This window comes from Diadema setosum, chromosome 12 (assembly GCF_964275005.1).
Source record: "Diadema setosum chromosome 12, eeDiaSeto1, whole genome shotgun sequence".
NCBI lineage: Eukaryota > Metazoa > Echinodermata > Echinoidea > Diadematoida > Diadematidae > Diadema > Diadema setosum.
Window position 1 is genome coordinate 21,020,031 of NC_092696.1, and position 137,200 is coordinate 21,157,230.

The window sequence follows — 137,200 nt, forward strand, 5'->3', positions numbered from 1 at the left end:
TTTTGATTGATCTTTAAGTTTAAACCGTTTCGTAGGGGAACCTGGTGGCCTGTGTATTAAGTCTATGGGTCATTCCATCGGGTTGGGGCAAAAATTGTGACATCAGAGTCCAAAAATAGAAGTGTGATAAATGAATTGTTTTGTTTATTCCAAGTTTTGTGGGACAATTCTTCAACTAAATCCACTCAAGGCTTCATAATACTGTCCTTCATATTTGAGTAAACTGAGAAACAAGATTTGACAAAATACCACCATTACATGGACATCATTTATCATCCTTGCTAAGACTATACTTGCTTACCTTCAAAATAAAAGGAGTTGATCTCAATCACTCCTAAGAAACTTTTTACTAACAAAATTGTTAATCACTTTGTTCCACATTTTTCAACATGGTGCAAGTATTTTGACAGATAGAGCATCAATAAATGGAACATGAGACTCCTTGTGTATAGCAGTACCATGTTCTGTGTTGTTCTTTTTTCTCACCAAGCAAAGAAATTCAATTTATGATGGAATGTAGAACTAGGTATTGAAGAGAAATCATGCCTAATCAGAATGCAATAATTTTCATTGGAAATACTTGACCACTTTTTCTGGCCTGACCTTCCATTTTTTATGTTACCACCATTACACGGACATCATGTCTCTGTAACAGAGGTATAATTGGGAGCGTTGTAACTAAATGTCCATCAAGGGTCATTACATACCAAATTTCACTTTTTGCCACAGGAACAATTAATACTACTACTGTTGTACTAGCAGAAAAACACCTTGAATGTCAAATTCTTTGGATGGAAATAAAAGGACTAAATATTAAAGTTGAAACGAGAATGTAAGAAATTATTTGCAAGTGATTTTCAAAATCATACTAATCCTGTTCAAGTTTCCACTTCAGTTTGTCTTTTGAATCATGTCTTTTTCTGTGTAAATACAAAAAGACTGTTAAATCTTATAATTTCTGAATCTTTGACTACTTTAAAATGTCCATATCTCTTTTAAGACATTACCTTAAAATGTGCATGCATCTGTTACATGGACATAATGTCCCCGAAATGGTGGTACAATGGCACAGAACTAACAGTCTGATAATGGTATAAAACTTGTGATACTTGAAATGATATCAAATGTACACATGTGTATGGCAAGTTGCATCCTGGTGAAAAAAAAAAAAAAATGGATGAATGCATGGCAAAATGTTTATTTTTGGCACAACGTGTGCATCCCCCTTTTTTTCTATAAAACTGCAAACATTTAGATTTTATGACTTTGTCCGAGCAGTAGATGTGTACAACTATTACTTTATTCTCATTCACATAACTTTTTCTTGACCTGGTAAATGAAGGAGAGTAAGAATACATAATGTTTGAGTACTCAATGATTGGTGTTTGACAAAAATAACTTATTCAACTTATCATTTTGATTTTTATTACTGTTACATGGATATCATGTCCCTGTAATAGTCATATCGAATGGTATTACATTACTGAATTTTGATAGTTGTCCAGTATCAACCACCTGATGCAAACTCAATATAAACTCAAGCAAAGGTATACATCACATCCAGGCAAGCTTCTAAAATGTGTAGCAATGAACAGGTAATAGTTTGTCTTCCATACACAATTATAACTCTGAGACCTTTGATGCATTACCGAAGAGATGTACGAAAAAATGTACTAGTTTATTTCTCCTAAACTACAAGTATGTCAAGACATGGCATTACGACAGCACATGGTCGATACGTTCCAAAAATACTGTAGCTTGTTGAATTTGATTACTTTAATTTTCCTCACTTACATGGACACACAATAGAATTGAATATTAATTGCAGTATAATGATGTCATCCCTGAACTTATTAGTGGATAAAACATTAAATGTGAACACGCAAAAAATACTTGGTAAGCACAAATAGTTGTTAAAATGAATACATATATTTAAAATCTATATTGCATTAAAAATTAACATTGAAAATAATCTCACATGCTTTTGCTTTTTCATATTATAACAAATACCCACTCCAAACAAATAGAAGATAAATTTCAAAGATAGTGAACTGAAAAAAAAAAATAATAATACGTGCTGACAGGTTGATCAACATTCTTCACGAAGAAGTTGTGACTCCATCAACTTTCAGCACTCATCATTCTTCATTTGTTGTTTTTTTATCACTAAAATTGTATTTCATATCAATTAATTTGTTTGGAGAGGGTGTAGTTTGGGGAAGGTTACCAAAATTATTGACCGATAAATCTAGCTCTTGTTCGGTGGCTTCATGCAAAATGTACTGTCGGCAATAAAGTCAGATCCACTCCTGACCGCAAAGTTAACGAGAAGCTACCAAGCAAGAGGAACATTGATTGGTCTACCAGAATTATAGCTTAAAATGAATTGGACTGTGGTCATGCATCATTATGCACAAAGTAATACTTTTATCCTGACACAAATCCCACAACCAGAACTGATGTTTCACAGGACATAGAGAGACTACCTGATCTAGTGCCAGTAGACTACCTGATAGTAGTCGGTTTCTGACGATTCAGTCCATACTAACTTAACATATTTTGGTGGAAAAAATATGCCTAATTGCAAATGAAACATGTTGGCTAACAATCAAAACCTGTCTGTACAGAATTCTAGTAATAAAGATATCACTTTCTTTGAGGCCTTTATAGCAACTCTGGAATAAAACGGGCAATGTCTCACTTACAGTTTTCACTTACACGAAAAGAGGTATGTGGGACTGTTATAAGAGATTCTGGACTGTTGGGGATAATTTTTTTAACTTAAAAACACTTTCTCCATTATAATATGTTGACACATTTTCATGATAGGTTAAATTGATGTCATGAAACAAATACCAATATATATCGCCTCATTTCTGTCACTTTAAAAAGGAGAACTTCTTGGAAATCCAATCCACCATTACAGGGACATTGCTGGAAGATCAGCCACTGCAGGGCTTCAGAAGGCACAATATCAGATTGATTTATGTGCACATGGTTTTCAGCTTACCTCCCATCCTCCTGATACAGCAAGGTCTCTTCTCCAGTCTCTCTTTTTTTGTGCATGCCATGAAATGTGATCCACCGTTACAAAATCAGCCAGGACATCGCTCAAAACACCGGTGACCCTCCATTAGTTTACATAACATAGACCTATGTTTTCAAAGCTGATCTTTTGATGAAAAGTTGCCTACCACCTGCCCTTTATTTCTGACACATAACCATGGAAAGGATAATTTATGAATGCAAGTAATCTACCACAATACCACCGTTACCAAAAAAGTTCAACTAGGACATCGCATGTAACGGTGGTATGCCTGTGGTTGAGGAATGATTTATGACCTGAAGTCACTTTTCATTTGCTATCCTATTACTGTTTTGCTGATAAACAAATGTTGCTTTATCAATTGTGACCATCTGATTCTGACTTTGTTTATCTGTCAATCAGATATTTTCAACTGAAAACAACCTTTTTAGATGTCACACTTGGTACCCAAAAAAAGAGCATGGACATCATCACTAAAAGACACACCGGCACCAACTCTTGTGATTCAACATTTTTATTTCTTCGTCAAGTAATCACCAACACAATTACCTTCCCACAAAACCACATTGCAACATCAAATACCTAATGAAATTTTCAGGATAAAACGAGCAATTCCTTAGGAACACAAAAAAGTGCTGTTGCCCCAACCCCGTGGAATGACCCCTATGGGAATTTCAGAATTTAGTGTAGAACGGGTTAACATAGCAATCTACAGTTGTACAACCTCTTCCCAAGAAATTATTCATCATACACCTGTAGCTAGATCACGACGTACAACTACGTGTGTGTATAGAAAATAGTTGAGAGTACAACTTGTGCCAATACAAGTCAACAAACAAAAAATGTAGTGAAGATGAAATTTGTATTCCCATTTTAAAGGACAAGTTCACCTTCATAGATACCGGTAGACATGTGGATTGAGTGAATGCAGCAATATCAATAGAACACATCAGCAAGAGTTTGAGGAAAAATTGGACAATCTGTTTAAAAGTTACGAATTTTGGAAGTTTCTGCTTAGTCACTGCTAGATGAGAAGACTATAATGTACTACAGCTTGTGATGTCATACATCGTATGTGTACAACGATATAAAGAAAATATAAAGAAAATTCAAGATATTTTCACTTTTCTCGCATAATAAAAAGAACACTTGACTTCTCTCTTTCAGAAGGCAAGGGGGAATACTATTACCCTTAACATACGTCAGTGACAAGTCGAGGAAATGTGCACTTTTTTCAAAAAGTAAAATTTTGTGAAATTCTCTTTATATTTTCCTTATATCGTTGTACGCATGTGACATCATACACTGTAGTAGTCTTTTCATCCAGCAGTGACTGTGCAGATACTTTGAAAATTCATAACTTTTGAACGGATAGTCCGATTTTCCCCAAACTGTCACTGATGTGTTCTAAGTCTATCAAATATTGTTGCATTCACTCAATCCACATACATATGCACATTGTATGAAGGTGGACTTGTCCTTTTAAAGAGTGGGCATACTGTATATGGAGAGTTCATGAATAGGTTAAAGTATTACATGTTTATCCTTTCAAAGGTTTGTTAATTCTGAAAATGGAATTAGCTTTATTATTCCTCAGGCTATAGATTATGAAATAAGGTTATCATTCCAAAGGTCCAGTAATCTACAAATGAAATTAGGTTCATTATTCCAAAGGTATAATGTTTAAAATCCAAAAATGAAATATGGCTCATTATCCTGCATGTTCCTTTCATAGAGCACACCTTCTCTTAATTTTTGCATTTAATAGCATTAATGAACATTTATGGTGGATTAATGAAGCTTTGGAATATTGTAAACCCTTTTACTTAGGATTTAATAAAAGACCTGACAAATAAGGGTCTCAGTTCGTTTTTGGAATAATGCCACAATGTTTGGTTTAACAAACCCTTTTTCAAGTTTGGATTTGAATAACGAACCTCTAGGATATGGAATTTGTGTGTTTAAAGAATAATGAACATACGGTTAAACAAACCTTTGAAAGAAGGAACCTCATTTGAGCGCAAAGGGACATTAACACATTATATGCACTATGAGTTAAAGTGCTATAAGACCAGTTGATTTTTATTATGTGATCATTATTTCATTATTGTCGTTTGTTATTTTTAAATATCTATTTCCATTTTTGGATTAATGAGCCTATACGATGGAATAAGAAACAATACCTGAATAGTATAGAAAGTAGATGTTGAGAGCTTCCAACTTGCACATGGTAGAGTTGTATCATGACTATTTATAATAATTCTCTGTCTGAATGTGAAAACATGTATTGTTACTTTTGTGATCCAAGCACACAAATGTACATGTAGTCCATGTTTTCGTGAAACCTCTTCTGGTATTCTACATGTAGTTGCCTGATTCAAAATTCGAATTCATCAAAGCCAACTTGTATGCTACTTTGTGTGGAATTGCACTTTAAACACAGTAGCCTATTAAAACTAAAATGCATGCATGCATGCCAAAGACGAGCATTTTTCTTATCTTTTTTTTTATTTTCTTGTATTTTTTTTTTTTTTGTCTAGACTTCATGGACCATACATCATGCAAAAGGACACGTGCCCAGGCTGGTACTCATTAGTTTTTACCAGAATGTGAATCTGTGCTCATCTACAAAATTAGGAAGATATGAATGAATTATATGGTGCATTAATAAATAAATGAATGAATACATTCAGGAACAAATGAATTTGATTTTAGGAAAGCATGAGGACCATACAATGAAAATGCATTCAATTTGTAATGTATAGTATGTACGTACAATACAATGTTTTTTTACCATACTGTAGTAAAAATGAAGACAGAGGGCCCTGAACAATCATTAAAGATGTTTAAAAAGAAGAAGAAAGAGATCTCTTTTGCAAAGTACGAAAAAGTCAAAATTATCCATAAACAACTCTCTTATATTTACAACAAAAGACCAATGTTGTTGTGTTACTGTACATGTATAATCTTACATGTATAATCTGTGTTTTTCACATGCCTGAATGGATATTCTACAGCACTTACACTGTGTACATGTATGTCTGGTTCAATTTTGGTTCATTTGTTTTGTAACAGATCTTTCATTTTATAGGACAGTTGTTTGTTTGTTTTTTTTTTCCTTTTTTTTCCCCAATGTGGAGAAATTAGCTCTCCTTTGATACAAACCTGTATATGTAAGCAGCTGCTGGTTATGCCAAATGTTACATTCACTACAGTACTCGTATTATTGATCAACATGAGAATAGCTAATAAAGAGGACACAGAGAGAGAATAGAAAACTAAAACAAAAACAAATCATACAAATACCACAGTAGCTGTGGTGCACACAGATGGTATGGCTGTCATACACAAACAAATTAATCAACCCACAATTGTAAATGTCAGGGCGGATATCACAAAGCAAACGACTGGTAAAAGTACCAACATCCTGAGCAGATTGGACAGGAGGGTTGAGATGGGGGGTAATTTGCATAGTGAATCCCTGTCTACAACTGTATGTACACACAGCTGAATGTACAGTATTCTTCATGATTTTTGATTTGATTAAGACTTTTTGATAATTCAATGTACTTCGTTCATCATGGGAACTTGTAAAAGATGCACATACTACTTGTACTGTGATGTCGAAAACATGCAATGCAGTACAATTGGTACACATTTTGTGGGATTAACATGGTTACATTTCACTTTGCACGCCACTAAGTACAAATTGTTTGTTGTTTTTTAAACCATCTACAATTGTATAAATTACAATATGTTCACTTGCATTGATGGGGATTAAGAAAAAACTCATTATTCTGCTTCATATAAGTGTTTTTTTTTTGTGTGTGTGTATGTGTTTATAATAGTAAATTAAATGTTCCACTTTGAAGGGATGGTACAATATTGGTGGAGATGAGAATTTGGCTTTTAACTTTTTGCAAGATACATGTACCAAGAAAACAGATGACATACGTAGTACAGCTAGATACCATTTTAAGAGGAATTCAGAGTTTATTTGACGAAAATCGGATTTGGAATGACTGAAACAACTAAAAACAAAGTAAAACAAAGCAATCTTGATAAAGTGTGGGTCCCACACTTTATTAGAATCACTCTTTTTTGGATATCTCAGCCATTTCAAAACCAATTTTCATCACATAAACGTTGAATTCCTCACAGAATTACATGCTCTTTCATATTTCATAAGAGGTTTCTCATTATCTCACCAAAAAATTTTAGAAACCTGAAATTAGGTCTCAACCAAAACTATATGATCCCTTAAACCCCTGAAATCCAAATGCATAGTATTGATTTGTGTTGATTTATGCTACTCTAAACATTATTTTTGCGGTGAAACGAATATGTAGAAACATTCCATTTTTTTTTTCTTGCATGTTTCTGTGATATTAATATGACTAGCAAAAGACATGGTGAGGGAACATGCAAGTTATGCTGAGTCGAGGGGAAGGAGCATTCCAATGTCTTTTGTTAAACATTTCAGTACTTTTATAGCAATGATTGACAGATGAGGTCATCTGAGGAATATTGGTTTGGAAGGATTTTTTTTGTGGGCGTTCCCAAGTAATCTGAAGAAAAATAGAAGGAAAAATTGTAAAAAATAATCAATGGAATGTTTCTAGATATTCGTTTCACCACAAAAGTGATGTTGAGGGTATCATAAATCAACACAGAAAAATCAACATGCATTTGGATTTCAGGGACCCTTTAATACTGAACAATTTGTTGACTCCTCTATCAGTCACTTTCATTCCAAGTACATTTTGTACCATACATGTACTGGACCTTCCTACTGGATAGAAAATATGTTGGAATTCAGCACATATTTCAAAATTGAGAGTGTGTCAGGGCGATGCATTTCCTTGCCCGCAGCCATCAAGTTCGATGGAATGCATGATGTGTTCGATATGGGCCCCCTGTACGATCCTGTGTATCACAGAGCAATTATACATATTGCACGTACATTTGTACACGCACACCAGTGCAGTATCAGAGATGTCAATATTCACACAATGTGGTTATACATGAAAATTAGGGAGGTTCCAAAGAGCTACAATGGAGATGTGTGTTATGACAGTACATTACAGGACAAGTGTGCTCCATGAAACTTAATAGTTTAAAAAATGAAAATTTCCTAAATCAGGGATGTTAATATTTCTCAAATCAGGGATGCTGGTTTCTTTTCAGGACATTTGATAAAAAGAGAGAGGAAATTTAGATATCAGAGAGCCTCCTGCTGAGTCTCTAGGAGACTTGGCAGCTCAAATGCAGTAACTGGAAAAAGAAGACTACAGGTACTTGTATTTTCAACAATCTCTATCAGATCTACATACAACTGTAAAGGTGCTTGTAAATGTGGCAAATACTGTGTCAAGCACTGATAGATAAAATTGAAGTACAGTTGCACCATATGTCCCCCTTTAACACACACTAGACAGTGCCAGCGCAGCCAGTAATCAATCAATATTGATCACCATACGCGCAGGGTCCTCTCTCATGGCTACACATGTCCTGCACATTGTATCATTTGACACTGGGCTAAATGTACACATTATGTATGTTACATGTCTTGAACACTGAGGTACCGCTGCACCCTGACAGCCAATTATTCATTACGCTCAGGGATTTACAGTGGAAATCTTCTTTTTGAAACTGTATTTTTGTCATTCGGTGACCATCCAGACAATCTGTACTCTATCAAAGAATGTTTTTAAATGTTCCTTACACATCATGAGCAAGTTTTAGGCAAATGGAAATGTGAATTTAAATCAAAACTACATTGTATTTCTAACTGAGAAATTATGCGGAAAACATCCTAATGCATACATGTGATTTTTTGTTATTATTTTATTTAAGTTCTTGTTTTCTACCACCATGCCACTGTGTCAGGATTTGCAAAGACCTGTTGTACATGTACAATTATGTACAACTGCACATACAATAAATGTATGAATTTATACGTTTGTACAAGTCATGTTTCATCACATTTACTGTAAATAAATAAATAAATAAATAAATAAATAAAATGTATAAACAAAAATAGATAAGAATCTCCCTAGTACATTGTAGGTGTTACAAAAATACAGTGTAGTTTGAGGAATACTCTGGTACATAAACACAGTACATGTGGTACTGCAGTTGTGTAAACCCGTGTACAACTAAGCTGCATGCATGGGGGTGGGGTGGGAATGGATCACAGTTTTAGGAGCATTTGCATCAGCTTATAATATTTTACAAATAAATTTGCTCTTTTCAAGGGTTATAAAACCCATGCACCCACGCCTTTCACTCTACAGGGCATTCTGATGCCTACATTGTACATGTACATTGTTCAAGGCCCGATTAAAAGTCCCCTATCATATGGCTGGCTTTTAAAGCCATTGTACACTTTTGCATGTCAAGTTCATTTTGTCCTTACTCACTGTTAATCCTTCTTTCACATTTCAAAATGTCTGTTGCTTTTTATTCTTAATTCAAACTTATTCCCACAAAAAAAAAAGGATGACTTTGATATTGTCATATCATTAGCCATCATTGATCAAATCATTATATTAATGGCATTATTTACCAATTCAGATGAAACACAAACTAACTTGTAAGCTCTTAGTGAGCACAAAATAGTGAACTAGAATGTGACTTAGGGGTACATGTAGAAACAACCTTGAAGTATCCATTGTTTAGCATTATCAATTGATGTATTGTAAAGTATTGGCAAACTAACAAAATATAAACAACAAAATAATAAAATTGTTTCTAGAATAAACCCTTAGGATCTACAGTTGTGGTTTATCGAGAAAAATAGTGATATCTCCTAATGTATCTTAGGCTTCATTGCAAAAATTTTTATATGGTAGCATGTTTTGTGATACTTATGTACAACTGAACTGCACACATTTAATGTGATAACTCATACGCCTTTTATGCTGGGCATGACTTTTAGCTTGCTTCTGAAGCGAGCTAACTTTAGCTCGGCCCAAGTCGGTTTATACTGCCATTCTCGACCACCCAAGGTAACATGCGAGACCAGACCTATCTGGTTTCAGGTCCGCACCTGTAGCGAGCTAACGCCCAGTATAAAAGGGGTACGGTATGAAACATTCTTTAAAATCACTGCTCTCAAAGATAAACAATGCCTTTAAAAATATTGATTGATAAATGTACATGTAACTTTGTGAGTACTGCTAATCTTGAACAAACAAACAAACAAATCTACAAATAAAATGTGTAATTTTTTGTAATACTTGTCTCAATGTTCTAATGTCATCCTGTCATTCACACTGGGTGGTGCTTTACTTTATAAATTATTGTGTCCTGAAGACAATGTTCAAGAGAATAGCCAATGATCTCTTTTTTAAAACTTGTGTGTGCTTGTAATAGAGTGATGATTGGCACAGAAAATCCTGATCATACACACTGTCCAAAGTCCCTGGCACATAAAGGGTTTTAATAATCTTTTTCTTCAAGAATCTATGAAACACATTTCGCTGTATATCTCTTTTGAAAGACATTTCCCGGACAAATTCAATGGTGCTCTTTAAAAACTTCCTTTGCTTCACATTGATTACAGTCGACCCATCGGCAGAATTCAATTCTGTAAAGGAGGTATAGATTACCGGTACTACTTTTTCCACTCTCACCAACTCACGTGTAATGAATCCGTGTGAATGAGGTATGCGCACATGCCGTCGAACAAGTGCTGGGACATACATGTACAGTAATGGAATGCCCTCATTATCTCAGTGGCCATGGAAATAACATAGTCAAATGTCATATTGGTGGTAGTATGAGGCTTGCTAAATATAGACATCATACTCTCAGAGATCATCTGTAAAACAGTGTACATATCAAATTGCGATCCACAAATTTGTCAACGTCTGGCTTTAAATTTTCATATCAACTTGTTTTTCTCTGAACAGTTCTTCTGTGGTGCTATCAACAAGCCATAAAACATGAGCACTACTTTTCATCATAAAAGGAGAGACTGTCTTTAAGGAGCTGCTCACATATCAAGATTGAGATAAACTGAGACACAAAAAAAGTGTAGGTTTCATCAACTGTCAAAATAAATTAATTTCAAGCACTGACAATATAAAGATAGTCATCTTTTAAGAATTTTATGTTGAATAAATTGACAGCATTTTAAGGCATACAATTTCTACATATGTACATGTACATACTGTATTGTACAAGCTGTATTTGATAAGATGTACGTTTCTTCAAAACAAACTTGAGAGTGAGCATGAGCTACAGTAATCTCTAAAAAAAAAAAATCGAGTGAAAATGTTCCCTCTTGAAGGAGTGAATAACACCAAAGAATGAATTTAGAGTGAAATTGGAGTGAATTTTGAGTGAAAATGTTTTCACTCATTTTACAGTGACCTCAGGGATCACTTGAGGATTTTGGAGAGATCCCTGAGGTCACTCCAAAATTAGTGAAAACAAACATTTTCACTCAAAATTCACTCCAATTTCACTCTAAATTCACTCTTTTCTGTTATTCACAGTTTGTACTCCAAGAGAGAACATTTTCACTCGATTTTTTTTTAATAGAGAGTAACATACAGACGTACATGTACTGGACAGAGAAGAGCTGCAATGCAACGCGACTGTAACATGTACGGGTACATGATGAACATGCATGCGCCTACAATGTGTACAGGTGTACTCGTAATATACAAGTAGCAATTTCATACCTACACTGTGTACCCCCCCCCCCCCATATCTCTGGAATGTGAAGCTTTAAAGAGCTCTACAGTTGTATAGACATTGGTACGTTGACCTTGAAATCCTTTGAAGCACACTGTAATCTCATAATGCTTAAATTACGTGTGACATCACTTTCCGAAGAGTTAATGAATCTGTCCTCCTAATGTTCCCATTTATGAGCATAAATTGTACCCCGCCTTAATCTCTATCGGTCTCTCCCTCCCCCTCTGATAGCTCCTTCCACAACAAGACAAACTACAAGAAAGGGGTGGGTTAAGTCTATAATTCCACATTTCAGTTCTACATGTACATGTAATCACAGCTCTGGCAGTGCAGGTACTAGTACATGTACTACAGGTTGTACATTAAAATCGCACACAGGTGCACAGGTACCCATAATGTGTCTGGCTTCCAGTATGGGAGGTTTTTTTTTTTTTTTTTTTTTTTTTTTTTTTTTTTTTTTTTTTTTTTTTTTTTAATAATATTCCATCCTGTGTGTACAGATCTATAGTAACATGAAATGTACGCACATCGATTATTCAGAGTGAAAAGATCTATGTTGTACGTTGTACATACAGTATTAATGTGCATACAATTTGTACACTGTATTCAAAATGAAAAGCACGTCACATGTATCCCATTTGTACAAATTTGTATCTTTCATCCCCCGCCCATTTTCATTTACGTAAGCACTAATTTGCTGCAACTCATAGGTATTTGTTTATTTTTACATCTTACCATACTAGATGAAGTTATAATTTTAGTACACTTTAGATAAGTAACGTTTTGCTTCCCCCCCCCCCCCACCCTTATTTGAAATATTTGATAATTTGTGCTGGGTGTGCCCTCACTATGTGTGGGTACAAACCAAAATGTTAAAGAGTACATGCCCCTTGTACACTAATGTACACTTTATCACATTTGATTTTTGTTACAAGCAGCTTGAATTCTGATAATTTGTGCAGTGTGCTTTGAATGCATCAAGTACTATGACTATTTTAACTGAAAAGCATAATTTACTACGAACAATTATCATGCTATTTAAAGACATTACGACTGGATGGTAAGCATACATTCATAGGAATGCATACCTAATTAGTATTGGATAGTACAAATGTAATTAGTCCTTCATTGTGCATCCTATAGTATCTAATCATCTTTAATATTCTACTCCCATTATAATTATTGTATATGCACAACAAAGCACAACGCCTCAGAATATTACATGTCTAGCCAGACGTGATACTCGCATTTTGCACAGGTCTTCATCTTTTTCTAATCCTCTCGCAAAAGTAATTTACAAACAAACATCATTTACTATTCACTACATGTAGGTCTTGTACTTGGACATTTTATCTAAGTGTCAACATGCTTCCATTTTCAACCAGTTCTAAAATGGAGTGCCACACCCAAAGTGCTAAAAAAAAAAAAAAAGAAAGAAGAAGAAACACACACACGAATACGTCTTTAGTGTTCAAATTACTTTTTTTTTTAATGTAAAAATTGGCCCAAAGAAATTGTAAAATTGGCAACAAAAAAAAAAGATGAAGACAACATATAGTCAATCTATGATTTCTGAGATGCCCCAGAAGCAAAGATTACCCATAATCCTCAAGTAGAGGTTTAACAACCACATGGATAATATGAAACAAACTTCAAGCAAGATGGTTAATAAGGGAGTTCATGGTTGCGATTTGTGCATGCGTGTGCAAAATAAAGGTCAATATGAGAATGTTTGTGTATTTGCCATTGACTTTCAAATGAAAAGAATCCTCAGGCAAATGAGGATTTGGAATGTTAAGTTGTGTGTTTCACCTTGTTAGAACGCACAGCTAGGTGAAAGTGATTCATCAATAATGTTTAACAAAAGCTGCACACGCATTTCATTGACATTGGTTACAAAGGTGGCATGCTTCAACAAAAAATGCTCTGTCGCAGGTCCTTTCCATGCTATTTGAAAGTCTGTGGTGTAGGGGTCAAATGAGACATGCGCTAACCATGAACTCCCTTAGCATATATGTACCTACAGCATACCGATGTACAGATGACTTTCTTTATAAATCCATGCATACTGTACCTATGAAGCACAAATAACTCAAAGTGAAATAAAGCTACAAATTAATAAATGATGTAGATTGTACTTACATTAGCATACACAGGGTGTATTATCTAGATAACATGGTATGCACAGAGTTGAAAAAAAAAAGAATAAAAGATTTGCATGTATTATGCACTGACCTTCAAATTAAAACCTATAGGTACTGTCAAAATACAATCTTAGTGGCTACATTGTAACTCTTGCTTTGTTGAACAAACTTTGGGCCACACTTGCAGGATATCAGGAACTGGTGAACCTGTGAGGAATATACCTGTACTTCATCAATTAAAAACTTAATTGAAATTGAATAAAAGAATATAACCTTCTTTAAAAAGAAAAAAAAAAAAAAGTGGTATGTATAGTGTACATCGTCATACATACCAGTATGTATTTGAAAGGTACAGAAGTGAAGTCACTCCTTTGCTTCTTACCACAATAGCTGCAACCTCTTGATCAGCAGCATCAAATTGTTCGCCCATCATCGGTTGTTGCAACAAGTCAGTCCAAGAAGAAGTAGAAGAATAAATAAGCCCAGCTGAAGCAGTTGCACATAAGCTCTATGCGAATGCCTCCAACAACCTGGATCATAAGAATCGAAAAGACAGTAAATCACCACAAGGCTACTAAGCTATTCAACTGAGCTACAAAATATTTGTTTAAACACTTTCGTTGCTTTGCAAGCCTGTTACAGAACAGTGGACTAAGGTTGCAACTGATTGACAAATTGCCCTACATCGACGTAAATAAGCACTGAATTGATCAGTGTCTTAGTAGTAGCCATGATAAAAAAATCATGGGCGTACATACTCGAGCAGGATTCGAACCGCTGCATGCTATAAGGATTAGAACCAACACTTGCTGTCGGGCGAAAGCTCGGTGGTCTAGTGGAGATGACGCCTGTCCGGTGATCAGGAGGTCGTAGGTTCGAATCCTGCTCGAGTATGTACGCCCATGATTTTTTTATCATGGCTACTACTAAGACACTGATCAATTCAGTGCTTATTTACGTCGATGTAGGGCAATTTGTCAATCAGTTGCAATGAAAACATCTCGACGGAAGAATTTCATGAATTTGAATAACAAAGCAGTACCCGCTGCATGCTATAAGGATTAGAACCAACACTTGCTGTCGGGCGAAAGCTCGGTGGTCTAGTGGAGATGACGCCTGTCCGGTGATCAGGAGGTCGTAGGTTCGAATCCTGCTCGAGTATGTACGCCCATGATTTTTTTATCATGGCTACTACTAAGACACTGATCAATTCAGTGCTTATTTACGTCGATGTAGGGCAATTTGTCAATCAGTTGCAATGAAAACATCTCGACGGAAGAATTTCATGAATTTGAATAACAAAGCAGTACCCGCTGCATGCTATAAGGATTAGAACCAACACTTGCTGTCGGGCGAAAGCTCGGTGGTCTAGTGGAGATGACGCCTGTCCGGTGATCAGGAGGTCGTAGGTTCGAATCCTGCTCGAGTATGTACGCCCATGATTTTTTTATCATGGCTACTACTAAGACACTGATCAATTCAGTGCTTATTTACGTCGATGTAGGGCAATTTGTCAATCAGTTGCAATGAAAACATCTCGACGGAAGAATTTCATGAATTTGAATAACAAAGCAGTACCCGCTGCATGCTATAAGGATTAGAACCAACACTTGCTGTCGGGCGAAAGCTCGGTGGTCTAGTGGAGATGACGCCTGTCCGGTGATCAGGAGGTCGTAGGTTCGAATCCTGCTCGAGTATGTACGCCCATGATTTTTTTATCATGGCTACTACTAAGACACTGATCAATTCAGTGCTTATTTACGTCGATGTAGGGCAATTTGTCAATCAGTTGCAATGAAAACATCTCGACGGAAGAATTTCATGAATTTGAGTGGACTAAGGTTTATAGAAAAGATAAAAAGGAAGGAGCGAAAGAGATTATTTACATGCATGCATGCTTGTTGATATAAAAACCGAAGACAAAATGCCACTTTCTACATGATCAATGAAGTGGACATTGCCTCAAAAAGACAAAGGTCCTTTCTCTAAATCTTTTCTCTCCTACAGTGTATTAAACACTTTGCAGGATATTGTACAATCTCAGAGGCACTTCAAAACAAAACAAAAAAATAAATAAATAAAAATAAAATATGTAGTTTTTGTCCAAAAAAAGCCAGGCATTAGAGATATTGCAGGTCTACTGGACATGTCAGCAGGATAATGTACTAGGTGAATAATGCTGTACTTATGAAAATACAAAAATCTGATTGACGTCATCTACAAGTAGTGTAGTTCTGGAGAGTGCATAAACTGAGTTATCAAAGCAAAATTGTACATTTCATAATTTTTTTAAAAATTGAACCACAAACTTATTCTAAATTGTGATTTGGCCTTTATTTCACATACTTCACATTGAAGAGGTCCATATCATTCATCAGCACAGATGTAAATTGATTTTGATGAAAGTAGTTACCAAGAGAAGAACATTTCTCTAGAAATGAGAATGTAATGTACATTCAAAAAGGATAGGGCTTGATAAGGTCTAACAGGTCTACATACCAATACAAGTGTACACCGTGCAAATGAACGTAACATTGTGTGATCAGGTACATGTACATGAGAATGGAATACAATATAGATTGCAAACAATTTCTTGTTCAAAATAAAAATTGCTGACCAGTGCAAAGATCTTGAAAGTACAGTCAACATACAGTGTATACTGTACAAATGTAGATGTGAGGTTGAGCTCAAGTCCTCCTAGTCTAGCGGGCGACGTATTTTTAGCCTAAATCAGTGATTGGCAGTCAATAGAGGGCGCGACGATGTGGAAGTCAAGTTGACTAAAAATACGTCTAGTAAGAAACCTCCGAATAGAGGCGTGGAACCGGGTGTGGCAAGACAGTTGTCAGTCGCCAACTCTCGAAGTTTTATTGGATGCATCGGATGTCAATCAAAACACGTCGCAGAGCCCGAAGAAATGCTAGTCTACTCTCCTAGGTATACTACAGATAATCTTTCAATAAAAATACAGTTTGCCTGTCTCTTTCAGCTTACTACAGTATTTTTTCACTCTTCTCCATTCTTTTTGAGGTGTATTACATCTTACCTTACTTCAAATAGAAAAGAATGATGGCAATCAGTGCAACTGACTTCAGTTGTAAATCTATGAGGGTTTTGCACGTGGAACCTACGCCCAAATTACTGCCGAATGCAAACGTTCAATTATTGGAGTAAAGTCTATTTGATATTTACTTTAATTGTACGTTTCGGAAATGTATTTGATATCATTACTCCCCTTTATTATTTTTAACCATGAGTTACTATATATTTTGTGTTAAACTTTGCATGATATTTGCTTAACATCAATAAAGCTGCCGTCAAGACATCAATCGGAGCACCGTAGACTTTAAACAGGCATTTTCTGTCGTGTTCCGCGTGATCACACTGTCACGGAAGAACCCGTCCGCAGTAACATGGGCGTCCAAGGGGAAAACAAAGAGGAGCTGCGACACAAAAAGATTCCTGCAAAGCCAAAGGCACCGGTGAAATATGGTGCATTCTTTGCAATCATGAAATTACGAGATGCCATCTATGTGATCCTGGCAACAAGTAATGATAAACCGATTCAATCTGATTCACATTTCATTACAAATGCATATATGAGGACATCTTTGTGACCATTCTGTTTGCATGTACAATATAGTCCATGGGCCAGGCCAGATAATGGTACCACCTGAGGTGGCAATACCTTTTTGGTGTCATTTTGTTTATCAAGCTATGATAGCATTTCCAAATGAGTAGCTTAGTCATAATAAATGAATTTTAAACCAATTTCGTCTCGTTGTTATATCCCTATACTTCTGAATCGAGACCAACCGCTATACAAAGAAGAGCACTGTCTTCTGTATGTTCACAGGTGTTCTGTTGTAAACGCGGTGCGCTTAGTCTTTATCCAAGGCAGCGAAGGGAATATCCAAGGGTTATGATGTCCACAGCGCTTAGTCTAATATTCAAGATGGCGAAGTGAATATCCAAAGCTTATAATATAATGCATATCCCTTTATCTAAAAACAACAACAACAGAGCAATTCCTCGTGAATTTCATCGTATTTTCCAATTATTTATCATTTTCCGGTGAAAACGCTACAGTGAAAACGCTAATACCACGCCAATGTCGCTTTATTTCCATCCAACAATGAAAGATAATGCAAAACCAATGTACCGGTACACTACGATACATTATGATAAATAATGTTGTAAATGAACAGAGTGATTTTTGTTTAAAACTGATGTATTTGTTGAGAGGGTGGTATAAAAACAATATAGATAATCCCTTTTATTAGGAAGTTTAGATATGATAACGGTACATTGGTCTAGATAAAGACTAAGCGCACCGCGTGACAGCTGTGGACATCATAACCATTTGGATATTCCCTTCGCTGCCTTGAATAAAGACTAAGCGCACCGCGTTTACAACAGAACACCCTGTGGACATACAGAAGACAGTGCTCTTCTTGTATAGCGGTTTAGTTTCGATTCAGAAATACAGGGATATAAAAACGAGACCAAATTGGTTAAAAATTCATTTATTATGACTAAGCTACTCATTTGGAAATGCTATCATAGCTTGATAAGCACATCTATGTCCAACAAACAAAATGACACCAAAAAGGTCTTGCCACCTCAGGTGGTACCAAAAACCCATTTTTCGGGTCTTGGCCCATGAACTAATATGGCTAAATTGAGTATCATCAACAAGCGAACAACTGTGGTAAAATACACGTACAAACACGCAAGCACACACACACACACCAACACACACACACACACACACACAAGACGTATTGCGCAACTGAGGCACAACACGCAAGAGTTGTGTCCATGTCCAAATCGCTAGAAGTTACACGTGTACATGGCTCTGCTAAATAGTCTTGTGCCATTTTCGCCTGGAACATCTCATTTAGAGGTTAGGCGTGGTTGTTGAAATAACGTTCACTTGATTCGACCTTTCAGAAGAAATGATTATACTCGTATTTTCTGACAAGATTTCAGAAATGATTGATTTGTTCCTTCATGTCCTTTCTGGGATTCATCATTCCAAGGATCGTTAATCTGATAATGAAATCAGGTTCGTTATTCCGAAAACGAAATATTCTTCTTTTAGTTACAAAATACGTTGATGTGACAGCAATAATAAAAAGGTTAAATATTATGCAGTAAAAAATTGAATGAAAACACGCACACGTATTCATGCCTACACACGTGCGCACACACACGCATTGACACACACAAGGACAAGTATAATGACAAACATACACAAACTAAAAACGTCAAAAATGAAAGCATTCGTGTATGTGCTGATAATCCCCTTTGAAATACGGCCCAAATCATAGATCAGCCCCTTCCAACTCTCATAACTCAAATGCATCAGACAGGCAGTTGTAAACCATGGATGACAGCATGTTTTACAGTAGGGCCTACTAGTAGTCGTTGAAATAATGGTTTAGTTTTCGGCCTATTTGCACACATATAGAACGCAAGGTTTCACTTCATATCCTATTATTCGATACTATTCGATAAGTTATTACTCTATTGAGGCACTTCCATCATGACTGGCGATGTATGTGTCGCTGGACAGAATCTATAGTTTTATAGAGGATCACATTTCCATGTTTCGCCATTCGAACAAAGTCACTTTCTTTGTCAGCTGAATTGGACATTGTGAAAAGTGTCTTTTTTTCAGGCAAACGTCTATCAAAGCAATGAAAATTCTGGCTTTCGTGCGCTAGCCACTAACGCAAGTTATTTATACAGATATTTGGTTGAATAGATGCAGAAAATCATGATGGATAAAGCTTGATAAGAAAAGTATTACAGTGTGCTGATAAAAGAGAACAGGGTCTTTCGCGAAGCGTAAAAGCGGTATCGTGTTTAACATCTTCTATGGAGTGAGAATGGTGAATCTCCACATGCAAGCGAAGCTTCTATCTGAAATCGTTCGTCACTGCATTCAGAGCAACAATTTTGAAAATTTCAGTTCAGATGTCCTCATGCTCACTTGAGGTGCATCCATATTTAAAGAGTATGTTTTACCCATTTACGCCTATACTTCCTAGTCATATTTCACACTTTCAACAAAAATATTAAAAAAAATACTGCTGGCGCTCGCGCATTTCCAAACATTTACCTAATGTCTATACTTTGTGATGCCACGTTGACCTGCTGTACACCTGGAAATATAACTTTAACTTTTCAACCAATGTATAACGTCCCTCGAAGCACTTTCTGAGATATGAAAACCAGGAAAATAAGATATAGGAATTACCATGAGCTACCAACTATATAAGCATGTACAAAAATTATTCGTGGATGTTTGATTTGACAACCGTGAAATTGGATAAAAAATATCATCACTTGTCTTTTCCGGCGCTTTGGCCATGGTCACATATTGTGTGTGTTATGCTTCAGTTTCGTAAGTAGGTCATGCTTTTTTTTTTTTTCTTCCTTTGCGTGTGTGTGTATGCATAAGCCTCATTGGTTAGTTTAATTTTCTGCATTGGCATGCATTCGGAATGGTGAGAAAGATGTCCTCATTTGCATTTGTAAAGAAATGTGAATCAGATTGAATCGGTTTATCATTACTTGTTGCCAGGATCACATAGATGGCATCTCGTAATTTCATGATTGCAAAGAATGCACCATATTTCACCGGTGCCTTTGGCTTTGCAGGAATCTTTTTGTGTCGCAGCTCCTCTTTGTTTTCCCCTTGGACGCCCATGTTACTGCGGACGGGTTCTTCCGTGACAGTGTGATCACGCGGAACACGACAGAAAATGCCTGTTTAAAGTCTACGGTGCTCCGATTGATGTCTTGACGGCAGCTTTATTGATGTTAAGCAAATATCATGCAAAGTTTAACACAAAATATATAGTAACTCATGGTTAAAAATAATAAAGGGGAGTAATGATATCAAATACATTTCCGAAACGTACAATTAAAGTAAATATCAAATAGACTTTACTCCAATAATTGAACGTTTGCATTCGGCAGTAATTTGGGCGTAGTTTCCACGTGCAAAACCCTCATAGATTTACAACTGAAGTCAGTTGCACTGATTGCCATCATTCTTTTCTATTTGAAGTAAGGTAAGATGTAATACACCTCAAAAAGAATGGAGAAGAGTGAAAAAATACTGTAGTAAGCTGAAAGAGACAGGCAAACTGTATTTTTATTGAAAGATTATCTGTAGTATACCTAGGAGAGTAGACTAGCATTTCTTCGGGCTCTGCGACGTGTTTTGATTGACATCCGATGCATCCAATAAAACTTCGAGAGTTGGCGACTGACAACTGTCTTGCCACACCCGGTTCCACGCCTCTATTCGGAGGTTTCTTACTAGACGTATTTTTAGTCAACTTGACTTCCACATCGTCGCGCCCTCTATTGACTGCCAATCACTGATTTAGGCTAAAAATACGTCGCCCGCTAGACTAAAGTCCTCCATGAAATGTTCACGACAGTTCTTGACTGACTTGACTGGAATGCAGCCAGTTGATTTCTAGTGTTACCTTGCACTATAAAAAAGTAGATGGAGTCACTCGACAGGTGTCTGGACATTATTGATCACAGGCAATGGAAAACATCCCTTTTAAAAGCTCATACAATGTTGGATTCCACTCTCACCTACATACACATTTGTATACACACACTCTGTATGCCTTGGTCTGACTGCTCTTTAGAACACACACTGCAAAGTGTGCAATACATCTAGTGGTTTTTTGTGTGTGACAGCTTTGGGTTCAGCGATGTAAACTTATTTTTCATCACCTCTGAAAGTACGCGGAACCTTTGATACATGGCGCACAGGAGTGCAGAAAGGCATTCTGGATGCATGCAGCAGCTGGCTGTAGTACGTGCGCTTAATACGTCCACCATATTTGCTGCAGGGCACTGCCCCAGATTTCTCCTACACAATATTCCACAGACACTGTCTTTAATAATGATGCCTGCATCAGTTGCATCCATCCACACTAGTATGCTATTCTCCTTTCAAATTACCACACTGGCTGGTTTGCAAATCTTCATGACACGAAAGCTTTGCAATCGGGTTATCCATTGGAACACACCTATCTTGAAGATCAGAAGGTCATAAGTGTGTCCCACTTTTTGCCACTTACATGATGGAGTGTTAGAAATGACAAACTTTCACCTTTCTCTGACTGCTGCTAAAACGAAACATTTCTATAGGACTATTCAAATGCATTAACATCATACACATATAGTAAGTCCGTACATTGTACAACTGTAAATGAAACAGTATTTCATAGGGAGAAAGAAAAAATATGAAACCTTTAATAGCATTTTAATATGTACATCTGAAACCTTTAATAGCATATGGGATATCTGTACAAAATATTGTACAAAAGATTGGACCAAGAACATAGAGTTTGTAGTTTGCTTTATCTTTAATACAACTAATAATCCTGATTTTCTCATGAAAACAGAAACTTTGGCTAAATATCATAAACAATCAATTACAATAAAAAGAAAACCCATTGTGGTATTAAACAGCCACTTTGATATCTACCCTTCTCAAAACATACAAGTTGTAAACACAGCAAAGATTCCACTTTATTTAAAACCTCTTGCAAATTTATCCTTAAACTCCATATTCTTCTCTCAAGCCAGTTCCCTTGTGTACAATATATTTAAAATATGTACACTATGAATTTTAAACAAACCGGTAATGACTTAGTATTCTTTTTTTCCTTTTTTTTTTCTTTCTTAATACAGAGCTGTGCCACTCTTCTGTTACATACCTGGTACAATGTACAGTTAGTAATTACAGAAATTTCTTTGATGTACGTACATGTAGGCCTACATTGATCTTGGGAACATCAAAAAGAAAATTGCAAGGCTTACAATGTATGATTTAAATAATGTATGGGCAGCTGTATTCATAATCTTGAAACTTGGCACACTTTGTATTCAATATTACGAAAACCAATGAAAACCGGTTGTCTTGCATGTTGTCCAAAAATTCCACTCTGCTGTTGTTGTGTTGTTTATTCAAAGGTTACACGGCATCACAAGCTAAAATTGCAATATTATTACTGTAATTGCAAGGTGCACCACTTCCTGGCCATCACACACTGTACAACGTATGTAGTACACTCCACAGTACCTGCTAGCCATGACTGTACTAATCTGCCAACCAACAAATCCAATATCACACAGTCACCATGCAAACAGGCAGGCGTGTACCCTCCCATCACCCCCTCCCCCTCCCATTGTCTACCCCTTTGAGAATGGTATTACATCATGACCCACAAAGGCACTAAAATTGTTTAACGGTGAGTGCATTTCCTGTTATAGTGGATGCCCACACTCACTTTACAATTACTGGGAGACAATGCATTTTACATCCTATGCACATGTAAATTATACAGACAGGGAGATTTTTTTATCCTTTCAAGACAGTTACACAGTTTATAATCCTAGTTTAGAATAGTATGTGCACCACATGAGTTAAAATAATCTGATCTCAGAAAGCTAATAGATTATGGGGCAAAATTAATTATAATTATATCATTCTGAAAGGAAAAAATAATCATGCCATTCAAACTTACAATGACTGACTAATCTAATAAAAACCAGTCTATAGGGTTGGGAACAAATAAGGATCTCCCCTTTTCACCCTCATCCCCCCCCCCCCCCCCAAAAAAAAAAAAAATGAAAATATTTATATGAATAAAGACAAATGAATGAATAAAATATTTAAACCAACGATAACAAGAACCAAAACACTTAATATTCAAATATTCAAAATATGTGTAGCAAAACATGAGTTACATTCTATCAACCAGTATCTATTACAACATATCCCTCAATTAGTGTTAATTCATCATTTTATTTATTTATTTATTTTTTTTTTATCAGGGCATACAGCTTTCCTATGAATGATGCAGAACGTGTTCCTAGCAAATAGATTCAATGTTCCACACTGGAACCATAATAATAAAACTTCTTGCAACTAATAAACTCCTAAATGATTGATGGTACAATTGTACTATTTCTACATTTTATAAGGTTGCATTCTACAAAATGTATACAAACGTACAAGAAAGAAACATGGGATTTTGCAAGTTTGTAGTTTCTTCTTAAAACTTTCTATTTTAGACAGTCCACTTTCCTCTGTAGGTGTACATTGCTTTTTAAACACAGCTTTCAAATTAAGTGCATTACTATGATTGAATGGCGGGTGAATGTAGCGATGGCAATGACTGAACGCTAGCCATGAATGACAGGCTCGGCTGCAAAGCGGAAAAACGTGCTGAATTAACAGTTAACACTTTGGTTCGGCTGCAGTTCAGTATGGGACTGTGGCCGCTATACACAGGCTCTAACAATGGATTTTCTTTTGGGGGAATTTTTCAGTGGCCGCTATAGACAGGTGGCCACTAAGGTACTTTTGACTGCAAATAAATTGATCCTCTCAATGAATAAATCCAGCCACACATTGGCAAAATTTGACAGCAGACCCTATGATAATTAACTACTAATGACTACTGAAATAGGGACTTGATTTAGTAATAATTTACTGTATTATGATGAGGCTGGGTTTTGGGCATGCTAACAGTATGTACATCTGGAGAGGTCTACTGCGTCTAGCATCTTTAACCGAAAGATTGGTCTGTATCCGTTTGTCGGGGATTTGTTCCGCAGAGACTACAATTGTACGTCTGGCTTCACAGATCCCCACACTCGTGTACAGCGACAGGGCTGTGTATAGACAATTAGTATAGATATCTACATGTAGTTAAGCATAATTTTTAACTCAACTGACTGCACCTGAATAGGCCTAGACAACGGTTTCTACACTAGATATTCTAACGTTAGGCCCTATTTAATTTGTACTTTAGAAGCAGTGATGCTATTCATATATTTACGCCAGCTCTGTTTCAGATTCATGATTCTAGAGTCTATGTATGAAATAAACGTTAGTAGTGAATCAATGATGGTACCGGTATGTAGATTGGGCCTGCCGAGCTAGCCGAGTGTTTGCACTAGACTCGTTGTAGGAGACAACGACCCCTCGCCCTGTCCAGGCTGGCCCCTGCAGGAGCGGCTAGCCGGGCTTGTGGGTACAGACTACAGACAGTGATGAGTCGAGTGTAATTCGGCCGGTGTCCGACGTGCAGGCCGAGAATTAGGAATCAGCATAACTCACTCACCTGCTAAGGTTTTCCCTATGTTATGCACCGACGTCGAACAACTTCCGGTGAGACTGCTGAATGAAGAATCCCTTTTATCCAGCCGTGTAAAATCCCGTGAAAATCTGTCGTAGGATTTCTCCGATGTCGAAGCATACGGGGAGGGGCAGGCAGAGTCCGCCGGTAAACGGTACACGGTGTCTATGGGGTGTACACAAACGGCCCGCATAAATTAAACCGCATCCAGCATCGTAACGAGAGAGCTTTTACTGGCAACAAAAACGTACAAGACCGGTCTCCTAAAAGTGAAAGACCGTTGAGGGCAGCAAACCTAACCCAAAGAAGGGCTCTGACCATATTGACTGATCTCTAGGTCCTTTGGTTGAGATGAGAATTCACCTTTACCTATTTTGCGAGATACTGAAGAAACCACTTCATGAAATGTTAGAACATACAATTTCAAGAGGAATTAAAAGTTTATTTGATGAAAATCGGTTTTTGACACGGCTGAGATATCCAAAAAGAGAGTTAAAAAAAAAGCGCCCCCACTTTGGATATTGTTGTTGTTGATTTAAAGAAAGAAGAGAGAGAGAGAAAAATGGGGCCCTAAATAAAAATGATTTGCCCCAAACATTGTAAGCCTTAGAGAGATATAAACAAGAATATTAAATATACCAAGTCTCCATGAGGGAGCTCATAATCGTCTCCACGAGGGAGATATTTGGATATCTCAAATACTTTGGATATCGGATCCATTTCGAACCCAATTTTCATCAATAATTTGACTTTGAATTGTGGGTGAATGGGTGATTGGGTAACCCAAAATGGTGGAATTTGGTGACTTTTGGAAACACTTGGTACAAAATTTCAGCCTGGTAACCATATCAATATTAATTAGTAATTTTTGGTAATTTTTTGGGTGATTTCAAGACCAATGAAAAATAATCGCAATTTAATTGATAAAAACGAAAATGCATTTTCTCCGAAGATCTCCCTTATCAAAACTACATTGCAATTCCCTGTAGAAACATAACGTGTGAGGGTTTGTTTGTTTTTTTTTTTTTTTGTCACTCAAGACACACACACATTCACATACTGAGTATTATCCATACACAATGCATTATACACATTTTGCATTATTTTAGTGTGTGTGACAACGACCGGTTCTGCAAGAATTGCACCGAGACTCGCGCAATGCAAACATGCAGATTGTTTGATAGAGGTTTATTGACGTGATCGGTCATTAATCACTCTATGCTGTCTTTGATTAAAGTCTAAACTACATTTACTTAAAATTTGGTGATTTTTCTATGATTTTTTGATAATATTTTTCCAAATGCTTTTTGGTAATTTTGTTCTGTTAAGACCTGGCAAAACTGAGTAGTGAACTACAGTGTATATGTGTGGGGTCCTGCTACAAGTATAGCAGTATATATAGCTGCTGCTCATGCAGCAGAACCAAAATATGAAGTGTGAAGTTAATATTTTATTCATCAGCAATATACAGGCCCGTAACTAGGATATCTTTATTGGAGGGGGGGGGGGTCAGAATTAGAAAAAGTGGACCTTTTTAGTTCACGTTTATATCACCTATATGTAGTTCCGTTATCTTACACATTGGTGCCCCCCCCCCCTCCCCAAAAAAAGGCTCCCCCGTGCAATTCTTTCGTTCTCGCGCCACTTCCGGGTTTCATCGGCTGACGAGAAAAAACAAACAAACAAACAAACAAATACAAAAATAAAAACAAAACAAAAATAAAAACAAAGCAAAACAAAACAAAAAAGGCTTCAGCGCAATTACGGGCCTGCAGTAGGTTCATAAATACGTAACAATTGGAATGATATATCTTAAAAAAAAAATGTTGTATGTTACTAGTACAATTGTTTTTCTATTCAAGATTCAAGATTCAAGATTCAAATTTATTTCACTTCCATCAAATAAACAAAGAAATTATATACAATGTATACGTACAGGATATTTGTAATAATTGCAGAATGTGATTTAACAAAGTAGGCCTACATATGAAAATGAGCAACAGATGAAAAAAAAAACCCACAATTACAATATTTGTCATGAAAGCTTATAATACAAGTAAACTAAGAATGGGGATGGTAATGGAGGGTCCCACTAAGAAGCAAAGCTTGTACGATATGGGACCCTCAGAAAATACACAAGACAGCAATATAAAACAAAATAAAACGAACCAATGTCAACTGACATGAAATCAAAATAATTGGGAAGGAAAAAAAAGAAAAAAGAAAAAAAAAAGGGGGGAACTACAGCACCTTCCATCGTGGAAGCAAGCAAACTGGATTCCATGATGTAAAAGTAGTGGTAAAATACAACCTGGATCTAGTGAATATAATGCAAAAAAAAAAATGTATACGTAATTATACCGGTAATAATGCAGGAGAAGGAGAGAATAGACGCATTGGTATATACGGAACAATAACAGGAACATCTTAGAACGACTTGTGTTTAAAAAACTAATTGTTTGATGTTCAAAGAAATGATGACTTGACTGAGATGATAAAACGAACCTAACTCGGTTGGATGTTGTAAGATTTCAATCAAAACAATTTTAATTTATTCTTCAAGGAGTTCAAAGTTTGACCTGTTATTATATTGTTTTAAAGTAAATTCCAATGCTTTGGATTTCCTATTCGATGATGACCTTAATTAAAAACTTCAAAAATAGCGCTTATCTGATTTTTGCATTGACATTTTTTCAATTATAACTGTCTTGCTTAGAAATGTATTACAGTAACATGACTAGCCCTTTTTGTGATTGCGAAGTTATATCGTTTGCCTTTTTTTTCCCCACACATTTCGGGTTCTTTTGTTTTGTTGGGATAGAAATAGTCGTATCATGGTCAAGACTTATCAGTGCCCCCTTCCTTCCCCTTTGTTTTGACCGACGCTTAATGAACATCGAATGGTTGTAGGTCGCTCTCAGTCTATGTTTAAAGGTCTTTGTTTACCATTGGGAGCAGTGGGTGAAAAAAAAAAATGTTCGAATTATCACATTAGATGCATATGTGTTGGTCAGTTGTATTACAAAACATCCAAACATAAGAAAATTCACAATGAATCCTGAAATATAATGAAGTATCACTATTTTTCTCAACAAACCACAACGGTAGATGCTATATATTCTAGAAATTATCATAACAAACTTATTATGACTTTTGTTCACATTTTGTATAGTTATCAATATTTTACATTAGTTATATTGATTAAATTTTTTACATTGGTTTCTATCCCTGTATAAGTCACATTTTAAAACTATTTTGAACCACTGATGTTGGGGTTTTGTTTCATCTACAAATGGTAAATAATGCCTTTGAGTCATAGATTTAGTCCATTACTATATACATAGTTGATACATAGCCACATTGAAAACGTTACCTCTTTCTGCGTTTCTCTTCGATTGCTTCTCTCAATCTAAAACATCAAGACTGCATTAGCGTACAGTGCTCTGAACTTAGCCCTTTCTGGAAGGCATGGGGAATAATTGGGCATTATTTGTCTCTAAACGCTGTATACGACGAAGGGATGTATGAACTTTAGAAAAGATGAAAATCTATCATACTCGTTCTTTATTGTCTTTAAATCATTCTGCCTTTGCAAACTTTCATTGCAGTAACTCACTCAAGTTCACGTCTGAATTTAAATTTACCTAGATACAGTACCTATACTATAGGGTAGCCATGGTATCCGTGAATATTATAAGATATAGGAGCTGAGGGGAGCATGACCTTTTCGCTGTTCTTCTCCAAAAAAAAAAAAAAAAAAAAAAAATGAGTCCAAAATTTGCGATACTATTGACTGCTTTCACTATATACAAAAAGATCGGTGTTAGATTTAACACCATGGGTGTTAAATGTAATAGGTGTCAATCAAGTGTCAATAGAGGACCACACCGAAAGGTGTAGACAATAATTATGAAAAGTGTTCAACTGGCACTTCGTGGTGTTAATTTGACACGGTAGCTAGTGATATTTTTGACACTGTGCTGGTGTTAATTCAACCATGACACTACATGGTGTTGTTTTGATATTGCTGGTGTTAATATCAATGGCATAACACACGTCCAGTGTCAATAGGTGACCATACCAACTGGTGTTTTGTGGTGTAAATATTTTCACTCTTTTTTAAATCAAGTACGTTATCGGAAAGTTCTTGTTCGTCTTGTTGAAGATTAAAATCAACAGAAAAAAAAAGAACAGTAACTCATAATTACTACTGCATGGGTGAGGATACAAACTGTGGCTGCAGAGTAAAAAATAGAATGTGAATATGGAGATTGTCCTTATAAAATCAAATATTCTATTTTTTCTCAAATGTGTATCTTCAGACAGTTATACATACCAACATGACAAGAACGGTACTCCGTCTTCTCCATTTGACACAATACAATAAATTCAATACTTGTGTCACTATAGTGCGAGTCACCAAAGCATAAACAATAAAATGTATTATCATTCTTGCCATGTTTTTATACTTTGTTGTTGAAATACAGAACATTATACAAACAAGCGAAATTTCGTTTAGTTTTGTTCTGTTGAATTGTGCGTGGTTTGAAGACGAGCTGATGTATGCGGCGGGTATGGGCTGAGACTGAGTGATATGGCTGGGCATGGCAGTGTATTCCAAACCAATGATTTGAAAACTGACTGGGTCATGATTGACACAGGAATAACAAGTATGCGATCTTATTATTTCCATGTATGATAAATTCTGTAATGATTGTTAAGTTATTCATAGAAGATGTCGCACACCCTTTGTGGTTGGACTGAAGAGAATTATTGTATTATAGGCGTAAGTGACGATAAGCACAATTAGCAAGTTTATTTTTAGAGCTCATGCATCAGATATTAGTCCGTGGCAGGTATAACCACCTCTTCAGCATGTATGTTGCATTCGGTTATTCGTTTTGTTTTGTTTTGTTTTCCTCTGCTTTGCTTTGTTTTTGTCCGTTTGTTTGTCTGTCTGTTTGTTTGTTCGTTCGTTCATTTGTTTGGTTTTCGCCACCCTGGAATAAACCCTAAGAGTCTTGCATCTGTGTAATGTTTAACTTTAATAGCCCATAATCATCAATACTAGCTATATTTGCCATCAGAAATTATCATCTTGTCATAATCATCTAGCCTGAACCTCAGAAATTTACTACATAAATCTTGAGATAAAGAGAGAGAGAGACCTGATGAGACGTGTTATGATATGCACCGAATGCACTGACTTATAACACAAGATCAGACATAACATTTTTTTTTAAAGTGTCCAATTTGTGATAGGCACATGAATTAGCTTTAATCGTCTAAAATGTAAAGTCAGTTTTAAGGATCAGTCATATACACACGAAAAGATTTAGAGGCTTTTGCTATTTTACTACGGAAATAAACAATGAATGATCACAAAACAGTGGGCTCAAAAGGAAGAACTCTAAACCTTATATCAAAATGAATTAGGATGGTTAGAGTAGAACATTGTACAACAAAAAGATAGACCACCAAAACCACCGAATTTTGGTTTCTATTAGACTTTACGAACCATTTTCGACTAGCCTTTGTGCTTTATAGTGAAACTTTACGTTCTCCTTTTAACAACGTTTTTTTTTTTTTTTAACAACCAGGCTAAATGCGTTTGTACCATGATTATGCATACATGTATCTGTACTTGTACATAATTTTTGTTTCTTGTATTCATATTAGCATGTTCGCATGTTAATGAAAAAAAAAAACAAACAAACAAACAAACCGACATTGTACAGAATTCATATTCTCGTGTAAATGATCCTTATGTTTTGTTGTTAACATTGGTTAATAAACTCAAACTCAAACTCAAACTGAGGGGGGGGGGGCATAGATTTCCACTTTGGACAGGAAAAATTCATCAATGATTATGCACTAAATCACAAATAAAGTGGACGTCAATTCTGGTTGTAAACTGTTCGTTATTGCAAAGGTTCGTTATTCCGAAGTTTTGCCAATCCGAAAATGAAATAAGGTTCGCAATCACGAAAGTTAGTCTTCTCATTCCACGATTAACAGATCTATATCTAATTTTAGATAAACGAGCCTTCGGAATAACGAACTAAACCTGTTTTGTGTTCAACTTTAAACGAACTTAATAGGAAAAACGAGACAAATGTTGGAATTGATGAATCGTATTTTATTGTCGGATTAACGACCAATGTATTAACGAACATATAAAAGGGTATAGAAAATTTTTAACAGGTATAAGGGATTCACGTCTCGGAATGACGAACCTTCCGAATAAAAAAAAAACAAACAACAACCTAATTTCATTATCGGTTAACTAACATTTGGAAAAATGAGATTCTGTTCGGTCCATATTCTATTTAATAGCAGTCTGTTGACTTATTTTAGTTGTCCGTTCACTTACTCGTTTATCAGTTCACACATTTCTAGTAAGTCGATCCAGCCTTTTGTTTACGTGTATTCAGCAGTCATTTCTCCACCAAATCAGTCATTCATTCCAACCTTGATACATTCTTTTCTCATCTATCCATTTTCCCGCAGATGCATTATAAGACACATCATTGATTATTATGTCTGTCATGTATACATATCATGGAAAAGGAAGAATATTCAATGTACAATCAATTTTTATCGCCCTTGATTATCAAGAAATAATATCAATACTGTCAAATCGATTGTGAGTAAAATAAACTTTATATGCATGTGCCTTACATGCAAGCATCTGTCAGGATGGCCATTCAAACATGCGTATCGTTTTAAGAAAATGTTATCAGTTTGAATTCACTGTCCAAAATGTCAGCACCACCAGCAGCAGCAACAACAATAAATGACAAACCACGCACAAACACAAAGACACACAAACATTCGTTCGTTGCTGACTGTGTCAGTAGGACTGCATAATATATATTCATATATATATATATATATATATATATATATATATATACATATACATATATGTATACATATCACACATAACATTTTCACTAATGGCATCCACACAATCGCATAGGTTGATCTCACTCAGACTCTGAAGAAAATCAGATGAGAGCAAATGAATCTGTTTATACGAGTCTTCTGGCTGTTTTGAGATGTTTTATTGAGAAAGAAAAGACATTCGACAACAGTACTGAGTGACGTAAGAATGACGACATAATCAATAGACTTTGACCCCAATCTTACCGATTGCACGCTATTAATTTCAGTCCTCAAGAACTTTCGAGGAGAATGAACAGTATATAGTTTGAAATCACAACAGGTTAGTTTGAGTGAGGGTAGATTCTATGCTCATGGAGATCAAAAAAGGGGGGATTAATCCAGAGTCATAACTATAATAAGATATTTCTTTATGAATATATATATACATGTATATATATTTGAGGGGATCTTTTCAACCTTTTTTTCGGTCAAGAGGGTTCCGGAATGATTGGAAGGACATGCCAATAGATTGTCTTAAATATCATGGAGAAGAAAAATTCCCGTTCAGAAACTAAGGACACAATAAAGCCTACCATATCAGCATCACCTACACTATCGCGAAGACTCCAGTATGCGTCAAGTAATATTTACATTCTCGAAATAAATTAGATTTATAATCAATATGTACATATACAGCATTTCGAGGAAAACGAGATATACACTGTATTGGTTCGATGGGCAAGGAGAGGAGAGGTAAAGTGCATTGACCTTCTGCGAGCGAAAAATACGTTTTGAAAGATTGCACGTCGTTTTTTTTACAAAGATAGATATCTATAATCTTATAGAGCCCACAAGTTTTTCTCATATAAAATGATGAAATTCAACGCCTGCCACATCTTATTCATTTTTGTGTACGTATACTATCTCTAAAGGTCGGAGCCTGTTGACACCATAATTTCCGCGTTTTCTTTCTGAGATATTTTGGTTTCTTGTTAAGGAAAAAAGCCATATATGACACACGTAAATTTAGTAAGTCCATTTTGTTATCGTCTGTTACTCGGGCATTCACATAATAATGCAGAGAATTATATTTTCTTTCATGTGACACGGGGTGAATGAAATACCCATTGTAATACTATGGGAGTAGTGGGGAAGGATCAACCTGCTCATGTATGCATTCATAAGCTGCAAAAAAAAAAAAAAAAATGCTAAAATCTTATCATATCACTATATCTTAATGTTACTAATGACAATTATCAAGTACAAATAGTTTGTACATACTCCATGGCCGGAATTTATTGTTTGGACGAAAAAAAAGAAGAAGAGGAAGAAGAGGAAAAAAAAAAGATGAGCACCACAGCTTCGATATTTGATACCTCAGTGAATGAATGTACAACTTATTTGAGAGAACGGTTAGGTCCACTCTTGTTGCCCCGGACAACGGGGGTTGATGCACAGAGTGTGAAAGAGACGAGTGATGTAGAATCAAAATTGATCAAAATGAAGCAGAGAGTGTGTATTTGTGAGAGATAGAGAGAAAGGAAAATATGACAGAACCAAAAATATTCTACAAATGGGAGGACGGGGTGGGGGGGGGGTACACTCTTTTAGGATGTCCACAGTATGATATGTATAACAAAAACAATATCGCGTATAGGGTTGGAATGATGATCCAAGGATGAGGTGTCGGATGTATCTGGAGCGAAGGCAGAGACAGCCGTCAATGTTGCGGTGTGCAGTATAATATGTTCCTCTTTCCAGTGGTTGCTAAGGGTTACAGGCTCTCGATGATGCTGGACGTTGTGGTATCAGTTGACGGGTAACCAGGAGGGCGAGAAAGATACGATGAGTAGAAGACGCGGAGCTGTAGAGATGGAAAATGAAGAGTAGAATGAAAAGCAACAAGAAACATTAGGATGACATTGTTCTAATATCTTCAAGGTGTACTGAGAATAAAGGAATAACGAGTGCAATGAAACAGCTGAGAGATGTTCAGCTTCCTGTCTTCCATGTTTTGTTTTTGTTTTGTTTTATTTTATTTCATTTTTGAAGTAGGCGATGACGGAGGGGAAGGGGTGGGCTCATGCACTAGATTATTGAATGAAATATGCGTATGATTCATTTAGTTGGAAAGTAGGCATTTGAAAATAAATCAAATAAATATCCGATTACGATACTGCAATAATCATCAACTATCATCAACAGATAAAATGACAAGAGTGAAAAGATAGAAAATGGAAGAGGATATTTTGTAGATGAATTTTAATCAGATTTAGTGCAAAACTCACAGGCGGACTGACAAAAACACAGACAAGGAAATGCCTATATATAGAAATGGGATGGAGGAAACATCAATAATAAAATAACGAGGAACGAGTCTGCGAACTGCAGCAGCACAGAAGCTTACTAGAAACAAGGTGATGACGGACACCAGAGGGCGCTGTTGGCTTCTACTCCGTGTTGGCGTCATTCATGTCTGCAGCTGCTGCATCGTCGACGGATCGCCTCCTCTTGCCGACCCCTTCGAGCCCGAAGAGGTGGGCGTTCCTGCTGCGGAGCATGGCCGCCACAGCCTCCTGTTCCAGTCGCAGACGCATGCAGCCGCTAAAACTCGTGCATCCCGAGCGCTTTGAGCTGCACAAGGTGTGAGAAGAAAATTAACAATACACAATATGAGGGATCCAAGATTTCGTTTCGACCCTACACTCGGACATGCGTGTGAACTAACTCGCGATTCTTGTGAAGGTGGCGCAGTAAGAAATCAAAGATTGAATTACTACGTTTCAAAGTAGGCCTACAGCATTTCTTTCAAAATCAATAAAACCAGTTATCATCGAAATCATCGTGTATAATATATGTGTGTGCGTTCTTTTGTTGTTGTTGTTGTTGTTGTTGCTGTTGTTGTTGTTACTATTGACAATGTGCGAAATTTTGTACTCACATTATTTTCAATGAAATCCGGTGTGGGAAGTGTGAAATAAATTGAATTGAATTGAAAAATGTACTTCAACGGTTTCATAACATGAATGACTTTTATCGCATTGTTATTGATATTATTACTATAACCGCAATATTTATTATCACCGTCATTATTATTACTGTCATTTTTATTATTGTGACCACATTCATTGACATTCACACTAAATAGGAAGAATGCGTTTTTTATTTCATTATTGAAGACACCGGTTACATGTGAAAGATTACACATTGGCCCTGCAGTAGGAACTTTGCAATTATGAATTAGCTGCAATGACTTTCTTTTTAATCAATGGCCTACTTCAATAATCTGAATGCGCTGTACAAAACCGTCCATATGTCGTTACTGTAGATACGAATGCCAGGAACAAAACTGCAGAGCTTTTCCTTAAAATTCCTTCAATAATATTATTGTAGTATTTTGTTTGCAACTGTAAACCTTGGTACTGTAAGTAGTGGGAAGGTTCTGTAACCTGATTATCCAAATATTTATTTATCTTTTTTTTGGGGGGGGGGGGTTAAGGAATCTTTTCTCATTTGCAAAATCTTAAAATAAGAGTTTTATAATAAAAAAGAGTAGTTTCAGATTGGTTCATGGATTATGCAAAATGTTCACAGCTTAAATCTACGTGACACATCGCATAACTCAACAAGGCATCCCATAATGCCGACTTAACACAGTCCCAAAATTGAGCAAAGATGGACCCTTGGTAAAGGAAATGTTCAAATTCGGCTCCGATTGTATAAACTTCCTGTCATTGACGAGGAAATCTTCAGCCATCGTATGACCCCCGATGGAATTTCTCAGTAACATCGCAAGCGGCGGCAAAATCTTTGGCAACCACCCCTCCCCCCCCCAAAAAAAAAAAAAAAAAATGCGATGGTTCATTTATGATAAAGATTCATATTTTCATGTATCCTTCTAGTGTGGTTCGGGTGTCAGCGTGTGACCTTCTGTAGGCATAGTGTTGCTTCCGCTGTTGATTGGCTTTTAACCAAGCTCGAGGCCAGCTTCAAGCAAAATTGAAAATTCTATATTCGTTTGGCCCTCTTGTGTCCATTTCCAGACAGCTTGACGCCCCCTAAGGGCGTCGTTACGCTGTCCCGAAATAAAATCCACGATGACACGCGCATGTGCAAGGCATATGACTGTACAATTCACACTCATGAAATAGATAAAAACTGTGGAATTTAATTCGTACTTCTAACCCAAAATTATAATTATTCTATAGCCCAGCTGGTGCCTGCAAAACAGTTCCGGTCTGCAAACTGTAACCCCACGAGTCGAGTTCAACGATCAACATACCCTTCCAAAGTGTCTAGCCTGGCCAGTTCATCTGATGGGTACAAGTCTAGAAGCTCCCGGATTTGCGAGGAAGTCAGTCGACCGTCTCTGCGGAGGAAGCAATATAACGATAATGATATCATACAAAATGATGAAGGGATGGCATTTGAAAGGTAACCACTTAAAGGCATTGCTTACCATTGGGGGCATTGATTTACAAAATGTTTGAGTTATCATATTTGATGCATTTATGTATAGGTCAGTAGATATCACAAAACATCCTACCATATTTTTAACATATTCACAATTTTTTCTCAATAAACAATAACTGTCGGTTGACTGTAAACGGTTTATTTTCGAAACAATCTCATTATAGTTCACATTTTGTATATCTAAAAATACACAACAATGATTATACTGATTAACAGTTTTTACACTGGTCGTTTCTACCCCTAACTCACATTTCAAGTTTTTGTTTCATCTGCAAATGGAAAATAGTGCCTTTAAATATCAGTCTGAAATAAAAGAATTATAATTATGCAAAAGTGTTAAGATTTAATCAAAATATGATGAAATTAAGCTATAAAATCGTGAAGTCTACCAAATTTTCCAAAGACAGTTCTTGAACAGTGAATATTGATATGCAAATGCGGTATTGATTGAGTTGATGATGTTATTGCCTTACAACTTGCAATAATAATTTGTGGAAAAAGACACCTCAAATTGTTGTTGTTGTTGTTATTCAAAAGCAATTATACCCCAGTTTCAAAATCTACTATACTAGTATATGACTGATCATCATAATTGTCCAGGGAAAAAAAATGTTTTTGAAATTTTAAAGCCGCAGAAGTTGATATTTGGTCAGTTTCTTTTTTTTATGGGAAATTGTGAAGTGATTACATCATCAGCTTACTACTTCGCATATTTACATCAACTGTTTGAGAGCTGTTTCTCAAAAATGTATTATAAATGAAATTCTTTCACCATTAGTCCACATTTTGAATTTGTCTTTACTTACCGGCATTGTGCCCGCTCAAATGAAAATTGCCAAAGTTTTACCAATCTATAAGAAGGGTAGAGAGGATGAGTTGGGAAATTATCGACCAATATCATTACTGTCTTCTTTTTCTAAAATACTTGAGAAGGTGGTTTATAATCGTTTACTTAAATTCTTAAATGAATGTGATATTTTAGCTGATAATCAATTCGGATTCCGGAAAAAACATGCAACCACTCATGCTATATTATTATTTGTAGAGAAAGTTGCGAAAGCTATAGACTCAAAGTCGCATACAGTCGGCTTGTTTCTGGACTACTCCAAGGCCTTTGACACAATAGACCACGAAATACTTTTGTACAAATTAAATCATTACGGCATTCGTGGAAAGGCCTTGGAGTGGTTCAGAAGTTATCTTACCGAAAGAACTCAGTTTGTTACTGTGAATAACCACGACTCAGAAATAGGTTCGATTTGCTGTGGCGTTCCACAGGGCTCCCTCTTAGGTCCTCTTTTATTTATTCTTTATATTAATGACTTCCGCAACTCATCCTCTCTGCTGTCTTTTCTTCTGTTTGCGGATGACACAAGTCTTTTTTATTCTCACTCAGATCCTTATGTGTTGCTTGATTCTGTGAATAACGAACTGCAACTGGTATTTGAATGGATACAGGCGAATAAATTATCGCTCAATATAAACAAGACTAATTATATGGTTTTTAGTAATACAATAAAGTTTCTTCCAGGTTCAGTATTAGTGAATGGTTTGCAGTTAAATCAAATAGATTCAACAAAATTTTTAGGTATTTATATTGATAGTAATCTTTCTTGGAAGGTTCATGTTGATTATTTATGTAAGTTGTTGTGTAAAAACGTTGGAGTTGTTCACAAATTGAAGTACCTCTTCCCCAAGCCAATATTGCATTCCCTCTATTCAACTCTATTATTACCTTACTTAAATTACGGAATATTGGCCTGGGGTAATTGCTCTAAGGCTAAAATAGATTCGTTATTTTTTATTCAGAAAAAGGCCTTGCGGATTATAAATCGTGCACATTTTTTGGATCATACAGATGAATTGTTTGTTTCCAGTAAATTACTAAAAGTTTCTGATTTGTATTTGTATCACGTTGGAATTTTTATGTATAAGTTGAGCATTGGCGATCTTCCTAGTTTATTTTCCTCAATGTTTGTTAAAAACAGTGAAATTCATAATTACCCTACAAGACAAAGTGGATCATATCACTTTTCTCCCGTTCGTACAGTTCTAGCCCTTAAGACAATTACTTCTACCGGTCCTTCTTTCTGGAGTGAGTTAGATTCTGTTCGGCTGCAATCAAGTTCTCTAAGTTCCTTTAAGCAAAATCTAAAAGCCAATTTTTTACAATCTTATGTATAGTTACTTGCTGTGACCATTTTGATATATCTGTTCTTATTCTCAATGATGCCTCGCTCGGGTGTCTTCATCTGACTTCATTTGACTATATTTCTTTGACCAATAGTGCAATTTTATGGAGCATTGAATCCCTGAGTTTTACCTTGACCATCATAAACTATTTTGTACATTGTGTAGAGTTTATCATCATCTCGACATACCGATTTTCGCTTGTGTTTCGTCATCTTTCGTAATTTAGCATGTTGTACTAAACGCTTATATTGTTTCTTTGGAACCTACATCCTACAAGCATTGCTTTTTAGTAGGTTCCTCATATTTACACATCATTTTATTACATGTCCTTATACATTTGTGAAATTATGTCTAAAATTGAATGTTGTGTTATACATATTTTACTCTGAAATCAAATGGAATATGAAGCCTGAATATGGAATGTGGAATATGGAACTTGAATAAAAAAAAAAAAAAAAAAAAAAATTAGCAAAATCCCACAATTTCACCACATTAAATCCGATATTTATCACATTTTCACTGTCATGTGGTCAAACACATGTTACTCTTTCTCTTCAGACAAATAACTTATAACTGGCGCGGATTGCCCCCCCCCCCCCCTCTCCCCAGACAGCAAGACGGCAAGACAAAAATCAAGAGAAACATCATCGCAGAGCAAAAGAACTGCCTTGGCTGCCTGGATAAGACCACAGTCACCCGCGAGGCCTCGTGGTTGACCACAGACTGTCAACTGTGAAGCCTCATGGTTCGCGTCCCTGGCAGCAGCGGTTATTTCTCTACATAGGCAAGAGACTAATTTATCATAATTATCATCTTTGCCTGTAGTCCTTCGGAAGAAACTGAAAGCCCCTAATTGGTCCGGACCCATGGTATAAAGTGCTCGAGAGCGTTCGGTGTTTCTTTGGGGCAACTTAAACTAAAGAACATGCAAAAAAAAAAAAAAAAACCACACACACAAAACATGCAAGACAAAAACTTAATCCTGGCGTGTTCATGTGTATTGTTTATAAAATACCTCCATGATCCTTTTTGTTTTTGTAATCTACTTATGGTCCGCTTTACACACAGTATCTTTGAATGGACGATGGACCCAGCATAATGATTACAGCTCTTTAATTGTGCGTCACTGTATGTATAAAAAGGCCAGCCATTCCTTGAAGCTGTGCTTAATATGGCGACCATCACTTTTTATAGCTGTTATTACCGATATCTATGTTTTCGCATAATGCAAAATCAACTCAAGTCTATTTGTGTATTGTTGTTTTGAGCAATATTGTTTGTCATTTCTACATTACATGTGTCTTCTCACAGCTGTTTATGAACTTTATGTTTGTAAAATGTTGTAAAATATCAAGTATCATTAAACTTTACTGAAGGTGCAAAAACAAAATCCTCCCCGAAATAAGGAGGCAAACCAGCCACCACTCCCTCCCCCTCCCCCCCCCCCCATTAGAACGACGATGGCGCCAAAAAGATATACCCGTTCTATCCTTCCCATATATATATATATATATATATATATATATATATATATATATATATGTATATGTATATATATATATAAATGAAATATAGATAAAACAAGGGAAAAAAAGTGGAAAATGTTGAACACTATTGTCATGATTTCATATCATGCGCCTATCTGCAAAGCCTAGCAACGTTACGTGCACCCGTAATTATTATCCTGTCCGCCTCCGTCGGTTGACGTGCGTGCGGACGCAGCTGTTTTATTTGGCACGCACTCACAATTCAGCCAGACCTCCAGAGAATCAAAAAACTCCGGGTGAACAATGGCGGGAAGATGGCGAACAGACGACACTCACCTGCTTATCGTTGCTGCTTTGATCGTCTGGTAAAAGAGACAGCAGAAGGTGAGCGTGACTAGGTAGGTGGTCTTCATATTGGATTTGTCTGCAGGTGAAAGATAAAAGTTGCATACAAAGTATCATTAGAAACGTTCCTCTACGTCAGAGTTGACGATGTATACACGGCAGATCGAAAAGTGAAAAGGGAGATGGAAAACGGAAAGGGGGAATGATAGACAGATAGAGAAAGAAAGATAGAAGAAAGAGAGGGAGATAGATAGATAGATAAAGAGAGAGAGAGAGAGAGAGAGAGAGAGAGGAGGAGAGAGGAAAGATTTCTCTCTCGCGAAGTAGGAATCAAGTACGCTCTCAAACATTCTTAATAGCTGAAGTAAGGAATTCATCTTTCTTTCTTTTTTTTGCCAGCAATACAGATCCATGAATGATCTTCTCCTTACCAGCATTGTAACGTGACATAATGAAGGGTAATGTTATTTAACAGGGGCGGATCCAGGAATTCTGTGAAGGGGGGGGGGGGGGCGCAAACAATAATTGTGGTGCTACTTCCGGGTTTCATTTCATGCTTTTCTGTTTATTTCTTTTGTTTTAACAATAAGTATAGAGGGGGGGGGCGCACCCGGTGCGCTCCCTCTGGATCCGCCACTGCTTAAAACCGGAAGTAGACATCGGTGCTTCAATTCACGATAGAGATTCAACCTTTTCTGTGAAATTTAAACTTGCCATTTTACTTTTACTTCACGACAACTGTGAGTATATTAAAATCATTCAAAGATAATAATCATTGACATCATTACTAGCTACTAAGGTAGCATTAAATGGGTGTAACGCTGACGATTGCTAACAGTCGAGAGGAAACTCTTCGTAAAAAGATCTGAATTTGATATCAGAATTTTGCATCGCCCCCTTTCAACTTTCATTTTAAAAAATAGTGTGTAGTATTAATGCCATTTTAAACCCAAACGTGATTCGAATTACACCTTAAAGCAGCTACAAATCCACATACGAAGAATGGAGTAGTTCGCTAGGTTTCTGCTCATTTTGTTTGAACCCGATTTATGTCAAGTCTTGGGATCACTTTGAGATTTGTGTCATATAACTTTGTGGCACATTCGTAATAGATGGAATTTAATAAATTGTTGTCTTTTGAAAGCAAAAACTCATCGGCAGTTTTCACGTTGACGTAATGGGGACGTGTTAGAGAGCCAAGTTGTCATTTCAAAGCTCCTCAATTTTACTCAATAAGACTTTGTAAAATGGACTTATATAGATAAAGTTAAAAAATATCAATGATATAATGTATCTTAATTGACGTGTTTACATAGTATCAAGCAAATAGTCTGCATTTGCCTTGAAAGGTGGATATTGCGCAAAAAATACATTAATGGTGATTCCCTGTCGTACGCACATACTTGGCAATGATTCGAAGTTTGAGATATGGTTACGATTTCTAGGAATGTCGTCATGTCTTAGGACAGTGTTGAGTTATTATGACGCGAATAAATCAACATGTACATAGCAAATAACATTTGGAAAGAGGTTCTTCTAAAGATCATCCTCCGTTTACGTTTCTTAAAATAGCTTTCTTTAAGAATGCTGATGGGCTATAACCAGTGCGGACCGTATGAAGACTGTCATCACTTTGGAGAAAGTATAATGGTTATGTTGTGAATGTTATGATGCACAGGCGCGGCGTACGCGTCGTTTCGCTCTGTTTATTGGTGATAACAAAATATCACAACCCAGCTCGCAGTGGTAAGATAACGCGCAGAAGGCCTCCCAAATAGCCTGTGTTTACGAGTCAGAGCAGAAAGGAAACGGCGCCAGTGTCACCAAAACAAATCTCTCTAACGACACGAGGCCAACTCGTCTGTTTGGTACTACAGTATTCAAAACTTGACATCAAACAACTCCGAATCGAGATTTCGCCAAACGAATGACCGGCCGGCTGCACGGCGTACGCCAAATTAGCGCGGCAAATTGCGCCCTCAACCAACCGCACAGACCCATCAAAAGTCTGTGGCTAACTGGTGACTCAGCGCATTGCCGTTTTGTCTCATTTAAATGTCGCCATAATCAAATGGATGAAAAAGAGAGTCAAATAGAAATATATATATATATATATATATATATATATATATATATATATACAAATTTATAATTATGGTCTTCTCCCAAGAAAGTTTGATACAGTGTGCCGCTTTGCTTCGATGCTATTCTTGTTTCTTTCTATAAATTTTTAATACGCGTTACTCAAAGACGAGTTATATAAATCCTTGTTGAGTAATAACACCATAGTCAGGAAAATCAAGCAAACTTGATGGGAAAAATTGGATTTTGTCCACGTCCAAAGACGTTATTGCTTAATGTACGTGTGTACAACTATACTTATCGTAAAAAAAAAAAAAAAAAAAAAAAAAATGAGTTACATAGCTAGTAGCAGACAAGAAGAATGCTTATGAAACCTTATCCAGCTTTGTATCACCAGCTATTTCCACCGCAGCTTATGATGGTAAAACAGAAAAACTTTATCATTGGAAGTAGGGTCATTCAGTTCGATGAGAGAGAGAAAAAAAAAAACCTGCCTTTAATATCCGGCTTAACAGTTCAAACTTCATTGTTAATTAGACCCACTGGGAGACCAAGCACGCGAACTACTTTGAGCTTTTATTGTCGGCGACTTTGCACTTCGAGTTCATTCTGCACGTTATTCAACATTGACATCCTCAATGGTATTCGGCACAGTTCCAGTCTACAGGCAGCTCTGGCTTGAAAGACGAAGAAATATGACGAATGTTATGAAAATGACTGCAAGCAAGTTACAAATAAATGATCATCCAGTGAAAACTGTAGAATCCTACGCGGATAATCCTATTATGATCATACAACTATTGTCGTTTTGTTAGTCTATACGTTAATCTGCAAAGAAATCACTTCGTACTAACATCAAAACACCAGAGGTTCCGAGTGGTTATTATACGACTGGTATGATATTACATTAACCTTTTGTGGATTTGCATGGCTACCGAATTATGAACTTTCAGACTTCCGGGAGTGTAATATACATGTACACTGTGTTATAGTCAAAACGTCATACTCATCAGCTTTGCACAAACTAATTCAACGAGGAAAAGGTATCTCTGCCATCATGATATCATTATTGCCCCGAAAATGTCTGGAGAAGACACACAGAAACACACACACAGAAACACACACACACACACACCACCACCAACAACAACAACAACAACAATAACAATACGGATCGGCATTATGTACAGTGGAGAATAATCCGTGCTCTTTGAGAAGAAACTCAACAGATCAGTTTCATTCACCACCTTTATGCATAATATTCTTAATTTCGATAATATCATGGTCTCGTCTCGCGAATCTGAATGGTAGACGTATATAGCACCGCATTATGAGACACTAGATAGACTTTCTACGGAGTGAAGTGTTTCATATCTACTGCTGATAGCATTAACAATAAACACCAGCAAGAGTAACCTCGAAATGAGATACCATGCAGTATACAGGACCCCAGTTTCTACAATACATCGCAGTAGGTGGAAGGTATGATGGGGGGGGGGGGGGGGGGAAACGAGAAAAAAAAGACTTAACTACTGAACGCTCGTATAGAGTCAGGGCCCTTTCTGCATAGAGTAGAGTCATAGCGCCCCCTGGCGTCTCGTTCTTCTTCTTTTTTTTTTTTTTTTTACCTTCCTTTTCTCCTCCTCTTCATTTAAGCATGAATGGAGAGCCTTCTGTTCCAAAAGCAAATGCGATATTCCGTTGATGTCGATAAATTTTTAATGCATATATGCGTTACGCAAACCTATACTCTTTCACGGCTTCTTACACCGACAGGATAACACAACACCCATTAGTTATTGTATACAACGTAACGCAGTCTTTTCTAGGAAGAACCTTGTGATTATTTAGACGAACTGCCATTCTTGGTGTCTTTTCTTCGTTTAATCTACACACCAGAATTGAAATCCAAACATATTCCCATCTCCTCACTTTCCCCTCTGACAACCAAACAGGATATTCTTCACGGTTTCAAAAAAAAAAAAAAAAAGAAGCAATTTCACGTAATTTCTATCTGTAGAGGCATGCATCGTATCGTCCAAACCAGTTTGAGATTTCACAGACTATCTAATAGAGATGTCAAATGAGATCTCTATTTTACCCATTCACAACAGGTAGTGGATATATTTCTCTTTTCCTATTTCTCTTTCTCTATATATTTCTCTCTCTCTCTCTATTCCTTTATTTTTGTATCTCATAGGCAACCGTGTGCGAAATGTTTGATCAGTCGACCTGACATGCCTGATGAAGTGTAACTGCCAGCAACAGCTATACGTCAATGAATGTTTCTATTAGAGAACTGCATTGATGAGAAAAGAAATGTATATGAGTATACTATGATTATTGTTTCCTCTTACTGGTATTTCGTCTTCACTCCCCCCCCCCCCCCCCCCATCTCTGTCTTGCTCAAGCATGGTAGATGCTTAAGAAACGTATGGATTGCCTCATGATCGCTACACAGTCTACAATCTTTGCTCAAGGAAAGGGGTTTTCACAATAATGTAATACATACCTACACGAAAAAAAAAAAGGGAGATGGAAAATATATGTATATGATCTTGTATGATAAACATATAAATATACATGTAAATAGTGTATATGAATATACATAATTATATACTCATTACACACACATACACACAAAAATATATGGATATATATGCATATAATATATATAAATATATATATATATACATATATATATATATAATATATATATATATATATATATACACATAAAGAGAGAGAGGGGGAGATAGTGTCGTCATTAGATCATCAGAGTTGTAGAGATATGAATTGATTATCATTCTCTTAGCTGATCGCAGAGCAAGCTTTCAAAATAAGAACTGTTCTGGTGCCATGACGTCCAAAACTTATAAGAATGACGTTTTTAACAACACTCCCTGTTTGCAACAACACTCTGTTTTGTTTTGTTTTATTTTGCCTGCCAAATAAATATTATGGTGCTAATGCCCCGAAGCATCACACCTAGTACAAGCGGAGGAATAGCGTTTCGTTCGCTGCACGTTGATGGTATCACGAAAAAGCTGTCACGACCGGCTAAGTTGAAAACGATCTGACATTATCACTCCACTTTTCCAAAAAAGTACACCCGCTTGTTTGATGCCATCGCCGTTGTTAACGATGCTCCCCCTCCCCTTCCCCTTTCATCCTCCACCTCATCCACACGCAAATACTATCTCTCTTGTCTTCCTTTTGTAACAGACGTCACAATTACGTCAGATTAGGCGTCTCTCCCAGGCAATTTGACGGCGCCGGTTAAGGCTTGCCTGTCCGTCAAACGGATAACAGGTCGTCCAAATTGTGTAGCGCAATGCCACTTTATTGGATGCTTGATAAAGAGGACGCACTAATCCGGTACAGATGTTCGTTTACCGAAATAAGCTCGATTGCCTCGATTCTTTTTTTTTCTTTTTTTTTTTTGAGAAGGCCCGCTTATCGTTTCGATCCGGCCAGTAGACGGTGCAAAAGAAATGAGAGAGTGAAAAAAAAAAATAACGACAACAGGCTTGCAGAGGAGTGAGAAAGCACATTGGCAAACACTTGTTTCATGATACTCCAGAAAGAGGGGTTGAGAGAAAACTTGAATGGTTGGTTGTTGGGACAAGCTCATTGGTATTCGTTCCTTCACTTCAACCCGATCTCTCCGTTCTTCCTCTATATCAAAAACTCCCTGTTCACTTTCGAAACTCTAGAAAATGTAGACAACTTTAAACTCAATTCTTAAAACTCACCTAACTAATCAATCTTTTTTGTTATGTATAAAATACATATATCACAATGTTTGTGATAAGTTATATTTTGTATTTCAACTTAATTTCTTTGTCTCGCATTAATTCGCAACAGACGTCAGTATCAAGCGCTTTGTTAGTGTTATATTATTTTAATCATTGTCATAAATTGTTACTATTACTATTATTATTATCATTAATATCACTATTTTTGTTTTTGTTATCGTTATTTTGATTATTATTATTATTTTTAGAGAGAAAGAGAGAGAGAGGAGGCTTTTGTTAAAAATTGACCTACATTAGTATTAGTAGTACAATGAAAGACCATTTCCCTTTTTGTGCCTTGAACTGAAAATAGAAAAGATCTGAAAGCACAAAATCACGCATGAATGTTCACATACGGAAGAGAATCATATTCCAAAACGGTTGTTGACGTTTTCAGAATTGACAGAATTTGAAAGTCTAATTAGCAAGATTTTACAGTTTCATTTGATAAATATCTTTCACAAATATAATTCCGTTAATTGGGAGAAAATTATCATAAAATTATCTTTATTTCTGGCAAGGCATTTACTGTAAAGTCGAAGGATTTGTAGAAACTGTTCTATTTGATACCTTTATTGCATGCAGTTTCTGATGGTATTCATAACGTAAATGACGCGGTGCATAAGACGTCGAAAAGAATAATCTGAAAGAAAACTGCCGCACGAGTGTATTGAACTAGAATTCGGTCACAAAGGGTAGCATGTCGTAGTCTTCAACAGTGCAGTTCAATTGATTTCCAGGCCACGTAATCACAGAAGAAAGCTAATGCGTGAAGGCACACATCACCGCGCGCGTGAGGTGGAATTCTTTTCGCAACTGGCGTGACTGGACGTAGGGTGCATTATTATACCGCTGAGTGTATTTATTTTGGGATAGCTAAACACACATGAGCGATGATTAAGTCATTTTTCCAGTCCTCGCTAACAAACGTCGCGCGAGCACGTACTCTAATGTGCGGTCGCTTGAATTTTGATACGTGTTATCAATCAATTTAGGCCACTTTTTTTCCTTTCTCGACTTTTTTTTTTTGATCGCGACTGTGTTTTAATGTCTCCCCCTCCCCCTATTTTTCATTCTCTCTTTCCCTGTTTCTACATTGCTCCTTACTCCTAAAATTCTTTCTAGATAACGGAAATTCGTTCTTCACACCAGATCAGTCTTTATACACACGTGACCTGTTCCCGTTACAGTCTCCGCACGCTGGCGAACACGATATGTCTCTGCGTACGTTACCAGCGCATGTGCCGAAAACGGATAGTACGAACGATGGCAGCTATCTATGGCCGGCCCGTTTTATCACATATCGTATTTTGGGGGAAAGAAATCCAATCAGTGGAGGGGATTAATATCACCCGCATGACATGTGTGCCTGGATGAAGTGAAGACAGTTATTCTGAGAGTAGCTGGCAGCGGATGTACCTGGTAAACATGATCGGTTGTAAGCTCGTTGGCTCTTTCGCAGGCTAACGACTTCGTCGAGGGGTGAGAAGGGGACAAACTAACAAAAGGAGTCTTAACCGAGGGCTGAAGAGATATAATGGCGACTATGTAGTTAAGAAACATCAAAGTCTTTACATGCAGGCCGTGTCATGTTCAAGAGGAAACAGGAATCAAGAATGAAAGTTGGGGATAAGATGACAGGCGCAATGCACACATCTCAACAGAGTAGTGTCGAGAAGTAGAAAGTGTGGAAGATTATGGATTATCATGCAGAGTAAGATTATTGTAATGTGAGTGATAACATTATTGGTCTGAAATGATATAGGGATAAGATGATTATTGAGATGACATAGACAACCAGACAGCGAGAGAGAGAGATGGAGAGAGAGAGAGAATCAGACACAGAAGAGAGAGAAAGAGAAGAATAAGAGAGATACTCACCTAGATAGAGGGAGATAAGGAGAGATAGAGGGAGGTATAAGGTGAGGCAGATAGATCTCAGAGAGAGATAAGGACAGATAGAGAGATAAGGTGCTAAGGTTAGATAGATAGATAGATAGATAGATAGATAGATAGATAGATAGATAGATAGATAGATAGATAGACAGAGATAAGTTGAGATAGAGGGAGAGATAAGGTGAGGCAGAAAGATAAAGAGATAAGGAAAGAGATATATAAGGAGCGATATAGGGAGAGATGGAGTGAGGTAGATAAACAGAGATATACGGAGAGAGAGAGAGAGAGATGTATAAGGAGAGATATATAGAGAGATAAGGCACTAAGAAGAGATGGACAGATAGCCAGAGAAAGGTAAAGAGAGATAGGTAGAGAGACATACTTAGAGATAGATAGATAGGTAGGTAGATAGATAAATAGATAGATGGATGGATAGATAAATATATGGATATATAGATAGATAAATGGATATATAGAAAGATAGATAGGTAGATAGATAGATAGATAGATAGATAGATAGATAGATAGATAGGCATAGCGAGAGATGAGATGAGATGAGATGGGATAAAGCGAGACTAACCAACAGGAATGTCTTGATAATTCAGGGAGTGCAATGAGACATCCAATCTTGTTTTAAATATTTCGATGATGAAACTGCGTCATGTGATCAAATTAACTCTTAACATTCTTACCACCTGTTTTCCCGTGTTTCATAAAAGTCATGATGCCGCTCCCACGCACTTTTTTTGCAGCCATAGTCATCATCTCGCATGGAGAATTATTTAACTCTTCTGCGTTCAACTCCGTCAGCACTAGTGGCAAAAGCATTAGCTGTAATTTCAATGGTTCTTTAACGTAAGTGGTCCTAAAAGAATTAAATACTAGTAGTCGTTAATATTACAGTTCCACCTTTTTTTATTCTATTTCATTTAAAATACAGTGGCACCTCATGGGGTAGCATCATTACTTTATCAGTGCGCTATGAATCACATTCTATTTTGATATAAATGTGTAGGGAATGACTTAGAAGTTCGTTTATATGTTTATCTCTTTTTGTGGAATACATTGTAACATGATATAAAGTATAATATATTAGACGGTTTGAAATGTTATATACGGTATATTTTAATCCATCTATGTCGCCGTGTATGCAAATACAGTCATAGTAAATGCATGAGCTGAAAATTGTTCTTTTGAAATTATTTTTTGAACGGCTTTACTCCACCTCAACACATCTTAGGAAAATGTGAATTTTGATTTCACATCTAAGCCCCAGTCTTACATAGCGGAGCCTACACTCGGCTAAACTGCATTGTGAATGTCATTGCTATTCTAGGTTAGAAACCTAGCTGCGATACATAGTTCAAACCGTGCTACATACTTATAATCTGGTGATGTCTTGTTCGTATTTATTTCCCTCGGGATACTTCAGTCTAAACTGCATTGAAAACCAATAGAATCTTCATTCCGCCCTTCATAAGCCATGATAGAGCTAGAACCCTGTTTTTGCAGGGTATAATTTCATTCCATTGATAGTACAAAATGAGGGCAATAAAGTCACGTGGACACTATTCTGTTTTGGGTGTTTATGTTCATCACGTAATGTTCCGCACCGTACTACTGGAATTGTGTTAAAATGATGTAATCATTTCAGTTTCAATTTGCTCGAAAGCTGAATATAAGAAATGTGGTTACATGTGGGAGTAATTTGATAACCGATTCCCGAGGAGAAAGTGGCTCAGACATGTTTATAGGAACACGACATGATGATCGCCACATCTACGGGCGCAGACATTCAACTAGATAGAAAACGGTATTCTGCCCGGCATGGGTGTAGCGATGGAAGGGGGTCATTCAGTGCCCTCTCCCAACTCCACTCACTGCCGGTCTGTGTGGGCTTTTCATATGAGTAGCACAATGACATTAACATAAGCTACATCCCGCACATCTATAGAGCATAGCATTATAATAGGACAACAATACGAGGCAAGGGGTTTAGAATGACACGGGACGGAACAACCGTAATATAGGGTAAAATGGGGAATACATGACTTGGATGGTGCGTGATAAACCATTTTACTAGGGAGTTGGGGCTTGGGAGAAGGGGTGGCGGGGGGGGGGAGGGGTGTTTGATGCGCAAGGAGTTTAGTCCTCAAGCGCTGTACGTGCCAATTCAGTATGCCTTCACTGGTCCGGCTATTCGGAATGGCTTGCAGCCAGCGCGGAAGAGGAGAAAAGGATGCGATCCGGTAGAGGTAGGCACGCTGGTGTGTATTACATACGAGGAAGATGCACATGTAGAGGAGGTGGAGAACGTTGACTTTTTAAGTGACAATCGAAAGAGGGAAGGAAGAGACGGAGGAGATGGGAGAACGAAGATGAAGATGAGGATGAAGATGAAAACGAAATGAGAAAGAAGAAGAGCGTCTGCTTATTGTTGAGCTGAAAGGAGACTGGCTTTCCTTCACGGTATCTCAATTAGAAACATTTTGTGGTGTTTTTTTTTTTTTGGGGGGGGGAGGGAGGGAAGAGATAAAGATGAAGTATGGGGCAAAAAAACAAACAGTTGTGGCTTGAAATAGAATATCATCTTCCGCCAAATAACCTCTGTCTTCTGAGTAGTATGCTTGATGGTGTTTGTGTGTTTGTTTGTGTGTGTGTGTATGTATGGGTGTGTGTGTGTGTGATTAAGTCATGGTGGTGTGTGAATCTGTTTGTGTATGTGTGCATACTGAGAGATGTTGTGTGTAACACTGTGTGTATGTATGGGTGCAAAAAAAGCTGGTATACTAATCAACGACGCTATAGAGAGGGGTTGAAGTCACAAGAACCAAATGCAACATAGACAATGAAGGAGGAGCAAAATGAGGAGGGTCGTATATTATGGGATAAGGATGGGGAGGACGAAAAAGAAAAGGCGAAACAGGCCAGGTTTGGTGGAGTTGGAGAAGAGAATCCTAAAATAATGAGCTACATTCGAGGACAGACCTCGGCAACGAATATGACACTGAGTGCAAACTAAATCTCCTGACTTTTGATTTTCATTATCATCATTAATATTCTCACGCAGCAAGTATGTCAGCATTCGATTCCGTCAATGATGCTTAGATAACATAATATTCAGCGATATTGGGCAAACGAGTAAACGGTGACGAGTTTACTCTGCGACATATTGGCAATCCCTTTCCCTGGCCGGCGGCACTGGACGTGATTTCGCCATTACCGTCCCGACGGCACATGCTAAACGGTAATTTTTGTCGCCATGTCGCGGGATCATTCATGGGATCCGGAATAGAGACGGGTTCTTTCGCTGGCTTAATCGTCCGTCCATCCAGGTCAAATCGATGGACTAGCCACGGCCCACGCTTCGACCCCGTCGATCACGATCATGGCGACAACAACGACCGGGCGGATGGGGACTCCCTTCACTGGCTGCTGGAATACCCGCATCTGGACACGCGCATATAATCCCCCGGACAAAGTCAGGCTTTATCTGACAGAGCTTGTGCCAGTGCCCCACGGGGGGCGGATTGCCACGGGGTGTACACCACACATCGTGCTAGGAAGAAGACAACCCACTAAGTCGGTCGTGTATGCACAAACACGCACGCGCCGTTAGGAAAATCTATACTTGAGCGGCGAAGTATGAGGGGGGGGGGGGAGATATTAAACTTTGAACGCGGGAAAGAATAGAACAACAACAAAAAAAAAAGAAGAAGAAGAAGGAGGAGAAGAAGTGCATTACAGCTAACACTGAATGGAGGAAATGTAATTCGAAGCTGACGGGACAACTAGGATTAAGGATATGAAAATACACCCCTGTTTGGAGTAAAGACCACGTCAAATTCGCAAAGTGCAGTGATACGATTTCAAATAATTATATTTATTTTATTGGACGGATACGCCCAAAATAGAGTCATGGATATGAAAGGCACTCCCTTCCTTTCCTAGTTATTCGCAATGGAAGTTAGAAAAAGAGGAAACAAAATAAGATTACAAAAGTTAGCATTGAATATTGCATAAAACAAACACACAAAAGTTAGCATTGAATATTGCATAAAACAAACACACACAAAAAAACCCCCAATAACAGCCAATATGCTGTCGACAGAACGCTTTATCAACCATTTTTTTTTCTTATGTGATGACATCTTATGCACCGAATGATTCCAAAAGGAGAACACAATCTTCATAATAGTGTTGTCAGGTCAATACAAACAATGTTGCGCGGGAGGAGATTACATAAATGACATCATTATAGTCTATACTATATTGTGTCAAGAACAAGCAGACTGGACATGACAGTACAGAGATTATCTCTGCCGTAACATTCTTGACAACACAATACTTCAAGTCCACTCAATGCTAAAAGTATGTGGGTATCCTGGCATTGCCTGGTACGCAGTTGTGTCACTCGAACGTAAGCACGTACTTTACATTTTTTTTTTCTTTTATGCATGCAATCCCTCCTAAAAAAAGAGAAAAAAAATGAACAAAATAAAGAAATTGGATCACCGTTAAGCATAGAGTATGTAGACCAGTCATTGAAATATCTTCTGTTGTTACATCGACTGAAAAATGCAGGCGACAATTATTTCTGGTGATCTGTAGCCTAAACACCGCTGACCTGACTGTTTGCCCCTTTTTAGAGTTCACCTTCATTAAGAAAATTTACTTCTGTACAGCTGGTCGTAAAATGTGATTGGGATTTGAAACTGCAGCTATTAGGAAAGGACTGAAGCCGCACTTGTTGGCTTGGATTGGGCTTAACATACCAGAGGGATTTCTTCGTATACGATATACAGATAAATGAATTCGAGAAATTTAAAAGCAACAGAAACCATATCACTATAAGCGTTGGTTCAACCACTAGAGTCGATAATAACTCTCCATCTATAAGAATTGGCAATAAGTAGGAATCAGAATATTTTACTCAAATACGTTGAAATAACCATAACGAAAATGTACGAAACTGCGTATACATGTTTATGTTATAAACATATGCATATAAAAATATAATGTATATGCGTTCATACATTGTATGTTTAAAAACATATTGTATTTATGAGATACCATAGTGTAAATATATGTATAATTCATGTGATATAACATAAGATATTTCTCAGGTTTCAGGAGACGTTTCACTTTACCTTAGCTCTCACGATCACTATCAGCTCTTGACCACTGATGGTACTTGTGGTCGACGGGTGAACTATCCGTAAAGGGCAACCAGGGGTCACTTTTTCATATCATATAGCCATCATCATTCTCATTATTCATTACTTGGGCGCGAGCAACGTTGGGTATTGTCATGGAATAGCGTCTCCCTCTCTCTCTCCCTTGATGCTGTGGGCACAGAGCGTTAGCCAGAGCGAGAGAGTCGAAAGGAGAAAAATCTCTCACAACCGATGGTACAGGTTGTCTTTGTCAATTAACACACTTTGATCGCTACGGTGTGTCCCCTTTGAGCAAAGAATCAATACATCACAAAATGACGCTGATCCGCCTCATGGCCGACGAACAATTTGCATATGACTCTGTAATCGGCAGCTATATCTTTTCGAAGAGCCAAGACCAAAAAGAAAACAACACCAAGCAAAAAAAGCATGTCAATAACACTCAAATGAGAAAATAATTACGTTCATACAGCAACGCGCGCCGCATCGCCACTACCCTCGATAGGGGAGCTAATTTGATTTATCAAGCAGTGGACCACGTGATGGGGAGAAAAAGCAATTTATCATAACCTCACTGAAACAAATTGTCGTCGCGAGTGTATAGCGATGATAAGCTCGTCAAAGTGCCCTGCCATCCGATCTCCATTTCAGTATTGTTGGTCATCTACCCTGATCACCGCTAAGTACAGCCTTACGGTGTTTTTGTCTTTTTTTTTACTTTCCCCGCCTCTCGCGGGTAAAGATAACGAGCAGACGATCCGTGTCTATACTTCAGTCCATCTTAAGAGCGCCCGCGCTCGCACAAGAGTTGGACGCCACATTGATTGAAGCACTGATAAACTGTGATCAGTTGGGCACTCAGAGAACACTATCGACCCATTTGTCACGAGCATTGAAACAGAATTTTTAACAGGACCGCCCAACAACCCTCACCACCTCGTCTTTTTTCTTTCTCTTTTCTATATTGCTACCTACCTAAAAGAGATGTTGACAAGTGTCTGGTGATAACGGTCTATTTTCATTTAGAGTGTCAAGATAGTGTTGGCGAACCATAGATAGTGATGCATTTTCAGTCACACACTGCAACATTTCTTGTTATAAAGGACTTTAACATCGCCCCAGACCATTATCAACTGGTGATAAGTCATATTATTCCGCCCTTGACAATTTTGTGGATGTTTGTGTGTGTGTGTGTGTGTGTGTGTGTGTGTGTGTGTGCGTGTGTGTGCCAGTGCGTGTGTATGTTGAGTGAGTTGATGTCCCCAGTCATCATAATCAAATTTCCATTTTTATCATAAAAGTAATCAAGCATAGGTCGCACACGTCATCTCTTCAAGGTAGAGAGAAAGAAAGATAGGTAGATAGATAGAAATAATAGGTATGTAGATAGATAGATAGATGGATAGATAGATAGATAATAAGATGGGTAGATAGATAGATAAACAGGTAGATAGATGGATAGATTGGTAGATGGATATATAGTTAAACAGAGAATGAGAGAGAGAGAAAAAAAAAACACGTCAGTTACCATTAAGCCCTACATTGTATTGTGAGGCAAAGAAATATCAGAACAGCTTAGGGTAACCTAAACATTCTCTGGATATCGAAAACAAAAGAAAAGAACAGCAACAACAAATCATCAAGTTTATCCCGATGAAATCAGTTCGACTAAGGAGTAACAAAAAGAAAAATCTGACATACGAATTCGAGACTTCAACGAAACAACCACGAAACAACGAGTGTCCACAAACTACATCAAAAGGAAAAGATTGGCGACGCGAAAACAGAATTCTGTAGAGGATAGTTTTTAGTGCTATACAAGAACTCCCATAAAGTCCCGGAGTCAATGTCTGCACTGATACTTTACTGGCGAGGGTTGATGGCAAACGTGTGTGAGGAACAAAGAAGAAAATGAGGAGGAGAAGAAGAAGAAGAAGAAGAAGGAGGAGGAGGAGGAGGAGGAGAAGTGGAAGAAGAAGAAGAAGAAAAGAAGGAGAAGGAAAAGAAAAAAGCAAAATAGCAATTTTAGGTCTGCATTTAGGCTAAGAAAAAAATTCTAACCATAAGATAATAAACTACTAATACAACATTGGAACATGCACAGAATGTGGTTTCTTTGTTTGCTTGTTGTTTGATTTCTATCATATCTTCTCTTTACTAAATGGAATGAGTCTTTAACTTGTATTTCATGTTGATTCTGTTTGACACCGGCCTTCTCCAAGTCGCTTCTCAGAAGTAAAGTTACTTTTTTGTTATCTTATGAGGCAAAGTCGTCTGAACTTCTGAAATTAGCCACTTCTGAAGAAGAGGGAGAAGAAGAGATACCCGTACTTTCCATCAGAAATGTTCTCATGGAATCCAAAGATAATAAATGTACACATTGTATAAAGAAGACAACCCGAGGGTGATGAATGTTACCGCGCAATGTTCGTCTGCGTTAGATCTGCCATCTCTTACTACCCCAGATGATAATTCAGAACACGTCTGCATCGTAGACGAGAGCACACGATCAAAGAGGAATATTCTTTCGTTACTTCGGAACCACTACGTAAAACTCCCAAAGGGTTCATGATTAAGGGGAAAAATGAAGTAAAGAAAAACAATTTCACCCGATTGGGCAATCTATCTCAAAGAAACCGATAGTTCACTGAGAAATTTCTCCTATCAGATATGAATATCAATGTGTTATCGATTCAAAATAGGGTAACTGCCCTTGTATGTTGTCGAATTATACATAATCGGGGCCACGGATAAGGATTTACCTGAGAGGGAACGCCACGTAATCCCTCAAGTTTCTGAATTAAGGTCACATGATCTAAGAAATTAGCCTCATAAGAATCTTTCAAAGACATCGGATGTATAGGCCTACGTATGGACCGAATCTAAATCGCCTCCAAGTCACAGTCGCTGCGCCCGTAGTATACCTGTAAGGCTGCGTGACTCAGTTTTGCACCGCACAAGCCAATGCCATTAAATCAGCAATGAACGAATCGTTAGCCGAAATATTGCGTGTGTTCAGGACTTTGCTTGGCGAATAATATATATATATATATATATATATATATATATATATATATATATATATATATATACATGCATATATCCAAGACAGTCGCTCTGACGTAAGACCAATTTACTTTTTCTTTCTTGAGATAACGTCCAATGAACTCATCGTTATCTGTGTCTTAAAAGCATCTGGCAAAGAAGAAACTGATTAAGGGCTCGTTGAGTTGGTGACGCACGATTTAATGCATACTATGCAGACTCCCTCCTCCTTTTCGTTTGGCCGTTTTTTTTTGTTTTTTGTTTTGTGTGTGTGTGTGTGTGTGTGTGATGATGTGTATGTGTGCGAATTTGTGCGTATGTGTGTACGTGTATATTAATGCCCATTCCTGTGCGTGCAGACAAAATGACTTGAAAGTACATTGGTAATTTTGTGCACTGTGAAAGCATTATCCAAACTGATGTGCATAAAGGAGAAAAAAAAATGGCTTCTGGAGTTCTGTGGGCTAATTGTTTTATAGTAAAGTCATCTGCGGTAGATCATTTCTGAGCTATCGTCTCCTCATGACGTCAGCCACTGAGCTATGATCCATAGTAATATCAGAGTGAGTCCGATGACCAACCCTTGATCCACTGCGCAACCACTGACTAATCTCTGATTTCAGTTGAGGTCACTGACCCAAGCTTTATGCTTTCTTAGCGATGCCGGTAACCGATTAATCAATCATTTATAAAGTTAGATACAGTGCTCTCCCGTTGTAACGGCTACGGTTACGGCTACGGCTACGGCCGCAACATTACTCACTCTATGTATTTTTCATCGTTTATTTGTTCGGTTATAACGAAATTTCGAAAGAAAATTGCCGATCCCGAGGACTTCGTTATAACAGGAGTCCACTGTATAATGATAGAAAGATATGATCCTCTTTATTCAGGGTAGTCTTTTCAGTATTGCCACTGCTCTGCCAGAGGGCCCAAGTCAAATATTATTGTCCTAGGATTGCCAAGTACCCATTGATACACCTGCTGGAGAGGGTCATGGTGGGTAGAAACATTTTGTACATGGGCGTATAGGCACTTGACAAGATTCGAACTCTGAACCTGCGATTGAAAGTTAAGAGTCTCATCCACTATGCCACATAAGATTGCCCTGATAACTTCAAAATTTACGACGGTGTCAACGACCAATCCGTATAAGCCACGGACTTGGTTCGGCCACTTTGATAAAGATATGTGGTCTGGGCACTTAGCATTGCTGCCGAACTATAATAAGTGCTGTTTTCATGTGAATTAATATGTAATACCAGAAATTTCACACTGATCACAACAGGTGATGCGAGAGCAAGAAACACCTCACTGAATGTTCTAGCTGCTCTCTCTCCATTGATGTAGATAGAGTCAGTAATTATAACTAGCTGCAAAGCGGTTGTTGACATTTACTTCAGAAAAATCAAAATAATGTCGTGCGTGCGAGTGATTAGGAAATGTCATTGTCTTCTATGCCGTCGTGGCAAATATCCAACAATTCCTCAAACAGGATGCCGAAGGCTAGCTATAACTTTGAATGAATCAGCGAAGTCTTGCTTTGAAATTTATCAAGTGTCAGTATGCGCCTGCGATAGAACACACATATAACATTCCTGCCTCCCCCTCCCCCTCCCGGAAAAAGAATCACATTCGGGAAAAAAAAAGTGTTTAACCATATCAAAGAAAGAGGGAAATTGAAGACATGCACTCTACGCGGTTGGCATCAATGAATCGTTATATTCCCTTCTTCTCTTACTAACTCAGTGCAAGGTAAAGGGCATTCTCGCTGTTCGTTCATCGTTTTCCGACCTTCTCTCCTTTCTTTAAATAGATATTGAGGAAACTGGAGGAATCCAATCCTAAAGAGAGGAGGATCGAGGAGAAGGACGAGGAGAGATAGAGAGAGAGATAGAGAGAGAGAGAAAAAAAAAAGAATATAGACAAGGAAACGGAGATACGATACTGTGAACACGCGTTCAAACACGCTCGAGATGAAACGGATATGTAAACAGGGATGGAATGGCATCGCTACAATGTGTTTCGCATAAACACACAGCAGTAAACATAATAATGCTCTCTGCGCCCATTGCATCCATCAGTATACTTGGGAGCTGGTCTGTAGGTAAGATAGGTACGAAACGTTGCAAAGAAATAACCACTACAGTCGCTGCCGCACAAAGGCAGAATAAGAACCCTCTTGCTGACTCAACAGAAGTTAACAGTTCTCAATTTCGAAGAAGCTGCCCCCAGGTAACCCTTTGCCCTTTGCCTACGGGAATCCGGTCTGCCCTAAGGAAAGTCTACGTGGATTTCAATATCGCGGAGGGAAGGGTTTAATTCGCGTGGGGAAATGACCCAGAGTGGTAATGCAAATCAGGGCATCATTATACTCCGGTATTTACCGAATCAAAAGACACCTGCAAGACTACAAGGATACAATGCGCTTAATAGATCGGTTAAATATCAATTAATCAGCATAAGAAGGATATTAGAGTTCATACATATCTATTCCCCCCTCACCCTCTCTTAAAGATATTTAAAGTGTTTGTAAAACGTATAAAAAAAAGAATAAAACGCTCATCTCAACCATTTTTGTCAACTTCAATCCCAGTGCATACCGATGATAAGAATCAGGGGCGGATCCAGGAGTTCCGTAAAAAAAAAAAAGGGGGGGGGGGCATGTTGGTACATGGGTTGCTACATGTTCGTATCCTATAAGTCGGCAAAAAAAAAAATGTTCACGATGTCATAATTTTCTGGGGAGGGGGTTATGACACAAACGTCAATTGGTAATTTTTCACTGAGCGACTCTTTTTATTTTCTCGATTTGAACGTATTATAGCAGAGAGTGGTGACAACTGTCGTGAAATATGTATCACACTCAGCATTCAGAATGAGTGAGGCACTTTGTTGAATTAACTCTGTATGCTTAATTTCCATAAGCTGCGAAATTTGGGTCAGAAAAGATATAGCTATATTCCTCCATATATTCCTCCATATATTCCACCATATTATACTTCCATATACTATTCCTCCATATATTCCTCCATATATTCCTCCATATATTCCACCATATTATACTTCCATATACTATTCCTCCATATATTCCTCCATATATTCCTCCATATATTCCTCCATATATTCCTCCATATATTCCACTATATTATACTTCCATGTACTATTCCTCCATATATTCCTCCATATATTTCGCCGGTGCTCACACACTCACGCGTTCTTTCATCACATCCTATCATCTAAACGCTGATGGACGCCAATATAGGTGGGGGACTGGGGAAACTGGCGCGATAAGTTATAGAGCGGATATCTTTTATTATCATTATTGTTCCTTTGTATTTATATATATCTCTCTCTCGTTTATTTCCATTTGCAGCTGGCTGAGATGAATGCAGCTTGCCGTCACATAAACGCCATTTGCTGCTCTCTTTCCTCCAACTCAAGCTGGATGAAAAGGGATCGATGAACGCGTATCATCGTCAAATTACGCTGCAAATGAATGTTGGCATCTGCTTTCGCTTAATATTCCGAAGGCAAAAAGAAGGAAAACGAGAAAGAGATAGAGATAGATAGATATAGATAGATAGAGAGAGAGAGAGAGAGAGAGAGAGAGAGAGAGAGGGAGAGAGAGAGAGAGAGACAGATGGAGGAAGATTTTTTTTCTTGTTGTTAGATTTCTGACTGAGAGTGTAGCAAAAATTCGCTGAAATCTAAGGTAATAGTATATTCGGCCTAAATACATGGAAACGAGGCGATTCTTTAAAAAAGGAACAAATTTTGGTTAAAAACAAGTAATTCTAATGTCTATCCCCTCAATACTTGCCTCAAGGCAGGCATTAGTATTCCGCATTAAAGGCCTAATGGATGTACCCCCCCCCCAAAAAAAAAAACCACCACCATACAAAATGAGAGTTCCTCACCAAACTTTGAGGGATGCCCCCCCCCCCCGTGGTCTTCCCTCTGACGTCAATCCCCATGGTGCACAATATTTTTTTTTTCTGAAGTCGAACACGGTTCTTGCTGCTCATCGACAATTTCATGTCTGCTGATCGACGTTTTTAACGAAGACTAATTCTTGACGTCATTATTATACTGTAGGTAAATGAAATGCCGGTCAGCGATTGGATGCACATAATCACGTGACTGTGGGCCATTTGTAATGTTGTACCATGCACCTGCCAACAAAACATTATGTTCTCTCAAGGGAGTATTGTTTTGAGAGATGGGGGGGGGGGGGTGCAAAAAATAATCACCTTTCTACAAAATGTTAAAACTGACCGACCAATTGCTTTCGACGCCTTCTACGGCTCCTGACGAGCATCGCCCCTTACCCACGCACACACACATACACACATGTACAACAACAACAACAACAACAACAACAAACGTTCTAAAGCGGTCCCTGATAATCGCTGGCACACCGACCTATTATTGACGTGACTTTTGAGCAGATAGTGAACATTCCTTCGGCAAAAATATCTTTGTGACGTAAAAACTCGTATTGATCCCAAGCGATAAGTGACGATAGATGCGTGTACTTATCGGCACAACATGAGGTCTGACTCATACCACCCACTCTGAAGTCATGTAATACCGATTCGCGTTTGGAATCCTGAAAATCAAGCTGCAGAATTTTGTTATGCCGGCATGACAGGTCAAGGGCATGGCCTGTACGTAACTGTGTGACGCACTAAACTGAGATTTCATAAAGTTAAAATTATTAAGATAACGCTGACTCATAGTACGTTTACTCTTTCATCACGTATTTCGTATAACTATTCAGCTGCGGCGTTAAAGTGTTATTGGGGTTGTAATCCAGCAGTAAAGAAAACAACATCACAAAAAACCGAGATTCTTATAAGTACTTGGGAAGCTGTACTATCATAGGGTAAATTGATTCAACGAAGTGACGCTAAAAATAGGACAAACATCTATAAAGATATATTAACTACCAGATGATGTTTTCAAGGCTGGAACTTATGGCACAGCCGACACTGTGTCGTTTGGGTTGATTAAAACTTCGCAGAGTGTTTGCATGCATCCCGAATTTCTTGTCTTCGCTGGTGTGTACATCGGACTAATATTCCGATCTATTCTATTTGGATGGAGATGACGTAGGACTGAAGATAACACGCCAGTAATAGAGTTAGTTTCTTAATTGCTCTATCGCCTAACACTGACTCGATTAAAGAGGCGAATCATTCACATCATCATCTCTTTCTGATATCTCTGATACTCCACTGTGAACCGAAAGGCTAGGGTGATGTGTTGTTACGTAGGCCTACTTCAATTGCAGGGAGTTTTGTAATCTCATCTATTTTTTTTTTAATGTCATCATGGTTTTGTTACACCATTCTTATTATCAATCTACTTCCGTCAACCGTCAACCATTAGATCTGTATTAGAAAGCGCAGCATTTCACTGCGTAAGACGATGGTTGTTAAAAGAAAAAAAAAATCAATGGATTTATGAAATTAACAATTTACACGGACTGGAAGTGCCCTGTATGCTTCTGTTGGTCCCTAATGCGCGTTTACGCTCACAGCTCACGACAACCGCGTAGTCCAAATCAAATTATCGACAGTGAACTTCAGAGGGTGGAAAGGGGGTGAGAAATGGTGTGGGAAACGAAATTACGCGCTAGATTGCTGGTGTAATTGATCTCTGAGCGGATATTCGTTAGTGTCCCTAGGCCATGCACGAACTGCAGCACTTTTCCCCCATCAGTGAGGTGGACATTTCAAGTGATTTGGAGTCCTCGACGTATTGAGCAAACGTAAAGAATGAACGATGGAGTTCTCATGGTCATATAATGCAAACACAACCACACAAACACACACCCACATACACACAAGCACTCAAATTGTATTTATAATACACTAATTATACAAAATATATTTGTATAATCATGTGCATATAGGTGTAAACATTATGTATGAACATATGCATATAATACTCTTTCCCTTTCCTCATATCTCATATATTCATTTATCTATATATAGGTATAATTTTGATTATCAGCATTTACGCATTCATGGTCAAGAGAACAGCAGTTAATGTCCTTTTGCCAATAAATCATTTTTCTTGCCCATTTTTCGGTACCTCCCCTTTCTTCAAGACTTTGATAAAGAATTGATGATGGGTTTGTACGCAAAAAAAAAAGAGAGAAAGAGATAAACGACATTTTCAACGTTTTTAAAGTATTACAGGTCGTCAATGATACTGCACTCGTTACATGTTGAGAAATAATCATGTAAAAAGATATTATAGATATCAGATGATTTAATTAGGCCTACTTTCTTTTAGCAGCTTAAATTACAAGTACATGTATCTCAATTTGATCAAAATGGAGATATCTGTTTTTAGTGCATTTGAATTCTTCAAATATAAATATATAGTGCACTTCCGTAATAACGAACACGGGTATAACAAAGTTCCGGTTATACGAAGTAGAATAGATTTCAGAGCCCAACGTTATCCGCTCTATGTTTTTATTGTCTATTTCTTCGGTTATAACGAAATTTTGATATAGCAAAAGAAAACTGCCGGTACCGAGGACTTCGTTATAACGGGAGTCCACTGCACAAACTTCCAACCCTCCCTCTTTGCTGAATGGTATCATGCTGTTCAATTCAACCCGGTTTTTCTTCAACGTAGATATATTGTCTCTAGATGATTATGAGTAATGAAAAAATACTAAAGCATAAAAATGAAAAATATGATGGTGACAGTGAGTACATAGACCTTGATAATAGAATGAAAACAAAAATGATAACAATAAAAGTAGCAATTATCATAATGATCATAATAACGAGAAGAAGAAAAAATGAAATAAGAGGAAGGAGAAGAAGAAGAAGAAATAAGAAGAAGATAGAAAAGGAAGATAGAAGAATAAATTGATAGAGAGGATAATGAACCACAACACTATCCCACTGATTTAGGTTTCAGGAATAGAGAACGTGGCACCACATTTTTTTTTTTTTTTTTTTGCCACTCATTCATACACACGACGACGCCGTTGTACGCCGTAGCTACTCCATTCCGCATTGTCATAATTATCGTGCCTCCGCTACTTTTGACACATTCATCAACAGTGTCACCGAAACCGGAATCCGTCATGAAGGCTCCAGTGCAGAAATCGATCTGTATAAACTAAAGACGATAGGAAGAAAAGAAGAAATGTATATGGAAAATGTCTAAACGAACTGCATTTCTGCGTAATGGCATCATTTATTTTTCTTTTTTTCTTCTTGCAATCCAGAATTTTCGTGACTGTATTTGTAGATATCTTTCAACATATTTCACCTTATCTGAATGTGTCGGAATGTTGATTCTTTGTTTGTTTGTTTGTTTGTTTGTGTGTTTGTGTGTGCGTGTGTGTGTGTGTGTGGCGTATTTGGCTTCGTCAGTTAGAGTGTAGTGGTGAGGATAGTTTTCATAGGACATTGCAGGATATCTTTCATATCATTTTCTCTATACTTGCGAGTTTGTGTTTTAGTGCGTGCGTGTGTGCGTGTGTGTGTGTGTGTGTGTGTGTGAGTGTGTGTGTGTGTGTGTGTGTGTTTGACTGTGTGCCTGTCTGTCTGTGTCTCTGTGTGTGTACGTAATAACCACACACTCTGTTAAGATACACAATCCGTTTGTTTCTTACTCCCCCCCCCCCCCAATGTGTCCAGTCGCTGTCGTCGTATCGTACAAAATGCAAGGTTAATAAAAGGCAATTTGACCTCGCAGGAGTAGGGTTGCTTGTTTCTTCGTCATCATTTCTTTTCCTTTTTTTGTTTTGTTTGGTGTTTGGCTTGTTTTATTATTATTTTTTTTTACATGCCGGTTCGATTTCAATTGAAACTTCGCTTCGAGGGACTTTTGCTCTTCAATCTTATGGAAACCAGCGATGGGAGGAGATTATACGCCCACCCTGCCACGAGCATGTATGTTCGTAATGTCAAGACAACGCGTCGTTTCCTTCCGTCATCCAACGAAACTCAGAGGTTGCAAGACGGAATTCAGCTTCCACTCGCACCTGGGACCAGGTTATTATTTCCTCTTTTTCCCCTCCCTTTTGCTTTCGTTTTGCTGTCTCTTTATTTGTTTGTTTGCGTCCTTGCGTTTCGTGTTTTTCGTATTTTTGTTTGTTTATCTGTTGATGTATGTTTTGCCCATAGTGCACGTTTTATGCGCACCCTCCTTCTATCCCTTGTCTGAGATCAGGAGATAAGAGGAGAAAGCCGAAATTCCAAAGCACGATGTGCCAAGACTGCACGCACGTGTATACTAGCGGAATATACTGATGTATAAACACTGATACCAAATATGCGAGTGAATTCGTGTTTTTCTATCATCTATATACAGATATTTCTGGTCAGTTGATGAGGTAGCATTGCTCCACCTAAACTAACATCAAAGACTAGTAAATCGTTGGTCTTTTCCGACTTTTAGTACAAATTCAATTTCTATTACTGCTGTTGTTGTTGTTGCTCTGATAGTTGTTTTCTGTTTTGTAGACGATGGCCTGAAGTTGAGTAACATAGAGAAGGAGATCGGATATATACATGTTCCTTAATATGATATGGCTCGGGGGCCTCAGGAAACAAGATCTTTCCGATTCAACCCCGGATATTGTTCAGAAGATGTTGCATTCACGGTCGGAAGTCAAGTTACATAAAACGGCAAAAAATAGATTTTATGTTCTTTAGAACTGGCCAGGTGATTCTAAGAAAACAGGATCTATCCCTTCCAACCCCGGATATTGTTCAGAAGATATTACATTCACCTTAAGAAAAAAGTAACACACAAAAAAGGCCACAACACAACAAATAAGAGATGTTCCAATCCTGATGTTAATTACAGACAGATGGGGCATCAAATCTTGGAGGATGTTGGAGGAGATGCAGGTGCAATTAGCTCACAGCCTGAGCAGATTGCCTCGCGCGGGAATCCTCGTGGCGCTGTCTGTGGGAGCTGGATGCAAACTATTTCTATAATTCTCCCGACCCCACCCCACCCACCCCACCCCATCCCCTTAACGATTCTCTGAATGACAAAGGGTAATCAGAGATAACCTTTCCTGTTTGCGTCGTAGTATATGTTTTTTTTTTCCCCGTCGACAATTCAAGTCTACAATTACGCGTGTATGTATGCACACACGCTAATAGCGGATGTCCACCTGTAGCCCTGGGCCTTCCTCTTCTTCTTCTTCTTCTTCTTCTTCTTCTTCTTCTTCTTCTTCTTCTTCTTCTTCTTCTTCTTCTTCTTCTCCTTCTTCTCCTCTTCCTCCTCCTCCTCCACCACCTTCTTCTTCTTTTTCTCCTCTTTCTCTTCCTGCTCCTCCTCTTTTACCTCCATCCTCTTTGTGATTTTTCTATTACTAGTTCTTATATACTTCTTCTTGTTTTTCTGAGTTTTTTCTTCTCCTCCTCCTCCTCCATCTCCCCGATCATCCAACCGAGAGAAACAGACAAATTACACCCTTTTAAGTCGGTGCATGAGCTCACAGCCAGCCTGCTGCATTCAGACGAAATAATCCGAGACAAGGGCCATACTAGTATTCTGCGTCTCCGTATGTACATACAGTGCTGTCATAAATTACACGACGCGTTCTTCTAGCTCATCTGCAGTTCACAGGTGATCGGCTATCGTAACTCCGAGCGACCAGTCGGCGGCGTTAAAAGGCGCGGTGTCCCCACGAGTCGTATCTGGTCAGCAAGAGACCCGTGAAAAGAGGAAGCGATCCCAACGAACTCTAAAGCACTTATTCATTTACCCTGTAATTGAAAAGGGGAGAAATATCCCCTTGTGAACGAAAACAAACATATCCCATCCTTCCCCATCTCGTAAGAACAGAGAGAAAGCAAAAGAAATGGTCAGAGTATTATTCAATTGAATAAGTAGCAGTGAGTTATATGCAATGAATAAAAGAGAGACGCATCTACCGATTTGACATGTACTATGTCAATATGAAAATGTGTAATCATATACGTGTACATCACCGTATTTGTACAATCTTTTTTTTTTTCTTCCAACAATTTTGATTTCAACTCGGTATAATCAGAGAGGCCAGTATACTTAAAGTCATTTCAATGCACTTTTCTTTGTTACAACATTGTACTGATTTTGTGTTTCTATGTGTATGAAAATATTTTGTGTTGTTGGAAATGAGTTAAAATCAGATGACATACTTGTAAAACACTTTATGATTTGAAATATTGTATCCTGGCAGTGTAGTCTATGGAGGAAAATTGAGCATTGTGTTTAAATGCGATCATTCAAAGATTTCCACTTCTTATAGAATCATGATATAACGATCATTTCTCCATTCAGCCTTGGTCATAGGTACACAACCCAGGAAACTTTAGTAGAACTTTATATAGGGAACAGTTTGTTAAATCATTCTGCAAATCGATTAGGAAGGGGCCCGTAGGCAAGAGATATTTCCCATAGTAGATCATGTTGGACCAGCTACAAGAAAATAATTGAAAGCTTATAACATCATCTGTTTCATAATTCTAGCTTGAAAGGGAAGTACAGTCATGAGCGGCTGGTGTTCTTTATTATTGTTTTGTTTTCATTTCGATTGCCAAGAGGATGTGATTTCTATAAAGGGCCTGTTGACCCTACTGTAGTGCAACATATTTAGAAATAAGTGATGCTTTAATCCTGTTTCTCTTCTTTCTCTATCTCACCTTTTCATTATCTGTCATCTCACGCACTCAGAACCAAGTGCTTGAGAGCCGTTCCACATACGTCAGGCAAAGAACAGAAGATGATAATGAGTAAAAAAAAAAAAAAGAATAATAATTTAAAAACTACATAGCAAGCACTAATGACAAAATAATATCATCAATCCTTTCCCCGAGGTATATCCCATTGATTTTTCATTTGCCCGCACTCCCTGAGAAAAGAAAGACACAGTTGAACTCCACCAATAATTGCAAATCATCTGCAAAGAGGGTGATTCACGCATTGGTAATGAAGCGGCAGCATTTTCTTCTTCATAATAGACTCCAGGATCAATTTTGGGTCTGCAGTCGTAACGTATAATACAGACAGGGAGATCCGCCGAAGAGAAAGCTAAAAGAAATAAACAGGAGGAATGGTCCCACTGAGATCCCCTTCATTACTCGATGAAGCTCTCTTGTAAACCAGACGACATTTCCGATTTTCTTTGCTTTGGCAAGTGACCTTGTCATTTGCGTGTATGCTTCTCTTTGCGGAATCGAAATACATCGCGAGTGATGCGCGCATACTGTATAATAGCTTCGCGTTCTCAGTCTCACTAACAGTCATATCATTTTCACGTTAACATCAGTATCCTCACCATCATACCCTAGTGAGACGTGTTGTATTTTGCTATTCATTTTGCAGAGTTTTAAGAATGCACACATGATTAGAGCAAAGAGAGTGACAAACACCCCCCCCCCAAAAAAAAAAAAAAAAGTTACACTTTTACACTCATGGACCGTGAAAACAGATGCTAATGCAGCACTGACTATATCAAATGAATATCTGACTCTTTATCTTTTAAATAAAATGCAGTCTTAAAGATACTCTGAAACAAAATGCTCATGATATAAAATCTCGATGAAAACCACTGATTTTTTTTTTGTGTCCTGCACTCTAAAAAAAAAAAGAAAAAAGAAAAAATAGGTTCATCTTTGCACCTTTAAGTGCGACACCCTTGTAGCACCTTCAAGGGTGCAATTTTGCACCTTTCAGACCAGAACGGTGCAAAGTTGAACCTTTAAAGGTTCTCGGTGGTCTGAAAGGTGCAAGGTTGCATCCGTAACGGTACAAAGTTGATCCTATTTTTGTACAATTCAAAATGATGCATCGTAACGTTTTGCAATATAGGTTTCGGTGAGTGAGACAAATAATGAATATGAGCTTAGGATTTTTATAAATCAAACATCAGGTATTGGACTTCGAAAGAAATAGCATCCAAAGGTGTTAAGATCTCTTACTAAAAGACAAAATTAATCAACATTAAAAATTGTAGAAAAAACAAACAAAGAGGTAATAAAACATCTCCGTTTAGTTACGAAATATAGATGCAATATGAACAGTAAATTAGCATTGCTTAAGGCAATGTGAGAGGTTATCATAGTCATTAGCAGCCAAATATAAAGGGGAAATAACATCATCTCAAAAGATGAAATGCGATAAGAGGTTGCATTCTTGAGAACATATCACTGACGAGGTATTCTTTTTTCTTTCTTCAGAGAAAGAGAATTAAAGAGAGAGATGGAAATAGAAAGAACGTAAGATGCATTTTCATGGTATAGACTTTTTTTTTCAGCCTCGGCACCTTACGTCACTGGAACAAGAATGTCTAATATCCTTGTAAACCGAGAAAGTTCATTTTTCTCCCAGGGGGTATTAATGATATAGCAGAATGTGAACTAAGCGCGCAGAATGGTTTGGAACAGTATATATATATATATACATATATATATATATATATATATATATATATATATATATATATATATATATATATATATATATATATTCAGTGTAGATGTCGTACCTTTTATTTTTGGGCATGCAAAAGTTTTAAAATGGAAGGTGGGGACGATGCTCGGTTACTTCACACATAATCCGCTTTCATCCTGCGAGTTCCCATCCAATTTTACAGTCCTGCATATGCCCACTCCCCGAACCCATTCTCGTCAGCTAAATACCTTTCTCTCAATTTCCGAGTTGGCATAGCTCCTTGCGACCTCTTAACGGCATCTTGGGCCTTTTGAAAGTGCGCGCTCCTGCTAGAGCAACTTGTGCATGCTTTCGTTTCTCGTTTCACTCGATTTCTTTGGGCTTTTTTCTTCCACCGCCTAAAAAGCAATAGGATAAAAACAACAGCAACAACAACTGGAGAGAGGATTGTTGTTGTTCACAAAAGGCTGCTTATTGTCCGGTAATGCCCATCTTCATTATAGGTTGAGTTCGTTGCGTCGAATGCGATATAGTGACATGCATAAATGGGAAAGATGGTGACGAAAATAAGTCTTGTAAAGTTTTGAACGCGCCGTTGTATAAAGTCTAACAGAGTTCTTAGAGAGGCATATTGCAGAGTTTACGAAGGATTCCCCTCAACGCCTTAGTCTATTTCTAGTAACTGTACCACGACGGTATTGAAACTATCACGAAATACAGAGAAGCGCACACGGGGATACATGTAGACTTTGCCCGAATTCACGAAGGTGGTACAAATGAAACCATGGTTTAAACCATGGACAAAAACCGTGGAGCGCCAAGTGTCGCATGGAATGTTTCGTTTTGAAATCAGTCATTTCGTCGATGAAATGATTATTTTGTAACGAAAAGACAACATTTTGTAACTAAATGAACATTTCATCCACGAAATGACCAATTTCGTAACAAAATATTCCGTGTGACACTTGGCGCTCCATGGTTTTTGTCCATGGTTTAAACCATGGTTTCATTTGTACCACCTTCGTGAATTCGGGCCATAGAAGCTAAACCTTTTACAGCTGTAAGTTGATCATTAGCTCGACTTAACATTGAGATATAACAAAGTGTGAATACACAATGTTTTGTCATATTGACAACAATATGTACGGACTATACATGTTTTTTTTTTTTTTTTGAGAGAGAGAGTGTGATGCTTTTCATGTTTTGTACATTTGTATTTTTATTCTTATACGAATAAAAATAAATAAACGATATTATAAAATCAATGAAAATGATGTCCCTCTAATTTGTCACTTGCTCATACAAAAGCAAAGAAGAAAATCACGGGGAAAGAAGAAAAATAACAAATTCAAATGCCAACGGTGGTCGTCACGGTGCAACACCCTGCAACAAAAAGAAAATACACTCAAACAAATAAACAAATTCAGATTCAAAATAAAAAAAGAAAAAAAAACACAGTGTGATTGGACAAGGATTTTTTTTTTTTTTTTTTTGGGGGGGGGGGGTGGTCAGTTTCTTAACCAAGAAAACGTATACAACCAGTAGATAACGCTATGTTTATCTTTAAACTTTGGTTTCCTGGATTGATATTGTCATGTTATATATAAGAATGTACTTATTCTGCCATACCACGGTAGGTGCCATAATAGCTGCATTAAAGGCGCCGTGGCGGAAAACATTTCGTTTTACAAGTGTGATCTGACGTGTAATTTCAACAGACAGGAGCATGAGGACGCGCCCCTTTTTCACGTATCCATATTACATTTTATTCGGTATAGCGTCACCCTCTGGAGTGCACTTTTTAATAGCTTCCAGTAAAGTGGACACAGAGTTGAAAGGCATAATTTACCATAATTTTGCAGATGAAACAAAAAACCCAGCGTGAGTGCTATAAGATAGCTCTAAAATATGAGTTACGGATAAAACAACCGATGTAAAAAATTTTATCACTATGATTAACGTTTAGTATTGTTAAATAAAATGTGAGCAATAGTAATAGTAAAATTGTTTCTACATTAAACCGTATACATTTATGGGTTATTAAGAAAAAAAAGTGATATCTCCTTATATTTTAAGCTTTATTGCGAAATTTTATGGTAGGATGTTTTGTGATGCAACTTACATGTGTATACATACGCATCAAATGTGATAACTCGAACATTTTCAAAATCACTGCTCCCATTGGAATGAGCAGTATACCTTGCAAACGAAATTTCAGTGGCTGTTCTCTTCTCCTGCGAGATCTGTCAGGAGTTGATCATGAAAGATCAAGAAAGTTTTCCTGAGCCAACCTTTTGCCATTATACACACATCAACACTAACTTTTTCTTATGATATATGGTGGCCCGTTCCGGCAACCAAATTCATAAAACTGACTTTTCTGGTGGCCCGAAAATGAATTCTGACGGTAAAAAAACCAAAAAAGAAAAGAAAAATGAATGTAGAAAAAACATACACAACAAAAAGATTTCACAAAACGCTAAGACAATACAATAAACCATAGAACATAAAAATAATATATCCTAAACCTTGATAATTGTATGAAATTGGCAGGTATAATGAAGGCGTGCAAATGCCACTTACCTCAACTATAGTCTCACTACATAAAATATGTATTACTGGATTGAGGCATAAACAGTATAGGGTAATTCCATGGCACCTTCACGTAATTATTCATGAAATGATTTCTATTATGTAACGTATAGGGGTATACCCTACTTCTATAATTGGAAAAGCAAACGTTTGATGAGAGATATAAAAAGAAAATGGTTTTACTGAATGGTTTTACGATCGTTAACAGCCTGACACTGTACAGTCATGCTTACCTGGAAACATTGAACTGCACCTTACTTGAATATGAGACCATTCTGATGCAAATAATTTTCTCATAACAATAAATATATAATGTATTCTTCAATGAATCCCCCAAGGATTGGAACAATCATCCCCCAGCATTCCCGCTGATCAGTTTATAGCCATCCCCTTTAAGATTCCTGATTGTATCGACTTCAGCTGGGTTGTTTTATGTACTATGTAGAAATTAACGCTACCCCTGTTGCATAACGAAATGTTCCAGAAGAATAAAGTTATAAATGATTGCTCAACAAGGCAAGCGAATGATTTTCATCTCCCTAAAAATAGAACTAGCTTTGGCAACAGAACTTTTATGTTTACGAGTCCTAAAGCTTTGGAATTCCTTTGATCATTCATTGAAACAACTCAAAGCTTTAATTATATCTTTAAGCGTAAGCTAAAAAATTGTTTCTTGATAAGTATTAATCATCGATTTCATGGTATTCAAATGTCTGTATAATAATTCTAACTAATGTTTTCTAAAAGTATTTTCATTTCGTACATGTCGTATGCTCGGATGGTTATTTTGTGTTTCATTCTTATTCTAATGGCATATAAATGCACTCGGTAAACATTTTGTGCATAAACCTGTGCAAAATGTATACGATAACATTACAGTTATATCCACACCAGGGTTCATAATTGAGCCCTTGTACAATAGTGTTTTCGTTATACACTAACTTTGCCTTTTCTTTGATATTATATTTGTCCGTATACCGTACAGGGGGTCTACATTTTACAAGCAGTGCTTCTTAGTAGTCCCCTCCACATTTGTGATTATCTGCTATATATATAATTTATGTGTGTATATATATATATATATATATATATATATATATATATATATATATATCATAAAAGTCACGATATTTTGTTTATATTGTACTCTGTATTATGATTTAATGTCTACTGGGTGGAATATGAATACATTTCATTTCATTTCAAATTTTTGTCAAAGCCATCGCATGACTGCCGATGGACTTTCTCAGGCTCAGGCAGTAATTTCGCGAAGCGGCTGCAAAACCAAACCTTTGACAAGCCAAAAAGGTAACCCTAAAGAACTTGCGAAGGTTCATGTCATAATAAAGATTCACATCTTTGTGTAGCCTCCGTATGTGTATAGTTCGGGCGTCATTGTGTGACATTCTAGTAGGCATCGTATTTGCTTCAGCGCTGCTGATTGGCCTTTAACCAAGTACGGGGTCAACTTCGTGCAATAAAAAAAAAAGCTATGCTAATTGGTCTTTTAATATTGATCACTTCTTGTGTCACGGATGAACCTTTTAAACTAAAAACAACGGCAACAATTCCTCAATCATGGTTTCAATGTTTGCTATCAAAGTGTCCCGTTGAAAACTACCAAAGGAAGCAAGATATGATAAAATCGAGTCCCTTAAAGATGGTGGTGGTGGTGGTGGGGGGGGGGGTGTAGTGATGCAGTACGCCCTTAAAAGCAACAACAGCAACAACAGCAGAAACAACAACAACAACAAACAACAAACAAACAAACATGAAGAAAGTCCGCCTTCACGCACAATGTATTGTGGGATTGCCCTGCGCTCGCGCTCCCGACCTCGTCGTGTCGCAGGTGCGGCGACGCGAAAGTCTGTCACGAGAGTAAATTGAAGACGGCCGGCAAGGACGGCGAATACGCACTCACGCGGGCTTGCGAAATCCCGTCCTTCCATCATTATCATTATTTGAGAGAGGGAAGTATAAAAGTCGTTCAATCGCCTACAGTCTGCACGCAACCTTTGTCCACGCACTGACCATGCTGGACATTATGTGAGTCAACCAGCATGATGGAGACCATTTTTTTTTTTTTTACCATGTAGAGTTGGCCGAACAAAATAGTCGAGGCAGCATGAATGTTTCATGAAGACGGAAAAAGAAGAGAAAACTATTACGTCACATTTTTACCTAAATATTTTGTTTTGTTTGCTATTTATTGTTATTTTCAGGTGTGTTTTTCGGAGAGGAGGATGGGGGGGGGGGGGGGGCTCGATTGTATTGTGCTTCGTTACTCCTATAACTCCCAATTGTACGTGTGAGTTAACAGATGGGAGTACCACGAATGTAGAATTGTGCCCATGATACACTTATTTGCGGAGCAAACGAAGTTATAGTGTAAACAAACATTTCACAGTGTTCTTTCAAGGAACTGCACGAAACACGAACTCGATGCATATGAATCGTGTTGAATTGCGGCTAGCAGCTTATCATCTTTGTTGACGAATGCGTTGATTGCCGGAGTGCTGACGTCATCAGCATATGATTGCAAGAGAAGAACGTGCGTTGAACAAAATATGCACATCGCCGGTGAGACGGATGATAGTGCCTGAGAAAAAAAAAGGCACTAAATATAAGAAATTAACAAATGCGAAGAGAGCGAACTAAAAATCAATGGCTTTGATAGTTGTAGTGCGATTTCTGGAATGTATGGAATGACAAAGTCTTTCGCTGGGACACCTGTATGTCACGTTTGGTTATCACAATTTAGACACCAACCGTCGATTATTACCCGATCTGTACGTGACCATGAACGCAAATCAGTTGAAGGGCCTTCCGGCAATCAATAAATGCTTTGCATGCTTTGGGTCGCTATTTCACGCTTCGAGTAATTCGTGGCGCGTAGCCACTTTACGCACTTGTTCACCGCTTCTCCTGGAAAGGCGACGTGTTTAAGTGAGAGTTGGCCGCCCGTGTGTTCGTGCTTGATCGATTTCTTAGCAAATACCTTCGTTTAGATTATTTATCAATGTAACAACGCTTCTTCGGCAGATATAAGGATACCTGCGGCTGGCATTAGAGCGATGCTATAAAATTCAGGAAATTGACACGCTCGCTATTCAACAACGATTTACGACTTGAGATGGTAATGTTCGTAACTCTAGCCCACTCTCTCAACAACCAAACCCCTTACCCCGTTCTTCTGTTGTGTTTCGTTTCCTTTACTTTTCTGCGAATGTCGTATTGGCAGCAATTTGGTGAGCCCTAATTCGAGCAACGTTGATTTGTTGCATGTGCCGTGAAGAAAAGTGCAATACTTTAATACCATCGTCGGCATAATATATCTAAAATTTTCTGGATTTTTTTTTTCATGGAATTCATCAAATCAAATAGGATAACCATGTCTTTCCAAACTGGATGTCGAGCGAAGCTTATAATTGTCACTTCTTCGGGGTTGATCAAGAAAAAAAAATGATGCGTGATGTTAACTCATTGATTGATTGGTCAGTACCGGTAGTTACTTTTTTTCTATCTCATTTATGTTCATGAAGTGTACGATTTGATCTCCAAATGATGAAATATTAATCACATATTATCAGTGAAATCTTACCATACATAATGAGCACAACTTGGAAGACAAAATAGATGAGCGTAATTTACTAATCTTACGCAATGATTCTGATTTAAATGAAGAGTATAGATTTGTGGTAGAATTTATGGTCTCCCCAATGCGAAGTCTTGCACTTACGTATAGACTGTAATTATGTACCATGTGTGCGTATGTTCATACGTGTGATTGTATGACTGTATTGTGCCTCGGTTTCAAGCCGAAGTTTCTGCCTGATGAACGGAGCAACCGACCTCGGCAAACAATCGCGGTCAATCGTGTTGACCAATCAGTCGCGTAATTACGGGTCTCAGAACCCATATTAATCCCCTTCCATGCACGGTCCCGAGTGGCCTACATTTTTTGTCCAATGATAGATGAGGTGTGAAAAGGGACGCTGACATTTTAGCAGGATTTTCTCGAAATTTAATTGAAGACGAACGGTGACTGCACACACAACGAACGGAGGAATTTTCTCAATGTTGACAGACCTAAAGAGTGGCATTTTATGACTGACTGCTCCTATTATAAGAAACCACTGTTTGAATTGTAATAATCATTGCTATTAATATTGCATACATTACCACTATTGCCATTGTCATAATTGTTAAGCCCCCGTTCCACTATGCCGTTCTCGCTACGATTTGACAATTTTCTCAGGTCGGGAAGGATCGGGTAAAACCTGAGCCGATCTGGACACAGTACGATGTTAGAACGCTCTAAGTACGCTGCAGGTACGACTACCAAGTGCTTGCTACGCTCATACTACGATGATCGGGAATTAGACATTGCGATCTCTGCCGCTGCCGGTACGCTTTAGAACGATGTAGCTACGCTGTTAGTGCGATGTTGCCGATGTTATCCGATCAATGCACGCTGTATCTACGCTCTGAACGATCTATACGATCTTATCACGCTGTTACCCCGTTCAGAGAGCTGAAAAGTGCCCGGTGTGCCCCGATGTACCCCGATTCGACTGTGGGTCAGCAGTCAGTCAACTTATTAGCATGCAGAACCGAAGAAATATACTGTGGACCTCGAAGATTCATTCTTCTTTTTTTACTTTTGATTTTCAAAGTTGTTGTTGCTTCGTTATTCTCACTACTCTTTCTTCATCAGCGAGCCCGTGCTTCTGTGCCTCCAGTGCCCTGGTTATGACCCACCATTTCCCTCTCCTCTCCCCTCCTCCCCCCCCCCTTGTCCACCTCAGACTTACTACCTTCTTCACTACTATATCTTTCTATCCTCTCATCAATTTTTTCCTTACAAGAGAGCCGCCATGTGTTTGTTAATGTGCGTCCGTATGTGTGCATGTATGACTGTGTGTATTACTCTGTCTGTCTTTTTTTTTTTTTTTTTTTTGCTACCGCTTAGGGAAATTTGTTGTTGTTGTTTTTTGCAATTATATATTTTTCTCTATGAGGGGACTGTATTCTAATACTACAAGCTCTGCTTTTTAGCAGTCCCCTCCATTTCCAGCAATATTTTGTATGCATTTACCACAGTGACGTAACTGTTATTTGTATCTCTGTTGATAATTTGCCTGTATCTCTTTAACAATGTTATTCTGTTCATCGCATTGTGGTACTGATTTCATGACGTCTGTGTATATGAGCGTTTCTTTGTATTTTTTATTATCTGTTTGTTGGAAGTGAAATAAATCAACTTGAACTTGAACTTGAAGAGCCTCCTCAACTCACGGTTCTTTTGCAGCAATGCATTGTATAAACAAAGACGTGCTGATTTTTCAAAGGATTTTTCTGATGTCCTTGCTTTTATAGTCCGTCTTCCTCCAGTTGTAGATGATTTCATATTCTTCAAAATTGTGCTATGTCCTCTTCCTCCTCTTTCAGCATCACGTGCAGTCTCTCTTTCTTCGCCTTTTGGGTAGCTGCTTCGCTGCTTTCTTCTCTTCTTTTTCTTCATCTCTTCTTCTTCTTCGAAAATTACAGCTAAAATTACTTCCCGTTCTTGTGCCGATGTTACTACGCTCAGAATGACCTTGTTACGCTCATCCCGCTGCGTTTACGCCATCATTACGCTCTCCCCGCTGCGTTTACGCTGTCACTACGCTCTGCCCGCTTGCCGTACGATTAAATATATGTCAATTTTGATCGGGGAGATCGGGAAGAAATTTTGAACCGGTTCAAAATTTCTTCCCGATCTGAAAAACTGCCCGCTCCAACCCCGACCTCCACACGCTGCTGCTACGATGCTTCCGATCCCCGTACGCTTTTGCCGCTCTCTCCCGATCTGCTAGATCGGGACAGATCGGGGTCCAAATCGTGATAGTGGAACGGGGGCTTTAGTATTATTATCAATCATATAATTGCTGTTATCATTGTTATTATTTTCATCATATGTATTATTATCACCATCGTCATCATGGTCATAAACACTATTATCATTGTGTCAGCCACTTCAGAAAGATGACGCAAAAATCTGGAAAAACTTTGGAAAGATTTACATAATGATGAAAATGTCGATTGCCCAATTAATCGCATTGAATCTAATTGCGTCAATGAAGACTAGTCAAGCTAAAACAGTGCAAAGTAACGAACGAGCAAAAGTGCGTTGAAATTCTACCTATATAAAGCAAACTTGATTTTTTTTTTCTTTGAAAACATATTGATTTGGCCATGTATATATATATATATATATATATATATATATATATATATATATCAGTATTTGAGAGCTATGCTCCGTTTTTAAGATCTTCAAGATCTATGATTTATTTTTTGACGGCGTTCTTCTTCTACTAATTGTTTTACTTATATATATATATATATATATATATATATATACATATACATATACATATATATGAATATACAGTTTTTCATCTTACGAAGATCTACTTAATCTTTATTTCTGTGACGATGCAGTGACGTAAGTGGAGATATCACATAGGTGGATGTTTGGGCAAACTATTGCTCAGCTGATGAGACTTAACATATTTTTTTCTTGACAATCACCGGAATTGATGCATGCCAGGCTATCCAAACTGGCAAGATTTCGGGCTCGTTAATCTTCAGATATTAAGCACCTTTCTGTCCCGTCGTCCCGTAATATTCCGAGAGAAGAGAAAGATTATGACAAGCGAGAACACTGCCGTCCTTAATATACAAGCATTCTTTCAATCCACTCATGCTGGTGGCAGCCGGCGAAGATTAGGAACTGTTTAAAAACTTAAGCTTACATCTCGGTGTAAAAATGGGGGAAGGGTACCGAGTCTTTGGAAGAAGATCAGTCATAACAGTGGAAGACATTTTCTGTTTAAAAAAAATAATGTGCATGGATTTTTCAGCTTTAACACTTTCAGCTTATGACACATTTATCCCAAATAATCCTTCCATGTCAACCATGAAACAGATTTTCACGCTGACATTTTGCAATACAGGTATGAATGCCATTGGGAGAAAAAGTAGAAATGTTACGACTGCTTGGGGGGGGGGGGAGGCCAAATGAAGATAAAGAAAGGGACACACCTTGGAAATGCATTTGTAGATTCATTCGCATTGAAGACATTCACAGTAAAAATGGGGTAGAAACGGATTATTATAACCATATACTTTTATAAGAAAGTTTATGAATAAGAACGATATTTGATTTTAAAAGACTTCCTTTCTATCTAATCTTTAAGCACGCGTCATAACTTTCTTTATTTCAATAATTGATGAAATATATATTAAGCTTTAACACTTATCTCGCTGGCAAAACAATGAAAATTGTTCTTACAAAAAGAATTGTATTCATACAAAATGATAATGAGAAGCTATTCTTTAGTAATTTCTAATGGTTTATTATTCTTCAGTGGGTTGCGCGTAGTGGAGTGTGACTTTCTGTGGGTGAGTGTTCGCGAGTGAGTTTTCCAAAAGCTATTAGTGACATCGAGATTGCTGAAATTAGTTTGATCTGTAATATCATGGTACAATCTCTAGCATATGACAATATCGATAGTCGGTCACTTTAACACACTGCCAGCGTTTTACCTGGAGACATTCTCTGTCCTCACGCCGGTAACAGCACAAACGTAGAGACGAAGATCGAGAGATCGAACGAAAAAGAAAGATACGCAGAGGGAGAAAGAGAGGGTGGGAGATATAGATAAATAGAGGGAGAGATAGAGATAGAGATATACGGACATAGATGGCGAGAGAGATAGCGAGACAGATAGATAAAGAGAGATAGGGATATAGGTAGAGAGATAGGGAGATAGAGAAGGAGAGATGGGGAGTTAGACAGAGAGATATGGGTAGTAGAGGAATAGGAATGTAGATGTTTTTTCTTCTGAGGGGCCTACATCCTACAAGCATTGTCTTTATAGTGGGTCCCTCCATTTTTCGAATTTTGTATATTGTTTACTTACCTCTGATCACTTGAGTCTCATGACAATGTATAATTTTCGTAAGGTTCGACAATCAGTGTACATTTTTTTTCATCTTGCATAGTTTTACGCACCTTATTTTCTGTTACCAAAAAAGTGATGTCTATAATGTCTTGTTGAAAAATGAAATAAACAATTGAATTGAATTGAATTGAATTGAATTGAATTGAATTGAATTGAATTGAATTGAATTGAATTGAATTGAATTGAATTGGGAAATAGATAGAGAAAGGGAGATAAGGAGATACAAACATAAGAGAAAAATAGGACGATGGGAGGGGACTGCAGACTACAAGCTCAGCTTTTTATCACTCCCTTCCATTTCCAACAACTTTTTTTTTCGGTATTTGTCTTGAAATCTACAAAATTGTATCACTGTTCATAGTTTGTTTTTCATTGCATTGTTGTGCCCCCGGTATTCAAATGTTGCAATCATATGTGTTGGAAAGGAAATAAAACGGAATGAAATGAAGTTAGAGAAGAGGACGAAGTGCATGGAGACATAATAATAGAGGAAGGGAGATAGACGCAACTAGGAAAATATAGATAGGAAGGTGGGAAGATAGGTAGATATGCAGGGAAATATATAGAGAGGGAAATATAGAGAGAAGGATTGTGAGAGAAATTGGAGTATATAGGGGAAGATAGGTAGATATACAGGGAAATATATAGAGAGGGAAATATAGAGAGAAGGATTGTGAGAGAAATTGGAGTATATAGGGAGAGGGACATGAAGATCGATAGAGAAACGGAGATAAGGAAGAGAGAGAGATTGGTGTAGATAAAGATATAGGGAGAGGGGGGGGGGAGAGATGGAGCGAGAGATAGAGATGAGGATTGGTTCGCTGGGATCGCTCTTGTAAAGACGGTAATGTTGTCCTTTCTGCTAGCGTGAAATGATGTAGCGTGGTGAAGAGATGTAATTGGTACTTACGCCTAACGTCACGTGGTGCAAATACTGCTACATGGTACGATCTGTCATCCCATTTTCATGCGGATATTTTCACACTTCAAAATATGAAAAGTGCACGATGAGGTGGCAAATGGCACCTCATATGTCAGATAACACCTGTATTCATTTATCCGTCTTCTTCTTCCTCTTTTCTACGCTAGTTGCAGGTAACGATGCTTTTGAAAATTATTGGAAATTACAGAATAAAGCAGTTGTTATAAATTTCTACTTTGAGAAATGTTTGTTTGCAAATTATGCACGTGTATGTATGTGTGTAAGTACTTCGTTCGTTTGTAATCATGTACATTCACCAGCAAAATAAATTGCCATCTGTTCAGTTATAGTTGCAGTTATTGTTGTTTTGTTTTGGAGCATCTTCTGTGGGTGGTACAGACCTAAGAGGTATTCTTACATATTATAGACTATTAATGCGAATCGGCCTTTTTAGAGGCTTTGCGCTATAACTGGATTCGTGTAATTTCATTTCAATTCATTCGTATTTCAGCGACAATTACACCTTTGAATCGACCAAAGTTGTCAACTTTGTACGAATAAAAAGATGTTGTCATGCGTAGATAATGTGACGACAAATGTGAGGCGATTTTTTTTTTTCGGGGGGGGGGGAGTTCATGGTTACAGTCGTTGTCTTTTGTCAAGTCTTTACACCATCTGAGCTTAACGGCAGCACACTGCAAATACAGTTGGTACCGCAGAAGTCCAACTCAACACTTTTCGATAGAGAATCTGGAAATACGGCTATCCATCAAAGAAGTCCATATAGTCGACACATGAACAAAACACGCCCACATACACACACACACACACACACACACACACACACACACACACACACACACACACACACACTTCTCACCTGAGACTTTATGTTTGCCATGACACTGTCAGTGTCCTCTTAAATGAATGCTTCTTTAGAAGCACCCAAGTTCACTTGCATCAAAGTCGTAACCTAGCTGAGTGAGGAAATGGCGTAGCAGCGAACATCTAAGTGCTGGAGAGCATTATCGAGACTCCATTTTCTCCCACACTTTATGTTGTCCTTGGGTAAAAAAAAAAGATCAACCAACAACAGAAACAGCAGAAGGAAACCCAACCTCACCAACAAAAGGAAACCACGATCAGATGTCGTTTTTCTCTATTACCTTGAAGAGTCTATTTTAGTGATAGACGTCCTAGAGATGCCAAAGTCATTGTCAAAGTACTTTGTCACTCACTAGATTGTAGACTAAAACATATCATGTAGATTGCATGGCAGAAACAAGAAATCAAACGAAATATGAAGAAAAACCAACAAAAGTGACTGTCCTTCCAGACTCATCCGTCGTCAGACAACTTTCAAGCTTCTAAATTCTGGTTGATCGATACCCCCCCCCCCCCCCTTTCTTTACGTCCCCTCAGGAACAAGTGTTACAGAGGAAATCTTGTGCGATTCCCGCGCAGCTGCCAAAGTGTTCCCTTGTAAAGAAATCGTCCGCGCCGGTTCCCGTTACACAGATCGCAGGTAAAATATGCAAGGACATGCGGAGACACCGAAATTTAGAGTCGTGGGGTCCCCGTCTATGCCTCCTTGACACCCCGAAGGGAGGAGGGCGAAACACTGCTCATCTCCTCCAAGACAAACTGCGGCTTTCTGCCTTCTTTTGTTCTTTTTTTTTTTTAACACTGGCGCCGTTTTGAGACTCACGAGGACCACGCTGCGTTCTCCACTTGTCGTCGGGAGTCAACGTCAAAACTTCCTTTGTTCGTCCATTAGTTTGCTTGTTTGTTTTAGATTCACTTTGCATCTACCTACATTCTTTATAAGTGAATTATATATTCATTCATGACATATTACATAAGAGGAATCGCTTCATTATCAGGGTGTATCAAACAAATATGTTTGTGAAGGGTTGATGTAACGTTGTTATGTCCAAATGCGCGCATGAATTTATTTACACTTCCCCTTAATACTCCTGTAAGCGTTCAAGGTTTTCATTTCCGCAGGTCTACAAATAAAATCACTGAATATCTTTTTGGTCTATGTTGCTATTCCATGAAAAAGATGCGGAGCTTGTTTTGTATCCATTGAATATTGTATCATATATCTTATTCGCTTATCTCTACTCTGTGCAGAAATATCAGAGTTGATTTTGTTTTTCATTTTGGACTCAAAAAGTATGACACCCTGTATTTCAAATGCAACCAGTTGAGACCAATGCAATAAAGTCATTTAAACAGAGACGACCGCAGGACACCGGTTATAAAAATCGTAGCACTTATTCTTTGACCACTGTACTAAAAAGCTTTGTTTTTCAAGCATGGCAAATGATCTTGCCTGCGTAACAGTTCAATTATAATTAAGATAATAATCTGTGGCAAGGCAACGATGATGACGAGGATTATCAAAGGAAACCAAACCCCAAAGATAAATGTGGATTGAGTGAAAGCAGCAACATTAGGAGAACACATGAGTGAAAGTTTGAGGCAAATCATACAATCGATGCAAAAGTTATGAATTTTTGTGAAGTTCGATGTTGGAACCGCTGGATGTCCTGGAGACTAGTAGAGTTTATGACGTCATGTGTCGACAACTATGTTATAAAGAAAATTTAAAGGGAGTTAAAAAAAATCCTTTTTCATGACTATAACACATTCCATCAACTTGATACTGACATATTATGTCAAGGGTAGTAATTATTCACCCTGCTTTCTGAAATCGGTTAGTCAAGTGCTCTTTCATTATGCTAGAAAAAGTGAAAGCATGTTGGATTTTCGCTCTATTTTCTTGTTGTTCTCATGATGTCATAAACTCAAGTAGTCTCCTCATCCAGCGGTTTCAACACCAAAACATGTAACATTCGTAGTTTTTTTTTTTTGCATCGATTGCCTGATTTTCCTCAAATTTTCACTGATGTGTTCTATAATAAAGTCAAGTCAGACTTTTACGATTTTTAAAACCCATCTTAAGCAGTATTTGAGTGACAGACAATCTTTAGTATAAATGTATCATAGAATATATTTTTAATAAGACTACATATATATACTCATTGTTTAATGTGTCTGTGTGTCTATGTTTTTTTTTTGTGTGCTGCTGTTTGTAACTTTGTAATTTATATGATATTCGTTTGGTACGTGTTAAAGGACTTGGCTTCGTGATCAAGGCACCGCCTTCCTGTCAAGTTCCTAATGCTTCATGATTTCATATGTTGACGTTTATATTTTGTATCCGTTGCAGTCATATCAGTTACTTTATACAAATTTTACGACATGAATTTGAATGAAATGTATTTGTGCTTATAATGTAGTGTATTTTCTCTGTTTGTTTGTATGGTTTTTATGGAGTATTGAATAAATAAATCCAATCCAATCCAATCCAATCTACGAATGTTGCTGCTTTCGCTCAAGCCACATTTCTCGTTGGGTTTTGGTTTCCTTTAAGGATGAAGTACGTGCAATTACTCAGTTTGAACCATGGTGTGTCTATGATGTACTTTCTTTCGTTATTCCTTCCTTTTTTATATTCTCCCTTGTCTAGGATCCCTTGTCATAGAGTTTTTCTTCACGTATGTAAATGTTTATCTTCCAGTCAGGCAGACACAGCTGATCCCAGACTCGGGCCATATTGTTTGCACAAGCCAGTATCTGTTCTGGATGCAGCCAACAACGAGCTTCATGATTTCAAACAAAACCAAAGCAGTGCATCCTCCCGGGGGCGGCTTGTTATGCGAACATGATCACTGCATGACTGAAGAATTGCCGGTATTTAGCCCAGTGACAGAGATTTCTTCCCTCAATTTTGTTTCTACATAGTCTGGTTGCGTCCAGTCAGTCCTCCCCCCCCCCCCCCCCCCATTCCCCCGTTCCTGCAATCTTATTTGAGCAGACATGTGTCCTAAAATTACTGCAGGAAAACAAAAATCGTGAAGTCATTATCATTTTGTGAACAGTGAACTCCGGCAAGTACGTGAAGTACTCTTTCCATGTTTGTTTGTTTTTTCTAGCCATTTCGTTTTGTCTGGCTTCTTATCATTTATATCTTAATAATTATCCACGTATAGATTTCACTATCTATCTATCTATCTATCTATCTATCTATCTATCTATCTATCTATCTATCTATCTATCTATCTATCTATCTACTATCTATCTGCCTGTCTATCGGAATATCATTATACATATGAACATTCTTTTTGATTTAGAAAACAGACTGAAGCACTAACACGGGAAATGATAACAAAGGTGACAAAGTGCCCTTGAGTTGATTGCAGTAACGCATTTGTTTAAGTTCGTCGCAGTCGGTATCAAACCTCAAAATCAAATGATGAAATGATAATATTAGGTTGCATACCTTCCAGAGCTGTCAAAAGACGGTGATACAGACGTAAATTTTAAAACAGGGCCCCGTTGCATAAAAGTTACTATTGTGGTAACTTTGCCATCCAATGGTAACTTCCATGGAATTCTTGATTTTGATTGGCTGTTGAGATTTGTTACCATGGTAGTTACCATTGGATGGCAAAGTTACAACAATAGTGACTTTTATGTAACGGGGCACTGATGTTAAAGATGTATATTACGACAAGTAAATTGTTTGAGTATTAAAGTTAGAGTCAAGTAGAAAACTATTATCATGATTATATTTAAGGCTACATTAAATAAGGGGCCCTTTAGCCTCTGTACGCTATTTAATGTGTAGCAAGGGGCTTTACCTCAATCAATCAATACGCCCAGTGACTGCTGAAATGGCCTGGTAATCTTGTTAACATTCGACGAACCCATTTTAGTGTCGGCTTGCGTGATGTCGAAAGCATAGGGCCTCTTGTACCGTGTGTTCTTTTTTTCTTGCAGAAGATGCCATCCGTGCATGCAGCGGTTTAATACTCAAACGCACACAATACACATCACAAACCCAGCATACACTCAAACGCACTTACACAAACTCTCGCACACTCACACACACACCCGCACACACACACAACCACACACACCCACACATACACCCACACACTCCCACACTAATACGCACACTACCCATACTTGTGTTTTCAACAAAGAAGAAGTAAAAGAAGAAAATGTTGATGAACAATCAGATGATGAAGATGATGAAAATTGATGATCAATTATGAAGAATTTCAGCAGAACAGTGGTTTATGTCATGAGCAAAACGTATCAAAAGTGCAACAAAACGGACACGCAATATCTACTGCGCTATTGTGAGTGAGAGCCAAATTCTCTCCCAACCGCACCGCGCGTAGCTTATTAATTGACAAATATCTGTTTTGAGTATATAGCATTTTTTGAAAGGACACTCTCAGCGTTTCACAGACAAAGGCTTGATGGAGGGTATATGAAGCGTGCACGATTAAAAATATAGAAAGGTTATAGGGGGAGGAGGCCTTGTTTATATAGTTTCTTTCTTTAAACGCTTTCCATCTGCTATATGGAATGACAGATGCTGTATTATTGAAGGGTTCCCTGCCTGCTATCTTCACACACCATCCCCCTAAAGTAATAAGCAGATTGCTGCCTGCATGATCGGCTTGTATATTGTTTTGTTTTGGTCGGTATCTTTTCTATTTTATTTTGCTTTGTTTCGGGATTTTTATTTCGGTGTCACTACACTTTTGTAAATCGATGGAGTGATGTTCTAACAATGAACAAAAGTGCTTTATCTCTCTCTCTCTCTCTCTCTCGCTCTCTCACTGTAATCACGTAATGGAACTAATGGATTATACAGAGAGAACGGCGGGTATCCGAATCGCAATATTTATTTCATGGAGGTATAAAAACAAGAGAGAGAAAGGGAAAACGACAATCGTTTGCCTTGAGAAAAACAAAAACAAAACAGGAACGCAGCATAGAGGGGCTATGACAATTATGAAAGCAAACGCCACGATGGTTCATTATACAAAAACTATCTATAAGTGCCACCTGTTCACACCTTTTTTTTTTCTATACCCTTTGGTAAAACAAACAAACAAACAAAGATAATCAGGATAAGGGTTCATAAGGGATCTAGGAGAGGGTTTTTATCCCATGGTAAAAACAAGGGAGTGAAGGCGGATTGTCTTCCGTACAAAAGACACGCCTTAGTCCTGTGGAGACCGGGGTCTGGTGACATAGGAGTTCCCTTGGTGGGTTAAAGGGGAAATCGAGTCCAAATATAAGTTAATCTGATTGAAAAAAAGAGTGAAAAAAAAAAGAGTAAAAACGAGTTCAACGGTAAAAAATTTGGCTGAAATTGAATGAAAAATAAGGAAGTTATGACATTTTGAAGTTTTGATAATTTCTGAAAATCAGTTCTTGTACAGTGGATATGAATATGCAAATGAGTGAGCTAACCATGTCATAATCTCACAATTTTCCAGTGATCGTGTACAAAAAAATCACGAAAATTCAATGTTTTTGTCATTGAAGTCTGAAACATGATATTATTCCTGGTTGTTTAACTTAAGAATAGTGATCAGTTAGATATACAAGGATTCAAGCTCCGGGCATAATTGCGTTTGAATAAATTGAATAAAAAGCTGGAAATTTCAAAATTCTATGTAAAAACTATATGGCAGGTTGTGAGGGGATGACACTCACTTTGCCATTTGCGTTTTCATATTGACCGTTCAAGAACGATGTTTCCTGAAAAAAATACCGAAACTTCAAAATGTCATAACTTCCTCATTTTTCATCCGATTCGATCGAAATTGTTACTTTGAACTTGTAATATTTTGCTCTTGCTTATCAGACTAACTTATATTTGGACTGGATTTCCCCTTTAATAGCAAGCCCAGTTGAGGTCACAGAGCCTGTTCTGACGCCACGCGGCGGAAGCGAGGCGGTTCGTCGAGTTGATCACTGGGTTACCGAACACTTTTTGTGAGGTCATCGGAGCTAGTCTCAGAGGACACGGTGACGGCAAATGTAGGCCTACTATTATTAGCGGGTCATGTCACCATTCTGTGGAATGGTTGCACACCTTAAATGGATCGTATAGTCTTGGTTGAGACCTAACTTCAGGTTTCTAACATTTTTGGTGAGATAATGAGAAACCTCTTATGAAATATGAAAGAGCATCTAATTTTAAGAGAAATTCAGCATACATTTGACGAAAATTACTTTTGTAATGACTGAGATATCCGAAACAGAGTGATTCTAATAAAAGGTGGGACCCATGACCTTTTATTACGATCGCTCAGTTTTACTTTGTTTTTGGATGTCTCAGCAATTCCAAAACCGATTTTCATCAAATAGATTTTGAATTCCTCTTGGTCATGGTATGCTCTGTACTATCTCATAAGTGGTTTCTTGGTATCTCACAAAAAATACTGTACTATCCCTTTACTATCCTTACGTGCAACACATCACCGGTCCATATTCAGTGTATCAAAAAGTAAAACGCTTTCTGAAGTTAAGGCTTTTAGTCTATCAGATATCGTTGATTGATCGGAAATAAAAAATCTCGTGCTGTTATGCCTTTATGCAAATCGTGGGGGGGGGGGGGGGCGGAAACCCTGACTCTTTGAAACAGACAGAGCAACTTAAACACCCCAAAACAAACAGACATTTAAACAAACTAATAAATAAACAAAACAAACAAAAATGAACAATAGCGGAAGCAGCTGCATTTTTCCTGGAATTTAAGTTGTTTTGTTGTTTTTTTCCTTTCAACTATGTAATTTTTCTGTTGCACAAGATAAGTCAAAACATTGTTCATGATAAGCCAAAAGTATTTTGCGTACAGTCCAATGTTGTTCGTAAAATCTTATCGCATTTCCTTTTTCACAACCAACTGCAAACCCTCCTCCTACACAATCATGACAATAAGCGGAAATGTTTGTCAAGTTCTGGCAATAACGAAAAAGAGAAGGAGAGAGAGAGAAAAAAAAATCCCCAAAGATTTCTGCCTTAAGCTCAGTCTGTGGCACTGATTGATCTGGCCAATTATTTCTGCCCTTACCGAGGGAAGAGGATGCCTAATGGAGCGGCTGCCCATTCATGCTGTTTGCTGTCTATATGATAGATACCAGAGTCAGTTGTCTGGATCGTATTGGGGGGGGGGGGGGGGTAATACTTAATAATAGTAATACACAACATGGTGACTTTGTGAGCAAATGTGGTTTCAAAGTCCCCCCCCCCCCCTCTCTCTCTCTATCTATCTATCTATCTATCTATCTATCTATCTATCTATCTACCTATCTATCTCTCTTTGTCGTCCCTTTTCTCTTCTTCATCGTCATCTTCTTCTCAAAAGAGTCCATTAATGTTGTCGTTTTTTCGTTAATCAGCAGACATACAAGTAGACCTACATTGTAACATGAACCCACGAGAAGACGGCAATATTATTATCATGCATTGGTACGTGGAGGTCTCCCTCACCAATATAGTTGGTGTTTCCTAACTCAAGACGCCGAACATTATTGTTTCGTCTGGTCGAGTTTGTGTAGCACAAGGCAGGGAACCAGACATGAGGCATGTATGTGTCCTATTTCAATTCAATTCAGTGTAATTCAATGTACATTGTATTCAATTCAATTCAATTCAATTCAAATTTATTTTCATTTTTATGTGTGTGTGTGTGTGTGTGTGTGTTTGAACAAAAGCATAAATTTCACTTTAAATCTTTAGTAACAGAAAAAGGAGAATTTAAACAAGACAATGTGGAGTGAACAGAGTATACAAGAACAATGGAACCCTATACAGTTATATTGTAACGAATGCCGGTGTAATTAAAGTAAAGTGAATAATTATGCAATTGGCGAAATGGAGGGACCCCTTGAAAAGACAATGCTTGTAGTATGTGGGGCGCATCTGGGGAGGAAGCTCGACAGAAAAAAAAAGTGTAAAAAGAAAAAATACATAATGACATATATAGTGAAGTATGGTATATTGCATGTCGTGGAGCACATAGAGCGAGCCAATGTATTTGCAGTGATGGAGGACACAATATTATTCTCGTGTGGGAGGGACTCTTATTCTTGCACCCAAAGTCCGTCATGCACATGCTGATTGCCTCCCTCTTGTCAGCACGTTTCCGCCCCTCTCCCTCGATCTGCCGTCATCTGTACAAGACTCGGGGCCAGCAGTCATTATTGACTCAGTCAAGCACGGACGATTGTCAGGGATTTTGAAATTTTTGACTGAACAAAAAAGAAGAGAGTAAGGTCTAACTTTCTCGAGGTGCAGAATGATAAAACATGTGATATTATATATATAATAAATGAAAGGAAAGGATAGTGATTGCATGCAATAAGTTTGTTTTTCTCAGTTTGATTAACTGCTGTTGTTATTGTTTTTTGTTTTTTGTTATGTTATTATACAAAGCTCCGAGGATACAATATCGACGTGACTCCCTGTGCACGGATCTGATTTGCTATACAAACGAACTATACGTGGTACACAAATGATCTGATGCTCGGATAAAATGACCTTGTTTTGCCTTCTGCTAAAAAGACACACACACACACACACACGCACACACACACACACGTGAACGCTCAAAGAATGTAAGTGATGACTTGGTCGAGATGGGATAATGAGGTAGGTAGTATACGAGACTGTATATATTTTTCATTGCTCAGAACAAAAAAAAAAAGGAACAAAAATCCTACACAGAGAGAATAAAGGGAAATATTTTATGACACCTGCACTAGCAGTAAAGGTGTTTTGCACTATTTTTCCCTGCTCGTGACACGGCTTTTGTCGACTGTGACGTCAGCTAATGGACGGTCGACCGACAGAATGCTGGAGTAAGCTACTTTAATGTACGGAGAACCTCATATTCATCGGAACGTCGCATTCCTTTGGTGCGTCTTTTCAATGACTTAATTCAAATTTTACTTGCAAGAGGAAAGTAACGTTCCTTTTATACTGGGGTGTACCGAAATACTGATATCTGTAGATTCGGCTACTTTCTCAGTGTTAACGTTTCAAACGTGGTCATCATTATCAACATCCAAATAGCATCACATTCACATACACGAGCGCGCATACACACAGAATCATACATACACACGCCCACACAAACGATTACATAGAGCATTCCCCGATGAAAATTGTGTTGATGTTACCAGTGTTGATTTTGAAACTAATGACGCTATGAAAACGGCAACTGCTCCTCCTACGCTTTATGGCGACAGGAAAGTGTACCTGTACTTTTAACAGCAATACCCCCTCCCCCCCCCAAAAAAAAAAAAAGAAGAAGAAAAAAAGAATAAAAGAAAAAACGATGATCACAAGGGCGACTAAATAAGTAATTCTTGTGCATCCCATAGCTGATATCCCTGGCCTCTCGTGTTTGACTTTGTTGTAAAATCATCGTCAAGGATAACATTTCGGATCGATATTTGAGCAATCAACTCCAAATATGTTCACCCTTCCCATGTAATTAAGTAACAACGCCTATCATGGACACGGTTAAATTGTCTATTAAAGCCTGCTTTTTCTCTTTCTTTCATCTATTATTATAGACTTGTCAATACATTGCTGACGGCTACGTAATGATACTGCTGTCGCTGTAGGAATTGTCTATTTTGACTCTTGTTTTAACTTCCTTACCTGGGAGTTAGTTAAGCCTTGCGATTATAAGAATACCTTTAAATAAAACAGGTCAATGACCAGACTATTTGACAAACAATGCTGTGTCTATAAACGAATGCAAAAATCGACTTCATAACCAGCGAGAAAGGGCGAGATAAGCTGCTCTATAGGAAATGGTTACAAATACATTAAAATAATCAATTATACATACATACATATATATATATATATATATATATATATATATATATATATATATATATATATATATATATATATATATATATATATTCTTCCCAGGTTCTATATATTCCAGTAAATCTTTGCAATAGGGTGCTTTACTCAGATTGATTCATACTGCCATTTGACACCAAAATGATGATTATTATTTGTTGTTGTTGTTGTTTTCGTTTGTATTCGTAAGGGAGGTATTATCTTTGTCTGTGCGGGATTACCTCAATTTTATGACCATTCTAATAGCTTTCCTCCTTTCTGGATAATCAAGGTGATTCTTCCAGTTTTCATAAATATATTTCCACCTGTTTGCACTTACCTGCTGTTACCCCCGTTTCCCCTTTCTCCTCATTTACAGACCCTTTGTAGTCTGCTTTAAACATGGGACCACTACAAATTTAACGGGTCATTTCAAACCTCCTCCCACACATGACCCCTTTAATAAAGATTGCGTTTCAACTATTCTATTCTGAAAGTCTTTGCCGAGTGTACGCTCATCTTTATACGCGTCTATCATTTTTTTTTTTGACCGCCTCTTCTGATTGAGGACTTGCGGCGGATTAATTGGTCTCGAGTGGACCCCACTTAAGTCTGTGTTGTGATGTCGCCACCCGCTAACACTGAACAAATATCGTCATATCGCTGCATGGTCAGCCTGAGATTGTGCGTTGGAATAAAAGCCGTTACCAAGCAGACTGCACTCACCCCGTGCAGGTCCTGGGAGACGTTGACCTGCCTTCTTGTCTTTGTTTCTTCTATCCACATTTCTCTCTGTCTCTCTTCCTTTCTCTATATCTTTCTATCTTTCTCTTTTCTAGCTGTATCTACCCATCCAGGAGTCATGTCTGTGAGTGTGTGTGTGTGTGTGTGTGTGTTTGTGTGTGCCCGCGCGCGCCAAGTTTTGCGTCACGCGTCAAGATCTGTAATAGTACGATTCATCTATACCGATCCACAGTCATGTTGGCATCCGTTCGTGCCCTCTTAGCTAGCGGAAATCTATTAATGGTATGCTAAAAGTACACAACATTCACACATTCACACTGTTAATCACATACACACACGCGGACACATACATACAATCAAACACATATACACACACCCACACACACACACACACACACACACACACACACACACACACATACACTTACACAACCTGACACGAACGGAATGTATGACGTCGATCTTGCGTTCTTTTTAAGATTCTGATATCGTTTGTACTCACGACGGTTCATGACGGTGCTGGGAAGAAAAGTGATGAATTTACTGTATCTATATCACTAGCGGCTACCTTTATCTGCAGCAATGAGAGAAACGAACCAGTTGAATTCTTTCACTCGTTTCTGGTTTTGATGATGGTGTGCGTGTTTTTGTTGTTGTTGTTGTTGTTGTTTGTTTTTTTTTTTTTACAAGCTGACTGTCACTGAAAACTCTTTGCCATCGACCCGTACATGTGAATTTATAGAGTCTTCTCGTTTTTCCCGCGTTTGCAATGGGTGGCACGACACATGGAATTTACGGCATGTGAAGTTGGCGGGAATTCTCATCGGACAAGCCATGAGCACACTGCGCCACTCAGATAGTATTTCCCTCCTCCGAGGTGTACCCTATGACGATCTTCCCTTCACGAATCCTTCGTTTGATGATCACGCTGTTTCTGTCTATCGTGTAGATGATTACTTTACAGCCGCAATTAATCATATTAGTCTTGCGTCTAGACAATTTATTATTTATTCGTCAAAATTCGGGAAAGACGTAATAAGATGTACTAGAATCAGTTAGTGTTTATTGATATTAATACATTACCATGTATGAACATTTCATATCTTTCGCGGTTAGTAAAATTCCTTCTCTTTTATCAATTTCTACAGGTGGCTTTCCTGTCTTATATCAAGTATGGGATTGTTTTAAAAGTCCAGAACTCTACTAGCGCATACATATTTGTCGTTTATACATCTTCACCTTTGATAGACCCTACAACGCGTATCAAAGCAGTTGGATGTTAAACATCATCTCAACCCCCATGAATTATATCATTATATAATGCATTTGAAGTAGAAAGTGGTGAACGCGATGACACTATAGAATTGAATGACCCTACGCAAAATAACATTGATAACAATGAAACCGAAAGCAGGCCCCGAACAACGATGCCAAATACCATTTGACTAAGTAAAACTTGATGCGAAATTCCGTCAGAATTGGAATGCCATCATTTGAACAGATAATTTGCTCCTGCTTGAAGTAGATATAAACTGAATTAAATTGAATGGAACAGTTGCATTTATGATCAAACTCCTGACCAAATGACAGACTTGTTTCTGATTGACCATAATAAAAGTACAAAGCGAGAAAATAAAGAACACAACAGATAATCAAAAGAAGGGAAAATCCAAAGATAATTGAAATATCAACACATCAATGAAATAAGTGTACATCTGACAAAAATAAAGATAGTCAGAATGTGTAAAAAAAAAAAAAAAATAAGCCCCATGATTTATGCCAGGTTTATGCCTAATAAAGACTGTCATATAACATCAGATATTATGTAGGTCCTATGTATGATGTATTTTACATACATAAAGATAAAAAGATAGATCGACAGATTGATAGATATGATAGTGATTCTGCACGTTTTTTTTTTGTTTTGTTTGCTTACTATCTCTTTCTCATTAGATAAAATATCTCGTGCTCTAAAAAACACACACACACACACACACACAAAAAACAATCACCGGACCGAAGAATACTGATACATCTAAAAGAAAAAGAATACGGTTTTTAACTTGTTTATCAATATGAAGGTAATAATTACTTGACATTAACTCCATCTTGATAGAGGAGAGCGAGTGGGCGCGTATGTTCGAATTTTATGTGTACGGGTTCACTGAGCGAATTGCATTCTTTCATGCGCTTTGATGCCTCCATTTTCAAGATGCTGATACCAAATTCATGAATGCAGATGGACTAAAAATATTCGAAGTAGGGGTGACTCCGAGGGCTTTTGTCGGCAGAACTGCGTTTCACCTCATCACTGAAATTTCTTGGAGATAATAATCTCGAAGCGTTTCGCATGGACGCGCAAATGGTTCTCGATGAATACTGTGATGACCGCAGCATCAGTGGGCACGCACACAAAAAACAAAAACAAAAGCAAAACATCGATAGAAACAAGCAAGCGATAAGAAAGAAAAAAAAAAGTCATTTGAAACCGACGGTTTCCACAAGTACAATCCACTTGCGTTGCTCCTGTGAGTTTTAGTCTGTAGCATTTGCTTCTTTCAAATATAAGTGAAAACAGCATAGTATTATACACATCGTGATTATTATCATTATTATTATTATTATTATTATTATTGTTATTATTATTATTACTATTATTTTATTATTATTATTATTATCATTATCATTATCATTATTATTATTGTTATTATTATTATTATTATTATTATTATCATTATCATCGTCATTGTATTATTATTGATATCGTTACTACTACTACTACTACTACTACTACTACTACTACTACTACTAATTTCAAAATCATTGTCATAACAATTGATTTTTGTGTAATCTGTGAGAGAAGATGTAATATACATGCATATATATATTGACTTATTCGTCTGCTAAACATGTCTTTCCAGTGAGCCGAATTCTGTTCATAAAGCTCTCATTTAGGAATGAAGGTGAATATATCTGCTCGTGATAATATAACACAACACAGGCTGTTCCACTCACCTCCTCTTTTCAGATATGAACGTGGGCGTAATCATTTGAAGGGCATGAAACATTCATAGAAACAACAACACCCACACACACACACACACACACACACACACACACACATACACACACACACACACACACACACACACACAAGTTGTTCGAATTTAAGAAAACAAATAACTTGATCATCCTGTCTTCTTGTGATGCAAGAATGTGAGAGGGTAAACGAATGATATAAGACTGTGTGTGTGTGTGTGTGTGTGCTTTCTGCCAAAAATTAACCCCTGATCAGGGCTCTCTTTCATAAAAGATGTTAGGATAGCAACTTTTGCTGGAATGACAACTTCCAATACCAACAGCCAATCAGGGAGCTGGATTCTTGCCGTTACCATGACAATTGCCATCCCATTGCAGCAAGAGTTGCTACTCAGTATCATATTTTTTTTTTTTTTTTTTAATGAAACGGGGCCCTGATGCAAGCTGCATATATGTCCGCTCTGTAATCCTACATAAGACCCTTTAAAAGTGCACAGGTATCTTAATGATGAACTTTGTGTGTGAAGTACTAGCAATGCAGAGAATCTAAATTTTTCATAAATGTTGATTCATTGTTTCGTAGCTATTTCATTTTCAGTCCCTGACTCTTCAGATCAATGGAATCCACAGTATAGATCTGTCTGTCAGTTTGTGACGTAGAAGAAAATAGTAATCACAAGACATAGATGAATTGATAAATGAATGAATGAATGAATAAATAAATATATAAATAAATAATAAGATAATCAAGTGAATAGATATGTAAATAATAAATAAATAGATAAATAAATAATTAACCAGATACAGCAGCCTAAGTCTAAAATTCTTGTACAGGGTTATTATCGACGTGTTTGCTTTGACCATAAAACTAACGGAGGCTAAGTTGAGGAACTAGAAGAGGTTTCTCTTTTTTTTTTTATTTGCTTCTCATTTTTTTTTCTTATAAGCATATCTGTACATACATATATAGAGCTTACATATACATACACACAGAATATATCTAATTCATAATGTAAACCAACGCGATGGGATCACATATTGTTTTAGTATGTACGCAAGGTCTGTTTTTTGTTTCTCTTTTGGCCATTATCATATTCATTTAGTCATTATTCAAAGACAATGTGGGCCAACCTAAATGCAAAACACGTGTTTGTGTGTGTCAGCGTGTGAACGTTTGCGTGTATGTGTGTGTGTGTGTGTGTGTGTGTGTGTCTTTCATTTTTTTTTTCACCGTGATTTGAATGCACTAAATCCAATTGGATTGCGCAAGATCTGTTTCATTCAAAATCGTTGCATTTCCATGGCGCCATTTTTCTTCTTTAGATACAGCTACTTTTCATATTAAACACTGAATAAAGTTTATCTGATTCTCGTCTTGTCACCACTGACAAAGGTTAAGACGTCAATAATTTGCTTGATATCTTTAAACTATTTTCTATCCAGATTCCAAAATCCAAGAACGATTCGGAGTTTTAATCGTATGCCTTGCTCTTTAGAAAAGCGTGTCACAAGGTCATGTCAGTGGTGTTTTGAACGCTTTTTGATGCCTTGTCGTCTGTATTCTTGAGTGTATTCCATGTCAACGCCGATTTTCAGTGGCAGGTTTGGTATCATTTTTGTGTTACGTTATTGTATCTTATTATGACGTTGGTAGATCATAGAGAAATCATAGAGATTGAGGACGAATTTGACTACACCAAACTTAGAAAATTGGTGTTTAAATGGGAGCCTGTATACAGTTTAAATGGTGACAAGTCAAATACATGTTAAATTGCAAGAAGTTATTTTCAACAAAAGACCAAAAACACATTATGCTAGCTGCGTGCTAAGAGGACCTCTGTTTGTGTTTCATGTCGAGAATGTTTGGACGCGTTACAGGCGTGATTACAGGGTAATACATCGACAGAATCTGCCGCGGTTGTGACATCCTGAAAAGGAAAAAGAAAGTTTATTCGAACCTTTCTCCAAGTCGAGAACTTAGAAGAGAAAATGAAAGTAATCTGTTAAACTCGAATTTCAACTGCAGAGGTGCATTCTCGCACTTCGCCAACATCAAGGGCAAATGTTCCATTTAGAAAGAACGAGGACGCAGCGCGCTCCCTCTGACAAGAATAATTAACGTTGGTGAACGCAGCATCCCTAACAACCGGGGCGAGATGTATTCCGCCACCCGCAGCTCTGGGGAGAAAAAGTACACCTCCCTAATTCTATCGGGGCGTAGCTCCTTACGCCTACGTGACGGGTCGCAATGCACTTGTCAAAGAAAGCTTGGATTATGCCAGGTTTTCCCCCTTCTTCTTCTCCCCTCCTCCTCCTCGTCGTCTCTAAGACTTATCCACAATGTTAACATCCCGTGGGAGGCTTCGATGGTAATTGGCGGAGGGCTACAAAGTCATGTGTAGCAGCAAAGGCAGACAAATTGTGACTCAATTTCATATCCCACAAGACTACAACATACTTACCCCTTCCCAAATGTCTTGGTGTGATTCCTTATATCCACCGCGAAACAGACATGGCGATCTAGACGAGCGAATATTAAAGCTCTTTTTTTTTGTTTAAAAGGAGAACATTCTAATATCGTTATGCGCGATGAATACAATGAAGGTTATTAAGGTGTGGGAAGGGCAAAAAAACAAAGAAAAACATGCATACAGTGTTTTTTTTTTTCTTTTTCTTTCATTTGAAGAGGCGTATCTTGAAACTGCTTCAGTAACGACAAGGCATTTGATCACAGATACAGTACTATAGTTGAAAGGGCTTATTAAAAAGTGACAGCAAAATAAATTGGTTTCAGCGCTGGAGTGATGAGGTCTTTACTTTGAGATATTTCACTCACACCTATCAGATGCCGAAGAAATACTGCGACGAGAATTAGATGCACAGAGAAAGACAAAATATTATAAGGAAAGTTATCAAAAAAAAAGTCGTTTGATTGAATCACCTTGGTTTAACATATTTTCATGATAATATATGTCTACCATATAAGCACACACACACACACACACACACACACACACACACACACATATATATATATATATATATATATATATATATATTATATTGAGTAGGTTGTCCGTCGTGTTGGCGTGATAAGATAAAAAACAGAACTGGAACAAAGTTAAAGTTTATGCTGTATTCACCATCAGTTTGTTTCAGCACACAAATTTTCGAGCGATTCGCTCTTTCTCATGTGTTGATACACTTTTTGTTCTTATCATATGTATACATTATATATATATATATATATATATATATATATATATTTATATATACATACAATTTTTTATCATCATGTATATGTGTGATACTGTAATTGTATTTTGTGTTTGAAATGAAATAGATGAAATAAAATATATCTCTATAGTGGTTGTAGTTTATTGGCCTGACCTCTAGAAGCGAAAAAAAGAGAGCTAAATCTCTATACATTCCAGGGAGATCACCTGACATCATTGGTGCCCGCTGATCAAAAAGACCCGTGGAGGTCATCATTATAAGTATCCAAAGCCGGAATTAACAAGAGTCCGTCAACATTTCAAATGAATTTGGCAATGCCGTCAATATAAATGTCGGCTGTCAGTAGCAATTCATTTCAGGGAAGAACGCTGCGTTCATTTTGAGGTCAGCAATAATCATGAGCAATATACATGTGTTTATGATAACTATAACTCGATATCTACCTAAGATAGCACTAGCACACGAACATTTCGTTCAGTTTAGTTTTGTTTCCTATCCTTCTTTTCAAACAAAACGACGCACGCAGAATGTGCGGAATGATGGGTTGTCCACAGCTACTAGTTTCAGCTAGAGAATGCATTCGTAATTTTTCCTTAATATCATCAATTGTTACGGATGGTTTAGATATTGAATACCCTCTCCAGGCACACGTGCGTGCGCGCAAGGACACAACACGTACGCATGCGTGCACACGTACAGGCACGTGAGTTTTAGCCGTGCACTTGAACCAAAATATACTTGGCAACTCCCATTGTGAGGTACATAATGATGGATGATCATGCTAATAACGAACCAACTTAAAAAGGGCCCTCTGTTTAACAGAATTCAAATTGATCTTCACGAACGTCTAAGGCGAATCTTTCTTTTTACTGCACCCTACAGTTGAATCTGTACAGTTTAGTTCTGTCACTGATCGAGTTGCACTCTCCCTATATTACAGTATAGCCCCACGCGTTGGTATTCATGTTAACATCTCTTTGTGCTGCTGACAAGAGCGTTCGGCTCTTCATTATGAAGTTTGACGGGAAAGCAGAGGGGTTCTGCGGCAGCTGATACGACTAAGGTTACAGCAGCGGGAGCGAGGATCGCGGGGACGCGTGTATGTTTTGGGGGCGGACGGATTAGCCCTGGGTCACTTCTACTTAATTAGAAAAATGTCTCCCTGCCTCTGTTTGTGCCGGACTTATCGCAAATGATAATGATAAAGGCATGACCATCAATAGTCAGTGAGTTCATAGACGTGAAGGCTCCCTTGAATGGATAGAAATAACAGTTGGAGATTATACAGCGAGAAGACAGTGTTTGCTTGAAGTAGTTCTTTTTTGACTGATAAACGTGAGATACGATGCAGCCTAGCGACAGTACTAGAATACAAGTAAACTCGATACATTTGTGCTGACGACGACTAATGTACAAGCAATATATATCGAATGTACGTGTTCGTACAAACCGAATTTTTTAGTTTAGCTTTGTTTTGTTGTTTGTTCATTTTCCTCTTTGATAAGTTTAGCATTTGCAATTATCAACTAACAAAATGCAGTGCACGTGACATGAAAGAATCAATGAAAATTAAGACTAAATTTGATGCTGAAATATACCTTACCATACCTGCATCAGCGGTCTCAAACATACAAATATACACAAGTAAACACGCGCACACACTGACATGAATAGACATAGTACTGGTAGTAATAGTGTATTGTTGCTTTATGTGTATGTATACTGGTTGACCAGATTATTAGAGAAGTTTCTATTTGGTATAGCTACATTACATGCATGTGAAAGGAAAAAACTCACCCAATCCAGAATGTTCTAGAAAGTGCCTATACATATTGAAAAAATTGGGTGATGCAATACATGCACTGACCTTGTAGCCCAATGTGATTGGTAGTTATTTCAAGGTACAAGTAGGATGTTATGCACATAACTAGACAGGAAGTCAGAGTATCTGGAGTGGAAGGCTCTTGAACTTGCAAATATGGATCCCCAGATTGGAGAGAACTACAGAGCCTTCAAGAAAAGGTGAAGGTAACTATATAAGCCGCAGAAATTTTTGAAGTACTCAACACCTCTGCTGTGGGAAGTTACGTCACTTCTGGCTCTGTAGCGACTTGTTATAGTCAGTCCTGTGTTACCTGCTGACCTGCTTTGTCGAGATAAGGCCTGAGAGACATATTGCCTGTTGATAAACAGCTGAACGTTAGTTTTTTTGGTTCTCTATCTCTTTGTGCGATCATTCTCAGTGTGATTTTGGTCGGAACAACAACAACAACAACACACACACACACACACACACACACACACTCAAATAACAGTTCACTGATGTGTTTAGACTCTCCCAAAAGATCATTATGGCAATACTGATTTGAAAGGTCAGTTTGGGTCTCCTGTTCTCTCTCTCCCTCTCTCTAATTCACCCATTTCCTGTCTTCCTCTGTCACATGTGAGTCATACATCATACTATTTTCTTAAAACGATTAAACTTGAAAGAAAACAGTACAGCATTGGTTACTTTGATTCGAAAAATTGGACATTTCTCTCAAGCGGCTACTGTTAAAAAAAAAAAAGAGCAAGAAAGAGAAAAAGAAAACGGAAGGAAAAGCCCTTCCTTCAACAGCATATTTTATTTCAATCTTTTGGCAAATCTGCCTACTGCTTGCTGTCGTGAAATCAAATTACGCTGGAAAATTGCACGCAAAATGAAAAGTGATGCAGAATTGGTGGTGGTTTTTCCTTAGAGGTGAGTCAGTATTGCTTCACTTTGTTCGAATTTCTCCCCTAAAAAGAAGAAAAAAACAACAACGTTGTACAGAAATTCCTATATATTGCATTGTGGATAGGAAAAAAGTACAAAGCAGGTAAGGTTCACATTAAGTTCACAAAAAAGAAGTTTTCTGAGCCCGTCATGATTACAGTAACATCTAAGGGGAGGGAAAGAAATGATCTACGGCCTTGGAAGACGACTTTTTTTTTTTCTCTGGCAAGAGATAATTCAATCGTGCTTTTCGAAGCCCGAAGCCTTTGGGCATGGTGGTCAAACTACTTTGTTCTCGCTGGGACTTGCATAATTTGGTTTGTTTTTGCCTTTCTCGAGTTGTGACGTATAGCTGTATGCTGACGACAGAGAGTCGATTTCAATTCTTGCCTCCGATCTATCACTTCCCTTTGAAGCATCAGTCCTTCTTCCTTTTCTATTCTTTAATTTTTGTTTCACTCTCCCTTCCCCCTCTCAGCTCTCTCTCTCTCTCTCTCTCTCTCTCTTTATCTCTTTTTCTAAGTTTTCCTGTGTCTCGACAATGTCATACCAGCGTTGACTTCTACTTAAAACGAAACGAATTTACGAAATAAGGCTTATTCGTCTCTAATTGACCTCTGTCTTCCTTAGCTATCAAACTCCCTCCCTCTCTCTCTCCCTCCCCTGTTCTATTTTCTTCTTTCTATCTTCTCTCGTCCCCTTTTCCTCTTTCATTTTGTCCATCTTCTTTTTTTTATTTCTTTTACCTTTTCCTCGTGTTTTTCTTTTTTTTTTTCTCACACGGTCTTTCTCAGCGGCCTTTCTTTTTTAGTGTCTGTGCTTCTGTCTCTTTCTATTTCTCTTTGAACGTCGTCCTACATTCGGGTCCAAGCATCAATCAACGGGCAGGTAGCAGGCTGAATCTGGGTTAGGGGTGTTCACCGCCTCTAAACGCCCGTCCACTTATGTACCCGAGTGGCGCTAGACGTGGACATCCTGACAACTCTTGGGAGGTACGTGGTACGTTTTTTCCTCAAAGGCTTAATCGATTTCCCACCCATATCATAGTTTGTTAAGTTGTTTTTGCACCTGACATCACTGGTCCTGCGATTAGACTACGTGGACCATATCATGTCAGAGTCCATGGAGAATATCTTTCACGTTCGATAAATATCACTTTTGACATCTGGTCGTATTTGGGAAAGATATGCATCAGCTTCTTTTCCCATTTCGATGGATTCTGGTAATGATGATGAGCTAGCTAGCAAGCAGCCTCAAAACACAACGGTAATTCATCATTGCACAGGTTCATGTTGGTTGCGTGCGAACACAAAAGTCACGGGAAATGAGAAACATGTCTTTAAAAATGTCTTGACTAAGTAAGACTTACACCCTAATTTGCAGTTTCTAAAGGCGAAAGGGAAAATAACGAAACGAAACCATGAAACGAAAGGTTGACGACATACAATGTTCGTGATATTCAGGTGAAGCATGATACGTACTGACTTCTGTTGTTAACAAAGTCTCCCTCTCTCCCCCCTCGTATTGAAGTTCTACATGATCATTTTATTCATTAACCACTTAGGATAACTGATCATTTTCTTGTTTTTTCTTGCTATAGCAACAATCCAGTTTCAAACATACCAGTATATTAATCCTCTCCCTAAACGTAACTTAACAGACGAATTTCTGATTCCCAATTACAATTTCAAAATGGAAGGAACATACTTTAAAGTAATGCTAAAATAGTCTCATTACAGGAACGTAAAAGGTGGATTGGAATTAATTTGTTTCTGGTCGACCTTCCCGTATAGTTGACTGCAACATGGATTCTTAGCAAAAAATACATAATAGGAAAAGTACGTATAACAGTTATGTCATGTTATGCTACCAACACAACAGGCATTGCATCGACCAGATTTGAGGCTCGTCACGACATCGAAGAACCTCGTTAAAATGGTTTGTGTTTCATCTCGCGACGCATTTCTTATCTTCCCTGGTGGCCCAGATTTATTCTCCGAGTCATTGCAAAGGCAAAGTGAATTCAGTATCTCCTAACAGGTCTTGGAAACCAAGATGTGTAATTGACTTCGCCCCGTCTTCTTCAGGGAAAAACACATTCAGCAGGTTGAAATCAGCAATCTATATTATAATCTCTAATTTCTGGAGTGATCCTTGCACAATCATCTGGGAGTCATAACTTGATTCAACTCTGCTTTCGCTAGTGTCCGAACAATCGCACCAAAAATGTGTTGATAACGTCCTCGAGCATTAACTTTAAATAATGTGAATATCGTGGCTAAAATAGACCAAACAACCAGCAAAAAGGTATACCTGGATTTTGTTCAGAAATTACCAACAACAAAGAAGAAAGAAACGAAGATCAACGGCAAGAAAGAACCGAAAACAAAAACGAAACACTAATTCTACATGTTCCAGTTTACCATCTAACATAATATAAGCCATGAAACGGTGCAACGGAAACATTTGTACTGCTGAGTTGCCGTCGTCTTATTAGGAGCTGGTTGAAAATTGATAATGTGAAATGATGCTGTTTCAGAGTGAGGACAAATGGTTTGGGTGATAGTCTTGCAGTCAAAGAGAAAGCCGAGATATCTGAACCACGTACTACTTCGTCCGCGTTTCTCCTGTTTTTCTTTTTTTTTTGTTTCGTTTGTCATCTGTGTGTGTGTGTGTGTGTGTGCGTGTGTGTGTTTTTTTCTTTGTACAAACGGAAACCAGAAGTTTAGCGATATTCGCAGTTCCACATCGAGAAAACCGGAAAGATACCATCTTCCGAATAACAGCAACATCAATCGTAATAAGTGCACGTGAGACCATTCAAATATGAAACATTGTCTGATTATTCTTACCTGACACTGTTGACTGTCTGGGACTTCTTGATGGCACACGGTAATCAAGTTATGGTCGCGTTAGGTACCTTCTCTTTCTCGTTAAACAGAACCGCACGCCTTCTCTGTTCAACCAACTGCTACTCTTTCTTTTCTTTGCCCGCGGCGTCTTTGCCAAGTTGCTGCTTCGACACTTATATCCGGCACCTGAAGATTGCTTTGGAATCTCTTCTCTCAAAGTGATTCGTCTCTCGCTGTCTGTTTCTCTGCTTTTTTTTCTCTCTCTCTCTCTCTTCTGTTCTTGCCCTCAGCCGATGCAGCGTTCCTACAAAATTGACTTAATGTTCACTGCAGTTGATGGTCAGTCGGTGCTTGGACGGGAGATAAATACGCCGCTCGCCTACTTGACTTATTCGTCGGTCGATCACGCATTGGATGCCTCGCGCCATCCCCGCCAGACTTTATTGCCGCCGCATCAAGGGGTTTTGCGAGCACTGGCACATCGGAGCGATCCGATTGGTCGGTCCTCCGTCAAGTGACTAGCTACGTCATCAAATACTACCCACTATACTTTTTTTGGAGCACAATGTCAGATGTTTCATCAATGGACTATGTTTAGTGTAGTGAAAACGCGCGTGAAATGAAGGAGTCTGCAGAGTTACAAAAAAAAAAGAAAAAAAATCACCCATCCCCTCTCTTCCGACTAAAAATTCCACCTATTCTCTCTCCCTCTCTCTCGACTCTCTCTCTTTCCTTGTAACTCATTCACTCACTCTATTTCTTCTGAGTTATATTCCTTTTCTCAATATCCTTGAGGAGTGTTATGGACAAATTTTCACTCCTACATCTAGTATATATATGTGATAAAAACCTAAAATGGCAACAGATCTAAAAACGCTTTATCCTGGCGAGGAAAGCGCATGATTTAGAAACAACACACCAAACAGGTTAGTCATCGCATTCTTCATGAGCGACCAGGATGCGATGTGATGTTAGATTAAAATCCGTTTCTGAAGCAGAGATACACACAAGGGTATACGTCTGCTCCTGGTCGGACGGATTTCAAAATTAACCTGCCTGTGATGGAATGCGTCTAGTCTGGTAGTTGCTGCCACAGTGCATGTTTGACAGCTGCTTTCAAGGTTACAGGAAGGGAATATTCACCATTTATTTAGAACAACTCTTAATGTTCCGAATATTCAGTGTTGTCACTATGTTCAATTGTCCATTAGCCCACCCCCGTTTTTATTTTTTCTCCAATACCACCAGAATGCTTCGGTTCCCCACAACCGGCTGCCAATTGACTGCCGGTATGTAACCGGGACTAATGTAAAGTGTGCAACTCACACCGTACGTATTTATAGATTCTGTTCTTCCCTTCCTGTAACTTTGAATGCTATCAAACACATTATTATACACTTATTTCCGGTTAAGAACTCTACTTATGACTGTGCTCTGTTCTTCCTTTTTTGTATGTGCCTATGTTCCGTTTATCTATACATACACTCCTTGATTTAATTACTATTATGATTTTATTAATTGCCGCTATTGTTTATATTGTTGCTTGCTTTGACATACGTGAGGAGATTCACACGTGTGTTTGTGCGTACATATCCGTATCTATATGTACATGTGTGTGCGCAGATGTTTAGTCATACGTATTTGTAAATGCTTATATTATGTATGCTTGTTTGTGATTGTATGTATGCAAGTTATATAATGTAAGATTGATGCATATATACACTCCCATCCGTGTATTTACTCTCTACCGTCTGCCTCTATCACAGTCGTTATTATTTTCACTATTGCTTTGATCATCATTATTTTTTGTATATGATATCCATGTTTTGTATTTTGTCCGATTTGTCCTCAGTCTTGACAAAGGGCAGAAAGCCCGAAAGCTTGAAGTAAAATCACTTGTGAGGATTCAAAGCAACGTCTACAGCCTCCTTACTCTCGTTATATACATACATACATACACACACACACACACACACATATATATATATATATATATATATATATATATATATATATATATATATATATATAATTTTATGCCTTTTCTGTGCCATGGACTTTAGACAGTTTGTACAGTGCTATGGGGTTTTCTTCGCCCACCAATTTAATCAAACAGAGGGTAACGGAATGTTGCATACAGTAACTGCGAACTGCTACACATGCAGACTAACTAGGGGTGTGGAACAGCGACGGTTTAATATTGGGAAAACAGCATCTATTGTAAAATGTAAAGACGAAAACAGAAGAAGAAATAAAAAGATGATGATGATGAGGAGAAGGAGGAGGAGGAGGAGGAGGAGGAGAGGAAGGAGAGGGAAATGAATCGGAAAGCAAATGAAGATGGAGATTGTACTAGAAAGTGTGCTTGGGTGGTGACAACTGCGTAACGATGCTTTTGTGGATATCTAAATATCAAGAAGTTGGTAATGATTTATCCAGTTTGGAAACACACAAGTTGGGAATGATTTATCCAGTTTGGAATAAGATGCTCGAAGCCTTCCTTTACTCTTTCAAAATAATTGTGCTGTTTACTAATTCGATTTACTGCTGGCTTCTTCTGGTTTTTTTTTTTTTTCTATTTCTCGTTCATAAACTAAGTCAAACGGTCATCATATTGCTTATTTTTTCAGGTTGGGGAGGGGGGGGGTGAAGTCCATAGTAATGTAAATTCAAGTAAATTTGCGGAAGACGAACAAATTGTATTATGTATACCACAACACGCAGTCACGTGTGCCACCCACATTGCACAACTCAGCTCCCGTATCCCAAGCATGACAGCAATTGCTATATCGATACTGTAGCGAGAATGAGCGCAATCAAAGAAACCACAACCCCAACTGTAAATGTGGATCGAATAAAATCAGCAATATTTGAAGAGTTTGTTCGCAAAAACCGAAAAGTCCATTTCTGAAGATTTTGAAGTACGGTCTCTGTCATTAAGTACAAAATAATACCTTTGAAATAATATATTGGTCACTACATATAAAGGTACATTTTTGAAGTTATGGTCAAAAGAAGCAAACATTTTCTTATTATTCTCTTTATTTTTCTTGATATTTAATCGCAAATATCTCCATTTGGCAAATATGGACTTATCGGTTTTTGCGAACAAACTCTTCATTTGTAGAACACATAATATGCTTGAAGGAAATCGGAAAATTGGAAGTTTTTGAATCTTTAAAGTTTCGGTGCAGTTATTGCTTGATGAGAAAGTTACTACACAGTTCATGATAGTTCATGTAAAGTATGGACAACAATATACGGCAAATATAAGGAGAATTCCACAGAATTTCATCTTTCTTGATAAGTGCACATTAAATCCACTAGTTTATTTCAATAATGATAATATTATTCCATCTGCTATTTGAAAGAGGTAAATCAAGTGCTCCTTCACTATGCTAAAAGAGTGAAGATGTGTTGGATTTTATTGTTATTTTCTTTATCATGACAGCACGGACACCAGAAAAAGTTCATAAATATTACTGTTAATTGCGTTTTCGTTTTCCTCCAGACTATCAATGATGTGTTTATATATTGCTGCTTGAAGTCAATCCACATTTATATTGCGGCTTTGATTTCCTTGAAATTTTGCGTGTTTGTTCGGCGGAGTACGGATGAAGTCTAAGCTCTTGACTCACAATTTGTGAGTGTGCTTGAAATCCATTTAGGTAGTAAAAATTTGTAGCAGGTTCATCATTAATCAATGCCTGAAATACTGCACTGTACTTTTTAACTATACCAATACATATATATACAAAGATCTGAAAAAAGAAGGGGTGGGGGAGGTTCAAAGCAATATAAACGCAAGTGGTTGAAAGTGTCAAAAATAGCTACACACAAGGTTATTCCGGCAGACAGCGGCAGTCTACCGTAATGACGTGTCAACTGAACTTTCGTCAGATGAGGAGAAAGCCAATTAAGAAGTACTGTGTACTTCGAAAACGCATCAAGTGAGAATATCGCAAGTGGTCGATGAGCTCACTGAAGGAGTGGTATTCAATCGCGAGCACCTTTACATGTTTTGCATATCACTCTGACAATAATTATTTTTTGAAGACACATTCTTTAACCTATCCCGTCCTGTAAAAAAAAAAAATAAAAAAAAAAAAAATCTATGGTTTGGTGTGGTAGCTTGAAATTAGTCAATTAGTCAATTAGTCATTCATTGCTTGTATAATGGTAAAGTAGAATAAAAATTTCTTTTTCATATTGATTGCAAGCCCTATTCTTGGTCACATACCATTGCTTTTGTAAGTTGCAGAATCATTAAAATTCTTTACACTGCTAAATTCTTGACTGACCCTTAAATTGAGAATACATTTGTAGGTGATAAGTAAAAGTTTTCGATCTTTGAATTCTGATGATTTTCTTTGGATTTCTCCTGATTTTGTCGTGAATAAGTAAACTTATAGCATGTTCAATCTTCCATAATTTCTCAAATATGAGATACACAGTAAACGTGGTAAACTTTAATAGCAGTTGTCAGTTTATGATATGATGATTCCTATTACAAAAAAAAAAGTTAAAAAAAATCCAGGACTTGGTGGATTAATTAGATGATGTCCGTTATTCCGAAGGTTCGTTATTCAGAGGTTCATTATTCCGAAACACAAAAATTCCCCATAGGCCCTACCTACATTTTCGTTAATCTGTTAAAGACTAGTCCCGAGTATACGCCGGTGTCTATGAGAAATATAAGTTAAAGCGAAATCAGTTCGACCTCAATGGGTTTATCCGGAAATAAAAATAGGGTTTGTTATTCCGGACATTTGTGACGTTATTCCAAAGGTTCGTTGGTCCGGAGGTTCATTAATCCGAAAACAAAATAAGGTTCTTTGTTTCGAAGGTTCGTTAATCCGAAAACGGAAAGAAAATGCGCACAAAGGAACATTCTTGATTTCGAACCTTATTTGTCATTTTCGGATTAAAGAACCTTCTGACTAACAAACCTTTGGAATATCGCAACAGATGTATTGATTAACAAATCCAATTTTTTGTTTTCGGAAGAAAGAAATGTAACCTAATCAGAGACCATGGTGGCTCAATTGCTCTTTAATATGATCTTCAAGAGATGTTCAGATTTTTTGAAAGCAACTGGCCCACGTAGCTCATATGTCTTAACCTATATAGGAACACATTTTTTTTTCCCCGGTTCAGTTCACTTCTGTTCAATTCAATTCCTTTCAGTTCAATTCTTCCGTTATTTTCATTATCAAGAAATGAAAAGCGATCAAAGTACAAAGAATACAGGCAAAAGTAAAGTAAACACCGTAAAAAAATAGTACTTATGTATGTGCAGATGAATGTACAGTGGTATAAAAGCATGTATACTTTGCAGAAATGACATCAACAGGTAAATAAAGTGATGGAAATTAATCGTCCACTAAAAAGCACAACTTGTAAACGTGGACCCCTCTGTAAACAATATGCTTATCTGTCAAGTAATATCTATGTTGAATAGAATATTTGTTTTTATCAAATTTGCTTCTTAATAGACTGGATTGTTGTTGGTAAGGGAATGACTAAAACATCCACAGAAAAAAAAGAACAGGAACAACAACAACAACAACAGACTGATTTCGCAATCATTTCTTTGTCATTGCTTGTAGAACCCATTCGGACAAATTTTGATGCGATGACATAATTCCCTAATCTAGTTGGCATGACTAAAGATTTTGAGAAAATTTAAAAAACATATTGATTTCGTAATCATTTCTTTGTAGAACACATTGGGACAGATTTTGACGCAATAACATAATTCCCTAGACTGGTTGGCATAACTAAAGCTAATGAGAATACTTAAAATCGAGTTGTCCGTGTGATCTCAACAAAATTCTGCTCTACTCCCAGTTCGACTTTATTCTTCCTGACTCCTATTGTATTATCAATGTTACTACCTGTGACTAGATAATGGTTTTGCTTTTTATGTCGGAGAATCATACTCAAATAATTTATGTATAGTTGAATGAAGTGTATGCACCGAACGCATCAGTAGCACTTGAAAAATAGCGGATAATCTATTTTAGAAAGGTTATGAATTTTCTTCTTTTTTTGTGCCACCATAGCTCTAAGAGTAATAGCATCACTGCACCACAATGGTATAACGAAAATAAAAAGAGAACTCAACAAATCAATTTCTTTTCTAACACAATGAAAGAGGACTTGACTTACCTCTTTCAGAAAACACTCGACATAATCTTACCCTTTACTTACCTCTTACAGAAAGCAGGAGAAATGGCATACCCTTAACATATGCATATTGTAATAAGCTAAGGAAATATGTAGGCCTACTTCTAAAGAAATATGAAAGTTTGCGGAATCCTCTTTGTACATTTATGACCGATTGTACATTTTGATATGATTCCCCTTAAAATGAAAGTCTTGAATTCATGTAAGGATCCCAGATAGAGCATAAAATATAGGTGAAGTGTAAGCACTACCCATATCACATGTCGTTTTCCTATACTGAACCCAAATGCCTTTGTGAACCAGAAACACACCATTTGAACAGTGACATTAAAAGTCACCATTGCAAAGTATACACTGTTGCCTCATTATTTATGATAATTTTTCGAACATATGTTTTGTATTATATTTTATGATTTGTACTTCTTACAAAGTTGTTAAACTGTATAATCTGTCACAATTGAATTAAATGAATTGATTTGAAATAAATTGAATCAAGTTAAAATGACCTTGAATTGAACGCATTTAAAGGTCCAGTTTACCTTTGGGAGCAGTGATTTCAAAAATGTTCAAGATATCACATTTGATTCATATGTGTAGGTCTGTTGTATCATAAAACATCCTAGCATGTAGAATTTTTGCAATAAAGCCTAAAATATAAGGAGATATCAGTGTTTTTCTCAATAAACCGTAACTGTATACGCTTTAGTCTGGAAACATTTTTATTATAATTATTGTTTATATTTTGTGTATTTAACAACACTTGACATCGATTATATGTATTCAAATTTTTACAGTGGTTATTTCTATCCCTAACTCACATTTTAGAACTATTTAAAGCACTAATGCCGGGTTTTTGTTTCATCTGCAAATGGTAAATTATGCCTTTAACACATATCTACAAATTGGCTCTCTCTATTCTGATTTTTCTCGTGGCTTCTTAGTTTCAAGTAAGACCTATTATGAAAAAGCTTAGCGTGTTCTTGCAATCTGATTGGTTGATTATAATGTAATCAATTCTCACTGACTGCATGCATATTTCATGTTCTTTTAGTCATGCCTTTTTTTTTCATAATTACCCCACGCAGGGTTATGGATAATTATGGAGAAGTTTACCGGATGTATGAAAAAAAAAATCATTTCCACGAATCCGGCAAGCTGCAGTTAGCACACAGTGTAGCTATAATTTCAGTGATTTTTTACCCATTTTATAGAACAGATGGCTCACGGGCAGTCCCTCTGTATTATGCGAACCCATGAGGCGTACGATAAACGTCAGAAGTACTTTGTGTACACAATTGCGATCAAATATCAATCATACTATATAGTGCCTGCTTTGATACACATATACCGATCCCCTCATACCCTACAATTAACTTTCAGCGCTATCAATGGAGTAGAAGCGCCGGCATATATTGTCTGCTGCACTTGTTTTAGTTTGTTTGTCTATTTTGCACTTTTGTCGTTCATTACACCAAGAATTAACGTTTCATGACTGCTATACCCGAGTAACTTCCGTTTATTATTATCCTCCACGGTGCTTTAGATTATTATGTGTCCTTGAGCAGACATTGTTTCGTGGAGGATATTTTATGTATTCAATCTCGCGGTCATTAGGCTCATATTCACTATAGGGTCAACGCTGCAGTGAAGTGACGTTAGTACTGCTCTGTCTTTTGTACGTAACCACGTAGAAGAAGTGGTTTGAGAGCGAGAATTGTCTCCCACGTCACGCCGGTATTGTTCCAGCCAATTCTCTTGTTCTTTTTTTTTTCTTTGTGTGCAGCCTAATAGGATTCAAGTCTGCTTTATTTAGTGCATAGCCCGCTTTGCGCATATACGTTTACATGTTAGCTTTTTTTTTTGTTTTGTTTTTTGTGTGTAGTTCTGATGTGCCATAAATAGTCAGCGATAGATAGTCAGTAATATTATATAAATAGTGCATGCGCATGTTTCCAATGAAAGCATGTAACGATGGCGAAAATAAAACGCATCCGCAGGAACGTGAGCAGGTCTCCTCAAGAAAATGAAAAGAGCTTACATGTAACTTATAATCGATACACGTGATTGGTTTTTGTGTGTTTTGTTTCATTGTTTTGTTGTTATTTGTGTGTGTGTGTGGGGGGGGGGTGTCTCTTTGATTTTACCAAGTAACAATTAGGTGCAAGCATGTAATATAGAGGAGCAATCGCTCTTACCAGAAAACTTTAACTGTGCCATTGCACACTCAAATCACTCACATGCGCATGTCCATACGAACTTAAGTTAGATATACTTAATGAAAACGTGCTTATAATTTTTTTTTTCCAGCCAAATCAGTGTACTTAACGTTTTCTCATTATCAGGTATGTCTTTAACGTCAAACATGACAACAGAGAGGAAAATGACAAACTCATACCAGATAAAGAATACAATTGTTCCGAACATTGAAGACAGCAATCATAGTCCTCAGTGTGAGAGGAACAGATACGTTTTAAGTTTGGATTTGAATGTTTCTGTAGATGATAGTTGCCTTAACTGAATAGGTAATTGATTCCACAATTTTGGTCCCATAATGGAGAAAGCACGATCACTCCATCTACATGTATGTTTTACTCTGAGTGTTTGGAGTAACAATGCATCTGATGATGAACGTAGGCTTCGTATCGGATTGTATTTTTGAACAGAATTACTTAGGTATACGGGGTAAAGAGAATGAACTGAATGGTGTACTAACAACAGAATCTTGAAAATAATCCTTAACAGGTAACCAATGTAACAATATGGATAATGGTTTGATATGGAATCAAACATTAGTAAAAGTTAACAACCGGGGAGCAGAATTTTGCAACCATTGAAGTTTTGTGATATATATATTTTTTTTTCTTTTAAGATTACACAACAACGAATTCGAAAAAAAAAAAAAATCCACCCGAGAAGAATTCAAAGCATGAATAGGTATCTCAGCTGCAGATTTAAATAAATATTTCCTTACGAAACTTACATTACCCAACTGATATCTAACATTCAGCTGAATTTGAGTTATATGACATCAAAGTGACATTTCCTGATCAAATATAATACCTAAATTACAGGCTGTTTTTGACGGATTAATACAAGTGCTACTGATGTTGACATGACATAATTGGTAATCGACTTTACTGAACTCCTTTGAACCCAATAACAAGAACTCAGATTTATCATCATTCAGTATAAGGCCATTGGTTGTAAGCCAGATTTTCAGGTCTTGCAAACATGTTTCAGGATTTGCAACAGCGGATGACAATGAAGACACAGTATGTTTAAAAGACAAATAATGTTGTATATCATCTGCATAACAATGATAACCAGTACAATGCTTGCGAAATACTTTACTGATTGGTTGCATGTATAGAAAACAAGTAGCGGGCCTCTAACAGAACCTTAAGGTACACCAAACTTTGTAATAGTTTTACAAGAGGTAGAATCACCAATTCAGACATAATGTGATCGTTCACATAAGCAGGACATGAACCAATCAAGGACGGTTCCTTTGATGCCCAAATATCTCAGCTTTTGAATCAGAATAGTGGGATTGACTGTGTCAACAGCTGAGCTCATATCAAGCATGATAGGAGCAGTGATGTTACCACCACCTAATTCTCTAAACGTGTATAGAGTAAAAAGCGTCATAAACCTTGGGAAGTCAGAAGCATTAATACTCAAAACATTCCCCCGATTCGTCTACACCTTACCCCTGATATAAACACTGTCGAATGTAGCATTTTATATGCTTGTCTGTATCAATCAAAAGGTTTAATGATTGCACGCAATCTGGAATAATTCTCATTATTCGATATTCGAACTCCATTTTATTGACAGTTGTGGGTCAACACACACTTCAGCAAAAACCGGAAAATGTATTTTATGTCACCTCTTACGTTTTTGCTATATTTTTTTACTTGACCAAACCTTCAACCTATAGAGTACGGCTAGGCTGGCTAGCTTTCCTGCCTGTGTACGTTTTTTTTTTTGTGTGTGTGTGTGTGTTGGTTTTTTGTTTTTTTTGTTTTTTTGTTTTTTTTTTTTCAAATGACCCGCATATTACTTGATCATTAGCTCTGAAATGTTTCATTCTATGCTTAGGAACATGGAAACATTCTCCGTATAATTTCACGCCTATAAATTCGGGAACCTACAGTTTCTACAAGCATCATTGCTTTTATGTAGGCCCCATCATATTTCTGACATTTATTTGTAATAGCCTCAGATGAAAACGACCATTTATATTTGTGTGTAATGTTTGTTTGTCTTTTTTTTTCCTCAAACACAAGATATGGTTGTATATGTTTTGTACTTTTGTTTTATTGTCAATCATTTTGTAATCCCATCACTGAGAAAGTGGAAATATGAAATAAACTTGAAACTTGAAACTTGAATAGCTTCTTGGAGAGATCCAGGAAACGAGGGGAGAATGCATAGTGATAACAATCAACCAATAAAAAATAAAAAGTCACTAAAACTAGTCACTAAAGCAACTTCTATTACGTTTATTTATATCATTGTACCGTGTTAAAAAATGTTCCGAATGGTGCTAACTCCATATAACCACTGTATTGTTTGTATATATATATTATATACACATTTGAATTTATGTACACATAACAAAATTGTGAAAATGATAATGATTGGATTTATTGAATTCATTGATTTGATTAGTAGACCTAATGATGTATGTTTAGGAAGGTTTAGAAGGTTGTAAAGAATAAGTGGTGAAAAGGTTTGGATTTTTTTTTATAGTTGATGAGACTTTTTTTTCGTAGAAAGTATGTAGGATAATGTAATAATGTGAGTATGATGATGAACGGATTTTCTTTTTTAGTTAATTGATATATTTTATTTTATCCGATGATAATAAACTAATGATTTGCAGGATTTTGTATATTGGACCCACAAGACACGAAAATATACCACCCACCCATATCAGTTTGTTTTATTCACAGTTCATATCAATCATATATATCCATAATCATGTTGAATGCTCGAACATTGATGTTGATATATGATAATGTTTTATGATACTTGTTCCATTTTTATAATGTTGGCAAAATGACACCTCCCTGATGTCTTATGTCATTAAAATGTTACCTCCCTAATGTCTTATGTCATTAAAATGTTGCTTTTAATTTCAACTTCAATTCATTTATTTTCATTTTTCAACAAAACAACACAGAATAAATGAGGAATTTATCATATAAGCATATACATTCGACTGTGCAAAGGATAAATGATATAGATAAAGATGCATACCGGCAAAAATACAAAGTTATGCTTCAGTTGAGAACAAATGAGAATTGAGAGGTCCACTAAAAAGCGTGTTTGTATATTATGAAACCTTCAAAGAGATTAATAATAGAATAACACAATAGATGGAAAGAATGACAGGAAAGAAAAAAAAGTTTATATAAATGTATTTATAGTTGTTTTTTTTTTTGTAAAAAACCATGTGGACAAAATAAATATCCATGATATGGACAATAAATAAAATGAAATGGAATATGTATATGTATGTATATATATATATATATATATATATATATATATATATATTATATATATATTGTGTGTGTGCGTGTGTGTGTGTGTGTGTGTGTGTGTGTGTGAATACTAGTACATCAGTTCTTTAAAAATCAAGGTAGGATATATATATATATATATATATTATACAGATATTGACTTACCAGAGGTGGAATATAACATTTGAGATCCTCGCGGGAAGTTATATTTTTGTCGAGGATTATTATATTTTTCCGAAGCGCGTAGCGCTGAGGAAAAATATAGTATTCAGAGACAAAAATATAACTTCCCAAGGGAAATTAAATGTTATATTCCTACCGAAGGAAAAAGTCAATATCTGTTATATTATATGACCTACAGTACAAGAAATAAACTGCTGTATAGGCCCTAAAGCAAAACGACTAGGTCTAGAAACACTACTCCTTTTCGCAGTCATATTCATGAACGCGCGTACCGCATGACAACAGTGCGCTAGTGCCAGTGGTATTCAATCGAGCCACAAGTAACCTTTTGATACGTAGATCTAACTCCGATGGCTTTCACGTAGGCCTACCGGGAATTCGTTCTTCCGTGGAGTACGACCGTTGCCTGTTTATCACATACTTAGTAATTTCTAGAACAGTCGTTAATCAATCGTACGTAGGGCCTAGTTTCGTAGCGGTAGAGCCAGATTTTGTAATGAGAGATGTAAAAATTGTAGAAGACTAGACCAAATGCCGCTTTTGGTCTGGGTAAAGCAAGCTTGTTGACATAACATTTGTTTGTGGTGATGTATGAGAATGTGAACCTTCTGATAATGTAGGGCCCAATCTCTTCTGCCTGCGGTCACTGGTACAAGAGCTGTTTAGACTACGGACCTGGCCCTGGTCCAGGTCCTGCGCTAGTACAAGTAGCATAAAAACTTACTCAGTTCAGGCTCTGGTAATGTAATGGGAAATCCTTTGGCTTTCCTGTCACGACTGTCTAACATTGATTGGAGTAGGAGGCTCTATAGCTATCAGGACAACAATTCTTTCTCTCTCACAAGCGAAGGGCAGCTGCTCATCAAAGCTGCCATGCCAGTTTGACGAAAACAAATCAGTTGCAATTTCGTAATTCGCGCTTGCAGTGTACTAGCGTGTGTCAGTGTGATGCTCATTTAATACCGCTAGCGCATTCTGTAAACGTAAGTGGTATGGTGCGTATGCAATGTGGTCGGTCGACCGGTCACGATTACATTCGTAAGGTGTGTGTGTGTGCAAAGCGTCTCTGTGTATGTTGCGCGCATCATAACAATTGATTTTTGATGACGTCACCCCTCCAGATATAACGCCATTTGTTTAACGTAGTCGCTGTTATATTCCATGATTGTACGTAATTTACGTCATGTTATGAAATATAACGCTTCTCATCCTTGTGAACATGGTCACGTGACAGCATTTTGACCAATCACACATTGGTATCTATATAGGTCATATTATATATATATATATATATATATATATATAGGCCGTGACGCGAGAAAAGGGCCCTTAGCACCGCTGCGCGCATACGCCAGAAAACGGCGCGGAAGTTTAACAAAGCAATACGCGCAAAAAATATCAACTAGCTAACTACGCGGAAATGCATAGACGCATCAAAAAGTGACAGGATTTGGACAAAACATGCTGTTTTGAATGTCGTAATTGGAGCATTTAGGAGTGGAATCTCAGACAAAGGTTTGCATATCCAAATACGTCAGAGTTTCTTCTACAAAATGGAGGTGAAAACTCACTTTATGTATATAATGCCCTACGGGCCCTTTTCTCGCGTCACGGCCCATATATATATATATATATATATATGCTAATTATATTGATATATCAGCTGTTTAAATTATCAATGTAGGCAAATACTTTTTTTCTTTTCTTTTCGGAGGTACAATTTTCTTTATCCCATCATGGGGTACTACTTTTGGAGAAAAAAAAAAATCATAGCATGTAAATATTTGGAAGCACGTGAAACAGAAATGAAAGATTTTCTTCTTTAATACCATCAAAAATGAATTCAGTACCTTTTGCACAACTGCTCGGTGAAAGACCTTCTCGGAATATAGGGAGCAATGTTTCTAAGTATAGGTTTTGCGCGCATGTGCTTGTAAAGGATGTTCCATTCATCTGTACAATGATTGTCATTACGACATGGACGTCGTGAATCAGACACACCTGGGGGGCATTTCATGAAGGAACTTGTCGGATTAAATATCTGACAAGTCAATTATATCCGACAAGTTGTGAGAAATTCTTTAGTCTGATTGGCTGATTTCTCTGAACTTGTCGGATATAATTGACTTGTCAGACATTTTATCCGACAAGTTCCTTCATGAAATGCCCCCCTGAATGTCACCATTTCATGACAATCACTTACATCTTAGGCAATAAAATCGCCTGAGGGAATGCCATGTTTGTGACATTTTACACACAAAACTCGAAAATATGAACCAAGTTTGTCCTCAGTGACATAAGGTGTAGTGATGTCACGTGTATTTCGATATCATTATTCACTTTTTTTTTTTTGAAGAGGTGCAGTACAGACGAATGTAGCACGTTACGTGATATAATCTTATATATATATATATATATATATATATATATATATATATATATTTTTTTTTTTTTTTTTTGGGGGGGGGGGGTAGTCCAGACAAACATGTCTTTAACCGATATTAAAACAGTGTTTGCTTAGGGTGGGATTTCACGGAGCACGCGAACGATTTGTGAAGGACGCGAATGGCAAAATCCAGCATTCGTATTTTAGTCTGCAAAAGATCGCCAAACCAACGTGAGGGTTCGGAAGCGTCGTCAATTGTTCGCGAATGTCGTTTTTACTTCGGCGAGAATTTCACAAAGTTTGAAATTTTTTGCGAACGTTTTCCGCACACTTGGTCGTGATTTGTTCATGAATTGTTCTCGAAAGTGTCTTTAAAGCCTCGTCATATGCGCAAGACATTCGCAAGACACGCGCGATGTTCGCAAAATGTTCGCGAAACCCCAAACAGACCCCGAAACTTTGGAGAATGTCTCGCGTATGTTACGCGAAATCTGCGAAGTTTTTCTGATCATTTTACGACGTAATCGTAAACTGTTTGCGTACCTTTTGAGACATTCTCGCGAACGTTTAGCGCACGTTTGGGGGATGTATGACCTATAGGTTTTCTACACATAAACATCGTAGAATACATCTAAACATCGAACAATTATTAACAACTATAGTAACAAAAGACATTAAAGACTAGCAAAGAGAAAAAATTATTTAATGTTTGATACACACAAAAAATCGCAGAATACACTTGAAATTAATCTAAATTATGTACAGTTTCATTTGAACTATAGAGATTATGTGTTGGAGGAACTGCAAAAAAAAAAAAAATCAAATGCTTTACTAGTGGAGATAGGTCCTAGGAAAAAATGTAGGCAAGCACACGATAGAGAAATGAGAGAAAAAGAAAGGAGAAATAGAGGAAAGAAAAAACGTCAACTCAAGACAGCTTCCACCTCTCCTTGGGTACATTTTCTACCATGATTATTGAACATTTTTCGTTGTTCGCATTTCCGTCGCGTGTTCTTCGTGTACGTAACATGCTGTACTTTAGCAATGATACACACGACATTCGCACATACGTCGTGGAAACTTCGCACAAATTGCGCAAGAATAGTTTTCGGCTTCATTGTCGGAACACATTCGGAGAAAAACTTTTCCGAATGTTGGATTTTGTCATTCGCGTCCTTCGCAAATCGTTCGCGTGCTCCGTGAAATACCAACGTAAGGAATCATATGATTTTATTAATAAAAGAAATATTGAATGTTTAGAAGTGTGGTAGTTCCGAATATTATACTTGAATAAAAAGGTTAAACTTGCACCGAATGTAATATTCGAACTCTTGCATAAATGATAAAATATTGAACATTTGATTTATACAACACAGGATACAGGCCTGGTCTAGACCAAAATAGACCAGTTAGGCCTATAGATCTACATTTGGCTCTAGGTTTCACTTGCAGCGCAAACAGGGGCGCGTATGCATCAATGCTTTCTGAGAAACAAGTTCAGTGTTCCTAGGATCTATTGCACGGCTGGCTCGCTCGATTTACCGTTCAAAAGACGTCTATTGCACTGCCTTTAAGAGTGAGCGTGGGATAGCTGATTCTTCTGAATGTCATGTCACCCGCGTTCATCCAATCAGATAGCAAGGATCTATAGATGCGTTGTATTATGTATGTATATAATAATGTTTGTGTATGTGTTATTATATCTAGCACAAGCATACACCCACAAACGCACACACATTTCTAAATTTATAAACCATCAAATGACAAGGATCTATTTCAGGTGTTATATAATACAAACAATGAATGTTTATGAGTGCAATGGACAAAATATTTCATGAGTTGAAAGATGAAATGATCAATTTAAGCCGAGTTGAATGGATCAATAATTTTATCTTTCATCGAATGAAATATTATGTCCATTGCAAGAATGAAAAATATTTATTATTTGCTTTATATAGATTGTGGATTAGAACCAACACTTGCTGTCAGGCGAAACCTCGGTGGTCTAGTGGAGATGACGTCTGTCCGGAGATCAGGAGGTCGTAGGTTCAAATCCTACTCGATTATGTACGCCCACGATTTTTTAATCATGGCTACTACTAAAACACTGATCAATTCAGTGCTTATTTACGTCGATGTAGGGCAATTTGTCAATCAGTTGCAATGAAAAACCGAAGGTCCATCGTCAATCAATGAATTCATCATTGTATAATTTTTACATTATCTTATTTGTACAAACTTTGCTCAGCTGTTCGAGCTGTGAAGCACCTCAATTACGTCTTCCGATCCCGATGTTCAGCATGTGAGGTTTTCCTTTCATTTCCTTTTTTATTTCTTTCCTTTCTTTCCATTATTCTGTTGTGCTTTATTACTTTCAATGGTATACCCTTCTGTCAAGTCATGTAATGTCGTTGTGTTTCTCCTGTCTTGTTCCGTCCTGTCTTGTTCTGTCCTGTCTTTGTAAACAAATATGTTCACAAGAATTCTTTGAGAGGTTCACAAGTTACAAGCATGCTTTTTAGTGGACCTCTCAATTCTTTTTTTTTTTCTCCTGACATAACTTTGTATTTTGCCGGTATGCATGTATAATTTTGTATTTGTTATTTCGTGATAATTATGTTTGCCGAAAAGAAAGAAAGAATGAAATAAATGAAATGAATGAAAACATTTCGACGGAAGAATTTCATGAATTTGAATTACACAGCACCCGTTGCATGCTACAAGGATTAGAACCAACACTTGCTGTCGGGCGGAAGCTCGGTGGTCTAGTGGAGATGACGCCTGTCCGGAGATCAGGAGGTCGTAGGTTCGAATCCTGCTCGAGTATGTACGCCCATGATTTTTTATCATTAAAACACTGATCAATTCAGTGCTTATTTACGTCGATGTAGGGCAATTTGTCAATCAGTTGCAATGCTCATATCTTGAAAGGAAATGTAAAGATGGTTAATGTGTGATGGTCAGTGTGAGACTTCTGAGGTGTGCGCATCTCAATCAGATATTATAGTCCTCATATCATATACACTGAATATATACAGCTATGTAGTTGTGACAAATCCACTATCGGGTGAAAAATATGCAAAAAAAAAATAGTATCGCATAGCGTTCACTGTACAACGTGCAACTTCGACCATTCCGCTGGTCTGAGTTGTGTGTGTGTATGTGTGTGTGTGTGGGGGGGGGGAGAGGGGTGTGAGTGTGTTTATGTGTGTTTGTATATGATAGTTTTTTGTTTGTTTTTTTTTTTTGCAGTTGATGGCACTGCACTTTGAGAGTCATTTGTCGTCTCAAAAGCTTAGAATGTTACAATTATTATAGTATAACCGACAAATCACTAAGAATTAAAATAAAATAATTACTTCTACCAGTGACAGTGAGATATAAGTTTTTCAAGTACGACCTTTAAAAGCATTATCCTTTTCTCCCCCCTTTTTTTTTCATTCATTCTCGCTTTATTATTTGTCCCTTGCCCTCTTTCTCCAAGGCTCTATTATTTGACTCTTCTGCAACATATTTCCTTCATTGCAGTTTTGATTAATTAAGCTTTATAACGTTGATGGTAGGGCTTTTTCCAATAGTTACAGCCATTGTCTCTGAGTTAATCTGTTTTCACTCTTTCATTCTTTAATACAAGAAGACGAAAAAGCGAACTACATACAGACGGACAGCGCGGGAAAGAGAAGGGGGGGGGGGTGGGAGAAAGGAGATACAGACTTGAGTGCAGTGTGTATTACTTTTATGGTGCAGTGAGTAAAACATTTGATTGAGGCATTTTTAAGTCGGCATCACCCAAAGAAGAAAACGTTGAAGATGCGGAAACTGGGAGTGCGGGAGATGATGGAAATGGGTTCTTCTTAGTTTTAGCGCTGACGTCACTGAACAATATCAAGAGGGGGGGGGGGATGGGAGAGCAACTTGGATTAAAAAAAAAAGGCGTACGTCTATTCTTAGGGGAATTAATGGCTTCAGTGCGAGAAGGTCCTTGAAATCGGAATGGTCCTGTTCGGGGATAAATTGATCTTCTGGAAAAAAGGGCCGAGGTTTGTGTTCTCGTCAAGGGTGACTTGCCATCACTTCAGCTCAAGGGGACGCGGCCGAACTCACCCGTACACCCTACGTCCGACCATGGGGCTCGTGGCAACGTGCCCACTCTGCCTAATCAGGAAAAATGCGGTTGCTCATGGACATGATTTCACTTTCATTATCTGTCATTGCTTCTAGTTATTGCCGATGATTTGAACATGTGACAGTGCTGTGGTAGAGTGACTACTGTATAAGCTGTTATTTTCGCTAGGGTTTAATTTTCGCGAATTTCGCGAATCACAGTTGGATCGCGAATTTAACGACAAGCGAAAATGTGTCAGTGCGCTTGGGGGAATAGTGCATTTATGTTAGCGGCAATGTCAATTTGCGAAAACAACATCTCGCGAAAACATCTGTACGCGAAAATGTACACTGTATACAGAATACGGCTCTGGATAAGTTAACAGGAGATGCTAGGTTCGAACCGTGCCTGGTGGGACGATTCGAAAAGTTTTGTTGTATTTTTTTTTTTGTCTTTGACCAAGGTTAACGGTCCTATTAAGCGATCCTATTATAGATAAGAAATTCATCAAATTCATACAGCAAAATTATTAACGTTTACTGGATACGAATTCACTTGATGACTAAGAGAAATAGTGCAACTACGAGATACTGACAGCGTGTCGCGTATGGTACCAATAAGTGCATGTCCAACAATAATGCAGAAAATCGATGAAACAAACAAACAAACAAACAAACAAACAGAACCGATCTTGTGCCGTACCTTCAAGGGATGGTATAGTTTTGGTTGAGATGGGAGATTCTGATTTTATCTCTTTTTTTGAGAGATAGTTAGAAACCACTCATGAAATATTAAAGAGGATAATAACGATTGCGAGAAGAATTCAACGTTTATTTAATGGAAATCGGTTTTGTGATATAAATACAAAAACAAAATAAAACAAAGCGATCCTAATAACAGGTGTGTCCAAACTTAGCCAATTCTAAAACAATTCTCACCAAATGAACTTAGAAATCCTCTTAGAATTGCATTCCTTTTTGTAATTTCATAAGAGGTTTCTCATTAACATCACAAAAAAGTTGGAAACCTGAAGCCACATCTGAACCAAAACTTTGTCATCCCTTTATTAAGACGTTGCAAGGACCTGATGTTTAATTGTTTATGACACGCACATATTGTTTTCAAATCACAATAACCCTACTGGGAAGAACAAAGCGTCCCACAGTGTGGTCACATAGTGGACGTTGTCTATGTGAAAACGCTCAAATTTAATAGTGTGAAGATGATTTCACACTGTGGTTTGGTTTTCACATGGTAATGCTCTTTGTCACACTGTCTGTGAATTGGTGATTCACAATGTGTTCACACTGTTAAAACGCTCGAATTAACAGTGTGAAGAGATTTCGCACTGTGTTCACATTGTGTTCATATGGTGTTACTGTGTTTCTCACATTGTGGGACACTGTGTTCTGTCCAACAGGGAACACTTCTTCCAATTTCAACACACACACACACACACACACACACACACACACACACACACACACACACATTCTAATGTTAATAGGCATAATTCTACAACGAAAAAAAAAATAATATCAGAACAGTAATCCCTCCCCATTACAATTACAATTATCGCATAAAAACGGAACCCACGGATAATAATGCTCTGAGAATGGAAGAAGAAGAAGAAGAAGAAGAAGAAGAAGAAGAAGAAGAAGAAGAAGAACAACAACAACAACAACAAATCTTCCAAATTAATGAAATTCTTCGACCGGTTATTTTCATTGCATATTACTGATTGACAGATGCCTTACTCGACGTAATCAATATCAGAAAAAAACAATCACTTGATTCTTACTGTAATTCCATGTAATTTATGTCTCGAACGTGATTATGAACTAAAAACAATATATTGTGGGTTTTTTATTTTGTTTTCAATGTTTAGATGCTCATAATCTTCACCCATGATAATGTGCATGTGTGTGTGTGTGTAGGTTTTTATGTGTGTGTGTTCGTGTGGGTGTGTTTGTGTGTGCATATATCCTTTACACCTCATAACCTTTCCTCGTGCCGGCAGCAGAACTCAGCCGGAAACATCGATTCTAGGAAATGGATTTAATGCTTGCATTTGGTTCATTGAAAACTTCCACTCACATGCCTTGCAGTGACGGTGAAGCTATGTGAACATTTAGGCGACAATCTGCAATAATAGAAATAATCAATATCAGAAAAAAAAAGAACAGAAAACAAGATAAGAATGTCACTAAAGTCGTTCCATTTTCATCATCATATTTTATCCTCTCTCTCCCCTCTATCTTCCCTTCTTTTTACCGATCTCTCTCTCTCTCTCTCTCCCTCTCTTTCTATCTCTCGCCCATTCTCTCCCTATCTTTCTATCTTTCTCCCCATCCCTCTTCAACTCCGTTTGTATGTCCTTCTTTCTTCTCTATCTCTAATCCTCCCTCTGTTTTTCACTCCCTCCTCTCCAATCGGATGAACGCGTATCGCGCCCGGGTTCTTGAACGAAATGCTTGGACGGCACTCGGGCAGGACTAGCGGTCTAGCGGCTCTAATGCAAAACCACTTGTCGCGGCAAGTGGGGGCCGACAGCCGGTTACTTATTACCGTGGGTGAACACGCCCCGGATCGTGCGCGCGAATTGAAAAGCGATCGGTAATACTTTTGAGAGTTCTTAAAGGAGTCAATCTCATTCCCACCAAAACAAGGGGTATTCTTTTCCCCTGTGATAGCCAGGCAAAGGGATCGCATTATTTTCATTATAAGCATTCGGAAGGGGTCACATTAATTTTCGCTACGGCGATTGCGAGTGAACCTATTTTTATTCGCATGACTCCCACACACACCCATTGGTTATAGGCACAGCTAAACCTTCAATAGATTCAACGTCATATTCAACGTTAAATGAGCATAAAATTGTCAGAATATCTGATTATGAATACGAGCTAGGTACACATTCAAGGATATTACATTTATGACAGTGTGCAGTTATTATCTAGAACGGCAGCAATCTCAAAAAAAAAGAAAAGAAAAGAAAGAACTTTGTCAGTGCAGTTAAGGATCAAGTCATGATTTGTATTCATGGTTTTAATGCACCTTTGTCTTCTTTATTTTGTTCCTCTGTATTTTCAGTATCTGTTTGCATTAATTTCACTTATTCAATGTATAACATAATACGATTATCAATACCATTATCATCAGTTGCTATCATTGTGATCAAGAGAGTCTGTAAAAATGCTTTTTACCACCTGACCACGTAAGCCTACTCTACTTCAAAGCAAACCGAGATTTTGAAAAAAATCTAAACAGCAAAAATGTTCACTTATAAATAATAAGGAAATATCACAGAGGACAGTATACTATGAACACGATCAAAAGAGACAGTAATTACGATAATCTACCCTTGTTAAAGTTTGGACAAATTTGAACTTTACTATAGTTTTAATTCCTTGTCATGCACACCCAGATATGAGGACATATTGCTGAGAATTTGTTAGAAACATAGAGAACATCAAATGGGTTAGTAACAGTATTGGCAAGGGTGGGTGCCAAGTCTCTATGAAAAGTTACTGACGTTGATGTAATTTTGAGCGTTCATAAGAATGACCAGGGAGGTGGGAATTCACACCTCCCTGGAATGACGGTAACAGCTCGTTATTCCGAAGGTTCGTTATTCCGAAGGCTCTTTATTCCTAAGATTCGTTATTCCGAAGGTTCATTGTTCCGAATTTCATTTTCGAATTAACCAATCTTCGGAGTAACGAACCTTCGGAATAACGCCACAAATTTTCGGATTAACGAACCCTTTTTCATTTTCGGATTAACGAACCTCTGGGTATAGGGAATTTGCGTGTTTCGGATTCGACCCTTCGGAATAACAAACCTTCGGAATAGCGAACCTTCGGAATAACGAACAGCACCCGGAATGACAGGGGAAGAGCCATATGGCTCAGTCGTGTAGCGCGCTGCATGCCTTATATGATACTATGACACAGATCAGTAGGTTATAAGGACTGTTGTTGTTATGCTTTTGTAATTGTTTATTCTCTTATTCTCTTATCATCTATTCCTTTCCAGAACATGCGTATTATCACACAACGGAAAGACTCTTACGTACAATGTGACAATGTGTTCATAACATTTTTCTGTGGGACTGTCATTACTTTCTGATGTGTTATATCATTTTGATTTGAAATCTATTCATGAATTAGTCCTGGATTGATATCTGAAATTTTCTGTAGAGTCCAATGTCTAATAAAACACACTGTGCAGACACAGTTTCTAATTGCCAAGATGTACCTTAATATTCTTTCCACCACAATGTTATATTACGTGACTCCTGTCCATACATGATATGCATACATAAACATTATGTACATTATTCTTTTATATGAAAATTAATCTACACGGTGTTTTTTTTTTTTTGAATTAGCATCAACAATGATAAAACAACAACACTCCACGTATGCACTTGCAAACTAACTCACTTCTCCACTGATGCATTTTGTAGCTATCCTACTCGGAGGCCGCCATCTAACTCAAGCTTCAGCTTAAGATGACGGTCCTCTGCATTTTGTATGTATTTATTCCATTGAAGAGGCATTTATTATGATTCACCTATACAATACTTCATTATTGATACGTTATATATGATTATATCTAGATTCATTTTGTGTTTGATATAGTGTGATTAGTATTGGAAAATTGTTTGTTACGTTGTATATACCTTGTGAAAAATGCAGAAAGAAATCAAATCAAATCAAATCAAATCAAATCAAATCAAATCAATATGTCGTACTGACTTCATACTCATGAATCTGTTTGCAATCTCAATTATTTCGTACAAATACAAATAAGGTAGAATGAAAAAAGTAACCATTTCAATTGACGTTAAAATATAATATCCTTTATTAGTCAGAAAAGGAGAAGGACATATATATATATATATATATATATATATATATATATATATATATATATTGAGAGAGAGAGAGGGAGATAGAGAGAGGGAAGGAAACGGGGGGGGGGGGATTGAAATGAGGAGCAGTAAAGGAATGATAGCTTGTTGTGTCCCATAGAGTAAAATACGCCATCCCACTTTCCTCACCCGATGATTGCATCAGTTCATTCTGGACCCATTTGTCACAGCCTGATGAGAGGGGATGTATTGCCTCCACGAGTGGTTAACTAATCGACAGGAAGGAGGTTCCTGTCCATTTGACCCCGCTCGTCCTGGGAGCATTTCGCAGCAGAAGCGATCACCTCGTCATCATTAAATCGGCAACTCTAGATTTCATCGCATATCTTATACGTGGGAGAGATCAGGCTGACCAGCTTACGCTCATTAAATCTATGCACAATCAAAGAAAAAAGATACAAACGTTTTGTCCGTTTAAGATAGGGACGGAACTATGACCTTCCATTTCATTTTATTTTATTTTATTTCCGACGAAAGTACGTAAAAGTAACATTTTACTTTACTTTGTTAATATACAATTGTCTTATTGTATACTTTCGTCGGAAATGAAATGAAATGAAATGAAATGAAATGAAATAAAATGAAATGAAATGAATAAATGATCTTTCATGATGTGTTGCCAATCTAAAGAATCTGCCAATATTCTACATACTGTAACTGAGAGGCTTTAGATATTGTTCAACGGAAACGAACAATTATATCAAAATTATTTTTTAACAAAAATATTAAAAAATGCTTAAATGAAAATAATGATTTCACTGTATAACATGAAATACAAACAATGGAAATAAAAGTATAATTACATGTAGATAAGATAGAATGTGACAGACAGACAGAATTGTCTGGTGAATTGTTGGACATTACCAGTTCTGTGGGATCAGTCCACGTTGCTCAGCGTCTGAAGTCAAAAGGCTATACATAAAATTGCTTTAGGACAGACTCAATTTTACCACTTCTGTCGCTTTAATTGCCAAGAGCTAAAACTAATGATTATCTGAAATACTGAATTTTTTATTGCTTGAAATGCTAAGTCGAACGTACAAGTTGCAATTTAAAAAGACGGGATGAGCGATAAAGAGGATTTCTGCTAAATTGAATGGTCCCTCTATCAAATGGATGACAAAAGTGCGAAATTGGCCCGAAAACCTATCATTATTGCTATCGCTACCATGACACTGTAATTCAAATTTTACGAAATAAAAAAAAAAATGAAATTGACACCCGGAGCAGTAATTTATCCTAAATAACTAATCTATAACTGGCTCACTCTTTTCACTCATACGAACCGTATTTGTTCTTATCTTACAATCGACTCATGATGTAAGCAACGAACAGATGAATATTGATTGGCACATTGTTGTGAAATGGTCTTGAAGAAAGCGACAATTATTGCACTGTTCGCCTTTCGTTACCTCCGAATTTCATGCTATATTCCAAATCAACTATACAGTCTGCATCAATGACGTAGATTGGAAAATAGTGCCCCTTTAAACGATTGCATTTACATTGCCACTCCCCCAACTCCTTGCGGGGAGTGCCGGGGAGGCTACCCGGTCAAGAGTCTGTTGAATACCGGTCGAACCACCAGATATTCCTTGCTGGATCGGTTTCCATTGGGAGAGTCTTGCGAGGACCGAGAGTCCGACAATCTCTACATGAGCATTGAGCAGCAGCTGCCCCTCGCCATTACAATATATAAAAACTCCTCACACAAGAAATACCACATTGCCCGCCCCCCCCCCCCCCTTTCCCGCTGCCTGGATATTTAACAGCGGCCTTTAAACGTATTAGAAGTCCCCTCAATCTCCAATAAGTTAATGCCTATTTAGTTAACCATTAGTTGATATACAACGTTCATTCCTTTCATTAATTCTTTTTGACTTTGGCCAAAGTTTGTTTCCTTGTTACATATAACAATTCACGAGCTGATGTGAATATTTGAAATGCATTGTGTCAATACAATTACGTTATGTTTGTGATTGCGTGGATTTGTTTCATGGAAATGGAAATAAATGAGATGAAATGAAACAAATTAAAGAAGAAAACGAGCTTTCATTATTAGAAACGGTTTGATGGCATAATTTTTCTTCTAAAGGAATTATAAAATCTCTCAGATACACATTTGGCCAGAGTACGTTCTCTAAGATGATCCTCCCCCCCCCCCCCCCGGAAGTGTGGTTGTTGTCCTGTAGGATTAAAAAAAATATTATTATTAACGATCTTTTCCCATCTTTTTGCAGTCACCCCCTCCCCCTTCTCCGGTTCCGCGGTCCTTGAATACATACATTCTAGATGTGTTGTCTCGGACTGCAAGTTTATTATATTGCTCTAATAGTCACATGAAAATGCCACAGTGAACAAAGTGTCTGTGTAAACTTATCGACCAGGGAATAGCTGGGTTACCAAAGAAAGATAACTCATACCAAGTTCGTTGACCAGACAACAATCGATGATAACCTATGGAGGAAGTAAATTGATAAGAATGAAGAGGGTTGCCATCGACTTCGCCAACATCAAAACGATTAGGAACAAAACAAAACAGAGCAAAACAAACTAAAAAAAAAAAAAGAAAGAGAGAGATTTAACTGGAAGTGTAGTTTCAAAGACCTACTACCAGCGGCCTGTAATAAGAATTAGAAATACGACCAATGTCCATGCTACCAAAGCATACAATGTAGGTCTACATGGTTGCGTTGACGTCATACACAGACACACACACACACACACACACACACAATTTACACAAAAATTGAAATAAAAATAAACACACAAAGGTAAACCGGATCTCTTGTTTATGTCCATGAGTTTTAATTACGGGCAAGCTTTCATCATGCGTAGGTGTAGAAAAAAAAATGCGTCATACTTAAATTAGAAGCTAGCATTGAAGCCTCCATACGTCACATGAATGAACCTACATGATAAGAGCTCTGGAGGTGCTTACTATGCACACGATTTTGTGTGTAAACGTAGACACATGTGTGAATAGATATAAACGAATGATATGTTGAATAGATTTGGAAAGTTGAGTTTGAGTTTGAGTTTATTTATGACAACAACATATGTACAGGAAAGTTTGAATACATGTTTATACATCACTATTAATACATAACACATGTAACTGTCTAAACGATCGTAAAAACATATTGAATATAATGTATAATATATAATGGATAAATGATTATGTAATCTAAAAGCTACAATATGGCAATGTTGTACACAATGAGGTTGCTAAAAGAACCAAGAGGTAGCACAGGTGCTAGTAGATGTTGGTCCTTTTAAACACGTATTACATAATGAACTATTAAAATACATTCAAAAATATTGTTATAACATAATTGATTTGTAGTACCATTGTCTATACAGATTTAATGTGTTTTGCTAAATTACTTCGGAAATTTTCCTGGTATTAATACTCCTTAAATTTTTTGGCAAAGCATTCCACAATAAAGATACTCCTATATAAGAAAGTGAGAGTTGACCATACATAGTTTTACATTTTGGTAGATAAAGCAAGCCTTCTTTTTTGCCCCTTTGTGAATAAGAATGTTGGATATTTTGACAATATTCTACTAGATCATGTGGCATATTTCCCTTTGATAAATCAAATACAAATGTACAGATGTAAAGTTTATGCAGTTCAAATACGTCCATTACTCCCAGTTTTTGAAACAGGGGATCAGAAGGTGTTCTGAGTGGACTGAAAGTGATAGCTCGCATGGCCATTTTCTGACTAAGACGAAGGCAGTTTAGATAAGATTTGCATGTACTCCCCCACACTTCTATTCCATATGTAATGTTGGACTGGATAAAGGATTTGTACAGGAGAATAATAGTGTATGTTGGGGGACACAGTGTCGTAATTTAAACAGAACACCAACCTTCCGTCTTACACATTTATTTACAGCTTGTATGTGACTTTTCCAAGTCAAATGACTATCAAGGCATATTCCAACAAAAGATGCCTCATTCACTCTACAAATGACATTATCTGATAGTTTCATCGTTCCTTTTACTGTAACTTCCCATTTTTTACTTTTTATAATCACATAATTTGTCTTTTTCAAATTAATTGTCACTTTATTAGAATTGCACCAATCTTGAATTTTCCCTAAATGCAGATTGATAATCCTCATGTCAACTTCCCTCTGGCCAACCTTGAATATATTTGAATCGTCAGCAAAATAATAATCTAAAATTAAAAAAATGAAGTTTAATTTGGTAGGTCGTTTATATATATTATATTGGCCCAAGAACTGATCCTTGTGGTACACCACTCTTTAAGGTATTCGGACTACTGACTGTTTCCTTGTAACATATTACTTGTGATCGATTAGCAAATAACTCTGAAACCATTGTTAAGGTTTGCCACGAATGCACTAAAAACTCAATTTGCTTAAGAGGATCTTGTGGTTTATTGTGTCGAAGGACTTTTGGAAATCAATGAATACACCAATAGTGTGTTTACCTTTATCGATAGACTTTAGAAGTGAATTCACAAGGTTGATTACAGAGAGCTTAGTACTGTATTTTTTTACGGAAACCGTATTGATGTTTTTATAAAATACTGTGTGAGTCCAAAAAATCCACCAACCGCTTGTTGACAATTTTTCCAAAAATCTTTGCAATTACTGTCAATACTGAAATTGGTCTGTAATTGCCGGGTTCTTCCCTAGAACCTTTCTTGTAAATTGGAGTAACTTTTGCTATTTTCAGAGCATCTAGGAAAACTCAATTTTCGAGTGACAAATTGAAGATATAAGCCAGTGGTTCAGAAATTAGATGCGCTGAGTCCTTTAGCAAACGTATTGGTATATTGTCAAAACCATGTGCTTTCCTTTTATCCAATGCCTGGAAGTAATTGCAGATTTCCCCAGGTGTAACTGGTGCCCAAAATAATGATTTTTCATTTCTCAATGAGAGATATTCCATAATTATGATTGCCACTTCCTGCTGGAATCACTTCTGCTAACTTTGGGCCAATGTTCACGAAAAAGTCATTGAAGGTCTCAGCTATATCTTTTTCTGTTGTGATAATCCTTTCTACACCATCAGTATTTATTACCAATTTATCCACTTCAGTGTTCTTTTTACCTCTATTCCCGCCATTCAGTAATTCATTGACAGTTTTCCAGGTTTTGCTAGTATCAGTCTTATGCTCATGAAATAAATTACTGTAATACATTCTCTTTGCATTTTTCAAAAGAGTTCCAAGAGTATTTCTGTATCTTTTATAATTTGCGGTATGAATTCCTTCAAAGTTTACTGCCTTGCATACCTTATATAACTTATGTTTTTTGTTGATAGATTTTTAAGATTGCAGAAGTCACCCATGGTTTTCTAGGGGAGAAAAAAAAAAACATTTTGAATCGGCGCATGCTTGTCACATATGTCTTTCAGAAATTGACATAGACATTTCGAAAAATATATGGAAACACGTAAGTAAAAAAAAATACGTATTATCTAATGACAAAAGCTGGATTACCGTAAAATTTTTCCACATTTAGAAAAAAAAATATAAACCTCTGTATTTTCATTACATCAATGTGCTTCATATGAATAAGCAGTAAATATAAAGTAACAAGGGTTTATTGAATGAAGCAAAACACAACAAATTAGCTCAATATTATGATTTATCTTCTAAAAACGGTGCAGTTATTTAAATTGGTGACGGTTATTTTCGGGTGCAGTTGCTCTGATGTGGCGAAGGAGTACCCTCAGCTTTTGTTTTTAGTTCATTGTTTCCCAACGATGACGATTGTTGGTTTCGAATAAATACAAAGTTGTTTCAACACAAGTTTTGAAGGCGTCCAACAAGGAACAGAAGTTGAAAGAGAGAGATAGTTGTTGGCGAAGTTGCGTGAAGGGAGAAGGAATGAATTGTTATCTTTATTGATTTTTTTTTCTAATGTACCAGCTCTTTCATTCCTTCTTAATTCATGAAATCTTTGTGGGTCGTCTTTGCTGTACAGAAAGTTTTATTTCGTTCTCCTCAGCTCATAATCTTATTCCATAAGCCAGAATGTATATTCATGTATCTATATCTTTATCTCTATCTCTATCTCTATGTATATCTCTATGTATATCTCTATGTATATCTCTATGTATATCTCTATGTATATGTATATGTATATGTATATGTATATGTATATGTATATGTATATCTATATCTATATCTATATCTATATCTATATCTATATCTATATCTATATCTATATCTATATCTATATCTATATCTATATCTATATCCATCTATAAATGTACCTATATCTATACGCCAGGATAAAGCGTTTTATATATACCATTTTAGGTTTTTATCTCATATAACTATCTGGCTCCTTGAGGCAGGAGCACAATCTGTATTCTTCCAAAGTGTGTTGTCAATATTAATTTCAGGAAAAAAAAAACAGTTAGGCTTATTTTAGCGATTCAGCGCCTTTCGAGAATTCTGCAAACGAAATCATCAATCACTGGGGAAGAACAAACAATTTTTTCTCCTACCAAGTGAAGTACTAATGACCTAAGATTTAAGAATATGACAAAAAATAATATACAACGCCAAAGCACAGGACCATAGTTTCTGGGAATTACTGAGTCAATGGAATGATTCATCGTACGTGATCAGTAATCAAAATACCTTTTATCTACACAACACAAAAAGGGGTGGGACACGCACTTGTCATAGCTATATCAGAAATCAGTTACTTTAAAAGAGCTTCATTCTCAAGTCTCGTTCATTGAGTGTAATGAAGATATTATACAGACGTTATTGGAATATTATATTGAGGTAAATGTGATACAATATGTTCATGCACGTTTAATTACAAGCTCTTGCACTGCCGAATGTTTTTTTTTTTTCCTTCTGCTAATCGTTCTTGATACATGTCCTAAGGAGGTAAATTCCACGAGCGTCCAACATGAAGATGATCACTATCGATGATTTGCCACAAAATTAAATTAAAAAAAAAAATCCCCAGAATAATAATTGATGAGGACTATCTGACTGCCGTACATGCCGTCACTCTACTTTCCCCGCCACTGGCCCCAAACTCGCCTGCTGCAGTCCCGTACGGTGTTCCTGTCTGGGACTCTCGCCGCAATTCCACGGCAGAAATATCTCGCGTTTTTTCAGCACGAGGATTTTTGTTTTGTTTTGTTTTGTTTTGTTTAGTCTTTTATTTTGCTTTGGCTTCTTTTTCGGTTTCTCTTTGTTGGCTTGTTGGGGGCCTCGTATTTTGTTTGGGTGGAATTCGAGAGACATTATGTGGGTAAATTGTCCGCCCTGAAATCTCATCAAGATTTAACCAGACGTCGAGGGCGCTTCGTTAGTAATTTAAATTGGAAAGATAAGCTGTCAAGTTCGCTAAAATTAAATAACCAGAAAAAATACTGTATGACACTGCCTGGGACCTCGAAAGTACTTCGAACATCGGCGTATCCACGTGAACACTTTGCGAAATATCGCTGGTGAATGCACGCAAATTGCGTTATATGACATTACTTTTTCGTTAAGGGTGATACAATCTGTGCTAAAATAATAGAGATGTTATAATTTCACGACCAGAGGAAAATGCTACATTTTTCCTTTTTTTTTTTGCATGAAACAACAGCAACAAAAACAACGAGAACAAAAGTCTGAAGTGTCAGTTCTTCCCATTTCGTGATATTGTCAGCCAAACCATCAAACATTGCCACGTTTTATGAAAGAAAAGCATTGACAAGAAAGAAAGAAAGAAAGAAAGAAAACCACAAGAAGTGATGAGCTCACTGCTGCAGAGAACCTGGTAGTATTTCGTTGCCATTTCAGCAATAGTAACAACAACTTTTTTTTTTCATTTATGTTAGTATAGTAATAGGGTTGTGCAGATGGGTCGTGCAGAAATACGAATGTCTGTATAGTGGAGACTTTTTTGTTGTTGTTATTTCTATACAACTTTACGGCATGACAACACACAAAACGGTGACAACATGACATAACGGTCCTTATCAAACATGCTATGCTACATTGAGTTAAGGTGTTGCTGTCGTATTATAGGGCGACAAAAAAAGCAACGGAATGATAGAGCGTTCCCGCGTATTTCATTTTATTTATGGATACCCATTGTTACCACAATAGCACATGACAATGCTGGCCATCTACGCAAATTTTCGTGTTAGGTCATCATCGACTACTGACATCAGTGGCGTCTTAGCAATTAATGACGTCACTATTCATTTATTGATCACGTGATTGGACCAGTCATTAACCGTCCGTTCAGGGCTTTGGTTCAAGCGCTTCAAACGTAGTTCAGGAAAAAGGAATAATGGTAATAGAGGAGAATGCGAGTCGCCTCGAGAATGAATCGGCGGCACATCGTGACTACGAGAGGGATATGCGGGAGGCTTATTTCCTAGCCCCATAAAGCCATCTTACTTGGGACGACGCCTAAGATAATTCAACGCTGAAATATTTGGTTCGACCAGTATCCACACACAGCCATGTATCTTTCTCATTTGCTTTTACTGCTTTTACCCAATCCTGCTCTTGGATATTATCATTACGTACCGGAGACAATAGCCAAGATTTCAGCTTAGATTTAAACAACACACATGAAGGGTTTGATAGCAAAATGAGTTAACTCCGTTCGTGTTAATTTGAGATATCTGCGATGAAAGATGACGTACACAAGAAAATTCTAAGAAAATATTAGAAATTGTTAATCACAAGTTTAAGAATATTTCATGTAGTGTAATGAATGAGATATTGTTGGTTTTATTTTGCTCTATGTAATGATGGACTTACTTTTAGATTGTTTAAATATGGGACTTCACCTGTTTTGCGACCAAACCCTTTATACAGTGTGTTCGTGACTGAGCATCACAAAACCAACAAACGAAAGACCCACGCCTGAACTTCATGTGAGAACCTGAAATAGGCGAAATCGGTGAATATAGCCAATTTTCATTATTTTTTTATTTTCTGAAAGAGATATTTTTCTTCTCCGTAATTCTAAAGTTTGGAATAAAAAAAAAAACGAATAAGGAAAATTGCGTTTATTGCAGTTTTTCTAGAACACTTTTTTTTTTGCAGAATAGTGCATGCGATTCGATACGTCTTGGAATTAAGCCCGCTTTGATAATGTTTAAAAGAGCTTGATACACAATCTTCACTTTCAACTAACCACGCTTTTGAGAAGAGGATTCCACTGCTTCGAAAGCTTACAGTCGTCATAAATAGATTATGCTCATATCTAGATTTTGCGCAATGACACCTAATCTAGTAATCCCTTCTCTGTGGATGTTATGTGCGATACTACATCCTGGGTTTTTTTTTGTTGTTTTGTTTTTCATTCATTGCACAAGGCAGAGTTTGATGAGAATACGAACTTGAGCAAAGTTTAAACTTCAGAGCCTCTTTGCGCAGTAAACACTTCTGAGCGTGTGTACTTTATTTCCATCATCTATAGGTTAGGAAAGTCCATTTATATTGAGTCATACATCACCTTGACGCGTAGGCCCGAATTCACGAAGATGGTACAATTGAAACCATGGTTTAAACCATGGACAGAGACCGTAAATTTTTATGAAGCGCCAAGTGTCGCATGGGCTATTTCGTTACGAAATCAGTCATTTCGTCGACGAAATGTTCATTTCGTTACGAAATATTAACATTTCGTAACGAAATAGGCCATTCGACACTTGGCGCCCCCCCCCCCCAAAAAAATACAGTTTTTGTCCATGGTTTAAACCATGGTTTCAATTGTACCACCTTCGTGAATTCGGGCCTTAGAGTCTTATCTCTGAGAATCCGTCTTTCACTATAAAATTCATGTCTGGCGGCTTTTGGGGCGAAAAGGCCGTGAAAAAGGCAGAAATATTAGAGAATTTGTAAAAGGCTTAGGTTATTGTAAGAAAGACTTTGAATTTCACTTCAAAAATTTGGTTTAAAAGTAATGTAACACAAACCAGTTATAACTAGAATTTGTGTCAGTTTGGGTCTTTGTTTGTTTGTTTTGTGTATTTTTTTGTTTGTGTGTGTGGGGTGGGGGTGGGGTAGGGACTGTTCTTTTTGAATGGGACTGTTTCCTT

The 137,200-nt window shown here is 37.4% G+C and overlaps 1 protein-coding gene and 1 non-coding gene across 2 annotated transcripts; one reads left to right on the forward strand and one right to left on the reverse strand.

The window, feature by feature from the left end:
• Window positions 1–33,576: 33,576 nt before the first annotated feature.
• Window positions 33,577–104,040, reverse strand: LOC140235579 (uncharacterized). The gene is made up of 5 exons (XM_072315584.1): window positions 103,803–104,040; window positions 40,466–40,553; window positions 36,259–36,345; window positions 34,384–34,610; window positions 33,577–33,840 (listed from the first exon to the last, which is right to left on the reverse strand). Exons 2-4 carry the CDS (start codon window positions 40,540–40,542, stop codon window positions 34,427–34,429), a joined length of 348 nt encoding a protein of 115 aa, XP_072171685.1. The 5' UTR covers window positions 40,543–40,553; window positions 103,803–104,040; the 3' UTR covers window positions 33,577–33,840; window positions 34,384–34,426.
• A 16,805-nt stretch (window positions 104,041–120,845) lies between these two features.
• Trnas-gga (transfer RNA serine (anticodon GGA)) lies at window positions 120,846–120,918 on the forward strand. Its single transcript has one exon. It is a non-coding gene; the product is annotated as a tRNA-Ser (tRNA).
• Window positions 120,919–137,200: the final 16,282 nt, after the last annotated feature.

Coding starts and splice junctions, on each gene's coding strand:
- LOC140235579 (XM_072315584.1), bottom strand. CDS start 40,542: ATGAAGACCACCTACCTAGTCACGCTCACCTTCTGCTGTCTCTTTTAC. Junction 36,346..40,465: donor AAAGCAGCAACGATAAGCAG/GTGAGTGTCGTC, acceptor CTTCCTCCGCAG/AGACGGTCGACTGACTTCCT. Junction 34,611..36,258: donor AGGCTAGACACTTTGGAAGG/GTATGTTGATCG, acceptor CACCTTGTGCAG/CTCAAAGCGCTCGGGATGCA.